This window comes from Mauremys mutica, chromosome 23, assembly GCF_020497125.1.
Source record: "Mauremys mutica isolate MM-2020 ecotype Southern chromosome 23, ASM2049712v1, whole genome shotgun sequence".
NCBI classification, from domain to species: Eukaryota; Metazoa; Chordata; order Testudines; family Geoemydidae; genus Mauremys; species Mauremys mutica.
The window spans coordinates 2,442,187-2,586,365 of record NC_059094.1 but is presented as its reverse complement, the minus strand read 5'-3'; the positions used below and the strand labels follow the sequence as shown (position 1 = coordinate 2,586,365).

Sequence of the window (144,179 nt, the reverse complement as noted above, 5' to 3'; positions counted from 1 at the left end):
GCAGGTATATATATGCAATCAAGAAGCAAGCTAGAGATAACAAGGTTAGTTCAGTCAGGGAGGATGAGGCCCTGTTCTAGCAGTTGAGGTGTGAAAACCAAGGGAGGAGAAACTGGTTTTGTAGTTGGCAAGCCATTCACAGTCTTTGTTTAATCCTGAGCTGATGGTGTCAAATTTGCAGATGAACTGAAGCTCAGCAGTTTCTCTTTGAAGTCTGGTCCTGAAGTTTTTTTGCTGCAGGATGGCCACCTTAAGATCTGCTATTGTGCGTCCAGGGAGGTTGAAGTGTTCTCCTACAGGTTTTTGTATATTGCCATTCCTAATATCTGATTTGTGTCCATTTATCCTTTTCCTTAGAGACTGTCCAGTTTGGCCGATGTACATAGCAGAGGGGCATTGCTGGCATATGATGGCGTATATTACATTGGTGGACGTGCAGGTGAATGAACCGGTGATGGTGTGGCTGATCTGGTTAGGTCCTGTGATGGTGTCGCTGGTGTAGATATGTGGGCAGAGTTGGCATCAAGGTTTGTTGCATGGATTGGTTCCTGAGCTAGAGTTACTATGGTGTGGTGTGCAGTTACTGGTGAGAATATGCTTCAGGTTGGCAGGTTGTCTGTGGGTGAGGACTGGCCTGCCACCCAAGGCCTGTGAAAGTGTGGGATCATTGTCCAGGATGGGTTGTAGATCCCTGATGATGCGTTGGAGGGGTTTTAGCTGGGGACTGTATGTGATGGCCAGTGGAGTCCTGTTGGTTTCTTTCTTGGGTTTGTCTTGCAGTAGGAGGCTTCTGGGTACACGTCTGGCTCTGTTGATCTGTTTCCTTATTTCCTCGTGCGGGTACTGTAGTTTTGAGAATGCTTGGTGGAGATTTTGTAGGTGTTGGTCTCTGTCTGCGGGGTTAGAGCAGTTGCGGGTTGTACCTCAGTGCTTGGCTGTAGACAATGGATCTTGTGGTGTGCCCGGGATGGAAGCAGGAGGCATGAAGGTAGGCATAGCGGTTGGTAGGTTTTCGGTATAGGGTGGTGTTAATGTGACCATCACTTATTTGCACCGTGGTGTCTAGGAAGTGGACCTCCTGTGTAGATTGGTTCAGGCTGAGGTTGATGGTGGGGTGGAAGCTGTTGAAATCGTGGTGGAATTTTTCCAGAGTCTCCTTCCCATGGGTCCAGATGATGAAGATGTCATCAATGTAGCGTAGGTAGAGAAGGGACATGAGTGGACGAAAGCTGAGGAAGCATTGTTCCAGGTCAGCCATAAAAATATTGGCATATTGTGGGGCCATGCGGGTGCCCATAGCGGTGCCACTGATCTGGAGATATATATTGTCATCAAATTTGAAATAGTTGTGTGTGAGGATAAAGGCACAGAGCTCAGCAACCAGTTGTGCTGTGGCATCATCAGGGATACTGTTCCTGACAGCTTGTATTCCATCAGTGTGTGGGATATTTGTGTAGAGAGCCTCTACATCCATGGTGGCCAGGATGGTGTTTTCTGGAAGGTCACCAATGCATTGTAGTTTCCTCAGGAAATCAGTGGTGTCTCGGAGATAGCTGGGAGTGTTGGTGGCATAGGGTCTGAGTAGAGAGTCCACATATCCAGACAGTCCTTCAGTGAGAGTTCCAATGCCCGAGATGATGGGGCGTCCAGGATTTCCGGGTTTGTGGATCTTGGACAAGTGGCGTTATTACCAGATACTTGTACGATCCCAGCAGCTACAGCCAGGACCTCTTTCTTAGGCCTGGTCTACACTAGGACTTTAATTCGAATTTAGCAGCGTTAATTCGAACTAACCGCTCAACCGTCCACACTAGGAAGCCATTTAATTCGAACTAGAGGGCTCTTTAGTTCGAATTTGGTACTCCACCCCGACAGGTGGAGTAACGCTAAATTCGACATGGCTAGCTCGAATTAGGCTAGGTGTGGATGCAAATCGAACTTAGTAGCTCCGGGAGCTATCCCACAGTGCACCACTCTGTTGACGCTCTGGACAGCAGTCCGAGCTTCGATGCTCTGAGCAGCCACACAGGAAACGACCCGGGAAAATTTGAATTCCTTTTCCTGTCTGGACAGTTAGAATCTCATTTCGTGGTTGGACATCGGGGCGAGCTCAGCAGCACCGGCAGCAATGCAGAGCTCTCCAGCAGAGGAGTTTATGTAATCTCTGAATAGAAAGAGGGACCCGGCATAGACTGACCGGGAACTCTTGGATCTGATCGGTGTGTGGGGCGAGGAGTCTGTGCTTTCGGAGCTGCGCTCCAACAAACGGAATGCAAAGACCTACGAGAAGGTCTCCAAAGCCATGATCCAGACAGAGGATACAGCCGTCATGCAACGCATCGCCGCGTGAAAACCAAGGACCCCAGACAAGGCTACCAAAAAATCAAAGCGGCAAACGGACGCTACGGAGCCTGCCACCACTGCCCCACCAGTGACCGTGGACTCTGACGATGGGACAGTGTCGACGGCCAGTTCCTCGGTGATGTTCGCGGACGGGGAAGATGAGGAAGGGTTTGTGGAGGACGAGGCAGGCGAGAGCGCTTACAACGCTGGTTTCCCCGACAGCCAGGATCTATTCATCACCGTCACGGAGATCCCCCAACAACCCTCCCCGGCCATTAACCCGGACCCTGAATCAGGGGAAGGAGCAGTCGGTAAGTGCTGTAACCATGTTAACTTTTATTCTTAATATAACAGGAATCTGAACTGTGTGAAAAGGAGGGCTCTCTAGATATGGGGATAGAACAGAAATCATCCTTGGAGATCTCCACGAAGCTCTCCTTGCGTTAATCGAAAAGCATCAGCAGGAGGTTCCTGGGGAGAGCTGCCTTATTGGGTGCTCCGTGATAGCACACTTTTCCGTGCGAGGCTTTCATGCGGTATTCAGGGAGCACTGCCTCCCAGAGCACGGCTGCATAGGTCCGTGGTTCGTGCTAGATTTCACGCAGCATGCGCTCTCTATCTCCTTCAGTGCCCGTCCTCACGGTGATCTCGCTCGGAGACTCCTGCATCTAAGTAGGGGAAGAACTGTTATGTTACGCCTGGTCCAAAGTATTTTTAATAAATAAACGGACAGACGGCATAGCACAGACTCAGCACGCAGCTGCGTGACGAGCGTAACGGAAAGCCAAAGAATCAAATGGACGCTCATGGAGGGAGGGGGGAACGAGGACGCAAGGTATCCCACAGTTCCTGCTGTCTCCGAAAAGCATTTGCATTCTTGGCTGATCTGCAAATGCTTATAGAGTCAAACACAGTGTCCGCGGTGGGTCGGGGCATAGCTCGGCAATTTACGCACCCCCCCCGACCCCCAGAAGTTAAAGGGAAAAAAATCCTCTGTTGACTCTTTTACATGTCACCGTATCTGTACTGAATGCTGCAGATAGATGCGCTGCTGCAGCACTCAACAACAACATCCTTCCTCCCACCCCGCCATGGGTGGCTGATGGTACAATAGGACTGCTACCCGTCCTCATCATCAGCCTATTGGCACATGGGGCAGTGCAAAAGGACTGGTAACCCATACCAACTTGCTTGGGACAGATCTGTCAAGGTCGCCTGGTCCTAATTTTTCATGGTAGATGGTGCAGTATGGCTGGTAACCGTCCTCATCATTGCAACAGGGGGCTGAGCTCCATCAGCCCCCACCCTTCATTGTAAAGAAAAGATTCAATTGCCCCTGGACTAGCAGAGGGATGATTGGCTCCCTCCTCCACACCCCTTAATGTCATCTCTGGACTATCATTGCAGCTGGAGGCTTCCTTCAACTCATTTCTCACAAATGACTACCTGTGTCTTATTCATGCATTCTATATTACTTCATCACACAAGTGGGGGGACAATGGTATTGGAACCCAGGAAGGCTGGGGGAAGAACGGAATGAACAGCTAGGGTTGTTTCAGGAGCACACCCTGTGAATAGCATTCAGCTCAAAATTTATGCATGATTGGCCAGAGAGCAGCTGTGCTCTCTGGTTCTATGATACAGTGGTTCTCTAGTACAGTTGCCCATATTCTAGGCAGGACTGATTCTATTTTTAGATACCCAAAAAGGAGGGATTGACTCGGGGAGTCATTCCCAAATTTTGCTTTTGCGCCCCTGGCTGATCGGCCAGGGGCACTTATGACAGCACCAAATGGCGCAGTGCAAAAGGACAGGTAACCATGACCATCTTATTACCGTCTTCTTACCAGTTCATGGTATGGTAGACGGTGCAGTATGCCTGGTAACCATCGCTGCTGTCATGCAAAAGCAAAAGCATGCTGCTGTGTAGCGCTGCTGGTCCGCCTCTGTCAGCGGCATCTAGTACACATACGGTGACATACACAAAAGGCAAAATAGGGTCCATTGTTGCCACGCTATGGCGTGTGCCAGGGCATTTCATGGAAAACGTGCTCGAAATGATTGTCTGCCGTTGCTTTCCCGGAGGAAGGAATGACTGCCGACATTTACCCAGAATCCACCGCGCAAATGATTTGTGCAACAGCAGGCACAGGGGTCTCAACAAAAAATTCACAGAGACAGCCTAGACTCAGTTAATTGTTCGCCAAAAAGTATCTTTGCAAGGAATTCACTAACTGTTTCCCATCTCACAGCTTCCACTGTCTCCAGACCTTCCACAACATCCCCCTCACAGAGGCTGGCAAAGATTAGGCGGCGAAAGAAAAAGACAAGGGACACGATTTTCGATGAATGTGTGGGCTGCTACCTAGCCGAGGCGGACCAGCAGAGGCAGTGGAGGGAGAAAGTCTCTCTGTACCAGCGCTCACACAGCGAATGGGAGGAAAGGTGGCGTGAGGAACACAAGCAGGCGACTCAAGCAATGCTTGTACTAGTGAGGGAGCAAACGGACACGCTCCGGCGACTTGTGTATGTTCTGCAGGACTGCTGCAGGACAGAGCCCCCGGCAGTATCTCTGCAACCGCCCTCCCCCGCCACAAAGTCACATACCCCCCTCACCCTAAATAACCAGGAGGATGCCCGCCCTGGGCCGTGAATACTGTCACTGCACCCCAGCAGAGTGCTCAAGTAACCATAAGCTCTCATACCCTACGTTTGCATAAGTCCTTCCCTTCCGGACTCAAACAAGTCCCAATCCCATCCCATAACTGTGTACTTAAGTAATAAAAATACTTTGCTGTTAAGTACTGTTTCCGTCATGTTTTTTCACTGAAGACTGTGTTTGAATGGGGTGCGTGGGGAAGTGCGTTGCTAATTGCATAGGACAGGCACTTTTCCCAGGGTACTGACACGGGGGCCGGATCAGCAGCGGGTCACACACACAGTGCAGTCAGTAGGCACCGTGGTCGGTATTGGAGGTGGTTTCCAGGTTCTGTGTGGGCGGTGGGGATGTGACTTTTTAGCGGGGGAGGGCGGTTACAGATCTTATACAGCGGTCCTTGTCCTGGACCGCTGAGTCACGCAGCAGAGGAATCTGTATCCGTCCTCCTCCGCCACAAGGCCACATAGCCCCCCGCACACAGAATCCCAAAAAGGAGGGATGGCAGGCTCCGTTGAAACAAGCAGTCCGGCACTGCGGACCGCTGTAGGAGCAGGAGCCTGTCATTCCTTGAGTTTAGAGGCGGTCTTTACATCAGCGCACACCCTACCCACCACAGTCTGCGTTCCAGTTTCAACCCTTTAACGAAAAGTCATGAATAAAGAAACCTCTCCTCAGTAACAGTGTGACATGTATTTTATTTTTACACGTGTCTTGGAAGTGGGGGAAACGGGGAGAACGGGGTATTTAACCGAAGAGGAGAGTCAACAGTCAGTGGGTAAAGAAACAGGGGCAGGTTCAGCTTCTCTGTAAAGAAACTGAACAGTCACAGGTCACGCTGCTCGCTGGTATTTGAAGAGTTCCTTGTCGCTGTTCCAGGCGCCTGTATAGGGCTTCATGAGCAAGTGCATTAGCGGGCAGGCTGGGTCACCGAGGATCACTATAGGCATCTGCACATCCACAACAGTTATTTCGTGGTCTGGGAAGAAACTACCTTCCAGCAGGCGTCTGAGCAGCCCACAGTTCCTGAGAACACACGCATCAGGAACCTTGCCCGGCCATCCGACGTTCATGTTGGTAAAACGTCCCCTATGGTCCCCCAGTGCTTGCAGAACCACTGAAAAGTAGCCCAATTTCTCAGCAGCTGAATGTGGAAGAGATGGACGATAAAGTGCGAGGAGGAGAAAACGGCGAGGATCGCAGCGGGCTCCATGCTTGCAGTGCTGTGGCGTCCACGCTGTCACTGACCAGAAAAATGCACGAACAGATTGCCCGCAGGCGCTTTCAGGGAGGGAGGGAGTGAGGGCGTGATTGACGGTTCAATGACGACAATTACCCAAAACCACCCTCGACACATTTTTTCCCCCAGCAGGCATTGGGGGCTCTACCCAGCATTCCAATGGGCAGCGGGGACTGCGGGAACTGTGGGATAGCTTCCCACAGTGCACCGCTTCCAAAGTCGACGCTGGCCCCGTGAATGTGGACTCAGAAATTCGAATTAGTGTATTTAGTATGGATACACAAATTCGACTTCATAAGGTCGAATCCACAAATTCGAACTAAGTTGATTCGAAATAGTCTTGTAGTGTAGACAAGGCCTCAGTTAGGTACAATTCTGAGGATTCACTGGAGCCCTGTTCTGTCAGGTGGAACAGTTTACCTACTTGTTTTGCCAACATAACCACCTTCATTACTCCCTTCACCCAGTTCCATCTCCCTACACCTATACCCAAATTCTCTATGGCATTCTTTATTATAGCCCAATCAGAAGCATTAGTACAGGGGTAGGCAAACTATGGCACCAGTGCCGAAGGCAGCACATGGGCTGATTTTCAGTGGCACTCACATGCCCGGGGCCTGGCCACCAGTCCAGGGGGTTCTGCATTTTAATTTAATTTTAAATTAAGCTTCTTAAACATTTTTTTAAAACTTATTTACTTTACATACAATAGTTTAGTTATATATTATAAACTTATAGAAAGAGACCTTCTAAAAATGTTAAAATGTATTACTGGCACGTGAAACCTTAAATCCGAGTGAATAAATGAAGACTCGGCACACCACTTCTGAAAGGTTGCTGACCCCTGCATTAGTACAAGCTTGGGCTACTGCCTTATAGTCTGCCACCCTCCACTCCGGTTGTTGCATCAGTTGCACTACCCAATCCATACACACATCTGGGCAGCCACCAGTATCTGTTCTAAGATCAGTAGTTATCATTACTTCCTCCATTGTTTGTCTGTTTCCAGCACCTTTGGGGAGGAGTTCTGCTTTTATAACTGTTAAATTATTGGAGCAATGGGTTTAGTGATACACATATCTGACTCCAACCCTGTAACTCCCTTCTCAAGGGGGCATGTGGCCCTTTCAGGGAAGGTATCGGGTGGGGGGGAGGGGAGTATAACCTGGGATCTATCACCGTGGGACAGGGATACTTGGATCGATTCCAAGTATCGTCCCAGAGGTCTGAAATATCCCCGGGATATGCACCTACACCTACTCCTCCCCTTACTGCTGCCATAATGCCCCTCTGGGCTTCCAATATATGTTTTAGTTTTTCTATCTGCTGTTTGCAGACTGAATGATCACCGTTTGTATGGGTCTGATCCTGCTTCTCATGCAGGATCATTCTAATTGCTGCCAGGGCATCTCCTAGTTACCTGCACAATTTAGGGCTCTCTCCTCCCCCTTGGGGTAAAATGGCCCTCTAATGGTTAACAGGACCGTGTCCCAGCAAAGGAGCTTTTATCACACAGTAAACATGTACATTTATTAGCAATCAACAATTAATTGGCAGACTACATACACCAAGCATCTAATGCTCACCACTCCCAGTAAAGGAGATGGGTGTCTCCCAGTGGCCAGGGTTAAAAATGCTAGCAGCTTTGGTCTTCAGCTGTAGCCCAGAGTTAAGTTTCAATTAGCTTGTTTCCTGACCCTCATTATAGAGTTAAAATGAGGATTTCTCTTATCTATGCCATAACCAATTAGTTTACTCAAAGTATATCTATGCAAAACACTCACCAATCATTTTCACTATACAAAGATTCACATGCCTAAGACTGCCTACTTATTAGTGTAGTAAGAAGAGGGCCTGAAACATAAAGCCTTGTATTAGAGGCCTGGTATGAAGCCTGAGGCCTGAGCTAAAGTAATGGTCAAAACTTGCTAATACTACCCCTGAGGGCATTCTGCACCAAAAAATTAAAAATTCTGTGCCAAAAAATTAATAATTCTACACACAATATTTTAAAATTCTGCAAGTTTTATTTGTCAATAAATAAATGCAGAGGCTCCAGCATAGCAGTAGGGAGCACAGGCCACTGGCTGCAGGAAGGTGGGAGATCATCCTGCAGCCTCCCCACACCCCACCCTGGGGACATGGACTCAGTGGTGAGGCTGCACCCAGCCCTGACACAGCACAAGGCCTGGGACTGCCCCAGAAATACCCTGGGGCCCTGCCCCTCTGTGCCAGGCACACCAGGTGTGGGGCAGACAAGCAGGATCCAAGAGTGGAGGGGATGAGTGTGGGGGGATCCAGGTGTGGGGTGGGAGGATTCTGTGTGGGACAATCTGGGTGCAGGCAGCTCAGTGGGGGGAGGAGGGGGCGGGAAGATCTGGATGTATAGAGGCTCACTGCGGGGGGGGGAGTTCAAGGTGCAGGGGCAATGGACTGTGCTGGGACTTCCAGATTAAAGTGGTTAGGGCTCAATGGAGGGGTCTGGGGGTCTCACCAGGGGGATCTGGGTGCTTGGGGTGTGGGGCTTGGTGGGGTAGGTGTCTGGGTGCAGCTATTTGGGGGTCTGTGGTGCAGGAATCTGGATGTGGGGGCTCAGGGAGGTGGGGCTCATCAGGGTGGGGGGTTGAGTGCAGGGAGCTCCATAGGGAGTGGTCTGGGTGCAGGAGTGGGGGTCCTGAGCCAGGGGATCTTGGTGCAGGGTGTTGCCGGCTCAAAGGGCCCGAGGCAGAGCAACAGCAGGGTTCGTTGCCCGGTGTGCGTCACACTAATTAACACACCAGGGTGGAGAAGCAAACCATGTTTATTTGAGCCCAAATAAGGTGCCAGGGAGAAAAAGCATTCTCAAATCCTGCACACCCACACGCAGGCGGGGTCCCAGCATTTATACCCCCCTTGTTTGTGTAAGCCTTTTGTTTGGTTTTCCCCCTCACCCCTCCCTTCCCAACAGCAGTTACTTTAAACATTACATTTCAGCGTGTTAGAAAAGTTCCCATTCACATATTTATCTATGGCCTTCACAGCACAAACACATGCAGATTTTCCTCCCCCTCCTCCCCGCCACTTTTTGCTGTTTCAAATTGTCCTACAGCTGCAAGCTGAGACAGCTGACAGTTACACATTTTGCTTGCTGTCTGTTAGCATCTTAGGCTGGTTAAAGTTCACAGCATGGAAGACCTTGGTTACCACTTTGGTTTACTTAGGCCTAGTGACACCAACAATTCCCCCCTTTGAGAATACTCAACAAACTTTTGGCGAGTTTTCTCAAACTTTAAAGACAAAAAGCAATGAAGCAAGCTCTGCAGAAATATGTACAACTGCTCTTTTGAGTTTAGTCACCCCCAACCCAGGAATGAATGCATGGACAAAAGAGTGGAATGTTCATTTAACAACTAAGGGATTGGGACACTGACTATAAATCAGGTAGGTATACCCAGTGGTTTAATTTCCCAGATGTCTCGGTGAATAATTCAGTCCCACATGCATCCTCCCCATGGATCCAGCAGGATTCGGTATGTGGGAGCCCACACCCACCCTAACCGGTCCATATGCTTGGAAGGAGCACTGTGAATGTCCACACTTCCATCCAGAAAGTGTCCAAGTATGTCTCCACGACCACAGATCAGATGGTACTCCTGATGCGTCTGTAAGGGCAGTGGGCCAAGTTTCGTGCTCAAGATCACTCGAAATCCTGAATTTCTAAACATACTAGATCCCACTGCAATGCCTTCCCAGCCTCAGTGATATTCAATACCATCTCTGTCAGTAACTTCTGGGTCATAGGGTGGAAATGACATGTAACTCACCAGCTCCAGCCTGTACTTAAGATAGCTGAGCTTCAAGAATAAGGCTAGTGGCCTTTTCTAGTTGGCCCAATTTCTTATCACATTCTTGGCTTTTAAGAATATTCCAAATGGCTGTTGTACTAGTGGCCCCTAGCACACAGGGATCTGGTCAGGTCCCTCTTCTTCCATAGGAAATAACCCAGGCTCTCTGTTGTGCTAATCTAATGGCAGCCCCTTGTGAGCAATCTGGGTATGTAGAAGTGATCTGAAAACTGGATAAGGGCAATGTCATTTAAAATCCAATTAGGAGGGCAATACATACTGAAGGATTTATCCAAAACACAGGGCACAGCCTGTAGAATAAACCCCAAAATCCAATTAATACCACATTCCCAAGCATGGGTCCCACAAATTTTTTCCTGCCAGTGTATAATTCTTTGTTTCTTTACCAGGGTCAGTTCTCAATGTCCTTTTAGTCAGGAATTCCTGGACTTTGGCAATGTCAGTGGAGTGAGTGTTTCTTCTTCTTTCCCGAAGCAGTCGTGGTTCAGCATCCTTGTCCTTTTTCCCTGCTGTCCAGAAGCACAGTAGAACTAGAAGAAAGAATAGGCTAATTATCAGTAGGAGAATTCTCCTGGGGTGGAGGGGTCTTTTTGCAGTGAGAATCCTGGGTCCAAGCAGTCAGTCTGTGGCACTTCACAGCGGTGTTGGTAGTCAACAGGACCAGGAAAGGGCCGTTCCAGCGTGGAGCTAAGGCAGTCTTTCGTTGATGGATCTTTATGTAGACCCAGTCTCCTGGTTCCAACGAGTGACAAGGTTGCACAGGATCCTTCGGTAATGCTTCCTTCACCTGTGTATAAAAAGACTTAACACATTTCATTAGTGCCTGACAATACTTAAGCATTATGTTATCCATCAAATAAATGTCCATCTGAGCTAGGGTTAGTGGGGGTGCAGCTGGTAGTCGCATTGGGCATCCTGTCAAAATTTCATGAGGGCTGAGTCCAGTCTTTCGATTGGGAATGGCTCTCATACTCATCAGTGCCAAAGGAAGGGCATCTGGCCACTTTACGTTTGTCTCAGCACAAATCTTGGCCAGTTTATTTTTTTTTAAATCCCGTTCTGGCATTCCACTGTCCCAGCAGACTATGGGGGGTGAGGGCAGTGAAGGTTGTGTTGGATCTGCAAAGCTGCACATAACTCCTTTACAATCTGTCCAGTAAAATCAGTTCCACGATCACTGTTGATACTCACAGGGATGCCAAAACGTGGTACAAAATCTTTAAGCAAAATTTCACAACAGTCCTGGCATCTGCTTTCCTGCAGGGAAAAGCTTCAACCCAATTGGTAAATACATCAACTAAAACTAATACATATTCATAACCACAATATTTAGACATTTGAATAAAATCAATCTGAATATTTACAAAAGGTCCCCAAGGAGGAGGGTGGGCTGCCCGGTGCACACCAATCTCGTTTAGCTGCAGCAACCATCCCCCCTTTCCTTGGTAGTCAGCCAAGTCTTAGCTGTGAACAGTGTCCTTGACTGGGGCCAGCGCCTTATCCTTAGACTGAGCATGTTAGCTATTCTTTTTTTCTCAGTTAACTCGTTTTTTCTTTTCCCATTTTGGCTTCTTTAACCTATAAAGGAAACTTTTACATATTTATCTATGGCCTTCACAGCACAAACACATGCAGATTTTCCTCCCCCTCCTCCCCGCCACTTTTTGCTGTTTCAAATTGTCCTACAGCTGCAAGCTGAGACAGCTGACAGTTACACATTTTGCTTGCTGTCTGTTAGCATCTTAGGCTGGTTAAAGTTCACAGCATGGAAGACCTTGGTTACCACTTTGGTTTACTTAGACCTAGTGACACCAACAATTCCCCCCTTTGAGACTGAAATCCAGGACCTCTATGGTGGCATTTTCAGAAATGCTCCCAGTTCCATGCGCAGGGCCAGGTAGGCAGGCAGAGCTTCAGAGTCTCAATGCATGGATGAGACGATGGTGTAGAGAGGAGGGGTTCACGTTCATTAGGAACTGGGGAAACTTCTGGGATGGGAGGAGCCTATACAGGAGAGATGGGCTCCACCTAAACCAAAGTGGAACCAGACTGCTGGCACTAAACATTAAAAAGGTTGTAGAGCAGTTTTTAAACTAGGAGATGGGGGAAAGCTGACTGCTGCAGAGGAGCATGTGGATCGGACACAGACTTCTCTTAGGGGAGAGTCTGATGATAGAGAATCTCCAGGTTATAGTCAGGAGCAGAGGACTGAAAAGTATAATGTAAGGGCCGGATCAGATGATAAACAGTCACATAAAAAAGAATCTGGCACATCAGAAAAAGGCAGGCTAATAAACAGGGACAAGTTTTTAAAGTGCTTGTACACAAATGCCAGAAGTATAAATAATAAGATGGGTGAACTAGAGTGCCTTGTGATAAAGGAGGATATAGTTATAATAGGCATCACAGAAACCTGGTGGACTGAGAGCAACCAATGGGACACAATCATTCCGGGGTACAAAATATATCGGAAGGACAGAACAGGTCGTGCAGGGGGAGGAGTGGCACTATATGTGAAAGAAAGTGTAGATTCAAATGAAGTAAAAATCGTAAGCGAATCCACATGTTCCATAGAGTCTCTATGGATAGAAATTTCATGCTCTAATAAAAATATAACATTAGGGATCTATTATCGACCACCTGACCAGGACAGTAATAGTGATGATGAAATGCTAAGGGAAATTAGAGAGGCTATCAAAATTAAGAACACAATAATAGTGGGGGATTTCAATTATCCCCATATTGACTGGGAACATTTCACTTCAGGACGAAATGCAGAGATAAAATTTCTCGATACTTTAAATGACTGCTTCATGGAGCAGCTGGTAAGGGAACCCACAAGGGGAGAGGCGACTCTAGATTTAATCCTGAGTGGAGCGCAGGAGCTGGTCCAAGAGGTAACTATAGCAGGACCGCTTGGAAATAGTGACCATAATACAATAGCATTCAACATCCCTGTGGTGGGAAGAACACAACTGCCCAACACTGTGGCTTTTAATTTCAAAAGGGGGAACTATACAAAAATGAGGGGGTTAGTTAGACAAAAGTTAAAAGGTACAGTGACTAAAGTGAAATCCCTGAAAGTTGCATGGGCCCTTTTTAAAGACACCATAATAGAGGCCCAACTTCAATGTATACCCCAAATTAAGAAAAACAGTAAAAGAACTAAAAAAGAGCCACCGTGGCTTAACAACCATGTAAAAGAAGCAGTGAGAGATAAAAAGACTTCCTTTAAAAAGTGGAAGTCAAATCCTAGTGAGACAAATAGAAAGGAGCACAAACACTGACAACTTAAGTGCAAGAGTGTAATAAGAAAAGCCAAAGAGGAGTTTGAAGAACGGCTAGCCAAAAACTCCAAAGGTGGTAATAAAATGTTTTTAAAGTACATCAGAAGCAGGAAGCCTGCTAAACAACCAGTGTGGCCCCTTGATGATCAAAATACAAAAGGAGCGCTTAAAGACGATAAAGTCATTGCGGAGAAACTAAATGGATTCTTTGCTTCAGTCTTCACGGCTGAGGATGTTAGGGAGATTCCCAAACCTGAGCTGGCTTTTGTAGGTGACAAATCTGAGGAACTGTCACAGATTGAAGTGTCACTAGAGGAGGTTTTGGAATTAATTGATAAACTCAACATTAACAAGTCACCGGGACCAGATGGCATTCACCCAAGAGTTCTGAAAGAACTCAAATGTGAAGTTGCGGAACTATTAACTAAGGTTTGTAACCTGTCCTTTAAATCGGCTTTGGTACCCAATGACTGGAAGTTAGCTAATGTAACGCCAATATTCAAAAAGGGCTCTAGGGGTGATCCCGGCAATTACAGACCGGTAAGTCTAACATCAGTACTGGGCAAATTAGTTGAAACAATAGTAAAGAATAAAATTGTCAGACACATAGAAAAACACAAACTCTTGAGCAATAGTCAACATGGTTTCTGTAAAGGGAAATCATGTCTTACTAATCTATTAGAATTCTTTGAAGGGGTCAACAAACATGTGGACAAGGGGGATCCGATGGACATAGTGTACTTGGATTTCCAGAAAGCCTTTGACAAGGTCCCTCACCAAAGGCTCTTACGTAAATTAAGCTGTCATGGGATAAAAAGGAAGGTCCTTTCATGGATTGAGAACTGGTTAAAGGACAGGGAACAAAGGGTAGGAATTAATGGTAAATTCTCAGAATGGAGAGGGGTAACTAGTGGTGTTCCCCAAGGGTCAGTCCTGGGACCAATCCTATTCAATTTATTCATAAATGATCTGGAGAAAGGGGTAAATAGTGAGGTGGCCAAGTTTGCAGATGATACTAAACTTCTCAAGATCGTTAAGACCAAAGCAGATTGTGAAGAACTTCAAAAAGATCTCACAAAACTAAGTGATTGGGCAACAAAATGGCAAATGAAATTTAATGTGGATAAATGTAAAGTAATGCACATTGGAAAAAATAACCCCAACTATACATACAACATGATGGGGGCTAATTTAGCTACAACGAGTCAGGAAAAAGATCTTGGAGTCATCGTGGATAGTTCTCTGAAGATGTCCACGCAGTGTGCAGAGGCGGTCAAAAAAGCAAACAGGATGTTAGGAATCATTAAAAAGGGGATAGAGAATAAGACTGAGAATATATTATTGCCCTTATATAAATCCATGGTACGCCCACATCTCGAATACTGTGTACAGATGTGGTGGTCTCACCTCAAAAAAGATATTCTAGCACTAGAAAAGGTTCAGAAAAGGGCAACTAAAATGATTAGAGGTTTAGAGAGGGTCCCATACGAGGAAAGATTAAAGAGGCTAGGACTCTTCAGCTTGGAAAGAAGACGACTAAGGGGGGATATGATAGAGATATATAAAATCATGAGTGATGTTGAGAAAGTGGATAAGGAAAAGTTATTTACTTATTCCCATAATACAAGAACTAGGGGTCACCAAATGAAATTAATAGGCAGGAGGTTTAAAACAAATAAAAGGAAGTTCTTCTTCACGCAGCGCACAGTCAACTTGTGGAACTCCTTACCTGAGGAGGTTGTGAAGGCTAGGACTATAACAATGTTTAAAAGGGGACTGGATAAATTCATGGTGGCTAAGTCCATAAATGGCTATTAGCCAGAATGGGTAAGAATGGTGTCCCTAGCCTCTGTTCGTCAGAGGATGGAGATGGATGGCAGGAGAGAGATCACTTGATCATTGCCTGTTAGATTCACTCCCTCTGGGGCACCTGGCATTGGCCACTGTCGGTAGACAGATACTGGGCTAGATGGACCTTTGGTCTGACCCGGTACGGCCTTTCTTATGTAGCTATTTATAGAGGTATAAAACAAAGAATGACAATCACAAGTCCGCCTGTGTATGGGCCTTCTCTCACTAGGATAGTCTGAGGCCTTGTTCTTAGGCTAAGCAGCAGGGGCAGTGTAGATGAGCAGACTCACCCCTGCAGCGCCTCCTGCTGATGACTTCCGGGAATTAGCTCTTCCAGCTCCGGAGCACCCTCTGCAGGCCCATGATCTGCCTGTCCTCTGGTCCCCATGTCCCTCTCTGGACCACAGTGCCCCTTTAACTGGGGTGCTGCCCCCAGTACAATCTGGGTCCCCCCTCCCTGGGGAATCCCCAACCCACTATCCCCACTTCGCCTCAGTTTTGGCTACTGCCCAGTCTCCATCTAGCCCCTGTTCACTGGGGCAGACTGCAGTATCAGCCACGCATCATAGGCAAAGGGGTTTGGACCTCTACCTTTGCCTACCCCTTGGGCAGCCCCCCTGCAACCACCAGTACCCCTTGGCCTTCTGTTAGGCCACAGCCTGGGGCTTTCCAGGCTGGAGCTCCCCAGCTCCTAAGCCTGTCCCCAGCCCTGCTCCACTCAGGTACCCTGCCTTTAGCTCCCTGCAGCCAGGCCCTTCTCCCTCTACAAGCAGAGGGAGACTGTTTGCTCCTGGCTTCCCTGGCCTTTTTATACAGGCCAGCTGCTCAGTTTGGGGCATGGCCCCAGCTGCAGCCACTTCCCCCAATCAGCCAGGGTTTTATCTTGCCCAGCCCTGGCCCTCTGCAGGGCTTTTCCAACCCCTTCCGGGCTGGAGTGGGTGGTCACCCCGCTGTAAAGTGTACGATCACATCCTCACATCCCAAACCAGTAACACTGAAATGAGGTGGTATTGGGCTGTTAGGAAGATGATCCTGTCCTGTTAGTGCCCATCACCACCAGATAAAGAAACAGATCTTAAGATGGTTAAAGAAAACTTAGTTTGATAGCATCCTGTCTGGGAAGAAATCACTTATCAATGGTTTTGGTTGTGAAAACCTCATTTCTGTATTATCTTTATTGCCCTCACTTTTCTATTGCTAATCTGTCTGGTTCTCTAATTGTTTCTGTCTGCTGTATAATTAATTTTGCTAGGTGTAAGTTAATTAGGGCAGTGGGATATAATTGGATAGAGAATTATGTTACAATATGTTAGGACTGGTCAGTTAAATTTCAGATTGGTTAAGGTATAGCTGAGAATATTACTATATAAACTGGGGTCAAACAGAAGGTGTATGGGGGGGAAATTTGGAATCATGTTTGCTAAGAGGGGGAATAGGGAATGGGGAACAGGGACACAAGCAAGGCTCTGCGGCATCAGAACTGGGAATGGAACACTGGGGAACAGACTCTATCGGCGTATCGAGATAAGCCTGACTTGTGTGAAGGTCTTCAGAATATGTTTGGTTGGAAACTAACCCCAGTAAATAATGCATTGTTTGCACTTTGGACTTCTGGTCTTCTGCTTTCTGTCTGTGTGACAAGAACCAGGGGAGAGGATGAAGGGAAAGCCCTTTAACACCTTGGTGCCGTGACTCAGATACATCATGTCAGACAGGTGAGTGGCAGCCAGGTATGTCCCCCTCCCCAATAGGTTGCGCAGCTGCTTGGAGGGGGTATGGTGGGCTCTCATGATGGTAGTTGCGGATTCTGGCAAGCCAGGGTAATGGATTTTTTATGGAACAATTAGGGCCTATTCAAGGTGTGGGGGTTAACCTGGGATGAGATTAAAAAGAAAATGGAGGCAGTGTTGGGGGGCTAGCTGAGGAGCCCATCCTCCTTGGTAAATGGGTAGTGGAAGGAGGTCCGTGCCCATGGGGACACAATGCCTTCCAGAGAAAGGAGGCACTTAAGTCTGTTTGTAAGAGGTTTGAAGTAAAGGCAGCATTATTGGAAGCTGCCAGTAATCTTTCAAGTTTGGTGCTACTCCAGTGAAGGCAACTGGAGGATTGTAAATTAGAGTTAAAGATGATTTGGCACAACAGGGTTTGGAGTCAAAAGCAGAGTTAACAGACCAGCTTAAGAGACAGGAACTGGGACTTGGTCCTAGGGGAGTGGAGGAAAAAAAAAGTTTCAAAGTGAAAAATGGCAAGGTTTGCCCGAGCCAGGATAAAAACCTGGGAGTAAGTGAAAAGTAATCAGAACTCTGGTGGAAGTTAATTGTGTCCCTTTTAAGACAGAGTCTCTGAGCTGCTAATAGCTTTCGATCCAAAAGAAAGCCAGAAAGTGTCCGTGTGGATGCAAATTACCTAGCTGATGTGGGAAAGAGAGAACTTTCCATAAATGGCAGCACGAAGGAGCTGCAAATAATAAATATACCTAATCAGTACACAAGCTACTTGTAAACAAGAAGACTCAGATTATGGCCCTCCAGGAAAGGGAGGTGGGAAAATAAGTCAAGCCTGAAAATAAGAGGGAACAGGTTAACCTTGAGGGAGGGAGGGTGTGAGTGTGAGTGTGTGTGTGCACGCGTGTGCAACATCCCTACCATGTAATTTACCCAAACCCCAAGGATATAATTAAATTAAAGTCTATTCAAGAGGGTAATGAACACACTGGCCTCAAAGACAAATTTTCTAAATAAAGGGCATGCTATAACAAGATACTTATCAACACCCACTGGTAATAAATTTGATGCTAATGTTATTGTTAGTTCATATGGCAATAATGCTTCTCACCTATACCTGTGAATAAATTTAAAGCTAGGCATAACAGAGAAACCATTACAAACATGGCCTGTTGTACAAGAGGGGAAAATGAGGTACACCACCTCATGAATTTCATAAATGAACTGTAGGATAATTCACTAACCTGACTATAGAACAAAACAAGAACATCCTGGAGGTAATTCTTATGTTTTTCCTGCAATTAGCAAGGAGACTGGTGTGAAGCGTTTCGGAATATGCTTGCTTGGAAACTAACCGCAATAAACATTACATTGTTTGCACTTTGGACTTCTGCTTTCTGTCTGTGTGACAAGAACCAGGGGAGAGGGTGAAGGGAAAGCCCTCTAACAGCTGGTATACAAGGGTTGTTGGTGATGCAAGCTATGATGTCATTCATTGCTTGAAATTTGTCTGTTGCCAGGTCTGCCCATACTGTGATAGAATTTAGGGTTGCCTGATGATTGCGCATGGTTGAGGATCTACTTTCTGATGTTGATGCTGACTCCCAGTGAAGAAAGGAGGCTGAGTAACATAGGAGTTGACATGTAGGCTTCCTGGCGGGGCCTAGTAGAAAGGAGCCAATCATTGAGGTATGGAAAAATAAGAAGATCATAATGCCTGATGTGAGCTGCTACTATGGAAAATACTTTGGTGACGACTCTGGGAGCGGTAGCTATCCTGAAGAGTAGTACTCTGTATTGGAAATGATCAGAGCCCACCATAAATCTGAGAAAATGCCCATAGGTGGTGTTAATATCAATGTGGAAGTAAGCACCCTTCATATCGAGAGCCATGAACCACGTGTCTTTTTCTAAGGATGGAATTATTGCTGCCAATATGACCATGTGAAACTTGAGTTTGCTGATGAAGCAGATGAGGTGATGGAGGTAGAGAACTGGTCTCCAATCACCTTTCTTCTAGGGTATTAGAAAGTAAGTTGAGTAGAACCCTGTTCCTTGATATTGCAGAGGAATGTGTTCTGTTGCTCCTCATTGTAATAAGGAGTACATCTCTTGGGTGAGAATACTGTCATGAGAGTGGTTCCTGAAGCGGGGTGGAGAGGGGGGTCTTGGAGGAGGTAGCAATACAAAAATTCACTCATATAGTCACAGAGGATGACATTCATCACCCATTTGTTCACTGTTATCATGCTCCATGAGTGGAAAAAGAATGCTAAATGACCCCCAAATGGAGTAGAAGGGTCACAAGGTGTTAGGCTTAGTGGCTGGCGGTTCTCAAGCTCACATGAAAAATATCTTTTGGCTTTTGGTTGAGTTTGAGATCTTGAAACTTGAGTAGGGGGCTTGGGGAAACAGGATCTTTGGACCTTTTGTTGCTTGTGTGGAGGTTCATAGGGTCTCTGTTGGTAAAAATGTGGAGACCTATACCATGGTCTGGACAACTGATGCCCAGTAAGTGAAGGGTAGCCCTGGAGTCTTTTAGAGTATGAAGAGACTCATCTGTCTTCTGGTCGAAGAGGTGAGATTAATCAAAAGGGAGGTCCTTGATGGCATTTTGGACTTGCCTGGGAAAACCAGAAGCACGAAGCCAAGACTCTCTTTGCATCATGATGCCCATAAGTATCAGTTGCATCCACTGTGGATTGGAGGGCAGTTTTGGCTATCACTTTCCCTTCCTTGCCAAGGGGATGAAAGCATGTATGGTCTTGCTGTGGGAGACGATTAGTAAATTCCTCAAATTTAGTCTAAATTCAGGAAGTCTGTCTGAAGTTTGTAAGAATGGAAGGACAATGGAACAGACTGTCTAGGGAGGTCATGGAAGCTCCTTAACTGGAGGTTTACAAAAGGAGGCTGGATAGCCTGTCTTGGATGGTTTAGACAACAAATCCTGCATCTTGGCAAGGGATTAGGCTAGATAACCCCTGTGGTCCCTTCTAACCCTATGATTCTATCTTATCCCTTGTTGGGCTCGAGATATCCCCTTATTAGCACATTTCCCTAAATGAAGTGGTTTGGGAAAGCAATTTATACAACTAGAAACAAAATTATGACATTTTGGAACATAATACTTTTGAGTTTACTCCTTCACTATAACCCAGTTTTCCCTCTTACCATAGAGCAGTTCATACACCTCAGGTTGAATGGAACAGGGCTCTTTACTCATTCAATCTGTTGAATCTGGCAGAGGCAGACTAGCACTGTTACACATGCCTTACAATGAAGGTCTTCTGTCTGGTGCTTCACATTTGCATGATACACCAAACCTTAGCTTTGTCTTCTGGGATTAATTCACTGGAAGACTATTTCACTTGTATCTTTCACCAAATGAACAGAATTCTCAGCAGAAAGGAATCATGACAACATGTAGCAGTTTGGAGAGATCGTCCTGCTTTCACAGACTTCACCTGTTAGTACAACAGGCTATTTCTGTTATTTTAATATGTCTTCTCTGTGCTAAAGGTGTGTGTGTGTGTGTGTGTGTGTGTGTGTGTGTGTGTGTGTGTGTGTGTATATTATGTTACTACTACAACCTGTGACATAAATTAAGACCCCACAACCATCCTGACTAAAATAAATAAGATAACATATAATGTCCCATCGGGGTAAAAAAATTAGAGAAACCCTAAAACAAATTCAGCATGGAGCTCTCACATATGTTGGAATTGTTTCTCTTTGTCACACCTGTCACTTCTACTACACATCCAAAAATATCCACTTTATGGCCTTTGTTCTCATTCCAGCCTTTGCAGCTCTGTCTCCTGCTTTAGCAGACTACTCCCATATGCACCTGCCATCCTATCTGCTCTTTGTCTGGAATGGGTGGGCTCCCTTCATGTATGTCTTACTTGTGCAGCTGACAACTCCATGGGCACACAGGAACTGGGAGTGGATGGGAGAGAAATGAAAGAGCTGATTGGCTCAATTCCGCACAAAAATTAAGAAGCTAGTTAAACAGAAATAAAAGGAACAATCACAAGACAGAAATGGCTGCAAGCTGCAGGAAAACACCGTAATAAAGGCTCAAAGTATATGTATACCCCAAATAAAATAAAACAAACAGTAAGAGTACCAAAAAAACAGCTAAACAGCAGAGAAAAAACACGGTTAGAGGAAAAAAAGGCATCCTTTAAAAACTGAAAGTCAATCCTACTGAGGAAAATAGAAGCATAAACTCTGGCAAGTGTAAAAGTATAATTTGGCAGGCCAAAAAAGAATTTGAAGAGCGACTAGCAAAAGACACAAAAACTAAGAGCAAATGATTTTTTAAAGTATCTCAGGAGCAGGAAGCTTGCCAAACAATCAGCAGGACCATTGGACAAACAAGATGCTAAAGAAGCGCTCAAGGAAAACAAGGTCATTGAAGAGAAGCTAAATTAATTGTTTGCATTGGTCTTCACTGCAGAGGATGTGAGGGAGATTCCCATAACTGACCCATTCTTTTTAGGTGACAAATCTGAGGAACTGTTCCAGATGCAGGTGCCATCAGAGGAGGTTTTGGAACAAACTGATAAATTAAACAGCAATAAGTCAATAGGAGCAGATGGTCTTCACCCAAGTTCTGAACGAACTCAAATATGAAATGGCTCGACTACTAACTGTAGTATGTAATCTATCACTTCAATCAGCATGTGCCAGATGACTGGTGATTTTTTTAAAGACACCAGAGCCAATTGTGGCATTATAGGCCAGTGAGCCTAACTTCAGTACCAGGCAAATTGATTGAAACAACAGTAAACAACAATTATCAGACATATAGATGAACACAGTATGTCGGGGAAGATCGATACAGCTTTTATAAAGAGAAATCATGTCTCACCAATCTATTAAAATTCTTGGAGGGTGTCAACAAGCATTGGGGAGGGGGGATCCAGTGGATATAGTGTACTTAGATATTCAAAAAGCTTTTGACAACATCCCTCACCAAAGTCTTTCAAGCAAAATAAGCAGTCATGGGATAAGAGGGAAGATCCTCTTATGGATCAGTAACTGGCTAACAGGAAACAAAAGGTAGGAATAAAATGGTCAGTTTTCACAATAAAAGAATATGTACTTGGACCAGTGCTGTTCAACATATTCATGAGTGATCTGGAAAAAAGGGTAAACAGTGTGGTGGCGAAGTTTGCAAACGATACTAAATTACTCAAGATAGTTAAGTCCAAAGCAGACTGTGAAGTTACAAACCGATCTTACAAAACTGGATGACTGGGCAACAAAATGGCAGATGAAATTCAATGTTGACAAATGCAGACTAATGCACACTGGAACACACAGTCCCATACAAACGAAGGGATCTAAATTAAGTTACCACTCAAGAAAGAGATCTTGGAGTCATTGTGGATAGTTCTTTGAAAACATCCAATGTACAGTCGCAGTCCAAAAAGCTAACAGAATGTTAGGAAGCATTAGAAAAGGAATAGATATAAGAAAATATCATATTGCCACTATAAAAACCCATGACACGAACACACCTTGAATAAATCGTGCAGTTCTGGTCATCCCAACTCAAAAAAGATATATTAGAAGTGGAAAAGATAGAGGACAACAAAAATGATTAGGACTATGAGATTAAAAAGACTGGGACTGTTCAACTTGGAAAAGAGACAACTAAGGGGGAGGGATATGATAAGAGATCCATACAATCGTGAATGCTGTAGAGAAAATGAATAAGGAAAAAACGGTTACCTACCTTTCATAACTGTTCTTCGAGATGTGTTGCTCATGTCCATTCCAAGTAGGTGTGTGCGCGCCACACGCACGATTGCCGGAAGGTTTTTCCCTAGCAATATGCATCGGGTCGACTGTGGAGCCGCCTGGAGTGGCACCTTCATGGTGGCGTATATAGGTCCCTGCTGACCTGCTGCCTCTTCAGTTCCTTCTTGCTGTATACTCCAACAGAGGAGAGGTGGGTGGGTCTTGGAATGGACATGAGCAACACATCTCAAAGAACAGTTATGAAAGGTAGGTAACCGTTTTTTTTCTTAGAGTGATTAGAATCATAGAATCTCAGGGTTGGAAGGGACCTCAGGAGGTCATCTAGTCCAACCCCCTGCTCAAAGCAGGACCAAACCCAGCTAAATCATCCCAGCCAGGGCTTTGTCAAGCCTGACCTTAAAAACCTCTAAGGAAGGAGATTCCACCACCTCCCTAGGTAACCCATTCCAGTTCTTCACCAGCCTACTAGTGAAAAAGTTTTTCCTAATGTCCAACCTAAACCTCCCCCTCTGCAACTTGAGACCATTACTCCTTGTTCTGTCATCTTCTACCACTGAGAACAGTCTAGATCCCTCCTCTTTGGAACCCCCTTTCAGGTAGTTGAAAGCAGCTATCAAATCCCCCCTCATTCTTCTCTTCTGCAGGTTAAACAATCTCAGTTCCCTCAGCCTCTCCTCATAAGTCATGTGCTCCAGCCCCCTAATCATTTTTGTTACCCTCTGCTGGACTCTCTCCAATTTATCCACATCCTTCTTGTAGTGTGGGGCCCCAAACTGGACACAGTACTCCAGATGAGGCCTCACCAGTGCTGAATAGAGGGGAATGATCACGTCCCTCGATCTGCTGGAAATGCCCCTACTTATACAACCCAAAATGCCATTAGCCTTCTTGGCAACAAGGGCACACCGTTGACTCATATTCAGCTTTTCGTCCACCTTAACCCCTAGGTCCTTTTCTGCAGAACTGCTGCCCAGCCATTCGGTCCCTAGTCTGTAGCAGTGCATGGGATTCTTCCGTCCTAAGTGCAGGACTCTGCACTTGTCCTTGTTGAACCTCATCATATTTCTTTTGGCCCAATCCTCTAATTTGTCTAGGTCCCTCTGTATCCTAGCCCTACCCTCCAGCGTATCAACCACTCCTCCCAGTTTAGTGTCATCTGCAAACTTGCTAAGGGTGCAGTCCACACCATCCTCTAGATCGTTAATGAAGATATTGAACAAAACCGGCCCCAGCACCGACCCTTGGGGCACTCCACTTGATACCGGCTGCCAACTAGACATGGAACCATTGATCACTACCCATTGAGCCCGACCATCTAGCCAGTTTTCTATCCACCTTACCGTCCATTCATCCAGCCCAGACTTCTTTAACTTGCTGGCAAGAATACTGTGGGAGACTGTATCAAAAGCTTTGCTAAAGTCCAGAAATAGCACATCCACTGCTTTCCCCTCATCCACAGAGCCGGTTATCTCATCATAGAAGGCAATTAGGTTAGTCAGGCATGACTTGCCCTTGGTGAATCCATGCTGACTGTTCCTGATCATTTTCCCCTCCTTTAAGTGGTTCAGAATTGATTCCTTGAGGACCTGTTCCATGATTTTTCCAGGGACTGAGGTGAGACTGACTGGCCTGTAGTTCCCTGACATTGTTCATGTCAATTCCAATTAGGAGATTCCCAAGCTGCCCCCCGGAGGAGGGGTTGGAGTTTACTGAGTTGAAGACTGAAGCACTACTCTAACAAATGCAGCATTGTTCCTAGCCTGCCGTGTGATGGCGTAGTGTGACGTAAAGGTATGAATAGATGACCACGTTGCCGCCCTGCAGATGTCCTGAATAGGAACCTGCGCCAGGAACGCTGCAGATGAAGCTTGTGCTCTCATGGAGTGCGCTGTCAATGCTGGGGCCGTTATCTTTGCCAGGTCATAGCACATCCTGATACAGGCTGTGATCCAAGACGAGATTCGTTGGGATGAGACTGACAGCCCTTTCATTCTCTCAGCAATGGCGATGAAGAGTTGTCGACTTCTTAAATGGTTTTGTCCATTCAATGTAAAAAAACAGTGTGCGTCTAGCACAGGAGTCGGCAACCTTTCAGAAGTGGCGTGCCGAGTCTTCATTTATTCACTCTAATTTAAGGTTTTGCGTGCCAGTAATACATTTTAACGTTTTTTAGAAGGTCTCTTTCTATAAGTCTATAATATATAATTCAAATATTGTTGTATGTAAAGTAAATAAGGTTTCTAAAATGTTTAAGAAGCTTCATCTAAAATTAAATTAAAATGCAGAGCCCTCCCGGACCGGTGGCCAGGACCCGGGTAGTGAGTGTACCACTGAAAATCAGCTCATGTGCCACCTTCGGCACACGTGCCATAGGTTGCCTACCCCTGGTCTAGCATCTAGGGAATGGAGCTTGCATTCCCTGTCATTAGCATGCGGCTTTAGGAAGAACACTGGGAGAAAGAGGTCCTGATTTGCATGAAATTGTGAGATTACTTTAGGGAGAAAGGCCGGGTGCGGCCGCAACTGCACCTTGTCCTTATAAAACACTGTATAAGGAGGCTCAGATAGGAAAGCCTTGAGCTCAGACTCTTCTGGCTGAAGTTATAGCCACAAGAAACGCCACTTTCCAAGAGAGGTAAATCATAGAATAGCAGGGACCTCAGGAAATCATCTAGTCTAACCCCCTGCTCAAAGCAGGACCAGAGAACAAAGCAGAGAACAAGTTGCTAGAGGTTCGAAAGAGCTTCATGAGCCTTGAGAGAACTAGGTTAAGATCTGGGGGTACAGCCTGTCTAGCCCTTTAAGGAAGCATCCAACAAAGGGGTTAGCAAATACTTACCACCCTGCTGCACCCAGGTGGAAAGAGGAAATAGCATTATTGCACCATGATTGATGAGACTGCTGCTTTAAGTACAGTAAGTAGTCCAGTATAAAGGGGATGGAGGTCCGCAGCAGATGAACTCCCTTCTGTGTGGACCAAATAGAGAACCTTTTCCACTTGGCTAGGTAAGTGGCACGACTAGGACAACCTCCCTAACTGAATGAGAACACTGGCACTCTAATGAGTTTAACCATGGCTTTTCCACGCAGTGAGGTGGCGAGACTCCAGGTTGGGGTGATGAAGGCGGCCATGGCCCTACGTGAGGAGGTCCGGAATCATGGGGCAGGCCAAAGCACAACTGGAGTTGCAGCTAGAAAGGGATGTGAAGGGTAACAAGAAGGGTTTCTACAGGTATGTTAGCAACAAGAAGGTGGTCAGGGAAAGTGTGGGACCCTTACTGAATGGAGGAGGCAACCTATGACAGATGATGTGGAAAAACCTGAAGTACTCAATGCTCTTACACCTGTTGGGCTTGTTGTCCCTCTCCAAGATACTTTAGACAGGAATCATGTGGGTCTCCCTTCGGCATGGGATTCAGGCAGGACTCGCATGACTTGAAGCCCTGAGATAGAGGCATGCCCTGGTCCCCGGGATGGGAACAAAGTAATGTGTGTGTTTGTGTGCGTGGGGGTTAACCCCCAACTAAAACTTAACTACGCCACTTATCACTAACTATAACTTCATCACTAAGGGTATACCTACACTACAAAATTAGATTGAATTTATAGAAGTTGATTTTTTTTAGAAATCGATTTTATATAGTTGTATGTGTGTGTCCCCACTTAAGACCATTAACTCGGTGGAGTGCATTCACAGTACCGAGGCTAGTGTCAACTTCCGGAGCACTGCACTGTGGGTAGCTATTCCACAATTCCCGCAGTCTCCACTGCCCATTGGAATTCTGGATTGAAATCCCAATGCCTGATGGGTCAAAAACATTGTCACAGGTGGTTCTGGGTACATGTCGTCAGCCTCCCCTGCTCGTGAAAGCAATGGCAGACAATCGTTTTGAGTGTTTTTTCCTGAGTTACCCATGCAGATGCCATACTACAAGAAGCATGGAGCCTGCTCAGCTCACCATCACCGTACGTCTCCTGGGTGCTGGCAGACGTGGTACTGCATTGCTACACAACAGCAGCTCATTGCCTTTTGGCAGCAGACAGTGCATTACGACTGGTAGCCATCATCGTCTCCTGGGTGCTCTTTTAGCCAACCTTGGTGAGGTTGGTCAGGGGCGCCTGGGCAGACATGGATGCTCCTGGTAGACCTCGGTGAGGTCTGTCGGGGTGCCTGGACATAAATGGGAGTGACTTCAGGTCATTCTCTTTTTAAGTTTCGTCTCATGGAGATTCAGTCCTGCCTGCAGTTGTACTGCATCGTCTTCTGGTGAGCAGCCAGAAGATGACAATGGCTAGCAGTCGTACTGAACCGTCTGCTGCCAGCCTAAGATGTATAAGAGAGATGGAGTGGATCAAAACAAGAGACCAGATTTGTTTTGTATTCATTTGCTCCCTGCCCCCCCAATAGTCGGGGGAGGGATAGCTCAGTGGTTGAGCAATGGCCTGCTAAACCCAGGGTTTTGAGCTCAATCCCAGAGGGGGCCATTCTGTGTGACAGTTGTGTGTGCTTCTCCTTGATGCAAACTCATCCCCTTTGTTGATTTTAATTCCGTGTAAGCCATGTCGTCAGTTGTACCTCCCTCCGTCAGAGCAATGGCAGACAATCATTTCATGCCTTTTTTCAGCGCAGATGCCATAGCATGGGGCAAGCATGGAGCCCGCTCAGATCACGGCGGCAATTATGAGCACTGTAAACACCAAACACATTATCCTGCAGTATATGCAGAACCAGAACCTGCAAAAGCAAAACCAGGCGAGGAGGCGACGGCAGCGCGGTGACAAGAGTGATAAGGACATGGACACAGACTTCTCTCAAAGTATGGGGCCCAGCAATGTAGACATCATGGTGTTAATGGGGCAGGTTCATGCTGTGGAACGCCAACTCTAGGCCCGGGAAACAAGCACAGACAGGTGGGACCGCATAGTGTTGCGTATCTGGGACGATTCCCAGTGGCTGTGAAACTTTCGCATGCATAAGGGCACTTTCATGGAACTTTGTGACTTGCTTTCCCCTGCCCTGAAGCACCAGAATACCAAGATGAGAGCAGCCCTCACAGTTCATGAGTGGTGATAGCCCTGTGGAAGCTTGCAATGCCAGACAGCTACTGGTCAGTCGGGCATCAATTTGGAGTGGGCAAATCTACTGTGGGGGCTGCTGTGATCCAAGTAGCCCATGCAATCAAAGAGCTGCTGATATCAAGGGTGGTGACTCTGGGAAATGTACAGGTCACAGTGGATGGCTTTGCTGCAATGGGATTCCCTAACTAGACAGAACCCATATCCCTATCTTGGCACCGGAGCACCAAGGCAGTGAGTACATAAACCGAAAGGGGTACTTTTTCAATGGTGATGCATGCACTGGTGGATCACAAAGAACGTTTCACCAACATCGTGGGATGGCTGGGAAAGGTACATGATGCTCGCATCTTCAGGGACTCTGGTCTGTTTGAATAGCTGCAGCAAGGGACTTTCTTCCCAGACCAGAAAATAACTGTTGGGGATGTTGAAATGCCTGTAGTTATCCTTGGGGACCCAGCCTACCCCTTAATGCCATGGCTCATGAATCTGTACACAGGCAGAAGCTGTTCAACTATAGGCTGAGCAAGTGCAGAATGGTGGAAGAATGTGCATTTGGATGTTTAAAAGTGCACTGGCGCAGTTTACTGACTCGGATAGACCTCAGCGAAACCAATATTCCCATTGTTATTACTGCTTGCTGTGTGCTCCACAATATCTGTGAGAATAAGGGGGAGATGGTTATGGCGGGGTGGGAGGTTGAGGCAAATTGCCTGGCTGCTGATTACGCGCAGCCAGACACCGGGGCAGTTAGCATAGTACAGGAGGGCACGGCGCGCATCAGAGAAGCTTTGAAAACCAGTTTCATGACTGGCCAGGCTACGATGTGAAAGTTCTGTTTGTTTCTCCTTGATGCCCCCCTACCCCCTTTGGTTCACTCTACTTCCCTGTAAGCTAACCACCCTCCCCTCCCCCCTTTGATCACCACTTGCAGAGGCAATAAAGTCATTGTTGCTTCACATTCATGCATTCTTTATTAATCCCACAAATAGGGGGATAACTGCCAAGGTAGCCTGGGTAGGGTGGGGGAGGAGGGAAGGACAAGGCCACACTGCACTTTAAAACTTATTGAATGCCAGCTTTCTGTTGCTTGGGCAGTCCTCTGGGGTGGAGTAGTTGGGTGCCCGGAGGCCCCCCCACCATGTTCTTGAGCTTCTGGGTGAGGAGACTATGGAACTTGGGGAGGAGGGTGGTTGGTTACACAGGGGATGTAGCAGCGGTCTGTGCTCATGCTGCCTTTCCTGAACCTCAACCATACACTGGAGCATACTAGTTTGTTCCTCCAGTATCCTCACCATTGCCTCTTGCCTTCTGTCAGCAAGCTGACGCCACCTATCATCTTCAGCCCGACACCTGTCCTCGCGTTCATATTGTGCTTTCCTGGACTCTGACACTGTCTGCCTCCATGCATTCTGCTGTGCTCTTTCAGTGTGGGAGGACTGCATGGGCTCAGAGAACATTTAATCGCAAATGTGTTTTTTTTGCCTTCTAATCTTCACTAGCCTCTGGGAAGGAGAAGATAGTGTGAGCGTTGAAAAATTTGCAGCTGGTGGAAGTAAAAAAAAGGGAGTGTGGTAGTTAAAAAGACATTTAGGAGAACAATGGGTAGACTCTTTCATGGTAAACCTTGCTGTTAACATTACATAGCACATGTGCTTTCGGTACAAGGTTGCATTTTGCCTCTTATTGAGAGTAGGGTATGCTGGTTTGGTGTGAGAGATCACTCACACAGGGCAGGGCAACAGAATTTGGCTTGCAGGCAGCCATGGAAAGACAGTCTTTTGGCGTCTTTAACCTTCATAACATGTGGGAATGGTTTCAAACAGCAGCGCCCTCATTTCCCATACCAAGCAGCCATTGGGTTGTCCATTTAAAATGGGTTGGCAATTTAAGAGGAGGGGCTGTGGTTTTCAGGTTAATGTGCAGCACAAACCCAACTAACACCCCCCTCAATTCTCTGGGATGATCGCTTCACCCCTCCCCCCACTGTGTGGCTAACAGCGAGGAACATTTCTGTTCAGCCACAGGCAAACAACCCAGCAGGAACGGGCACCTCTGAATGTCCCCTTAATAAAATCAACCTATTTCAACCAGGTGACCATGAATGATATCACTCTCTTGAGAATAACAGAGAGAGATAAAGAACGGATGTTGTTTGAATACCAGCAAACACCGGGACCATACGCTGTGTTATGCAATGAGTCCAGACTACGTGCTACTTGCCTGGCGTGGTAAAGTGTCCTATCATGGAGGATGGAATAAAGCTGCCCTCCCCAGAAACCTTTTGCAAAGGCTTTGGGAGTACATCCAGGAGAGCTTTATGGAGATGTCCCAGGAGGATTTCCGCTCCATCCCCAGACACATTAACAGACTTTTCCAGTAGCTGTATTGGCCGTGAATGCCAGGACAAATTAATCATTAAACATGCTTCCTTTTAAACCATGTATAATATTTACAAAGGTACACTCACCAGAGGTCCCTTCTCTGCCTGGCGAGTCCAGGAGGCAGCCTTGGGTGGGTTCGGGGGGTACTGGCTCCAGGTCCAGGGTAAGAAACAGTTCCTGGCTGTTGGGGAAAACCGTTTCTCCGCTTGCTTGCTCTGAGCTATGTTCAACCTCCTCCTCCTCACCCCCAAAACCGCATCCCTGTTGCATGCTACTCCATTGACGGAGTCAAAGCAAAGGGTTGGGGTAGTGGTGGCTGTGCCTCCTAGAATGGCATGCAGCTCATCAGAGAAGCGGCATGTTTGGGGCTCTGACGTGGAGTGGCCGTTTGCCTTTTTGGTAGGCTTGCCTCAGCTCCTTAAGTTTCACACGGCACTGCTGCGGGTCCCTGTTATAGCCTCTGTCCTTCATGCCCTTGGAGATTTTTTTCAAATGTTTGGGCATTTCATCTTTTGGAACAGAGTTCTGATAGCATGGATTCATCTCCCCATACAGCAATCAGATCCCGTACCTCCTGTTTGGTCCATGCTGGATCTCTTTTGTGATTCTGGGACTCCATCATGGTCACCTCTGCTGATGAGATCTGCACTCACCTGCAGATTGCCACTCTGGCGAAACAGGAAATAAAATTCAAAAGTTTGCGGGCCTTTTCCTGTCTACCTGGGCAGTGCATCTGAGTTGAGAGCGCTGTCCAGAGTGGTCACAATGGAGCACTCTGGGATAGCTCCTGGAGGCCAATACCATTGAATTGTGACCACACTACCCCAAATTTGACCTGGCAAAGTCGATTTCAGCACTAATCCCCGTGTCGGGGGAGTACAGAAATAAATTTTAAGAGCCCTTTACGTCGGAAAAAACGGCTTTGTCGTGTGGATGGGTAGAGGGTTAAATCGATGTAACGCTGCTAAATTCGACCTAAACTCGTAGTGTAGACCAAGGCTAAGACTTTCAACTATTTACAGAGTGAAAAGAAGAGTATATTAGGGAATCATAGAATATTAGGGTTGGAAGAGACCTCAGGAGGTCATCTAGTCCAATCCCCTGCTCAAAGCAGGACCAAACACCAACTAAATCATCCCAGCCAGGGCTTTGTCAAGCCGGGCCTTAAAAACCTCTAAGGATGGAGATTACATCACCTCCCTAGGGTAACTCATTCCAGTGCTTCACCACCCTCCTAGTGAAATAGTGTTTCCTAATATCCTATCCAACCTAGACCTCCCCCACTGCAACTTCAGACCATTACTTCTTTTTCTGTCATCTGCCACCACTGAGAACAGCCTAGCTCCATCCTCTTTGGAACCTCACTTCAGGTAGTTGAAGGCTGCTATCAAATCCCTCCTCACTCTTCTCTTCTGCAGACTAAATAACCCCAGTTCCTTCAGCCTCTCCTCATAAGTCATGTGCCTCAGCCCCCGACTCATTTTAGTTTCCTTCCGCTGGACTCTCTCCAATTTGTCCACATTCCTTCTGTAGTGGGGGGACCAAAACTGGATGCAACACTCTAGATGTGGCCTCACCAGTGCCAAATAGAGGGGAATAATCACTTCCCTCGATCTGCTGGCAATGCTCCTACAAATACAGCCCAATATGCCGTTGGCCTTCTTGACAACAAGGGTACACTGCTGACTCATATCCAGCTTCTCGTCCACTGTAATGCCCAGGTCGTTTCTGCAGAACTGCTGCTTAGTCAGTCGGTCCCCAGCCTGTAGCGGTGCATGGGATTCTTCCTTCCTAAGTTCAGGACTCTGCACTTGTCCTTGTTGAACCTCATCACATTTCTTTTGGCCCAATCCTCCAATCTGTCTAGGTCACTCTGGACCCTACCCCTACCCTCTAGCGTATCTACCTCTCCCCCAAGCTTAGTGTCATCTGTGAACTCACTGAGGGTGCAATTCATTCCATCACCCAGATTGTTAATAAAGATGTTGAACAAAACTGGCCCTAGGACCGACCTCTGGGGCACTCCACTTGATACCAGGTAATGCAAGAGAGGAGCTGCTCCAATGACCGTCACTAGCAGTAAGAAGGAACTGAAGAGGCGGTGGGTCGGCAAGGAGCTATATACACCGCAATGAAGGTGCCACTCCAGGGGGCTCCACAGCCGACCCGATGGGTATTGCTAGGGAAAAACCGTCCGACAATCGTGCACACAGCACACACACACCTACTTGGAATGGATATGAGCAATCACTCGAAGAAGTATTATTTATCCCTTCACATAACACAAGAACCGGGGTCACCTCATGAAATTAATAGGCAGCAGGCTTTACAACTTTAGGTAAGTTTGTGGAGGATTAATCCATCAATGGCTATTAACCAAGATGGCCAGGGGGAACAACGGGTATTCTTTAGCCTCTGACTGCCAGATGCTGGAGCCCTGTCCAGTTCATTCCCTCTGAAGCATCTGACACTAGCCACTATTGGAAGACAGGATACTGGGCCACATGGACCACTGGTCTGACCCAGTATTCTTATGAGCAGCTGCCACTCCTTGGAAGCAGCAGGAGTTTTGGGGAGGTGGGGGACACAGGGATGACAAAAAGTTGGCAGCTTTCTTCTATGGATCTTCTTGCTGCCTTTCTGTAGCCCCTCCTCCATTGTCCACAGGCCCAATGAAGGGTGAGAAGCTGACACCAAGCCCCAGTATAGGGCTGCTGGTTAGAGTGCACAAGTGATGACTTCATCAAGAATGATCCCACACATTCTGCAGATGGAATTTATTGTTATTCCTCCATTGAAAAAAGAGGCAGTTTTATTATACCTAGGAAAGTAGCTTTTTCATTCATTGCACATGGAAAAGGTGAGCCTTCTATCCAATACAGCCACTTTTTAAATACATTTGAACAGTGATTAACTAGCATAAGCATTTGTCACATGAGGAGTTAAGTCACCCAAACCTTTTTCACTGTGAATTAGGAGCACAGGGCTGAGGTGCTGCCAATCAAACTGATGAGGGCAAAAAGCTACAGTTCACCTTACAAAAAACTGAGAAATTGTCAAAAGCCACATTCAAAATTTACACAAACTCAAGGGGTGTTTGCTTCTGGGGACGAGGGGAATTGCTTTCCCTCAAAGTGTTCTGTCATTTAAAGATAAAATTTAGTGAAAAGGAAAAGTCTTTATACAATATAGTCTCCAAATTCAGTCCCACAAGTTATTTTCTTAAAAATTCAGTTCAGTAAATTTAACACACATTTCAGAAGCTAACTGCATTCAGATCAGGGAACACTGGAAGGATTACTTTAAAAAAATAAAAAAACAGCTCTGAATTTTGCTTCTGAGACGGAAGCACTGTCTCTGAACCAACAATGATTCCAATCAGTCTTGCTTTGCATCCTTCAAGGCTTGAAGTCTTTCTAACAGGGGAGGGTGGGAATAATGCCACATTGAAAATATCCAGTCAGAAACAGGAAATCCCAAGTTATCTTTGTTTAATTTGATCAGAGCAGAGTATAGGTCTTTGGCCTTCCCAAGCTCCTTGGCAAATGCATCAGCTTGAAACTCAAATCGTCGGCTCAACACAGTCAAGCAAAAGGAGAGAACCTGTAGTGGGAAAAATAGATGAAAATGGTATAAAATCTCAGCTGCCAACAGTTTCCTTATAGTGTCAGTAAATCATCCAGCAGGAATACCATCCGTCAGCAAACCAGCTGGAAAGTTTTAACATCAGGGCTGTGCAACATTCTGCATTTGAGCTCAGTCCACCTTCCCATACCACCAAGTTGGGAAGTGTTCCAGGAGAGTCCCCAACCAAGTACCCTGTAACCTAGGGGAAGCTCACTGATCTCGAAATTAGTAGACAAATTCAAATCTCACCTATACTGTGAGCTAATATTTCAGTGCACTTCATAGCTCTTAACACTGAAAACCTTGCACCCTCAACCCAAGAAGATAGTCAAATATTAATCTCCCATTTTACAAATAAGTTAACAGAGGATGCACAAGGCCTCTTCACACACTGCTGGGAGTAGAGTCTAGGTCATTAATATGGCAGACACACATCTTATCCAATCAGTCACACTTCTCAAAATAAAAGTGCCAAATCAGTAGGCATTGGTTATTCCATCTCTAACCACCAGATCACAATCAGAAGGAGAGGAAGAATCTGAGAGTTCCATTCTCCAGTATTCTATTCATGTCTAGCAACATTACTCACAGAAAGAGAGTAAGTCAAGTCTATGGTTAGTCTACACAGCAATTACTTCTGTTGCTCAGAGGCAGTAAGATTTCAACACAGCACAGATCTCTGAGGAGTTAGGATTGTGAGAGAACTGTGATAGAACTGTTTAGAACACTGCTTTATTTAATCCACAGAGTGAGAAAGCACTCTTAAAACAGACTTGATAGCTTAAAAACTATTTAATTATGGTGTAAAAAACTGCTGTTTCACATTTCATTCATTTTTCACACATTTTGAATGATGGTGTCATAAATGGGCAGGTTGGAAGGTTAAAGATTCGGCTAACATTTTGGTTACTAATGGAAGAATACTGTCACATGGGAGAAGCTCATAGCTACAGCAGCTTCTCCAATGTCTACATCAGTGGTTTTCAAACGTTTTTTCTGGTGACCCAGTTGAAGAAAATTGTTGATGCCCGTGACCAAATGGAGCTGGGGATGAGGAATTTGGGGTGAGGGAGGGGCTCAGGGCTAGGGCACAAGGCTGGGGTGCAGGGGTGAGGGCTGTGGGGTGGGGCCAGGAATGTGGGGTTCAAGGTGTGGGAGGGGGCTCTGGGCTAGGGCAGGGGGTTGAGGTGCAGAGAGGGGGCCAGGGCTCTGGGGTGGGAGCAGGGATGAGGTTTGGGGTGGAGGAGGGGGCTCCGGGCTGGGGTATGGGAGGGGGTCAAGGCTCTGGGTGTAGCCTCTTGGGTGGGGCTGGGGATGAGGGTTTGGGGTGCAGGAAGGGGCTCCAGGTTTTGGGGGGCTCAGGGCTGGGGCAGGGGGTTGGGTGCAGGCTTATCTCGTCCAACTCCCGGTCAGCGGTGCAGTGGGGATGCTAAGGCAGGCTTCCTGCCTGTCTTGGCACTGTGGACCGTGCTGCGCCCTGTAAGTGGCCAGCAGCAGGTCTGGCTTCTAGGCAGAGGCGTGCAGAGGCGTGCAAGTGGTTCTAAACGGCTCTTGCCTGCAGGCACCGCCCCTCCCCTAGCTCTCATTGGTCAATGGGTGTGTGGAACCAGTGCACGGAGCCTCGTGCTCCCCGCCCCCTGCCGCCTAGGAGCTGGACAGGTAGGTACTAGCCTATCTTTCCTGGGCAGCACCACCGACGGGACTTTTAACGGCCCTGTCAGTGGTGCTGACCAGAGCCACCGCGACCCATTGTCTTCCATTCCACGACCCAGTACTGGGTCATGACTCGCAGTTTGAAAACCACTGGTCTACGTAACTAAAGAGAAAAAACAAAACCTAATGCTTTTGCAGTATAGATAATAGATTGATCACACACAAACAGTATTAGTAACAGGATGAAATTCAATAATGAAAAGTGTAAGGTTATGCATTTAGGGATGACTAACAAGAATTTTAGTTATAAGCTGGGGACGCACCAGTTGGAAGTAACGGACGAGGAGAAGGACTTAGGAGTCCTGGTTGATCGTAGGATGACTATGAGTAGGCAATGTGATGTGGCCGTTAAAAAAGCTAATGCGGTCTTGGGATGCATTAGGCGAGGTATTTCTAGTAGAGATAAGGAGGTGCTAGTCCCGTTATATAAGGCGTTGGTGAGACCTCATTTGGAGTATTGTGTGCAGTTTTGGTCTCCCATGTTTAAGCAGGATGAATTCAAACTGGAACGGGTACAAAGAAGGGCCACTAGAATGATCCGAGGAATGGAAAGCCTGTCGTATGAAAGGAGACTTGAGGAGCTCGGTTTGTTTTCCTTAACCAAAAGAAGGATAAGAGGAGATATGATTGCACTCTTTAAATATATCAGAGGGATAAATACCAGGGAAGGAGAGGAATTATTTCAGCTCAGTGCTAATGTGGACACGAGGACAAACGGATATAAATTGTCAGTCAGGAAATTTAGGCTTGAAATTAGACGAAGGTTTCTAACCATCAGAGGAGTGCAATTCTGGAACAGCCTACCGAGGGAAACAGTGGGGGCGAAGGACCTCCATTACTTTAAGATTAAGCTGGATAAGTTTATGGAGGGGATGGTATGATAGGATAACGGGTTTAGTCAATAGGTCAATAACGTGCCACACTGGTAATTAGTACAAAGGGTCAATGTTGGGATATTGTCAGCCTTTTCCAGAGGGTCTGGCTGGAGAGTCTTGCCCACATGCTCGGGGTTCAGCTGATCGCCATATTTGGGGTTGGGAAGGAATTTTCCTCCAGGGTAGATTGGCAGTGGCCCTGGAGGTTTTTCGCCTTCCTCCACAGCATGGGGCAGGGGTCGCTTGCTGGTGGATTATCTGCTACTTGAAGTCTTTAAATCATGATTTGGAGCATTCAACAGCAGAGTCAAGGGAGAGAATTAGTTCAGGAGTGGGTGGATCGGCTTATGTGGCCTGCATCTTGCAGGAGGTCAGACTAGATGATCATAATGGTCCCTTCTGATCTTGAATTGTATGATTCTATGAAACACATGACACTTCTTTTCCTTTAAGAAAGGCCAGTTCACTGATTTTTATGTTGCCACTTGGGGGACAACATTTTTTTGGGTCTAATAAGTAGCTAATGCCTTTGTCTCATGGGCTTTAATCTTTTCTGGAAGTTTTTGACACTCAGTATGCCTCTCTTGTGCTGTACTTTAACCAACTAGAAATCAATTCTTTAAGATGCTTTTTTGCCTATTACTAATGTGTGGTACAGAACAAGCAGAGCTGTTTTTTATGTGCTACTATTCTGGGAAAGGCTATCCTGACATTCTAGAAACATCAACCCTGAATTTCTATTTTGGGTACTTCAACTTTGTGTAGAGTAATGGGACGGCCACCACTAGAGACCTGTGAAATGTTACCAAACTAAGGCTATGTCTACACTACAGACCTTACAACAGCACAGCTGTACTGCTGCAGCTGCACCACTGAAAGGTCTCCCTTGTAGCTGCTCTATTTAAACCACCCCGAATGAGTGGCAGGGTAGCTATGTTGGTGGAAGAGAGTCTCCTGTTGACATAGCACTGTCCACACCAGCACTTATGTTGGTGAAATGTATCTCAGTCAGGGATGGGTTTTTTTCACACCCCTAACCGACAAAAGTGCTAGTGGAGACATAGCCTTAGTGGAGGTTACTTACTGTATTAGAAATTCTTCAAGATGTGTGGTCCTTATCTGTATTCCACAAGTGGGTACACATGTGTGTCATGCGCCTGTGTCCTGAAATTCTTCAAAAGCAGTGTCCATTGACCCACATATACACAGTAGAGCCCCGCATGCTCCTGAACAAAGTGTGATAGACTCAGGCCAGGTGGGAACAACAGAATAGTAGAAGGGAGATATACTGGCCACTGGATAAGCAGTTTTCTGTTCCCTGAGTGACCAGAGCAGGGGCTGCTCCAGGGTAATGAGAACACCTGACTCCAATTAACCTGCTAAGAGTCAAGTGAGGCTGCTAATTAAGGCCCCTCTGATGCTATAAAAGGGCTCACTCCAGTCAGGCCAAAGGGAGCCAGAGGAGAGGAAGTGTGTGCGAGGAACTGGGAGCAAGAGGTGTGCAAGAAGTTGAGAGTGAGTAGGCATGCTGCTGGAGGACTGAGAAGTACAAGCGTTATCAGACATCAGGAGGAAGGTCCGGTGGTGAGGACAAAGAAGGTGTTGGGAGGAAGCCATGGGGAAGTAGCCCAGGGAGTTGTAGCTGTTGTGCAACTGTACCAGGAGGCACTCTAGACAGCTGCAGTCCACAGGGCCCTGGGCTGGAATCTGGAGTAGAGGGCAGGCCCGGGTTCCCCCCAAACCTCCCAACTCCTGATCAAACACAGGAGGAATTGACCTGGACTGTGGCTTCTACCAGAGAGGAAGGTCTCTGGGCTGTTTCCCGACCCACAGGGTGAATCTGTGAGGCAAGCAAATCCACCAATAAGCACAGGACCCACCAAGGCAGAGGAGGAACTTTGTCACAAAAGGTATAAGAGGCAGTGCAGGTTGACGCCTCTCCAGTTCCTCTTCTTACTGCAAATAACAGGATATGAAGCAGAGGGGAAGGAGGGTGGATAGAGGAGTACAAATAGGGAGCACACATGTCGAAGAACATCCAGTAAAAGTAAGTAACCTTCACTACTACTTCGACTGATGATCCCTATCTGTATACCACATGTGGGTGACCGGCAAGCAGTGTTCAGACTGGATCAGGGTGTGAGGAAGCTGGCAGCAAAGATGTTTGCAATACTGCCATTCCTACCACTGCAACTGCAGCCGATGCCTGAACTATAGCATACTGTGTTGCAAACATGTGGACAGAACTCCAGCCCTGCAAATGATCTGCAACGGGACATCAGATAGGGATTCCGTGGACACAGCTTGTGCTTACATGGAGTGAGCTGATATCCCTAGTGGGAAGAATTCTTTCTATTTTGTAGTACCCTAAGATGCATCCTGAAACCCCTTTAGAAATCCTCTGGTAGGATCAGGCTTGGGCATGAGCTCTTTCTGCTATGGCAACAAAAAGCCTCAGAGATTTCCTAATGGGTTTGGTTCTTTGCAGGTACAAAGCCAGGGCATGCTGGATGTTGAGGGAGTGAAATCTCTTGTCCTTAGAGAAAGCATAGGGTTTAGGGAACAATACAGGTAAGTGTATTGCTTGATTGATGCGTAACTCAATGTTGGGGAGAAATTTGAGGTGTAACTGAAGGGAAAAAACAGCTACTAACCTTTCGTAACTATTGTTGAGATGTGTTGCTCATGTCCCTTCCATGTTAGGGTATATGTGCGCCGCATGCACTGTTATCAGAGATTTTTCCCTCAGTGGTATCAGTTGGGTCAACTCTAGTGCCCTCTGGAGCTGCACACTTATGTGCGGTATAAGAGGCGCTGCCAGCCCCACACTCTCTCAGTTCCTTCTTGTCGGTTAACTCTGACAAAAGGGTAAGAGGGTGGGTCATGGAATGGACATGAGCAATACATCTCGAAGAACAACAGTTGGACTGGGGCCTGGGCGAGGGGAACAGTGCTGACAATGATTGGTCTCTTGTGGAGTGAGCAGTTAAGATGACCAGAGGCAGAACATTTGCCTGCTCATAGCAAGCTCAGATGTAGATGGTCATCTAGGACAAGATCCTCTGGGCTGACACAGGTAGCCCTCTCATCCTTTCCACTATTGCTATGAAGAGTTGCATGGATTTGTAGAAGGGTTTAGTCCTCTCAATATAAAAGGCGTGGGCATGCCTAAGATCCAACAAGTGAAGCCGTCATTCCTCAGAGTTCTTGTGAGGTTTTGGGAAGAAGACTGGTAGGAAAATGGCCTGGCTGTTATGGAATTGTGACACCAGATAGGTACAGAGTTGGACCTTGAAGAACATCTTATAGGGTGGTTCTGATATAAAGGCCTTGATTTCAGAGATCCTTCTGGCTGAGGTGATCGCCACCAGGAAGGCAACCTTCCAAGAGAAAAGTAGCAGGGGGCACAATGCTAATGGCTCAAAGGGAGGACCTGTGAGCTTTGACAGAACCAGATTTAAGTCCCATGGGAGGGGGGTCAGCTCACAGACCTGAGGATAGAGCCTTTTCAGCCTCTTGAGAAACCGAACTGTCATTCCATGGGAGAAGACTGACCTGCTGTTCACTGTAGGGTGGAAGGCCGAGATGATTGCTAAGTGCACTTTAATAGACGAGAGGGCCAGGCCCTGCTGCTTTAAGTGGAGCAAACAGTCCAAGATAGGAAAGATCAAGATGGAGAGAGAGCACGTTCAGAAGCCCACAAAGAGAAACACTTCTACTTGGCCAAGTACATTGCCCTGGTGGAAGGCTTTCTACTGCCTAGCAAGATCTGCTGAACCTGTACATCCTGGGCTCCTAGGAGATGCGACACCTTGAGATGAATGGAGTGATTTGTGCAGAAGTCCCACAGATGGATGGCCTCCTGACACAAGGCTGAAAATTGAACCTCTCCCTGTTTGTTCATTGTTTGTCAGGACTCACACCACCCTGCTTGAGATCTGGGGAAGGAACACTTGGCATACTGAGTACCACCCTGAGCTCCCTGACGTTTATGTGCGGGGAGAGTTCTTCTTGGCACCAGAAGCCCTGATTCCTGAGGTTGTTGAGGTGAGCTCCCCACCCTAGGTACAACATGTCTGAGATTAAGGTTACCGATGGTTGAGGGGTAACAAAGTGCACCCCCATTATTACTGATCTCAGGTCTTTCCACCAGTCCAGGGAACCAGAGAAGGGACTGTGAGCACTGAGTCCAAGTGGCATCTGCTCGGGGAGTAAACTGATGCTAGCCACATCTGGAGGGGCCTGAGGCACAGCCCTGCACGCTGAACCACATAACCGCATTCCGCCATATGACCCAGTAGCTTGAGGCAAATCCGAGCCGTTATGATTGGGTGAACCCTGACATTGGATATCAGGTCCAACATGGTCCAGAATTGGGCCTCCAGCAGGAAGGTCCTAGCTTGGGTCAAGTCGAGCACTGCCCCAGTAAATTCTGGACTGGGACAAGAGTTGACCTCTGCTTTTTTATTAGCAATCCCAGTGCTTGGAAGGTGGCTTGGACTGTGCTGATGCTATTGATCAGCCAGTCGTCAAGGTACGGGTAGACTTGTACACCTCACCACCTGAGGAAAGCTGCTATGACCACCATGCATATCGTGAAAATCTAGAGAGCTGCCGATAGGCCAAATGGAAGAGTGGTGAATTGGTAGTGGCATTGACCCACTATAAACCTGAGAAATCTTCTGCTCACGGAAGACAGAAATGTGTAAGTATGCATCCTTTAAGTTGAGGGACATGTACCAGTCTCCTGGATCCAGGGACGGCATGATGGAGGCCAGGGAGACCACGTGGAACCTCAGTTTCTTGAGATATGTGTTGAGTCAACACTAGTCCAAGATGGGCCAGAGACCCCCTTTGGCCTTTGGGATTAGGAAATACCAGGAGTAAAACCCCTTCCCTCTCAAATCTCGAGGAACCTCCTCCACAGGCCCCATACGTAGGAGGATTGCACCTCCTAGATGAGCAGTTGCTCGTGAGAAGACTCCCTGAAAAGGGACAGGATGGATAAAAACTGAAGGATATTCTGACTGTCACTATATTCAGGATCCAATGGGCCGATGTTATGTATGACTATGCTGGGCTGAAGAGGAATAGACAATCCAAAAATAAAAGGGGAGGCAGATCTGAAACAGCGACTAGTACAGTGCCCTTGGGCACACCTTCAAAAGGCCTGCTTGGGCCTGCCACTGCATCTGAGACCCCAACTGGAAGGCTGAGGTGGATGGGAGTGGTTGGTGCCATTTATAACTTCCGCCCTTTTTTTTTGTAGGGCTCTTGCCTTGGAGGTGCCAAAAACTAATGAGGGTGCCTAGGCCTGAATTGCTTCCTGGAAGCTGACGGAGTGTACAGGGCTAAGGAATATAGGGTGGCTCTTGAGTCCTTCAGGCTGTGAAGTCTTGTGTCCAAGAAAAGAGAGGAGCCTTCAAAGAGGAGGTCCTGGATAGACTGTTGAACCTTGTGAGGAAGGCCATTCGACTGGAGCCAAGAACACCACCTCACGGTGACAGCAGAGGTCACTGTCCTGGCTGCCGAGTCGGCAGCATTCAGAGCAACCTGGAGAGAGATCCAGGCCAGATTCTCACCCTCCTCCAAGAGGACAGCGAACTCCTTTGTTGAATCTTTGGGCAGGGAGTCTTTAAATTTAGTCAAGTAGTTCCACAGATTAAAATCATATCTCCCTAGCAAAGCCTGTTGGTTGGAGATACGTAGTTGAAGGCCACCCATCAAAAAGATCTAGGCTCTTGGTGTCTTTTTGTTTAGGGATAGTGCTCGACTGGCCCTACCTGTCCCTTTCATTTGCTACAGACACCATCAGGGACTCTTGTGGGGGAATGTGAGTACAGGTATTCAAACCCGCTTGCTGGCACATAATACTTCTTCTCTGCCTTCTTTGAGGTAAGGGGCAGAGAAGAAGGACTTTGTCACAGGGCCTTGACCAGTCATATCATTACCTCACTGATGGGCAAGGCAACCATGGAGGGAGGATATCAATAAGGCCATGAGATGTCTTTTTGAGCTCCTCAATGTCCAGACCCAGTTTTGCAGCAAACTGCTTCATTCAGGTCCTGATGAGCCCTGAAGTCATCCTGTGGAAGCTGGCTATTGGGTCCCATGACAGCCTCATCTGGGGAGGATGAGGAGGATTGCACCAGAGGAGAGGTTCCTTCCTCTTCCTCTGGCTCAACTACATCTGCTGGAGCCATCTCCTGGACGTTGGTACTGGGGTCAATATTCGAGTCGGGGTCTGCTGCTGAGCAGGAGGGAGTGGTAGCCCGTCTCTCGGAAACCACTGAGTAGGAGCAATGGGAGGGAGGGCCCAATACTGGGGGAAAATCCCTGGGGTTTCAGTAAGGCTATTGCATCAGCCACTGACCTGCTAGCCAGGTGCTGGTAGGGGGATCAGCACCAAAGTCTGGTGGCACATAAGCTGGTAGGCTTTAGATGGCATGTAAGGTTCCCCTTCAGACTCAGAAGAGGAGTCCTCTCAGAAACCACAGTGGAGCGGTACTCGCTTCTGCTTCCATGCAGTGCTGGGGTTACAGAGATGGACTGGCGATTGGGATGCCAGGATCAGGGAAAGCTTGACCCTAGAGGGTGCCAGGTGCCCAGTGCTGGGAAAGGAGCCCAATGCTCCTTGTTCCCTCCCTTGCCTCCAGTCACCAGAGCGAGCAGGTGTCCCACTGGAGTTGACAGGACCGGTAGGGAAAGAAGATTCCTAGCTGCTTGGAAAGCCTCCGGTATTAATGCAACCATCCGACTGCTGGCACCACGGTAGCTTCCAGGTATCAGCAGAAGGTCCCGGACCAGACTAAATGCTCTAGGCGGAGATGACGGTGCCATTGTGAGCCCAAGAGTGGCCTGGCACAGGTCTCACTGTGCTGCCTTCTCCCGCTTGTCTTTCTTCTGTATTGGCAAGCGCCTTCTGTCGGTGCACTGCTTAGAATCATAGAATCTCAGGGTTGGAAAGGGACCTCAGGAGGTCATCTAGTCCAACCCCCTGCTCAAAGCAGGACCAAACCCAACTAAATCATCCCAGCTAGGGCTTTGTCAAGCCTGACCGTAAAAACCTCTAAGGAAGGAGATTCCACCACCTCCCTAGGTAACCCATTCCAGTTCTTCACCACCCTACTAGTGAAAAAGTTTTTCCTAATGTCCAACCTAAACCTCCCCCTCTGCAACTTGAGACCATTACTCCTTGTTCTGTCATCTTCTACCACTGAGAACAGTCTAGATCCATCCTCTTTGGAACCCCATTTCAGGTAGTTGAAAGCAGCTATCAAATCCCCCCTCATTCTTCTCTTCTGCAGGCTAAACAATCCCAGTTCCCTCAGCCTCTCCTCATAAGTCATGTGCTCCAGCCCCCTAATCATTTTTCAGAGGGGTAGCCGTGTTAGTCTGGTTCTGTAGAAGCAGCAAAGAATCCTGTGGCACCTTATAGACTAACAGACATTTTGCAGCATGAGCTTTCGTGGGTGAATACCCACTTCTTCGGATGCAAGTGGTGGAAATTTCCTGGGGCAGGTACATATAAGCAAGCAAGAAGCAAGCTAGAGATAACGAGGTTAGATCAATCAGGGTGGATGAGGCCCTGTTCTAGCAGTTGAGGTGTGAAAACCAAGGGAGGAGAAACTGGTTCTGTAATTGGCAAGCCATTCACAGTCTTTGTTTAGTCCTGAGCTGATGGTGTCAAATTTGCAGATGAACTGGAGCTCAGCAGTTTCTCTTTGAAGTCTGGTCCTAAAGTTTTTTTGCTGTAGGATGGCCACCTTAAGATCTGCTATTGTGTGGCCAGGGAGGTTGAAGTGTTCTGTATGTGATGGCATACATCACATACAGTCCCCAGCTAAAACCCCTACAACGCATCATCAGGGATCTACAACCCATCCTGGACAATGATCCCACACTTTCACAGGCCTTGGGTGACAGACCAGTTCTCGCCCACAGACAACCTGCCAACCTGAAGCATATTCTCACCAGCAACTGCACACCGCACCATAGTAACTCTAGCTCAGGAACCAATCCATGCAACAAACCTCGATGCCAACTCTGTGCATGGGATTCTTCCGTCCTAAGTGCAGGACTCTGTTGAACCTCATCATACTTCTTTTGGCCCAATCCTCTAATTTGTCTAGGTCCCTCTGTATCCTAGCCCTACCCTCCAGCGTATCAACCACTCCTCCCAGTTTAGTGTCATCTGCAAACTTGCTAAGGGTGCAGTCCACACCATCCTCCAGATCGTTAATGAAGATATTGAATAAAACCGGCCCCAGCACCGACCCTTGGGGCACTCCACTTGATACCGGCTGCCAACTAGACATGGAACCATTGATCACTACCCGTTGAGCCCGACCATCTAGCCAGTTTTCTATCCACCTTACCGTCCATTCATCCAGCCCATACTTCTTTAACTTGCTGGCAAGAATACTGTGGGAGACTGTATCAAAGGCTTTGCTAAAGTCCAGAAATAGCACATCCACTGCTTTCCCCTCATCCACAGAGCCGGTTATCTCATCATAGAAGGCAATTAGGTTAGTCAGGCATGACTTGCCCTTGGTGAATCCATGCTGACTGTTCCTGATCACTTTCCCCTCCTTTAGGTGGTTCAGAATTGATTCCTTGAGGACCTGTTCCATGATTTTTCCAGGGACTGAGGTGAGACTGACTGGCCTGTAGTTCCCTGGATCTTCCTTCTTCCCTTTTTTAAAGATGGGCACTACATTAGCTTTTTTCCAGTCATCCGGGACTTCCCCCGATCGCCATGATTTTTCAAAGATATTGGCCAATGGCTCTGCAATCTCATCGGCCAACTCCTTTAGCACCCTCGGATGCAGTGCATCCGGCCCCATGGACTTGTGCTCGTCCAGCTTTTCTAAATAGTCCCAAACTACTTCTTTCTCCACGGAGAGCTGGTCACCTCCTCCCCATACCGTGCTGCAGAGTGCAGCTGTCTGGGAACTGATCTTGTCTGTGAAGACAGAGGCAAAAAAAGCATTGAGTACACTAGCTTTCTCCACATCCTCTGTCACTAGGTTCCCACCCTCATTCAGCAAGGGGCCCACACTTTCCTTGACTTTCTTGTTGCTAACATACCTGAAGAAACCCTTCTTGTTACTCCTAACATCTCCGGCTAGCTGCAACTCCAAGTGTGATTTGGCCTTCCTAATTTCACTCCTGCATGCCTGAGCAATACTTTTATACTCCTCCCTGGTTATTTGTCCAATCTTCCACTTCTTGTAAGCTGTTCTTTTGTGTTTAAGACGAGCAAGGATTTCACTGTTAAGCCAAGCTGGTCGCCTGCCATATTTACTTTTCTTCCTACACATCGGGATGGTTTGTTCCTGCAACCTCAATAAGGATTCTTTAAAATACAGCCAGCTTTCCTCGACTCCTTTCCCCGTCATGTTATTCTCCCAGGGGACCTTGCCCATCAGTTCCCTGAGGGAGTCGAAGTCTGCTTTTCTGAAGTCCAGGGTCTCTGTTCTACTGCTCTCCTTTCTTCCTTGTGTCAGGATCCTGAACTCGACCATCTCATGGTCACTGCCTCCCAAGTTCCCATCCACTATTGCTTCCTCTACTATTTCTTCCCTGTTTGTGAGCAGCAGGTCAAGAAGAGCTTTTCCCCTAGTTGGTTCCTCCAGCACTTGCACCAGGAAATTGTCCCCTACACTTTCCAGAAACTTCCTGGATTGTCTGTGCACTGCTGTATTGCTCTCCCAGCAGATATCGGGGTGATTAAAGTCACCCATGAGAACCAGGGCCTGTGAAGCTTCTTGTGCTTCTTCCTCAGCACCAGAGATGGTGAACCATTCTGGGAAGAGCTCCGTCCCGGAGGAGTGCTTCGCACCAATGCTGAAGTACTTGGTGCCAAATGGGAGCAGCTTGGCTCTGAGACTGGTCTGAGGGCATCTTCCACGAGGATAGCCTTCAGCCTAATGTCTCTTTTAGCGCAGGGTCTGAAGTCCTGACAGATAACTGCAAATGAAACACTGAGAAGAAAGACTTGCAGGAGCAAAAAGGGTTGTTCCAGCAAACATCACGGGAGGAAAGAAGGAACTGAGAGGGTGTGGGGCCGGCAGCACCCGTTATACTGGTGCACAAGTATGTGGCTCCAGAGGGTGCAAGAGCTGGCCCAACAGATACCAGTGAGGGAAAAATCTCTGGCAACGGTGTGCACACACTCTAACATGGAATGGACATGAGGAAGCACTTGAACTCTCTCTTTGTGAAATGTTGTCTAGGGAAGGCATGCTATGATGGCTCCCAGCTCGCTGGCTTTCCTGACCAAAGCAATGCCCACTAAGAATGGCCACCTTCATGGACAGTTAGGCCATGGCACATGTTGCCATAGGTTTGAAGGGTAGACCGGTGAGCGTTGACAGGACAAGGTTAAGATTCCACTGAGGAGTACGTTTAAGGATCAGTGGGAAGGTTCTGATAAAGCCCTTCATAAATATATGAGTTGAGAGTGTAAAGATGGAACTCTTCTCCAGAGGGATGAAGGCACTAACCGCTGCTAGATGTACCTGCATTGAACTAAGAGCTAGACATGTATTCTTCAAGCCTAGGAGTGCCCATGGTACCTAGCAAACATTGGTGGAGTTGTGCTCAGTCCAAAAAGTGTCTCCATTTGGCTAGGTAGCAGGTTCTAGTAGAATCTTTTCTACTTTGGGTTAAGGGTTTCCTGAATGGCGGCAGAGCATGAACATTCTATTTCCAACGCCTATCCAAACATCAGACCGTGAGGTGAAGTGAGCATGGGTTGGGTTGCTTGATTTTCCCCTTGTCCTTGGTTAGGAGATCAGGAAATGGGCAGATCCTGATAGACTGGTGGGTGGACATCATTAGAAGTTTGGTGAACCAGAACTGTCTGGGCCAGTAGGGTGCTAGGAGAATGATGGTGGCTTTGTTGTGGGCTACTTTCCCTATGACTTGTGGGTGTAGGCAGATGGAAGCAAAGGCGTATCTGGGGCCATCCATCCAAGAACTAAGAGATCACCACTCTCGGAGTTGTGACCCATTGCTCCCCTGGAACAATACACCAGTCTTATAGGTGATACCGGTGGTAGAATGTCTGTGCCTAACCGGGTAAAGAATGTCAGTGAAGCCAAACGGCAAAAATTAAGATGTCTGTACACTAATGCGAGGAGCCTAGGTAACAAAATGGAGGAACTAGAGCTACTGGTGCAGGAAGTGAAACCGGATATTATAGGGATAACAGAAACATGGTGGAATAGTAGTCATGACTGGAGTACGGGTATTGAAGGCTATGTGCTGTTTAGGAAAGACAGAAATAAAGGCAAAGGTGGTGGAGTAGCACTGTATATCAATGATGAGGTAGTCTGTAAAGAAATAAGAAGGGATGGAATGGATAAGACAGTCTGTCTGGGCAAAAATCACACTGGGGAAAAAAGCTACTAGAGCCTCCCCTGAGATAGTGCTTGGGGTGTGCTACAGACCGCCGGGATCTGATTTGGATATGGATAGAGACCTCTTTAATGTTTTTAATGAAGTAAACACTAATGAGAATTGTGTGATCATGGGAGACTAACTTCCCAGATATAGACTGGAGGACAAGTGCTAGTAACAATAATAGGGCTCAGATTTTTCTGGATGTGATAGCTGATGGATTTCTTCACCAAGTAGTTGAAGAACCTACAAGAGGGGATGCCATTTTAGATTTGGTTTTGGTGAGTCGTGAGGACCTCATAGAATAAATGGTTGTAGGGGACAACCTTGGTTCGAGTGATCATGAGCTAATTCAGTTCAAACTAGATGGAAGGATAAACAAAAATAGATCTGGGACTAGGATTTTTGATTTCAAAAGGGCTAACTTTGAAGAATTAAGAAAATTGGTTAGGGAAGTGGATTGAACTGAAGAACTTGTGGATCTAAAGGCAGAGGAGGCCTGGAATTACTTCAAGTCAAAGTTGCAGGAACTATCAGAAGCCTGCATCCCAAGAAAGGGGAAAAAAATCATAGGCAGGAGTTGTAGACCAAACTGGATGAGCAAGCATCTCAAAGAGGTGATTAGGAAAAAGCAGAAAGCCTACAAGGAGTGGAAGATGGGTGGGATTAGCAAGGAAAGCTACCTTAGTGAGGTCAGAACATGTAGGGATGAAGTGAGAAAAGCTAAAAGCCATGTAGAATTGGACCTTGCAAAGGGAATTAAAACCAATAGTAAAAGATTCTATAGCCATATAAATAAGAAGAAAACAAAGAAAGAGGTGGGACCGCTAAACACTGAGGACGGAATGGAGGTTAAAGATAATCTAGGTATGGCCCAATATCTAAATAAATACTTTGCCTCAGTCTTTAATAAGGCTAATGAGGAGCTTAGGGATAATGGAAGGATGACAATGGGAATGAGGATATGGAGGTAGATATCACCACATCCGAGGTAGAAGCCAAACTCGAACAGCTTAATGGGACAAAATCGGAGGGCCCAGATAATCTTCATCCAAGAATATTAAAGGAACTGGCACATGAAATTGCAAGCCCATTAGCAAGAATTTTCAATGAATCGGCAAACTCAGGGGTTGTACCGTACGACTGGAGAATTGCTAACATAGTTCCTATTTTTAAGAAAAGGAAAAAAAGTGATCCGAGTAACTATAGGCCTGTTAGTTTGACATCTGTAGTATGTAAGGTCTTGGAAAAAATTTTGAAGGAGAAAGTAGTAAAGGACATTGAGGTCAATGGTAATTGGGACAAAATACAACATGGTTTTACAAAAGGTAGATCATGCCAAACCAACCTGATCTCCTTCTTTGAGAAGATAACAAATTTTTTAGACAAAGAAAATGCAGTGGATCTAATTTACCTCGATTTCAGGAAGGCATTTGACACGATTCCACATGGGGAATTATTAGTTAAATTGGAAAAGATGGGGATCAGTATGAAAATTGAAAGGTGGATAAGGAACTGGTTAAAGGGGAGACTACAACGGGTCGTGCTGAAAGGTGAACTGTCAGGCTAGAAGGAAGTTACTAGTGGAGTTCCTCAGGGATCAGTTTTGGGACCAATCTTATTTAACCTTTTTATTACTGACCTTGGCACAAAAAGCGGGAATGTGCTAATAAAGTTTGCGGATGACACAAAGCTGGGAGGTATTGCTAACACAGAGAAGGACCGGGATATCATACAGGAAGATCTGGATGACCTTTTAAAATGGAGTAATAGTAATAGGATGAAATTTAATAGTGAAAAGTTCAAGGTCATGCATTTAGGGATTAATAACAAGAATTTTAGTTATAAATTGGGGACACATTAGTTGGAAGTAACAGAGGAGGAGAAGGACCTTGGAGTATTGGTTGATCACAGGATGACTATGAGCCACCAATGTGATATGTATCAGAGGGGTAGCCGTGTTAGTCTGGTTCTGTAGAAGCAGCAAAGAATCCTGTGGCACCTTATAGACTAACAGACGTTTTGCAGCATGAGCTTTCGTGGGTGAATACCCACTTCTTTGGATGCAAGGGAAGATTCAAGGGATTCCCTTGCATCCGAAGAAGTGGGTATTCACCCACGAAAGCTCATGCTGCAAAACGTCTGTTAGTCTATAAGGTGCCACAGGATTCTTTGCTGCTTCAATGTGATATGGCCGTTAAAAAAAGCTAATGCAGGTTTAGGATGCATCAAGTGAGGTATTTCCAGCAAAGATAAGGAGGTGTTAGTACCATTGTACAAGGCACTGGTGAGACCTCATCTGGAATACTATGTGCAGTTCTGGTCTCCCATGTTTAAGAAGGATGAATTCAAACTGGAACACGTTCAGAGACGGGCTACTAGGATGATCCGAGGAATGGAAAACCTGTCTTATGAAAGGAGACTCAAAGAGCCTGGCTTGTATAGCCTAACCAAAAGAAGGCTGAGGGGGGATAGGATTGCTCTTTATAAATATCATAGAATCATAGAATCTCAGGGTTGGAAGGGACCTCAGGAGGTCATCTAGTCCAACCCCCTGCTCAAAGCAGGACCAAACCCAACTAAATCATCCCAGCCAGGGCTTTGTCAAGCCTGACCTTAAAAACCTCTAAGGAAGGAGATTCCACTACCTCCCTAGGTAACCCATTCCAGTTCTTCACCACCCTACTAGTGAAAAAGATTTTCCTAATATCCAACCTAAATCTCCCCCTCTGCAACTTGAGACCATTACTCCTTGTTCTGTCATCTTCTACCACTGATAACAGTCTAGATCCATCCTCTTTGGAACCCCATTTCAGGTAGTTGAAAGCAGCTATCAAATCCCCCCTCATTCTTCTCTTCTGCAGACTAAACAATCCCAGTTCCCTCAGCCTCTCCTCATAAGTCATGTGCTCCAGCCCCCTAATCATTTTTGTTGCCCTCCGCTGGACTCTCTCCAATTTATCCACATCCTTCTTGTAGTGTGGGGCCCAAAACTGGACACAGTACTCCAAATGAGGCCTCACCAGTGCTGAGTAGAGGGGAATGATCACATCCCTTGATCTGCTGGAAATGCCCCATCTTATACAACCCAAAATGCCATTAGCCTTCTTGGCAACAAGGGCACACTGTTGACTCATATTCAGCTTTTCGTCCACCATAACCCCTAGGTCCTTTTCTGCAGAACTGCTGCCCAGCCATTCGGTCCCTAGTCTGTAGCAGTGCATGGGATTCTTCCGTCCTAAATGCAGGACTCTGCACTTGTCCTTGTTGAACCTCATCATATTTCTTTTGGCCCAATCCTCTAATTTGTCTAGGTCCCTCTGTATCCTAGCCCTACCCTCCAGCGTATCAACCACTCCTCCCAGTTTAGTGTCATCTGCAAACTTGCTAAGGGTGCAGTCCACACCATCCTCCAGATCGTTAATGAAGATATTGAATAAAACCGGCCCCAGCACCGACCCTTGGGGCACTCCACTTGATACCGGCTGCCAACTAGACATGGAACCATTGATCACTACCCGTTGAGCCCGAGCATCTAGCCAGTTTTCTATCCACCTTACCGTCCATTCATCCAGCCCATACTTCTTTAACTTGCTGGCAAGAATACTGTGGGAGACTGTATCAAAAGCTTTGCTAAAGTCCAGAAATAGTACATCCACTGCTTTCCCCTCATCCACAGAGCCGGTTATCTCGTCATAGAAGGCAATTAGGTTAGTCAGGCATGACTTGCCCTTGGTGAATCCATGCTGACTGTTCCTGATCACTTTCCCCTCCTTTAAGTGGTTCAGGATTGATTCCTTGAGGACCTGTTCCATGATTTTTCCAGGGACTGAGGTGAGACTGACTGCCCTGTAGTTCCCTGGATCTTCCTTCTTCCCTTTTTTAAAGATGGGCACTACATTAGCTTTTTTCCAGTCATCCGGGACCTCCCCCGATCGCCATGATTTTTCAAAGATAATGGCCAATGGCTCTGCAATCTCATCGGCCAACTCCTTTAGCACCCTCGGATGCAGCGCATCCGGCCCCATGGACTTGTGCTCGTCCAGCTTTCCTAAATAGCCCCGAACTACTTCTTTCTCCACAGAGAGCTGGTCACCTCCTCCCCTACCATGCTGCAGAGTGCAGCTGTCTGGGAGCTGACCTTGTCTGTGAAGACAGAGGCAAAAAAAGCATTGAGTACACTAGCTTTCTCCACATCCTCTGTCACTAGGTTCCCTCCCTCATTCAGCAAGGGGCCCACGCTTTCCTTGACTTTCTTCCTGTTGCTAACATACCTAAAGAAACCCTTCTTGTTACTCCTAACATCTCCGGCTAGCTGCAACTCCAAGTGTGATTTGGCCTTCCTGATTTCACACCTGCATGCCTGAACAATACTTTTATACTCCTCCCTGGTTATTTGTCCAATCTTCCACTTCTTGTAAGCTGTTCTTTTGTGTTTAAGACGAGCAAGGATTTCACTGTTAAGCCAAGCTGGTCGCCTGCCATATTTACTTTTCTTCCTACACATCGGGATGGTTTGTTCCTGCAACCTCAATAAGGTTTCTTTGAAATACAGCCAGCTTTCCTCGACTCCTTTCCCCGTCATGTTATTCTCCCAGGGGACCTTGCCCATCAGTTCCCTGAGGGAGTCGAAGTCTGCTTTTCTGAAGTCCAGGGTCTCTGTTCTACTGCTCTCCTTTCTTCCTTGTGTCAGGATCCTGAACTCGACCACCTCATGGTCACTGCCTCCCAGGTTCCCATCCACTATTGCTTCCTCTACTATTTCTTCCCTGTTTGTGAGCAGCAGGTCAAGAAGAGCTTTTCCCCTAGTTGATTCCTCCAGCACTTGCACCAGGAAATTGTCCCCTACACTTTCCAGAAACTTCCTAGATTGTCTGTGCACTGCTGTATTGCTCTCCCAGCAGATATCGGGGTGATTAAAGTCACCCATGAGAACCAGGGCCTGTGATCTAGCAACTTCTGTTAGTTGCTGGAAGAAAGCCTCGTCCACCTCATCCCCCTGGTCCGGTGGTCTGTAGCAGACTCCCACCACGACATTACCCTTGTTGTTCATACTTCTAAATTTAATCCAGAGACACTCAGGTTTTTCTGCAGTTTCATACCGGAGCTCTGAGCAGTCATACTGCTCTCTTACATACAACGCAACTCCCCCACCTTTTCTGCCCTGCCTGTCCTTCCTGAACAGTTTATATTCATCTATGACAGTACTCCAATCATGTGAGTTATCCCACCAAGTCTCTGTTATTCCAATTACATCATAATTCCCTGACTGTGCCAGGACTTCTAGTTCTCCCTGCTTGTTCCCCAGGCTTCTTGCATTTGTGTATAGGCACTTAAGATAACTCGCTGATTGTCCCGCTTTCTCGGTCTGAGACAGGAGTCCTCCCCTCTTGCAGTCTCCTGCTTGTGCTTCCTCCCGGTATCCCATTTCCCCACTTACCTCGGGGCTTTGGTCTCCTTCTCCCGGTGAACCTAGTTTAAAGCCCTCCTCACTAGGTTAGCCAGCCTGCTTGCAAAGATGCTCTTCCCTCTCTTCGTGAGGTGGAGCCCGTCTCTGCCTAGCAATCCTTCTTCTTGGAAGACCATCCCATTGTCAAAGAATCCAAACCCTTCTCTCCGACACCATCTGTGTAGCCATTCGTTGATTTCCACGATTCGACGGTCTCTACCCTGGCCTTTTCCTGCCACAGGGAGGATAGACGAGAACACCACTTGCGCCTCAAACTCCTTTATCCTTCTTCCCAGAGCCACGTAGTCTGCAGTGATACGCTCAAGGTCATTCTTGGCAGTATCATTGGTGCCCACGTGAAGAAGCAGGAAGGGGTAGCGATCCGAGGGCTTGATGAGTCTCGGCAGTCTCTCCGTCACATCGTGAATCCTAGCCCCTGGCAAGCAGCACACCTCTCGGTTTTCCCGGTCAGGACGGCAGATAGATGACTCAGTCCCCCTGAGGAGAGAGTCCCCGACCACCACCACCCTCCTCCTCCTCTTGGGAGTGGTGGTCGTGGAACCCCCATCCCTAGGACGGCGCATCTCATGCCTTCCAATCAGTGGAGTCTCCTTCTGCTCTGTTCCCTCAGGTGTATCATCCACTCCACTCTTTGCACTAGTACCTGTGGAGAGAACATGAAAACGGTTGCTCACCTGTATCTGTGTTTCTGGTACGTGGATGTTTCTGGTACTCTTTCCCCTTCTGGAAGTCACATGCCGCCACTTATCCTCGCTGGCCTTCTGTTCCCGCTGCGTAGCCTGCTCTGAATCTTCAGAACATTGTGCCCGCTGAAGCTGATCCTGACGTCTATCCAGGAAATCCTCATTTTCTTTTATGGAATGCAGGGTTGTTATTCGTTTCTCCAGACCTTGAATCTTCTCTTCCAAGATGGAGATCAGCTTGCACTTTGTACAGACAAAGTCGCTCCTATCCTGTGGAAGGAAGACGAACATGGCGCATCCTGTGCAGGTCACAACGGCGGATTGCTCAGCATCCATGGTCTCGTCCTTCTAAGAGCTCTCTCCAGGCGAACTCCCAGGCAAACTCCTTCTGTTTGCCTCTCTGCTGTTCGCTGCTCAGCTGGTTCGCAGGTGACTGCCTTTTTATAACAGTCAGGCCCAGCTGGAACAAAGCACTCCCAAATCAAACTGGTCAAACAAACAATCAAACAATCAAGCACACAGTCAAACTGCCCCCCCAACAGACACTCAGATACTCACCAGCGCAGTCCCCCTACTATATATATATATATATATATATATATATATATATATATATATATATATATATATATATATATAAATCCCTCTATATATCAGAGGGATTAATATCAGGGAGGTAGAGGAATTATTTAAGCTTAGTACCAATGTGGACACAAGAACAAATGGGTATAAACTGGACACTAGGAAGTTTAGACTTGAAATTAGATGAAGGTTTCTAACCATTAGAGGAGTGAAGTTCTGGAACAGCCTTCCAAGGGGAGTAGTGGGGGCAAAAGACATATCTGGCTTTAAGACTAAGCTTGATAAATTTATGGAGGGGATGGTATGATGGGATAGCCTAATTTTGGCAATTAATTTAGCAATTGATCTTTGATTATCAGCTGGTAAGTATGCCCAGTGGTCTGTGATGGGATGTTAGATGGGTTGGGATCTGAGTTACTATAGAGAATTCTTTCCTGGGTGCTGGCGGGTGAGTCTTGCCCGCATGCTCGGGGTTCAGCTGATCGCCATATTTGTGGTCGGGAAGGAATTTTCCTCCAGGGCAGATTGGCAGAGGCCCTGGAGATTTTTCGCCTTCCTCTGCAGCATGGGGCATGGGTCACTTGCTGGAGGATTCTCTGCATCTTGAGGTCTTCAAACCACAATTTGAGGACTTCAATAACTCAGACATAGGTTAGGGGTTTGTTATAGAAGTGGATGGGTGAGATTCTGTGGCCTGGATTGTGCAGGAGGTCAGACTAGATGATCATAATGGTCCCTTCTGACCTTCAAGTCTATGAGTCTATAATATATAGAAAGCTTTCTGTTTGGGATGCAAAGAAGTCCCACAGCGGAGTACCCCACTGTGTAAATATCATGGTTAGGACTGTGCATGCATCTGCCATTCGTAGTCTGTAGAGAAACTTCTGCTTCATTTGCTGGAAGGGAGCTGTGAATATCCAGGAGGTAAGCAGCCTGTATCATGATGTGGCTCCTGACACACCAGTTCCAAAGTCTGACAGTTTACAAGTATCATAGAATCATAGAATTCAAGATCAGAAGGGACCATTATGATCATCTAGTCTGACCTCCTGCAAGATGCAGGCCACATAAGCCGATCCCCCCACTCCTTTAGCAAGCGACCCCTGCCCCATGCTTCGGAGGAAGGCGAAAAACCTCCAGGGCCACAGCCAATCTACCCTGGAGGAAAATTCCTTCCCGACCCCAAATATGGCGGTCAGCTGAACCCCGAGCATGCGGGCAAGACTCTCCAGCCATACCCTCTGGAAAAAGGTTAAGAATATCATATCATTGACCCATTGTACTATTTACCAGTGTGGCACTTACTTAACCTATTGACTAAGCCCGGTATCCTATCATACCATCTCCTCCATAAACTTATCTAGCTTAATCTTAAAGTCATGGAGGTCCTTCGCCCCCACTGTTTCCCTCGGTAGGCTGTTCCAGTATTGCACTCCCCTGATAGTTAGAAACCTTCGTCTAATTTCAAGCCTAAATTTCCTGACTGACAATTTATATCCGTTTGTCCTCGTGTCCACATTAGCACTGAGCTGAAATAATTCCTCTCCTTCCCTGGTATTTATCCCTCTGATATATTTAAAGAGTGCAATCATATCTCCTCTTATCCTTCTTTTGGTTAGGGAAATCAAACCGAGCTCCTCAAGTCTCCTTTCATACGACAGGCCTTCCATTCCTCGGATCATTCTAGTGGCCCTTCTTTGTACCCGTTCCAGTTTGAATTCATCCTTCTTAAACATGGGAGACCAAAACTGCACACAATACTCCAGATGAGGTCTCACCAACGCCTTATATAATGGGACTAGCACCTCCTTATCCCTACTAGAAATACCTCGCCTAATGCATCCCAAGACCGCATTTGCTTTTTTAACGGCCACATCACATTGCCTGCTCATAGTCATCCTACGATCAACCAGGACTCCTAGGTCCTTCTCCTCCTCCGTTTCTTGCAACTGGTGCGTCCCTAGCTTATAACTAAAATTCTTGTTAGTCATCCCTAAATGCATAACCTTACACTTCTCACTATTGAATTTCATCCTGTTACTAATACTCCAGTTTACAAGGTCATCCAAATCTCCCTGGAGGATATCCCGATCCTTTTCCGAATTGGCAATACCTCCCAACTTGGTGTCGTCCGCAAACTTTATCAGCCCACTCCTACTCTTGGTTCCCAGGTCAGCAATAAATAGATTGAATAAAATCGGACCCAAAACCGAACCTTGAGGAACTCCACTGGTAACCCCCCTCCAACCCGACAGTTCCCCCTTCAATACTACCCTCTGCAGTCTCCCCTTTAACCAGCTCCTTATCCACCTCTGGATTTTCATTTCAATCCCCATCTTTTCCAATTTAACCAGTAATTCCTCATGCGGTACCGTATCAAACGCCTTACTGAAATCCAGATATATTAGATCCACCGCATTTCCCTTGTCTAAGTAGAGGGGACAAGATCTTGCTCCTCCCTGTTTGTTTATATACACCTGAGGATCCGGTGGCAGGATAAGGTGCCAGATACAGAAGTCCTCTCTAGAGCAGGCCTACCGTCAGTTTACACTCTGCTTATGAAAGCCCAGACACGCTGGGCAGGCCATGTTGTAAGGATGCCAGACCACCGCATCCCCAAACAGCTCTTCTATGGTGAGCTGTCTCAAGGAAAGCGATCGCACGGGGGACAAAAGAAGCGATACAAAGACACGCTGAAAGCCTCTCTCAAGTCCCTGGATATTGACATCACCTCCTGGGAAACCCTGGCACAAGACCGATCGACATGGCGTATGCTGATCCACCAAGGCTGCCAGACATCTGAAGCCAGAAGGATAACCATAGCACAAGAGAAGTGAGCACTCCGTAAAGCCAGAGCTGTAAATGCTGTAACAGTGGTGCCCACATGTCTGCCCGACATGTGGCAGAACATTCCGTGCCCGTATTGGCCTTACCAGCCACCTGCGGACGCACTGTGGACAGCTCACAACCTGCTAGATGTCAAGGTCTTCTTCGAATACGATGGACGAACATCATCATATACACCACTGTGATAATATCGTCCAACATTATCTGCACATGGAGCAAGTGTATGAGAGAAAGGAAGGCCTTGCACCCTAGGCAGACTGCCCTCAGTTCCAGTAAGTTTATATGTAGCCTGGCCTCTTGTGGGATCCAGGTACCCTAAGCAAGGTGGTAGTCCCAATGAGCACCCCACCCCATGAGAGAGGCATCGGTCACAGTTGTGTTCCTGAGTGTGGGAGAGCTGAAAGAAGTCCCCACCATGACCTTTTCTGGGCTTGATCACCAAGTGAGGGAGGTGATAACTCTAAAGGAAACAGTCACCTTGGAGTCAATGTGATCCCTGTTTGATTGGTAAATCAAGTGGAGCAAAACTTCCAGACACTGCAAGTGGAGTCTGGCAAACTGCATCACAAAGGTGCATATGGCAATGTGGTATAACAGAAAGAGAGACCTCTGCACTGTTGTTCATGGTCTGCAGGTGAGGAAATCAGGTTGCTCATCGCATAAAATCTGTCTGCAGGGAGGAATGCTCTTGCTCCTTTAAAATTTATTGTCCTTGTGGGTGACAATATGGACTTTTCTTCATTTATTCAAATGCACAGGGGCGCGGGAAGTTGCACAAGAAACCAGCCTAAGTCATACAAGTATAGAAATACCCAGCAATTGATAGCCCAAGCCCCTACCAGCTAGTTCCAACGGGCTGCTCTTTCTGCAAGCAGTGGACGAAGCAGGGAGCATTGCACAAATGTAATAACGAAACAACGTTAACTGGGACAACTTTAAAGTGAGGAGTTACTGTAGTTGGGAATCCCGTATGTCCACGGAAATACTGGTACAGCTATCTCCTCTGATTCCGAGGACTGTTCGATCGGTAGTGGCAGTACCATTGGTACTGGGGCACTCCTTCCTAATGGTTGGAAATGCAACTGCTCCTCAGACATTGATATAGATTCCTCCTCTGGAGTAAAGATCTCCCTCAGGAGGACAGGGTCAGAAAGGAGTGGAGACTGTGGATAGGGGAGGAATATATCCTCTGTTGTTACGTAAGTCTCTGAACAGCCTGGGGTCCAAGAAGTTCCAGCAGTCATGCCTGAAGGACCCTACTCATCTGTTGCAGCTGAATGATCATTAGATAAACAAGGTGGTGGTGATGACAGGTCTGGACCAGCACTCATAGATGGAATTGGCGAGCATTTGTGCTTATGCTTCGGTATCACAGTCACCATGGGAAACAGATGGATCTCTCCTTTTGCAAATCTTGCCCTTCAACCTGGGGATCTTTGGCAGAGGCAGTTCCATGGGTTCTGAGCACGTCTGACCTGACTTGGACCAGCTTGGGGAATGATTGTGTTTCTTATGGACAGTCCACTGTAGGGATCTATTCTTGTGCCCATGAGAGTATCTTCTACTCTCAAGGGGAGCCATGGAGGAAGAGTCCTGGGGCTTCAGTGTTAGAGGTTCTTCTCCAAGGCACATGCTTGGAGGGACATTATTGGTCAGTTGAGGCCAATGGACAGGGAGGTCTCGCTGGCCCGGATCAGAGTGGGGCTTCATAGCCTCCTCCATCAGATACTTTCTTAGGTGAAGCTCTTAGCCTTCTCGAGTTCTGGGTGGAAAGGCTCAAGAGATACCGCACTCAGCAAAGCTGTACACCTCACCCAGACAGTACAGGCACCATTGATGTTTGTCACGGATGGAGAAGGAACAAGGGCAGGAAATGCAATTCTTGAATTTCCCTCAACCGGGAGGGAGGGGAGGAAACTACTCTTTACCAACTACAAATTTAAACTGCTAAGCTAAGAGAGAAAACTATTTACAAATACTTTCTACTTTACAGGTTATGCACAGAATGGAGGAGCACATGTTTCTGACTCAGGCCATGTGGCAATAAGAAGGAACTAGAGAGGCATCAATCCGCACTGCCTCGTACACCCTCAGTTGAGAGCATGAGGGGAGCTACTGTGCATGTGTGGGTCAACGGACACTGATTTTGAAGAATTTCTGGATTTGGGTGCACGGTGTGCATGCACACCCACATGTGGAATACACATAGGTACCATGACTCAAAGAACTTACTTTGGGGGTAAAGTCTGGACTGATACAAAGAACAGCACAATATATTGCGATTTCAGAGAAAAGTTGCCCACTTCAGACACTACATGCAGAAGTTATAGCCATCATAAAGGCTACTTGGACACAAAGAAAGTGCAAAATCAGTGACAGCGGTCTGACTAGTAGTATGGCAATTATATCTATGATGAGGTTTCACTGTGCCGCTCAGCATTTTCTGAAGATTAATCAGAGATGACTTTCTCAGAAAGCACTTGGGATGAAGAAGAAAAAATTACTTACTCTACTATTATCAAAAAGAGATTGCTGAGGGCTGTTCCTGGAAAGCAGTTTAAAGTATAGGGCCAGCAGTTCTTGCTGCCATTCTAGTGCAAGGGTTTTTGCCAATTTTGTGTTGATGTTTTTTGCACTGTACCCAGTCACTGAATTTAAACCAGTTTTTGGCATATTCTGCATGAAGAGATTTCCTGGATGCCTGTAGGGTCTCAGTTACTTTAATGGACTTGCCTGTTTCAGGACAGCTAGTTCACAGCGAAAAGGTGAGATGAACAGAGAAAAGGATATTAATACCCTCTTTGCAAGTACCTAGCTGGGAAACAAATATTTGATAATGGACTCTTATCTAGCAGACAAATGCGTAACACGATTGCACTGGGAGCTCATGTTCAGTTGACTATCTACCAGAACCCCCAAAGCTTTTTCAGAGTCACTGTTTCGGCAAAGCCTACATTCTTTCTTCTGAGATTAATATATTTACATGCCGTTGGAATCTATATATATTTTGATTATATTTACTGTTAGAAAAAACTTCTCCACCATTTCCAACCCCATGAACCTGGCTGCCTTTCCAAATACAGTTTGTGATCCAGAGGCCACGCTCACTAACATTACATAAATATAAGCACTGATATTCTTACGGTCAATTTAATGCAAAGTGAGAGCTGAAAGTAGCAAGAGAAGTCAGTAGGGCTTGAAGGGGTGGAGGAAAGAGGCAATTTAAAACTTAACTGCCCTGCTGCCTTTCCCCCACACTAGGGGACAGAAAGGCCAAGGGGATAGTAGGAAGTGAGGCAGGAATGTAGGGAGTTACAAGTTCTGACAGCCTTTGCAGCTATTGTATCTTACTTCATTCTGGTGTCTGCAAACATAGTGCTCTCCAGAGAAATGACAGTGCAACAAACAAATATCTCCAACAGCCAGAGATGGGACACTAGAAGGGAACAGCTCTGAGTTTCTCCTAGATATCTGGTTGGTGGGTCTTGCCCACATGCTCAGGGTCTAACTGATTGCCAGATTTGGGGTCAGGAGGGAATTTTCCATTAGTTAAATTGGCAGAGACTCTGGGGGGGTTTCACCTTCTCATGGGTCACTTACTGATTTGAACTATTGTAAATGGTGGATTCTCTGTAACATGAAGTCTTTAAATCTAGGTTTGAGGACTTCACTAACTCAGAATCCTGTGGCACCTTATAGACTAACAGACGTTTTGCAGCATGAGCTTTCGTGGGTGAATACCCACTTCTTCGGATGCTTGCATCCGAAGAAGTGGGTATTCACCCACGAAAGCTCATGCTGCAAAACGTCTGTTAGTCTATAAGGTGCCACAGGATTCTTTGCTGCTTTTACAGAACCAGACTAACACGGCTACCCCTCTGATACTTCACTAACTCAGCTAGAGGTTATGAGCCTATTAGAGGAGTGGGTGGCCACAATGTGCAGGTCAGAGTAGGTGATTATGATGGTCTCTTCTGGCCTTAAAGTCTAAACAGAAAACAACATAACTCATTGAGCTATAAGTAAACATTGAGAGAAAAAAAAACAACAGATGGGATAAACAAAAAGCAAACCAGCAGCCATTTTACCAGAGAACATTTTCTTGCAACAGCTCTCAAGTTTCAGAAAACAAAATCAGTGAAACTGCATTTCTGTACTGATTGTCACAGGAGTCATGGATTCCATGACTTTCAATTTAAAAAAAATATCCCTAGCTTGACGCTTTGGGGTGTGTGTGACCAGATGGATGCAATAGTAACAGCTAGACCTACACGACTGCCAAGTGAGAGACTGGGATGCAGAGGAAACTAAAACAGCAGGAACTCTTTAAAGCGCTAGTGCTTTGTCAAATAGTCAAGGGATTGAGTCAGGAATGCAGTAGGTGCTGAAAGGCTCCAATGATGGGCACCAGAGTAGCAATTTTAAAATAGTCTTAACTGTTAATTAAATGTGAAAATTATTGTAAATTACTTTTACTGAAAATAAAAACAGGCTATTTTGAATAATGCAACCTGTGCATTGGGATTTTTACTAAAAATTCATGATTTCCCTTTTTTCACTTTGACCAGCGGGATCACTTATTTATTATTTGAATTGCAGTAGTGCTTTACACCCTGCAGGCAGAGATTGTGAGGCTTATTGCAATTTACTATGACAAATCACTAACCTGAATAAATCAAAGAGAAATAATCTAGTAATCAGAAACCTCAAACTATTCCCTGAAATAATAACACATTAGCGAAGTGATTATCAACAAAAAACAGTATGATATTCAAATGTATATCTTTTTAAAAGGCCATTTCACAAAGCTAAGTTTTACCTCATTATAAGGTGAAAAAATGAACTGGAAAATAATCATCAGTCCTATCAGGGTGGGCTGAGTCTCATAGAAACCAAATGCAGCAAAGAGTTCTTTCTGACCAATTAATACTGCAAACAAAAAGAAGCAGAGGAAGGAGTTCATCTAGAAAGAGAGGAAACAGAATATTCTCATTAATATGATCCTTTCAACTATCCACAAAATGATTGCTTAAATGCTTATTACAGAGGTGCTCAGAAGCAGGAGTTCTGCTGAAAAAACAGCATGTGATCATATAATTAAACACTGTATCATAATGCATATGCACAAGGGGAGGGAGGTGCTGGAAAAATCTTTGACGATCCCAGCAATAACCCTATCTTGAGTTCCTTTCCCAACATTCTGGATTCATCCCTTAATCCATCAAAATTGCTCGTGTTTGCTCCCTGGCAGTCTAAATGACAGTTCCCGAGCATTCTTCGGTATTGTCTCCTGTCCCCATCCCAGGGTGCAGCACACTGGCTGCTTTCTTTATCTTGGTAACCACAGATGTTCCACATTATGATGTCACTGTCAGGTTACCAGTTGGGATCAGTCTCCATTTCTTCCTTTCAGGAATTTTATTTTTATCCACACAGCTAAAATTCTCACCCAGGTGCTCATCATCTCCCCCTTGACTGTTGTAACTTTTTTCTCCGACTTCTTTATGTAACAGGATCCCTAGGGTGCAGCCTGGGACTGTGGGACCGCTGGGCCCCTTTATCTCTCCAGCCTGGGCTGTCTCTCACAAGGCCTTGCTAGTGACCATCAGCAAACCCCTCCTGGCCCTGTGATCACTCAGCACAACAGCACGTGGAGCCCCACCCCCAGCTAGATCGCATGAATTCCCCCAGAGTCTGGTAATGGAATACTGGATATGGAGCCAGAAAACTGTTTGAACTAGACAATGCTGGAGCGCAAGGGAGATTTGGGGAATGTTTCTCTAGCTCTTGTGCATTGTCTAGACTGGCATGCATGAGTAAACTTATTTTGTCAGACCTTGTAGCCGGTCTGCAGCCCCGTCCATGGCTTGGCCTCTGCCAGGTAGGAGCAGCTCCTGCTCCATAGGGAGGAGGGGCAGCCCATAGCCCCCCTGCATCTGCTTTTCTAAATGTGTCTGTGTAGACTTCCTGTTATGCCAGCATCACCATGCTCTTAAAGTGCAGTTTGCAGTTTTCTGTCTGAACCACAAACAGCAACGGAAGTCGTCGCTGATGTGAGGGGCTTGTTTAAAGCTATACTACCAGTTGTATTCATGCTTATGAATATGTAATCAATATGTAAGGAGTGAGTGAGATAGTATGAGTGTATGAAACCAATCGCAAGGCTTAAACCGAAATATTACCATGTAAGGATAATCAAGGTGCATATGGGACTGTATATAAACCTATGGCAGTAGTGGCCAGAGAGACGTAACCCACAATAGCAAAAACTCAGGACCAGACCAGAAGCAGTAGAGCCCTCCCACAGTCCCGAAGGGGCTTCGGTGACTCTCATCACCTAGCGGTTCGATCTCTGGGAAGCTGGAACCTGGTCAGTCTCAGTCACCTAAGATCAAAAGCAGCACCTGCATCTGCAGCCTGTTACCAGTATGCATGGAATGTGTGTGCGAGCATAATTGCGTAAATAAGGGAAGCAAGCAATAAATCAGCCCTCAGTACTACTTCAGTTCGACCTTTGTTTGTGGTTATTTCTTGACTGGTTCCAAAAAAGGGTAACAACCTCAATTCAGAATGTTGGGGTGGCCCTTTCATTGCAGCCTGTCCAGTCACCTCATTTTGGAGACCATGGGGAAGTGCTCTACTCCCCAAGTGGAAGGGAACATAAGAATGGCCGTACCGAGTCAGACCAAAGATCCATCTAGCCCTGTATCTGTCTACCGACAGTGGCCAATGCCAGGTGCCCCAGAGGGAGTGAACCTAACAGGCAATGATCAAGTGATCTCTCTCCTGCCATCCATCTCCATCCTCTCACAAACAGAGGCTAGGGACACCATTCCTTACCCATCCTGGCTAATAGCCATTTATGGACTTAACCACCATGAATTTATCCAGTTCTCTTTTAAAACACTGTTATAGTCCTAACCTTCACAACCTCCTCAGGTAAGGAGTTCCACAAGTTGACTGCACTGCGTGAAGAAGAACTTCCTTTTATTTGTTTTAAACCTGCTGCCTATTAATTTAATTTGGTGACCCCTAGTTCTTGCATTATGGGAATATGTAAATAACTTTTCCTTATCCACTTTCTCCACATCACTCATGATTTTATATACCTCTATCATATCCTCCCTTAGTCTTCTCTTTTCCAAGCTGAAGAGTCCTAGCCTCTTTAATCTTTCCTCATATGGGACCCTCTCCAAACCCCTAATCATTTTAGTTGCCCTTTTCTGAACCTTTTCTAGTGCCTGTATGTCTTTTTTGAGGTGAGGAGACCACATCTGTACACTGTATTCAAGATGTGGGCGTACCATGGATTTATATAAGGGCAATAATATAGTCTCAGTCTTATTCTCTATCCCCTTTTTAATGATTCCTAACTTCCTGTTTGCTTTTTTGACCGCCTCTGCACACTGCGTGGACATCTTCAGAGAACTGTCCACGATGACTCCAAGATCTTTTTCCTGACTCGTAGCTAAATTAGCCCCCATCATATTGTATGTATAGTTTGGATTATTTTTTCCAATGTGCATTACTTTACATTTATCCACATTAAATTTCATTTGCCATTTTGTAGAGCACCCTTGTAGGGAGTAGAGCACCCTTCTTCTAGAGCATGATGGAAGACGCAACACACACACCCCACTCAGGGAATCCAGAACTTCAAAAAGATGTAGTCGAGGAACGATTTGGGGAACATGAGAGAAGCTGAGACTTTGGGGGATATGGGGATGTTTTGTAGTAAGAGGATGACTAAAACGTTGGCTGTTGTCTCTCTTTGTTTGGATTGTACTAAGCTGTGCATTCCCTGAGAGTGTGACTGGATGTGCTGGGTAGAGGAGTTGCATGCAGGATGCAGAACCCTAGATAGGAATTGTAAACAGGCATCAATCCTGTTTCAGATTCAGAAAGAAGTAGGGGAGCCAGACAAATTAGCCAGGAGTAAAGTGCCAACTTGGGCATTTTGCCATGGGTTTACAATACCATCCCCAAATAGCTGTGAAGATGCTAGTGTAGAACATTGGACACAAGGAAATCTGAATGGCCCAAGGGATGCCACAGACCTCCCCTTCCAGAAGAGTTCATTTGCTGCAGGCAGCATGATTGTGTGTGAACCATGAAGTGTGACAATTTTGGATTGTTGAACATAGTAATGCTCCAGGAATACCATCAATATACTACTATTTACCTGGCTGATGACAATATTTTTGATAGTGTGACCTAGCTTCCAGTGACCCAGTTCATGGCCAAGCACTGCCAAAACTTCTTCATTTTTGCATCCTTGCTTCTTACTCTGTGCAAAACGAGAGAAAAATCTCAAACATCTCACATAACATGAGTAACCAATTTCCTGTCTGCTGATCTGTTTTCTCCAAACTCCATGGTACGCCAGCTCAGAAAGCAGTTATTTTCCTCTTACAAGCAGAGGAATACAAGTAAAAACTAACCTCTTGTAATATTCTACCCCTTTTTTATAGGGACTCACTCATAGGAGCTGGACTGTGCCTAATAACCATTAATGAAGCTACAAACTTTTAAACAATAGTTCAGTGGTAGCTGGATAGGGATAGCTCAGTGCTTTGAGCATTGGCCTGCTAAACCCAGGGTTGTGAGTTCAATCCTTGAGGGGGCCACTTAGAGATCTGGGGCAAAATCAGAACTTGGTCCTGCTAGTGAAGGCAGGGGGCTGGACTTCCAGTTCTATGAGATAGGCATATCTCCATATATTATACTACATAGTCTTATTTACCAGCAGATGGTTCTATCAACATAGACACACTTTTATACAGAACTTTTATAATGTCTCTCCACTTATAATGGAACTGAATGAGTTAAATTAACAATATAATGAATAACCATTGAGCTTTATCTGTTTGCTCTCATTTGCTATGTCTGGGGGCCTTAATATACCTCTAAAATAAAAATTCTGGCCTCCAGGCAAGGAGACAACAAAATGAGCTATTGAAAACCAGGAGACATTAACTAAAAGGAAGCCGGACACACAGAGATGGTGCAATGCCCTACCCAGAGTGCTCCACAGAGGAGACAGAAGCAAAAAGAGAAGATCGAGGAAAATTCTTGTTCAGGTAAGAACATAAGAACAGCCATACTGGGTCAAACCAAAGGTCCATCTAGCCCAGTATTCTGTCTTCTGACAGTGGCCAATGCCCCAGGTGCCCCAGAGGCAATGAACAGAACAGGTGATCCATCCCCTGTTGCCCATTCCCAGCTTCTGGCAAACAGAAGCTAGGGACACCATCCCTGCCCATCCTACCTAATGGCCACTGATGGACCTATCCTCCATGAATTTTTCTAGTGGACACAGAAAGGACTGTCTGCTGCTTGGAAGAAAACTCTGCTGAGCCAGCTACCTTCATAATGCTGAGGATGTCCTAGATTTTGTTTTGTCCTGTCCACTCTCTGCTGGTAGGACACTGTCCAGTCTGACATACAGGATGGTGGAGAAAGTTATCACTGTGCAATCAGTCTTTGTAAAATAAATGTGCTTATACTACTGAAGAACACATCATTTGGAGACATTTAAATGTGTTCTTCCAAACAGTTCAAGTCTGAACTATTTCCCCAAAACCTTTATAACCTTTATAATTGGGGCGGACTGAAATCCACTTTTTTGGTTCAAGTCAGTTTTACAAATTCAGTCTGGTGGATTACATTTGCTATCCTGACTCTCTGAAGATGCAGACTTTGTTCTGCAGAACAGGTCTGTATCTGGCCCCACAGCTGAAATATAAACAGGAGACCAACCCACTCCCACTCTGCCCCTGAAAGCCCTTCCTGGATTGAAGTCAGGAATCTTTTTGCTAGTCCCTCAAGACTAAATATGAAAACATGCTGGTGACAGCCTGGAAAGGATTTTTGAATGGGGAGAGAAGTAAATTTATCAGGTCTCCACCTGAAGACAGATACAGGTGAGGGATATACCAAGGTCTAAAATGAGGGAAGAAATGGTATAGGAAGGTAGAACCCAGAACTTTTGAGGTGGAAAGAGAGGCCAGCAGAGTTCTCAAGAGGTTTTTAGGAACCTCTAGCCAAGATTCTTGAGCTCCTGGTGTTGCACCCATCCACAATCTTGGAAAGTGCATTTGTACCAATGTCTCAGAGGGTCTCTTGTAAATAAATCATGAAGTGTCAAATACTTTCAAGGTTTTGTTTTTACAGCTTCACAATCCTACAACAGAATATGGAGAAGATGTAAGGGAGACTACATGACAGGAGACTACATGACAGGAGACTACATGACAGGAGAACAAAAATAAAGCTCACTTTGACTTTGGACTTTGTGTCATCATCTTCACCATCTTCTCCCTCTGGGTGATCTTTGTTCAGTGCAGAGTAATCTTCCAGGAGGGTGTCAAATAAAACTATCCGCTTATTCTTGAAGAAGCCATAGAAATAAGCATTGCTATGGGAGGAACGCTTGGAACCTAGCGGGAGTGAAAATTCACATTAAAAACATAGGTCAAAGTATTTTGTGTGCATTAAAATCTAACGGTGCAACCCTCTATTTAAGTCTTTCAAGGGCATTTCCTCTCCACCATGAGATCAGTAGGCATTGATTCATTGCAAAATGCATTAAATCTCAGGTTCAAGCATATTTTTAGACACCCCGTTAGGTTTGTTTAATCTATTACTGTACTACATACATACTGTAAAACCTATTATAGAGGCACTGTGCGTAACACCACAGTTAAGGTTGTGTTCTGAAAAGGACTTACAACGTGGCACAAAATTTTCTCTGTATGAAAATAGCCCTTAAATGTGAAATTTTATTTAGTTTTAGTTTAGCACCATACAAAAATTAACGCATCAAATTCAATGGAATTAAAACTAGCTAGCTGATATATCTCAAAGAGTAATTCCATATGGGGAATAGTTATGCAATGGGTACATTTCTATTGGGGTCTTATAAGGATGTGTTCTTGGTCCACTTCTATTTGAAAACTTAATCAATGAGAGGGAAGAAAATAAAAATTCCTTGCCAGAAAAGTTTGCAGATGACACAAAAATTGGTGGAGTGGTAAACAATAAGAACGAGTCAGTTCTACACAGCAACGTGGATTGAATGGAAAGCTGGACTAACTTGAACATGCATTTCAGTATAGGTTAATATAAGTCATACATCTAGGAACCAAGAAGTTAAGTCACACTTTTAGAATGGAAGACTATCCTGAAATGCAGAGATTCTAAAAAGGACTTAGGGCCATCGTGGAAACCAACTGAACGTGAGCTCCCAGTGAAACATGATGGCTAACAGCATATCTGACAGTTGTATATATAAGAGTCGAACACTGAACTAAAAAATATTAAGGTGGTATTACCACTGCATACAGAATTAGTGAGATTGTTACTGGAATACTGTGGCCATAGAAGCTACAAGAATGATTTAAGGTCTAGAAAACATGCTTTACAGTGAGAGCCTAAAGAAGCTCAATCAATTTAGCTTATTTAAAAAAAACCATTAAGAGATGCCTTGTTTACAGCCTAAGTACATACATAGGAAGAGGATTTCTGATTGTAAAGGGCTCTCTTGTCTAGCAAACATAACATGATCCAAAGGCTGGAAGCAAAGGTAGATAAGTTCAATCTAAAAAGAAGGCATACATTTTTAATGGTGAGAGTAATCAACCATTGGAACAATTTATCAAAGCATGTGGTGGATTCTTAATCACGTGGAGTCTTTAATCACAACTGGACATCTATTAGTGCAGGGATCACTGGATGAAATTCTCAGGCTTATGTAATGCAGGAGACCAGACAAGATCATCATCACAGTCCTTTTTTGGCCTTAAAATCTATGAATTATGCCCCTTGAATTTTATATAGTTTTTGTTTAGCTCTGTGTAAGAAATATATCTCGTTAAAATTTTTCAGGAGAGTTTCTCATGTTTGATTGTTGGTGTGTGTATTTAAAACATTATAATTTATCTTCCAAAAAAAACCGTCAGAGGAAAATCTTGAGTAGATTAGGTACAGATACTTCTGAAAGGAAATATTTATGTATAAAAGACAGTTATAAAGCAAACTCCTGAGCAGTGAACAGGAGTTTCAACCAGAGCACTTCCCTTCTAGACATATAATCCAACTCTGGTAACTATCATAACCAGTGAAAAAACAGTTATTGTGATCTTCAAGGGATGTGCTAAATTTTCCTTCCCTCCTGAAGGGAGAGTTTTCCTTCCTGTGCATAAACTGCAAGTAGCAGCTGCATTGTAAGGAAGTTTGTAATCTTGAAAATACCAAATTTAGAGTCTGACTACATGGATTTTGTGCTACTATAACTATAATCTGTTGGAAACCAGTATAAAGCGATACAATTCCCTAGTATACCAGTGTAAAAGTTGTTATAGCAATGTAGCTTACTCCTGTACAGGTACAGAAATAAACTATACCAGTATAAGCACCATCATACTAATATAAATGCATCCACACCATGATGAATGCTGATTTCACTAGTTTCATTATAAAAGGCACACCCTGAACCAAAATAATTCAAATTGGTACAAAACTATGTGTAGACTCAGCCTTATGTAGCATTAAAGAGGCTGTGATCACAAAATGAAAGAACCACATATGTCTACACAATTAGATGTACCACACTGATAGGAAGTACTTAGTGTGTTAACCACAGAAAATATCACTAGGGAATTAACTAGAGCAATGGTAGCGAATTGCAGGGGACAGACCAGACATAACTCAGACTCAAAGTGTCACAAACATAACAAACTAAGGTATCACAGAATGTGAAAAGATCAATTTTTTAATTGGTGTGGTAGATATCAATGTTAAGAGCCTGGGCTAGAAATCTGGGGGATGGAGTCATGTGAATATTTAAATCCCTGGTTACCAACTATTTAAGAAGGAATGGGTGGGTAAAATTATAATACCCAAATCTTATGTAATGTTATCTCTATTTTACAGATGGGGAAACTGAAGAAGAGAGAGGTGAAGTGACTTGCCCAAGCTGTCCAGCAGCCAAATGGCAGAGCTGGAAATAAAACCCTGGTCTCCTGATTGTTCTAGCCATCAGACCAAACTGCCTGCATAAAAAGTAGCATTACCTGTTTTAGTTACTTCAAGTTTGAAACACAGGCTTTTGACTGATTACTGTCCAGTGTTTTAACCGGACAAGCATAAGATGAGGTACTAGCATTTAACCTGGATGACACATGAGGATTTAGAAGAAATGGTACTGGAACAAAGTACCAATTTAAAAAGTCACTTGGTCCAGGTGGTATATCCGCTAGTGTGGGGTTTTTACACCCTCCTTGGAAGCATATGGTACTGACCATTGTTAAAGGCAGGATACTGGACTAGATGGACCTTTAGTTTGAAGAAGAGTGAGGGGGGATTTGATCGCAGCCTTCAACAACCTGAAGGGGGGTTCCAAAGAGGATGGAGCTCGGCTGTTCTCAGTGGTGGCAGATGACAGAACAAGGAGCAATGGTCTCAAGTTGCAGTGGGGGGAGGTCTAAGTTGGATATTAGGAAAAACTATTTCACTAGGAGGGTGGTGAAGCACTGTAACAGGTTCCCCCTAGGGAGGTGGTGGAATCTCCATCCTTAGAGGTTTTTAAGGCCCAGCTTGACAAAGCCCTGGCTGGGATGATTTAGTTGGGGTTGGTCCTGCTTTGAGCACTAGATGACCTCCTGAGGTCTCTTCCAACCCTAATCATCTATGATTCTATGGGTCTGATTTAGAATGGCAATTCTGGTACTTGGATACACGGAAAAGATATCTGATAGTGGAGGACTCTGCAACTTTGCTGACAAAGGCATAACAAGATGCAATGGCTGAAAGTTGAGTTTGGAGAAATTCAACCTTTAATTCAGAGGCAATGTCCTAACATTAGAACAGTTTACGAGGGGAGGTGATGGATTCAACATTGCTTGGAGCCTTTCAGACTAAACTAGATTTTTTTTTTAAATGTACTTTTATCCAGCTTCTGGGAGAAGTTCTGCATCCTGAGTGCTGGGGTTGAGCTGGATAGTTGTAGTGGTCCCATCTAGCCTTGGAGACAATGAATCTATGAACCCCCTTCATTCCCTTCCTTCATGGGCCTTGGGGATTAACACTTACAGCTCTGCATTAAGATAACATCTATAATCAAATCTCATGCTTCAGGGCTTCAGATGGTCATCAGCACAGGTCAGGAAGGTATCTTCCCCTGGCTCGCCCCCAGTACACAAGTAGCCAGATGTATTCTCAATCTCTCTTGCTTTTTTTATTTTTTTTATTTTTCCCCGCTTTCCTCTGAAGCATCAGATTGGCCACAGCTGGAATGGAGGCTAGACGTAGTAGGCAGTGCTCTAAGACGGAATAGAGAATCCTCTTTCTAGATGCTTGACTAGTATCTTGCTCACATGCTCAGGGTGATACTGATAGTCACATCTGAGGTCGGAAAGGAATTTTCACGTGGTCAATTTGGCAGGGATCTGGGGGAAGAGGTGCATTTTTATCTCTGCAGCTTGGAGTATGGCTCACCTGTTGTGATCATCTGGGCATGTCTCACCTAATCAATCTCCTGTCACTGCAGGGACCATGGGCATTGGTGGCACCTTGGTCTCTCCCTGTGGCACACAGTTTAGTCTCCTGAGAACTGAAATGCTTTGGTCTAACTAAAGTCTTTGGACTTAATATAGGGGTATCTTGGTGAAAATTAATGGCCTGTGCTATACAGGAGGTTAGACTAGATGATCTCATTGTCCCTCCTGACCTTAATCTCTATGAAACTAAGAAATTTGTATGTCCCCATGTTTATACTGATGACTCACATCTACCTCTTTACTAGAGACCAATATCCTTCTATCTAAACTAATGTTTCCATCCCCTTTTCTGGAATCTCCCAGTGGACATCAAGCCAGCAACTAAAACTTAACCGTCAAAATAGAGCTCCTGATCTTTTCCTGGAAGCTCTCCCCTGCACATCATATCTCTAAATCAGTGAAGAAATGGTACCTTCATCCTTTCTGTCCCTCAAGTCCATAATCTTCGATTAATCTTTGACTTAGTTCTCTTCCACTGTGTCAAGCACAAACTTTTATTCTTAACTACAAAGCCCTTCACATCATCTTCCCTATAATTTTATTGCACTGCCTATCAGGCCAGCCTTGATAGCCTGATCCTGCACCTCTCCCACAAGTACAGGCTACTCTTCAGCATGGGAGAAGCTTATGCATGATGTCACAGATAATCACAATGGTGCCTTCTGGCTTTATAAATTTATGTAATTAATGCTGCAAAAGAGTTAAGCTGTATGAGACCAGGGACCCTGATTACATTGATACTGGCACACAACCACTTTAGAATAGCTATGACGACCTGACCTTCCTCCCCTCATATAGATGCAGCTATGTCTACAGAAGAATCCTTTTGTTGACATAGCTATTGTCTTTCAGGAATATGGAGTTTCTATACCAATGGAAAAACCCCTTCTGCCAGTGTAGGCTGCATCTATGCTACAGGGTTATGTTGGCACAGCTACGGTGACACAGTGATACTGCTATATTCTCCATATTGTAGACATACCCCTAAGGCTCCTTTTGCTATTGGGAAACTCAAATGACTGCATTTGAAATGTGTTTCCTCTTTTGGATAGTCCACACTGAGGACTAAATCCTTTATTTGCTACCAACAGAGAATTGTTCAAAAACGCTGTTTCATAAATATGTGGAGTAATTTTTGCTAGTTTCAGGAATTATTAAAGCCCAACTGTTGTAAGTGCTCTAAAGTCTGTATGGTTACTTGGAATGCCTCATGGGAGTGCGGGGTTTGGTCAGTGACCCAAATTTGGGGTCATTTGAACCAGGGATTCCCAAGACAGAGTCCCTCCCAAAAAACAGTTTTTCTTAAAGTTCATATATCTAGTAATGAATTTTTGCTCACAGGGATCAAAGCAGAGCTGAGATCACACCAGGGTCTCAGGTGCTTGAGAGTTAACCACCCACTAGCCCTTTGGGGGGAAATCAAATTATAACCTTATAAGCCAAAGACTTTAGTTCTTCTGTTAGGAAAGGCACCCTCTTAAAAGCTTGATGGCATGTCAAACAAATTACACCAAGCACGTGCTGAGAGAGAGGGGCTAACTATCTGGAAAACTAACTCTACATCACAGGACCTGAATGACTCAAGGGAGAATATACCAATTACTGAATCTAAATAGCTTCCAGATACTGTGAATTCAAATCCAACCCAGGACAGAAATATGAAATAAAAAGAAAAGGGGCTCTAATCTGTCAGAGGGCTTATTTTAGGGAAATACAATCTGAATACAGCAGAATATTCAGAAGGTAATTAAACTGTTTTTTGAGAAGAAAATAAGTTACATGAGCAAATGTGTAACTTCCCTGGGAGGGAAGCATGATTAGTGGTGGAAGAGTAGGTGGTAATAGGGGGAGAGGGAATTGGGATGCAGTGAGAGGAAGAGAGGTTATTTGGATTAATGGGGGAAGGGGAGTCAGGTAATGGGTGGGACACTGGGATGGAGGTCTTGGTGGTGATAGGATGACTGGGGGAGAATAGGAGCAGAGGCACCTCCCAGCCCCATATTACCCACCCATGTTTTCACCCCAATCTGGGGACCCCCAGACCATCTATGGGGTATGGCCCCTCTTCCTGGCTCTCCTTGTGATCTGGGAAGCCTGCCTTTCGGGGGGGGGGGGGGAGGGAGACACGAAGGTGTCTAACCCCATCTGCCTACTCCCCCTCTGTAAATGGGGGAGTAGAGTCTATAGGGGTCTGACTCCTCTATAGGGGTCTGACTCTTCCCTCTGATCCCCCATGTGAACCACGATCTGTGGAAACCCTGTCCCTCTCGGTGGGGAGCTTAGAACTGGCACCAAGAACACATGGCTGAAACTGGGAATGCATGACACAAATTGAAAACTCTCCTGCAGTCGAGAGGGGAGAAAAGAACACCATGAATGCAGCAGTTGATGTCTCAGAGCTACTGTTTCAGGCTATATTTAGCTCCACTGGGTATGCTTTTTCAGCTAAGAACATCTAATTGAGATGAATGGATCACTTAACACCTCTCTGAGCCTGCTATGCTGCTTTTGTGTTCTGGGTGCTAACTGGACTGGAAGGGGAGGGTGACCTAGAAATGTTGGCAGGGAATGGTGGGGCAAAGGAAGGAGAAAGACACTCACACCAGTCTTCTCTTAGGGCTTGTCTACACTGGCACTTTACAGCGCTGCAACTTTCTTGCTTAGGGATGTGAAAAAACACCCCCCTGAGCACTGCAAATTTCAGTGCTGTAAAGTGCCAGTGTAGACAGTGCACCAGCGCTAGGAGCAGTGCTCCCAGCACTGGTAGCTATTCCCTTCATGGAGGTGGGTTTTTTAGAGTGCTAGGAGAGCTCTCTCCCAGTGCTATGCTGTGACTACACAAGCCACATTAAAGGGCTGCCAGTGAAGACGAGCCCTAAGATGCTTAAATCTTTTGGAAAGCACCATATAATAAAACTGTCAAGATTTTGGGACACAGACAATGTCTGAGATTTCTCTCACTGGCACTGTCACCCACTATACGCTGCAAACATTTCAAAGCATGACCATCATCCCCACTGCACTATAACAAGATGTACAGGAGGGGGAAAGGAGCACTGAGGAATCACCTAGCAACCCGTGGAAAGATCACTGGACTGGAACCATTTCTAGCTCTGCCACTGGTCTGCTGGGTGACCTTGGGCAAATCACTTCAACTCTGTACTTCAGTTTCCTGTAAAATCGAGCTAATGAAAAGTTCTTTGACATCTAGTGAAGAAAAGCACTGTACAAAAGCTAGGCCTTTTGATCAGCAAGTTTGCAGATGACACTAACCTGGGAGGAGTGGTAGATACCCTGGAAGGTGGGGATAGGATACAAAGGGACCTAGACAAATTAAAGGATTGGGCCAAAAGAAATCTGAGGAGGTTCAACAAGGACAAGTGCAGAGTCCTGCACTTAGGACAGAAGAATCCCATGCACTGCTACAGACTAGGGATAGAGTGGCTAGGCAGCAGTTCTGCAGAAAAGGACCTAGGGATTACAGTGGACAAGAAGCTGGATATGAATCAACAGTGTGCCCTTGTTGTCAAGAAGGCTAACGGCATTTTGAGCGTATAAGTAGGAGCATTGCCTGCAGATCTAAGGGCGCGATCATTCCCCTCTATTTGGCATGGTGAGGCCTCATCTGGAGTACTGTGTCCAGTTTTGGGCCCCACACTACAAGAAGGACGTGGCAAAATTGGAAAGAGTCCAGCGGAGGGCAACAAAAATGATTAGGGGGCTGGAGCACATGATTTATGAGGAGAGGCTGCGGGAACTAGGATTATTTAGTCTGCAGAAGAGAAGAATGAGGGGGTAGTTGCTTTCAACTACCTGAAGGTGGGTTCCGAAGAGGATGGATCTAGACTGTTCTCAGTGGTAGCAGATGACAGAACAAGGAGTAACGGTCTCAAGTTGCAGTGGGGGAGGTTTAGGTTGGATATTAGGAAAAGCTTTTTCACTAGGAGGGTGGTGAAGCACTGGAATGGGTTACTTAGGGAGGTGCTGGAATCTCCTTCCTTAGAGGTTTTTAAGGCCAGGCTTGAGAAAGCCCTGGCTGGGATGATTTAGTTGGGGATTGGTCCTGCTTTGAGCAGGGGGTTGAACTAGATGACCTCCTGAGGTCCCTTCCAACCATGATATTCTATGATGATTCTGTGATTATTACCTAGCCCAGTAGCATAACAACTGCAAACCTAGGTAAGAGGCAAAACTAGCTAAATGGCCACTGCTCCTACCAAAAACATTAATCGTTTTGTTTAAAAAAATTAAATTAAATGGCAAAATCCTTTGTTAACGCAGAGTTAAGGTTGCCCAGTAACACCTTGTCCCTTTCCAGAACATCAAGTTCAGCAAAACTTAAACTTCTGAAAATCAGGAAATACAGAATTAAAGATGACTACACAACCGTATCTCTTTGAGCAGTGCTCCACAACACTCATAACACATACACTCCCACTCTGCCTTGTAATGGACAGCTGCGACCTGCACTTGCCCTGTGCTCAAACACTGAGACTACTCCCTTGACAGAATACCAAGCTTTCACTTTATATCCTTTTACAACTCCTTTACACCTGCATACAGGATGCCACTCTTTCCTCTATCCATCATTAATCATCACCAATTCCCATTGACTACTGCCAGCTCCAGGGGGGCAAAGTTAAGGTTGTATGGGCATTTACCTTAACTCTGCATTTCCTGGTTTCAGAAGTCTGAGTTTTATCAACAGGCAACCTTAACTCTGTTAAAGTTTTAATAAGACTGATTTAAACACTAAAAGCTGACCCAAAGCCCAGTGAAGATACTGGAAAGGCTCTCACTGATTTCAAGGGGCTTTGGATCAGATCTTAAGTTAGTACTATAGTTAATTAACAGGAAGAGCTGATAATGATACTGATCAGGTAAGGTTTCCAAACATTTCCATTGTAAGCCTGTTTTTTAAGTTGCTCAGAACTTTGCCAAACTGTAACAATTTGGGCTAATTTTTTCCATTTTTGCTCTTTACCTCAGTCTAATGTTTTGTACGTTTCAACAATTCAGCTATTTCCAAGAATTATGTTGGGGAAAAAATAGGTAGTTTTGCAAATGTTCAAACACCCCCACACCCCAACTATTTCTTTAAAGAGCTCCAGTGCCTCAGTAATGTGAAATTAAAATTTGGATGGATACTCTTTAGGTCAGAGAGGTGCTTTTTGCTGTCCCCATGAAAATTAACCTGTATTTGGCCTCTGAAAGTTGTCATTCACAGAAGATGAGCAGAGCCTGTTAGAGGCTCACTGCTGAAATTATAGACCTTTTTCACCAAGCACATTCCCACCCCCACAGCTCCCTCCGCGGCAATTCCACTGTACCTGTTCCTAGACTCTAGAGAGCCGTACATGGCTCTGGATGGGATACAGGCAAAACAGGAGCTGCAAAATATCCTTTTGACCTAAAAGAAGGTGTGTTGTGCTAGAAGTTAAGAGACAACATGGGTTCTAGTCTAAAGGCTTCCACTCACTGGTATTAACAATTCTGTGCATTCCACAGCCCTTATTCTTAAGCATGGTATCATACCTTACAAGACATGCTAATATAAGTCACCCCATTTTGCAGACTTAACACAAGGTGGCATCTGGAAGAGTCATGAATAGAACCCAAATCTCATACATTGATCACATTGCCTTTCTGAATAAATGTGCTTTGCTGCACCGTCTAACCACTATACTTGAGATCCCTGCCAGAAACAAGAATAGAACTCAGGAATCCTAACTTGCAATATTCTTCTAACAAATAGTTGTGAAAAGCCACTGGCAAAAGGGTATGACATCCCCTTCTAGCGGCAGGTCCACACAGAAGGTAACAGTCTACTACTACTAACTAATACTCCCTTAGCTCAAGTAGTAGAGATCTGTGCTGTGAAATAAAGGTCTTAGATTCAGACTGCTGATGACGTGTGGGGTTGATATGTTTCCACATGATGAATTTTCAGAGGGTTTTAAACCTAGGAAAGCATGTTAAGGTTGTAATGTCAAATTCTTAAAAGTTAAGAAATCCCAGAATGAAAGTTGCTGGGTAACCTTAATTTGACTTCCTTGTACATATGTATTATGGCATTGCCTTTAATCACGATGAAAGAATTTCATCCATTGGATACTTGCTTCAGCAACTGTAGAAAATGGACATTCAATGAGGCACGGGGTTGCAAGAGGATTTTCCTTTGTTTAATGCACTGAACTGGGACCCAGGAGGCCTGGTTTTATTCTTTGCTCTACAACATATTTCCTATGAAATGCTGAAAATACATACACACCTATTGGGGTGGGGGGCGTGCTGAATTAAGGTTGCACAGGCAACTTTCATTCTGGCAATTTTATTATAACTTTACTGACTCTAAGACACAAACGGCTCTATGTTCTTTCATGGAAATAACTAGAGCACATGCCCTGACCTAAAGCACATGAGTTGGCAAACTTAAATAACCCCCCAATCAATAAAAATAAAAGGAAACTAAAAAGTAAGGGGCTTATGAACACCATCTGTGTGTTTATTTAAAAGTCTCACCTTCTACAACATAGATCTTAGTCAAAGGAAAGTCAATACTTTTTGCCATCATTTCAATTGCTTGTTTGAGTTCTCCCTCAGGAAGTGGAATGAATTTATCAAACAGAGGGGCAATGTAGTCTGCGTATATTGTGACAAGAACCTGCAAAGAAACACAAGTGTTAAAACCAGGCATAGAAAAATCCTTGGTGAACTAGACCGAAAGTAAATCTTAAAACTTGAGAATAACATTTGTATCTAGATTTTAGAACACAAGTTTGGAGTAAGAAGCCTTCAGCAGAAGGTGGCGTTAAGGAGCCATTCCCATAGAAGAGGGACTGAAAGAAGACCATGCAGAGAACAAAGTGAGGCACTGAAAATCAGACTTGTTCCCATTACAGCAAAAGTTTGCAATCCTTGAAGACTTCCTCTGATTGGAACCACTAACTAGTCAAAGCTTGGATGCAATTATCCTTTCAATTTTATTTTTTTTAAAGGAGACAAAGTATTCCATTATTCCTCCCCTGACCATTCCACACAACACTCTCATTCTTTAGCATAGCACCTTTACTCTGAAAGCATGGGAAGACTGTCAGGTTTCATGGTGCTCCCCACTGCCAACATTTCAATTGTCAGGGGAACAAGCCTTGCAGGTCTGGTGAGCACTTTTCTGCCTCCAGCCATAAAACCAGGACTCTTTCAAATTTAAGACTTTAGAGGCCCAAGTGCCCCAGAGTGCCAGCAACCTGGAAAATATATATATTTTAATTTTTAAGGCAAGAAAAGGAGGGTGGAGAGATGAGGAAGAAAAGGGTAGGGTGAGTGTCACCATGCCTCAGTGGGTCACAACTGAGAATACCAAATTCAGGACAAACTGCTGAGAAATAGGGAAGACCCCTCCCCCCTAAACAGGTGGTTATTCTCCCATAAGATGTACCAAACCAGCAACAAAAGTAAACTTCTGTTTCACCACACTGGCTAACAAGCAGTCTCCTTAGGCATTCCAGTCTTTGTATCACCACCAAAAATACTAGACTTAATGATGAGTGGTTTTTCTAAAACCAATTTCATCAACCAAAGGGAACTTCTGATCCCAAAGGACCAGACACATACCCAGGTCAATATATAATTCAGATCTTATCCAATAATCACGCTGTTGCCAGTCCTTTAGTATCTAATATCTAAAGGTTTATTTATAAAAAGAAGGAAAGGTGAGAGTTAAAGGCATCAAATACATACAATAAATGCAAAGTTCTTGGATCAGGCCTGTAGCAATGATGGAATAAACTGCTGGCTTAAGTCAAGTCTCTGGTTGCTTCCAAATCATTGGAAGGTGCTCAGTCCCTTGGTTAGAATGCACCCATTAGTATAAGTTCATAGCCCAGAGAGCAGAGCAGGAAAGAGGCAAAATGGAGATGTTTCCAGGGCCTTTTAAAGCTTCTGCCAAGTGAAGAGAAACCCATTGTTCTAGTTTGAGGAAAATTACCGCTAACAAGATGGGGTTTGGAGTCACATGTGCAAGTCACATGTCCATGCCTGCTTTGCTTAGTCATAGCAGAAGCCATTACCCACACTCTAGTTAGAATGTCCTCAGGAAAAGCCCATTAAGTGTAGATAGGCATCTTCCATGGCCCATTGTGAGTTAAGTGTTCTTTGATGGGCCATTCAACATATATAGTTCCTTTGCAATGTGCTGGCTGAATACCTTGTGGGTGTTACTACATGAGCAAACACATTTGAAATACAGGTACATAGTTAATATTCATAACTTCAGATACAAACGTGATACATGCATACAAATAGCATAATCATATTCAGCAAATCATTACTTTTCCATTGACACCTTACTTGACACACTTTGTATAAGATTTGTTACAATTATATAACAGTGGTAGAAACAATGATCCACATGGTCATGTTTTAATCATATAACATCACAGTGAGTACAAGCTGAGATCAAACAATCATACAGTCATACAAAGCAGGTATTTAGCATGATCCTGTATAACATGCTTCTGGAAAAGGAGCTAGGACTTGGGTAGAATGGGTCAAAATAACAGGGCATTTTACTGACTTTTTTCTGAACAATTTATTTTTTGCAAGAAATCCTGAAATGAAATGAAAATTTTCATTTAATTCTCTTATCATATTTTTCATTTCCATTCATTTCAATTTCCAGTTTAGTTTTCAGAAACTGGAACTTTTTGGTTGTTGATTTTCATTTTTCTACATCCCCCTGACTTCTTTTTTCATCTGTTCCCTCTTTACCCCCGCTGAAAAAGGATAGGGAAGTTAAACCAAGACAAACCTACTCTCCCTTCCTTATATACTTTTCTGACAATGGAAAAGGTTAGAAAAAAGTTTAAAGTTTGAGAAAGTGGGACGGGGGGGGGGGGGAAGACAGCTGGATAACAACATTCACTTTACTTTTTTCAACTGGAAAATGGGGGGGAGGGGGGAAGTGAGTCCTAAAAAAATGGGAAAAAGCTGCAAACTGATAGCTTCATCTGCAGCAGAGTGCCCCATTCAGAGAGACCATTTTGTTCTTCAGAAACTGCAGCAGCAGAAGAGGATTTCTCAAAAGAAATTATTTCTACCATGCTTGATAAACTTAAGAATAGACAGAATCAGTAACAGTAAAGTTAGAGACACAAGGTGGAGAACGCAATATCTGTTATTGGACTAACTTCTGTGGTGAGGGACAAGCTTTTGAGCTTATACAGAGTTCTTCTTCTGGTATGGGAAATATGCTCAGAGTTTCAATTCCCAGACCTGAAGATAAGCCCTGTGTAAGCTCAAAAGAATCTCTCTCTCACCAGCAGAAGTTGGCCCAATAAAAGATATTACATCACCCACCTTGTCTCTCTAAAATCATTGTAGCCATGTTAATCCAGGAACAATGCATACAGTACAGGAAAGCTGACTGTTGTAGTCCAGCTAAGTCAAAATGTCTGACCTGCTTAATGTCATGGAGAGCCACATGACATGTTCAGATTCTGCTGGTTTGTCTTTTAAAAAAATAACATTCTAGCACAAAAGTCTCCAAAATGTGATCCAAGTGTAAAACAAAGTTGCCTTTTTCCACGTGCAGACAGTCTGACTCAACTTCCCCACCTCCATTAATCTCACTCAGAGGTGTAAATCTAAAGCCTGAAGATGACATTTTAAAAGTCAAAATTAACTATTTCATTGTTGACCATTGAGGCAGATGGAAAGGGAGTGAAGCACATGTGAAATAAGAAACCTGGAGCCCACAGACCTCTGCACTAATCTCATGAACGCTACACAATTCTCCTGTGCTTTGCAGACCCACAGGAAATATAGTAACAATGGGAGACACGACAATTTCTTCGAGGACTGTTTGCTGAGGGACACAGTGAAAACTTGTTGGTGGCATTTACAGAGTAGCTGCGGATGGATGAGCGCTGCTTCTGAACACAAGAAACAAGCATTAACTGGTGGGATCATATGGTAATGGAGGTTCAAGATGATGAGCAGTGGCTGCAGAACTTTCAGACGTGAAAGGCCAGATTCCTGGATCTGTATGCCAAGCTCTCCCCAGCACTACAGGGCAGTAATACCACATTAAGAGCTGCACTGACAGTGGAGAAACAAGTGGCAACTGCATTCTAGAAGCTTGCAAACACTGGATTTCTACTGGTCAGTGGGAAACCATTTTGCAACTGGAAAATCCACAGTACATCTCAGACACCAACGTCCCTCAAATGGGTGATCTGTGCAACGTTGCGGTGATCACTCACACCTTCCACCTTCCGATGTGCCTGGACACCATGATGAGGAACATCGCAGAGTGCTATGCAGGATGTTATCAGGAAGCGAATCACCAGGACCCCCTCCAGCCAACATGTCACAACCTAACTGAACGGCTCACTGGAAGACGGATTTGGAAGAAATGGGGGAAACTTTGCTTAGCTCTGGACCTGTGTCCCCAATGCTATGTGACAAATGGAGAAGCATATCAGCTGCCACTGGACGTGGTGTGAGGAACATCAGGAGCTGGGAGTCCTGGTGCCACAGGTGAAGAATACAGAGCATACAATCATCACTCTGAGAGCTAGAACCATGCTGGAGAGGACCCTGAAGAATGCCATCTGCTGCCAGTATGTTGAAAACTTGAAACAGAAACTGGACCAGGGGAAGGCCTTTGAGATGACGTGCAAGTGGGATGCCAGCAACCACTTCCTCGCAAGGGCAGTTTCACTCGACTTGCCGAGAGGAGGTTCATCCACAGGGCCCAGTTCAACTGTGTCCCACTGAACAGAGCCGTCTGCCATGGGATACGGGACAAGTGATGCAGGAAATGCAGCTATGCCAGCGAGATGCTACCCCATGTCTTGTGTAGCTGCAAGTCCCATTCCAGAGCCTAGCAGCTGTGACACAACACCATCCAGAATTGCCTAATCAGACGCCACCCGAGGGGAAGGTTGCTGTTAACTCCGCCATTCCCGGAATGGAGAGCCAACTGCGACTGGACACCATCACCACCAATGAGGAATGGAAGAAGATCGTCATGGTGGACATTACAGTGTCCTTTGAGAACAGGTTCCCAGCCTTCCGCAACGCTTGAGCTCGAAAAGTGGAGAAATACACTCCTCTGGCCATCGTTTGAGAGCTAGACATTACAAGGTTCAAACACACACACTGATCATCAGAGCCCAGTAATGACTGAGTGTTGCAGGAATGTGGAATCAGTCAGTGCTACACTCATGGTGTCGGACGGCATCGGGTGGTCAAGGGACAGCTATCTAGAATACATCACCAGACACTGGCAATACCATGAGAGATGAGTTGGAGTGTTGTTGAAAAGTAACTGAAAGTACTTCCCTGATGGATTGTATTTTCTAAGGAACAAACTATCCTAAATTCTCAATTAATGAGGGACAATCTTCACTCATTGCTATATTTGCTTTCCACAACCAACTCTCTGTATAACTTTTAAGAACATAAAAATGGCCATACTGGGTCAGACCAAAGGTACATCTAGCCAAGTATCCCATCTTCCGACAGTGGCCAAAGCCAGGTGCCCCAGAGGGAATGAACAGAACAGGTAATCATGAAGTGATCCATCCCGCCCCCATTCCCAGCTTCTGACAAACAGAGGCTAGGGACACCATCCCTGCCTATCCTGACTAATAGCCATTGTTTGCCCTATCCTCCATGAATTTATCTAGTTCTTTTCTGAACCTTGTTATGGTCTTGCCCTTCACAACATCCTCTGTCGAAGAGTTTCACAGGTTGACTGTGCGTAGTGTGAAGAAATACTTCCTTTTGTTTCTTTTAAACCTACCTATTAATTTCATTTGGTGGCCCCTAGTCCTTGTGTTATGAGAAGGAGTAAATAACACTTCCTTATTTACTTTCACCAGACCTCAATCATATCCCCCCTTAGTCGTGAAAAGTCCCAGTCTTGTTAATCTCTCCTCATACGGAAGCCGTTCCATACCCCTAATCATTTTTGTTGCCCTTTTCAGAACCTTTTCCAATTCCAATATATCATTTTTGAGATGGGGTGACCACATCTATACACAGTATTCAAGATTTGGGCGAACCATGGATTTATATAGAGACAATACAATAAAGACAATACAATATTTTCTGTCTTCTTATCTATCCCTTTCTTAATGATTTCCAACATTGTTTGCTTTTTTGACTGTTGCTGCACATTGAGTGGATGTTTTCAGAGAATTATCCACAATGACTCCAAGACTTCTCTCTTGAGTGGTAACAGCTAATTTAGACCCCATCATTTTATATGTATAGTTGGGATGTTTTCCAACGTGCATTACTTTACATTTATCAACATTAAATTTCTTCTGCTAGTCTGTTGCCCAGTCACCCCGTTTTGAGAGATCCCTTTGTAGCTCTTTGTAGTCTGCCTGGGACTTAACCATCTTGAGTAGTTTTGCATCATCTGCAAATTTTGCCACCTCACTGTTTAATCCTTTTTCCAGATCATTTATGAACATGTTGAATAGGACTGGTCCCAGAACAGACCCCTGGGGGACACCACTATTTACCTCTCTCCATTCTAAAACTGACCATTTATTTCTACTCTTTTTTCCCTATCTTTTAACAAGTTACCAATCCATGAGAGGACCTTCCCTCTTATCCCATGATAGCTTACTTTGCTTGAGAACCTTTGGTGAGGGACCGCGTCAAAGGCTTTCTGAAAATCTAAGTACACTATATCCACTTGTTCCCCCTTGTCCACATGCTTGTTGAACCCCTCAAAGAATTCTAGTAGATTGGTGAGGCATGGTTTCTGTAAAGGGAAATCATGTTGACTTTTCCCCAACAAATTATCTTCATCTATGTATCTGACAATTTTGTTCTTTATTATAGATTCAACCAGTTTGCCTGGTACTGGAGCCCTTTTTAAAAATTGGCATCACATTAGCTATCCTCCAGTCATTTGGTACAAAAGCTGATTTAAATGATAGGTTAAATTGATAGGTTTCATGAGTGATGTACCCAAATATTTGGATGCTAATATCTAAATTATATCATTAAATTTATTCACCTAAATTTAGGTTATTGCAGATTATGTACCATATGTATTTTATGATCTTTCAACCAACCTTTGTACTTTAAATCTGCCTGAAATTCCTTTGCTTTCATGCAGCACTGCTGCTGACTCTTGTGGTACCCCTTTCCTGCATTCACCATGCAATTTTTTCATACATGTCCATGTTTCCACAGCCAGTCCATAGCTGTGTTCCAATGACTCCTTTCTACTCCAGGCAGGAGAGCATCTAGTGTGTGGAGCCAACATGGTTGGTTTGAGTCATACAACTACTGAAGCCAAGGGTTAAATTTGGGAAAACAAAGTGACTTAGGAACCTAAGTCCTACTGAAAATCATTGGGACCTGGAGTACAAGATCTGAATTATCTGGAATATTTAGAATCTAAACATTACAGTTCCCTATTTGCATTTCTGGAGTTTCTTGTATCTGTAGCACCTAATTATTTTTTTATAAAGGACTTTGCAAATTCAGAGGTTTCTCCTGCAGAAGAAATTATGATCTTTGGATGTTTTCAAAATTTCACACGAAGTGACTTAGGAGACTAAATCCTCATTAAGGGGGACCAACTTGCCCATATTCCACCATCTTTCAAATTCATTCCCCTAATTTTCTAGGACTTTCACCCTTCATCAAACTATGGGCAGACTCATAGCCCACTTTGCATGACTGCATGCACTATTATTCTGGATTCCAATACCTTTAAATGCTCTCCATATCAATGAAATCTACAAGAACGTTATTATTCTAGTTGCAGGCTTTGTTGTGCTTCATAGCTTGGACACAATTAAGAAATGGGCCCAAAGGATTGCTATATTAGAACTTTATTCTTTAATTACTTAGCACAAGGAGCAATGCTATAATTGTTTCGGAGATACATGCAGTACACCAGTAGATCTCAAACTTTTGTACTGGTGATCCCTTTCACATAGCAAACTTCTGAGAGAGACTCCCCTTATAAATTAAAAACACTTTTTTATATATTTAACACTGTTATAAATGCTGGATACAAAGCAGGGTTTAGGGTGGAGGCTGACAGCTCACGACCCCCCATATAATAACCTCGTGACCCCCTGAGGGGTCCCTATCCTCAGTTTGAGAACCCCTGCGGTACACAATATTTTTCCTTTGCCACTTTTGAACTGCCTTTCCTTCTTCTGTAAACCTAAGATCTGATACAAATACATTGATATTACCTCATCCACCATGTTTTTCTATACAAAAAATACTAAGTAATACTTATTTGCTGCCAAGTTGGAAAGTCAAACTACTGAACTGGTGGAAGTCAGTGGCAACACATCTGGAACCAGAGTTTGCTGAAGCACCAGACCAGCTTTTGACAGCCATAGACTCTTCTCCGGGTACAGAGAGACTATTTTCTTCATTTCAATTTATTCCACTAGTTCAGTTCAATGACTAGCTCATTCAGAAGTTAAGAAACCAACTGGGAGTTGAAAAAAGCAGGAAAGCTTGTTTTCCTTTTCCAATTTATGAACAAAAACTAGGTATCAGAGAGTGAGATGTACTATTCTAAGATCTTGAAGGACACAGGGTGAGATCCATGAAGGGACTTGGGCACTGGAATGCTGAGTGTCACAGTGCCTAACTTTTATGAGCCTAGAAAATCACAGGAACCACAAAGCTAAGTTAGATGCCTAGGCTCCCTATACAATGAATGGGGAGAGATAGGTGCTTAAGAAAGTGATCCACAAAAGTCAGTATGCTAGGTGAGAAGCTGCCTAAGCTCGCCAATAGGAGATGCCAAGGAGAGGACGACGTGCTAAGCCCTGCCCCTCTCACAAAGACTGGCATGTAAATCCAGGCTGCAGGAAGACACCTAATTCTGTTTAGCAATCCACGAACAGGAACCCACCCCAGAGTCAGACAGCTTAGGTGCCCAAGGCATTTCTTTCAGGACTCCACACAAGATGGGGAGGCATGGTGTGTGGTGGGTTAATAATGAAAGAGTGATTGGAGCAGGGACAACTGGATGAGAGACAAAGACTATGTAGTCCAACGGTTAGGGCACCCACCTGGGAGGTGGGAGACCGTATGTCCAGTCCCCCTGCTTCAATCACTCTTTGATTATTTACTTACAGTGAAACAGCTTCAACAGGAAAGTGAAGGAGCCCCACGTCAGAATATCCCATAGCTCAACTGTTAGAGCACTTTCTAGAGGCGTGGGAGACCCTTGTTCAAATCTTCTCTCCCCTCTGCCTGGGGTGGGAAATAAGCCTATGACTCCCACAACCCAGGTGAGTACTCTAACCACTGGGCGGAAGGTTATAAGTGGGTGGCAGCCACATTACCAGCAGGATTGAATTGGGACCTGATCCACCGGGTGTGCTTAGTGAGTGAATTTAGGCCGCTACAGGGTTCAGCAAAAATTCTGTGGATCACAAATGGAACTTAGCTGCCTAAACCAGAGATTTAGACACCTAAGTACCTTCACAGATCGCATCCACACTGACCAGAAATAATCAGTTTAATTACAGATCATACTTTCTTTGCTTAGTTAATCAGTTTTAAAGGCAAAACGTGTTTTGATAAACTTTCTTATGTTTCCAGCACATTTAAAGGTAGTTTTATTTAATAAAGTTAAAATGCTGTTTTTGTGCACTTTTAATTGAATTTCCATCCAAATAAATGTTTATTAAATAAGAAATGTGTCATTCACCATTTTCTAAAATTAATAAATTAAGAATTTGAATAAATTTAAGGAGTTAAGCTATATAATTGATTAAATAAATGTGTATAGATATAACATATCCTCCTGGTTAGTAAAAGGCACCAAATGTAGTGAAATTTAGTTCAAAGGGTACATTTAGTTGCAAATAAACCTGTTTTAATGGTTACCAACCTTTTTTAAGGAAAAGGGAACTAAAAAGTACAAATACAAAACATGATTAAAGTCAATTATTTTAAATATCTTTGATTTAAATCAAACCACCCTGGATTTGGAATAAAATAGAGTTATTGCTGGTAAAGACTACAAGTGACAAAAATTGGTGGAGAGGCAAACAATGATAAGGACACATCAGTTCCACAGAGAGATCAAAATCACCTGGTAAGCTGGGCTCATCTTAAAAAGGGGTTTAATGCAGCCAAATGTCATACATCTAGGAGCAAAGAGCACAGGTCACACTTACAATATCAAGACCTGTATCTTGGAAAGCATCATCTCTGAACAAGACAGTCATGGTGGAAACCAACTGAACATGAACTCCCAGTATGATGCATTGACTAAGACAGTAAATGCAATCCTTATGTTAGCCAATATATTTTTCTAGAAGGCTTTGTACATTTTGTATTTTGCAAAGCTGTATAGCTATGAACCAAACTCCTAGCATGCTTTTGCACTTATGCTAAGCTTATGGTGAACTGCGTATAACCTTTATTCTTTCTGAACTTAGGAGTAAGATGTGTTCTGTAAAGGATTGTTATATATGAAGAGTTATATATAAGAGTTATATATGAAGAGTTGGTAAGTATCGTTAGTATAGAACAGTTCATGACACTATGGTCTGCTGCTACTCATACTCTACAGTTCACAAAAATCTGGAAAGTTATGGTGTCTGGTTGGTATAGATGTCTTTGTATGCTGAAAAATAGATATGAAGCTAGATAAGGAAAAGGGTGTAAGGTGTATTAGTCCTCTATTTGCTGTAAACAAATGGACAAAAATATGTCAGATTAACTCACACTTTGGAGCAGACACCGATGATGTGAGCTGTGATTACTGTGAGACCACTTCCCTGAGACTTATAACGTACGACCCTCTCTGTGCTGATTTTTCTGTTTAATAAACCGACTGAGTTATCTGACATTTCACTAATGAAAAACGAACCCTAACAATTGGAAACAGAAGCAGGGAAATAATACCTTCCCTACTTCTACTAGATACTACTTCTGTCAACATTCATGAGATCATCACGGAATACCAGGTCCAGTTCTTCCATCAACCTAGCTACTGCTAGGTCTCCAAAAGTGGAAAGGTGGATTCACTACAGTGAAGGGAAAACCTCTCGCATCACTGAAGTTTTTTAAGTGTAGACATACCCTAAGTGCTATGTAACTGAAGACCAGTGGCTGGATGTTTGAAAAAGGATGTCAGATACTGCTGACAGAAATCCACATGTGGTCAAACTGTTATTGCTTCTTGATAGAAGACACTTCAATATTAGATTAAATATATTTTTCATTTAAATGTCACATTAATAAGCTTTTATGAGCATTCAGAGGAGTAACAAACAGGAGCTGCTGCTGCTGGACTAATGATAGTAATAAGATTGTAAAGACTGATAGGGTTTCCAGCTTAAATTTCTTCCAATTTTAAGAAATATATTATTTAAAAAACTCTGTGCACTATACTCCAAGAACAAATGGATATTCAAAATGGATAAAAAAGTACCTCCATACTCACCAAGGAAACAACTAATGTGAACAGCCAAGCATAAATGAAGAAGTAGTCTCCCCCTATTTTAATAATGTAAAGCAGAAGAGAGGTCACGGGCAACAGAATACACTGAGTCACGATAAACTTCTTGATGGCATCCTTAAAAAAAAATCCCAGTGTCTGTAAAGAAAGAACATTCATGATATTCATATTGTAGATAGCTAAGTGGTACTGTGGGTTAATGAACTGGTCTTTCACCTAATGTTCAAAAATTATTCTAGGTTATAAGTGAGAGGAATACAGCAATACTGATGTGTGCCATGGAGCAACACAGCAAAGGCAACAATTAAATTGTGAAAGAACAGTTACTTACCTTTCAGGAACTATGGTTCTTCAAGAGATATTCTCTACATGGATTCCACTCTGGTGCACATGCATCCCATGAATACCATATAGGATTCTCTTGATCAGCAGTATCCAATGGAGCTGCACTTGCACCACAGATGTCCTTGCACCCCCGCCCCTCACTCAAAGACAAAAAGAGTAGAGGGAGCCCAAACAAAATGGGATTTTTTCGTAATATTTTTATGAAGCCTATGTGTGCCTCAGCTTCCCTCTGTACTTCCCATTGCTATCCGGGGTGGTGTTGAAATCTGCTCTCAGGGCAGCACAGCAGATATGAGGTGTTTGCATCGCTTTGCTGTCTGGGCCACAATGAACAGGTCCTTAAGGAATCAGTTGGAACCTGCTGAAAGTGACCCATATCAGTGCATGAGAAAATGGGAAACCCCAATGACCAAAACACTCACATCACCAAGAGAAAGGTGTTTTTTCCCCACCACCTCTCAGCAGGGAAGATCAGAAGAGACCAGCTCAGAAACAAAGGACAAAGGACAGAGAGGTGACTGGCAGGGGATTAAGAGTGGTTTCTCAAAAAGGCTGGCGGCTCTCATGTGGGACTCACAAAAGGGTCAGAGACAAAAGCAATAATGGAACCCATTACAGCTTGGCTAATGGTTTGCTCTCGCTTGGCCAGATGGACACACATTTTATTTCTCGGTGCTAAACTTAGGACTTCCAATGTTGTATTCCAGTTAACTAATAAATCCTACTCTATTTTGAAAAGACTGCTTGATGTCACCGCAAGTATTTGCTGAGATGCACAAGCCTCTGATTAGGAGTCTATCACAGCTGGATTTGCTGGCAAAGCTCACAGTGTGAAATAGGAGTGCTTGAGGCCAAAAGCTCAGGCTTTGAGTGGGTGAGGCTGCATGGCCTATTCTGAAGGAAGAAAGTGAACCCCCTTGGAAGTCTATTACTGAAGGGATTTCTCCAAGACACTGTTTAAAAGCTGGGGCATAGTATGAATCCTGTGGATCTGTGACACTTGTTTTTTCTAAGTCGGTGCGGGCAGGCCTCTTTCAAACAATCGTGTGCTGTTTGGCTTCCCTCTGGTTTTAACAGAGCTGGGGAAAGAAAACTGGAAGATGAATCAGCTGATCTAAATGAAAATTTAAGACTTTTTAAAGAAAGAATTTCAAATGAGGCTAAGAGTTACATGGTGTTCCACAAAGACTAATTAAGGTGGACCAAACATGAATTTCCTCTACTCTCCATGTTTATATTATGTAGTCTTCATAGACAAGTGGCATAAAGAGCAGGCTCCGAGGGTATCAGAAGGGGGACACATCAAACCAGTAATACTATGCTGAGGTCCCAGAAAGGAGGGGGCTCCCGGACTGGGGGAAGCACATAAATGAGCTTCTTGAGGAATCTAACAACTGTAGGGTAGGAAGATATGCTATGGCCCTGTACAGGTGGATGATGTGCCCATAATGCTGCTACCTATACCCTTTATGGATAGCCCTGAATGTTTTAGGGCAAGCAGACAGACCAGAATAACAGAAATCAACTGTTCCACGGCTGTTCCAGGGCTTCCAAGGGAGACGGGGATGTTTATTAGAGATTTTACTACTACATATCAACGTGTTCTGGACTTACGTAGAATAGCTTCATTTGATGACCGCTAGCTACCCAGCATCCAGGCTGTCAGATATAATGATGCTAGATTTGGGTGTAAGATACAACCTCCATTTTTGTGAAATCACACTGGGTAGAACAGGAGTGATCTACAGCTGTATTGACAGATTTATCAGATGAGAGTACCAGAACTGTCTAAGTCAAGCTGGAACTACCATAATCACTGAGACTGAATCCTGTCCAAGTTTCCTCAGGACCCCTGGTATTAATGGGATCAATGGTTAGGCATACATGAACTCTGGTGTCCATGAGATGAGGAAGGCATATGACAGAGACCCTGGGATCAAACCTCTCTGAAGCAGAACATCCAGCATTTCTTGTTCTGGACTGTGGCAAATAGGGAGGCCCCAAAATAGACCTACCCGCAAAAGATACTCCGCACAACTGAGTTTCACAGATAGCTTGTGGTTGTCTGATCTAGCTATCCTAGCTGATCCAATGGGGCATTTTGTAAGCTTGGAGGATGCAAAGCCACAAGTTAGATTTGAAGATCAATGCACCAGCCTAATGACTTCTTGACAGAGCCAAGTTGATCATGCTCCTCCCCACCATTGCTGTTGTATTGTCCGTCATCACTTGGATTGTGGATCCCTGAAGCAAGGGTTGAAATGCCACATGTTCTAGATGTATGGCTCTGAGCTCGAGGACATTAATGTGGAGAGAATTTCCGGGGAGAGAAAAGGAGAGACACAAGAGGCACAGAAGGGTCTAAGGTGGTCCAGATGAGCTCCCCATCTGAGTATGTGGCATCCGTCATCAACTTCTTGGCAGGTGCTGCTCTATCTGGGACAAGGTGTTGCAGTTCATAGCAAAGCAGATCTATAGTATGTGAGGGGCAGCTAGTGGCCTGAACATCTATGCAAAAGTTGCTCTAGATGCATCTGATACAATGGAATATTCAATGTCTGCTTTCACTATGGCAGACAGGGCTTTGTGGCTCCAGTCTTCAGGAATATCCAGGGAGGGCCAAATGACCATTGAGGACCAGCAAACTCCCCATGGACATGAAGATTCTGTGAGAAGTCCTCTCCCCATTAGATTGATGCTCACCACCTGAATTCTGGACCCAAGGACTACATGCACAGACTAATGTTATATAAAAGTGTGAATGGCTCTCCAGGTAGATGCCTGACAAATCTGCTGCATAGCCCGGCTCTTCTTTGGCCCAGGAAGTTGAGCTATGATTTGCAACTTACAATACAGACCTTCGATACAAATCCAAGTCAAGCTTGCTCAAAGTGTTCTGGAGGCCTTTTGTCCCTTTTTGGGGGTTGTGGCAGAGGACAAAAATGTGGAGAATGTAAAGTCTTAAGTTCTAAGGCAGTAACGTTTTAGGTTGCTACGACAAAAGGGCATCTTATTACAAAACACTAGAAAAGAATCAACATTCCTGACATAGCACCACAAGATGATGGCTATGGAGACAGCAAGCAGATGGCAAATGCCTCACTGATTGAGAACGAAGAATGAGATGGGTGAGGAATGAAGGAAAGTAAGGTCTACGCTCTAGCTTTTCCATTTCCTGGACTCTACGCTCTAGCTTTTCCATTTCCTGGACTCTAGCGAGCAGAGGATAAGAGCCAATTAACTGGCTGAATAACAGTTTCAAGAAAAAAAGCTTGCCACTTGAGGTGATGTAGGATTAGACCACTTTCCAAGACATCTGGGGAAAACAAATCCAAGGCCTAGGGGAGTTCTGAATCTCTTAAAAAAATACTAAGCAGAAACAAATTCCAGACACTATAATAGAATTTGGAGGGGACTACCTGCAGAACTTAAGGAGAACATCAGTTGCCTGACCAAAGAAACCAAAATATTTCAAGGAAACATTCTCAAAACAGGGTTTGAGGTGAAGATTCTCTAGGCCTTTGTGAACTACTGGGCCTTGAGACAGTAGATATGGAACTAGGGGAAGGCAAGCAGATCCTGGGCTAACAGCATCAGCAATTCATAGAACCAACACATAAAGGGAATCAATGATGATTATCTTTCCTCTACAACTTTCAGATTCCTCCAAATTCAGTAAAAAGGGGTAAGGAAAATTTACAAATCTCTTCTTCCCTCTCCATTCCAAGGGATTAAAAAGGCATCCATTGTTCAAATGTCTCTGAACTCGCAACAAAAATCAGCATAAACTGGGTAGGCGTTCTTGGCTGTGGAAAGCAGATCCAGACCTGGAGAGCACCATTTTCAGCAGAATGGCCATGTGTTCAGGAGCCTTTCCCTTGACAGGAAGGCATTAGAAATGTAAGAATCTTACAAGATGAGCTGGTCTGAGGGAGGTAAGATAATGTTTTGCAAACATTATAAAAACTGCTTCTACAAACTAGTGCCTTGCTCCAAGTTCTGCTTTGCCTAAATAAGTAATCCACTATATATTGTCCAGTTGGATGACTATTAGGGCAAACTGCATGGACTGGAGTTCGAAAAAAATCCATACATTTCTTTGCCTCCTTGGCCAGGTGCCATAAGTCAACCCAAAGATAAACATTGCTCATTGGCTTTGGAAATGACTGACCAGTAAAAGTTGTGGAGAGGCACATTTTTGTTTAGATGCATGAGGCTTCCACAAGCCCACAGATTGCCTAAGTGGGGCTAAGAAGGAAATTACTTTTCTCAGAGTTGATTATAAAGTCCATGACTAGGCTGACCTATACACTTGATGTCTGCCTGCCAAGAAGGATGGAGTATCTAGAAACTATCAGCAGCCATTGGTACAATATGCATCTTCTGTGAGCAAAATAGTGTTGCTATGACAACCACTTTGGAGAATACACACAGAGCAGATGGTAGGGCAAGATAATAAATTGAAATAGTCATGGTCCAGAGCAAACATCAGGCAACCTCTGCTTCATGAGAACATTCTGTCCTGCAAAGGGGAAAAATGGGTCTGTCCTCTTTTTGCTTCTTTATGAAGATGAATGAAAGGCTGAAAGGGGTTTGGTTTTGAACCCACAACATTCTTCCCTCAGATGTTTCTCAGGCATTTAAGTGTGTATGAAAGAAGTGAAATAAAACATGAAGTTTTAAGTATTTTGAACATTTGTCATCTCCTTTCTCAGTTAATCTGTAGTATCTGTGATGCCATGTTCATACTGTCTCCATGGCCCACAGGGAATTTCAGGAAAAAATTGCTAGGCTAGACATGTAATTCTAATGTGTGAAACCAAGAAGATTTTGGGGAGCGGAGTGCGGGGGAGCAGAGAGGAGATGGGAGGAAATTTTTCAGGCCTTCTTTATACATCATAGTAAAAAAGCCTCAGTTATTTTTCATTTGTGAGTCACCTGTAGGTTGATGGAGGCAAAACAGTCTCCTGGTTCTACTGCAGTAAGGATGAAGTAACTGCTACCCTGGCTCTACTTGGAAATGTCTCGAAGTGACAAACAACTAGCTCAGTTACTTTAGGTCTAGCTTTGACTCAGTCCTCCTGGTTCCTAGGAAACTGCAAATAGAAATGAGAAAATCCCAGGGCATCTGGTACTGTGCTCTTGCAGGTGAAGCAGATAAATTGTCTACAATATGAGAAAGGGCTTCCCTGACTGATTTCCCAACTTTCAGCCTGTGTTAAACTGGAACTTTCTGGTGGGCTCTGGGCCCTACAATCTTTTCCGGGAGAGATATAGTGCTGTGCAGACAGCTACAGCCAAGGCTTCGAAGTCCACAGAAATAAATTGCCTATTATGATCTGGATAGGAATGTTTCCCTCTCACAGAAGCAAACCCTTTCTTCAGAGGAACTGAAAAGAACTAGGGCCATGGAGGAAGGAAGGAAGGAACCAGGTCTGATTTACCCTGAGGAGGTATCCCTAGCTGAGCAAGAGCTAAGGCAGAAATTGAGAAGGGGAAGCTCTTTGAAGAGAAAGGTCCTGCCAGTGTAGGAGGGAGACCTATGCAGGTGATGGGGAAGGGGCAGGTTAAGGAAACTGAAGCTGCTGTTACAAGACAAGTGAGTAGTTTGTAGGAGGTGAGAATGAAGAGGTGACTCTTCTGGTTTAGCAGAAGGCGGAATTCATGAGGCAGATTAAGAAGGTAAACCAGAGATGGTGCTCTCAATCCCACTCAATCAACTACATGAAGTGCCAGGACTTGGGTGTCAGATGTGCTTCTCGGGAGGGGTAAGCAGCCGCCTGGCAAAGGAACACTCATTAGACCTCTTCAACACGGGACTGGTAAGGAGAACCAGGCTGTACGAGGCAGAGACAAGACCTGACAATGGAAGCGATGTGGAGCCAAGAATCTCTCCTGCCTCACCTAGGGTATACATTTCCTCTTCTCTTTGCTGCAACAGCTGCCACCATCTTCCCTGAACAACTTGATGTAAGACATGACTGACCCATTCGTAGGTGCAGGTGTGATGTTTGTGTGAAGGCAGCTGCAGAAAGAACTAAGTACTAAGAATTCGTGGTCTGGAACAGAAAGTGATCTGATGATATAAGGGAAACAAGAAGCTGACATATCTGTGAATTATGGTCAAAACATTCAGAGATTTAGATTACCACAGAAACAATGATGTCACATTGCATGTGGTAAAAGAAATACTACTGGCAAACAGGAGGTATTTACAGATATTTGTCCATCTGGCATTTTCCATAAACTAATTTTAATTTGGAAAGCTATTTCTGTACAGGTATATTTCACAGTACCTGCTGATTGAAGCCATGTTTCTCCTCTATGACAAAGGTATTATATAGACTCCATGGTAGGCCAGTCACCGCACTGAAGAGTGTAGCAAGCAGCAGGAACACCAATGACTGAGCGATCTATACACAAGAAAAAGAGTTCCTACTTATAAACTTCTTACAACATAATTTAGACATCTTATTGCCAATAAAGCAAATTTATATAAACAGTATAACAGGAACTGGCTGAAAGATAAAGCTAGATAAATTGAGGCTAGAGATAAAGTGCAAATTTTTAATGCTTGGGTCATTAACCAATTGAACAACTTGTCTGGAGATGTAGCAGGTTAAGACTCCAAGTGACTGAATAAAGTTTGGACATCTTTCCAAAAACATGATGTAGCTTAACCACAACATTTAAGCTTAATGAAGGATTTATTGGGTAAAATTCTTTGGCTTATGCTAATCAGCAGCTTGGACTAGATGATAATAATGGTCCTTTCTGGCCTTAAAACCTATGAATCTATAAACACACATTTATTAGTATTTGAAGATAAGGTAAGAAATATAAAGGGCAAAAGCGAATATGTTAAGCCCAACAACGTAACAGACATAGGATGCCCTAATTAGAGCCCAGGATACAGAGGAAATTTACATACACAAATTTCTAACAACAGGATACCCTCCTGAGTCTTGATTTGGAATGAGTGCCATATAAGGAGTTGCATTATACATGGCAATCCACAACAAAATCCTTTTCCATTTAAGACTATAGAACTTTAATTTGGGTTCATTTCTAGGGTATAACAGTAAATTCTGTACTTCTAATGAAAGGCTTTCTTCTAGCTCATCTAAAGGTCTATTCCCCATGCAGTCAAGTGAAGGTACCTAAGGTCCAAATGACAGATCTTTCTTGTTTGTTATGATAAGACCAGTGTCCGTGGTAGAGGTGCCACTAATCCTTTTGACAGATGCATCAAATCCAGATACCACTGTTGTCTGGGCCATGCTGGTGTTATTAAAATCACCCTGGTTTTGTCCGGTTTTATCTTATTCTCCAAATAAGGAGAAATGGAGGAAAAGCATACATTAGACCCTGACCCCAGTGTATTAGAAAAGCATCCAATACAGATTCCTTTTCTTTGCGTGCTCTGGAACAATATCTCTGGCATTTCCTGTTGTTGCTGGATGCAGACAGGTCTATTATTGGGTTCCTCCATAAACTGAAGAGGTGATTCACCACTTCATCCTTCAAAGACCATTCCTGCATCTGACCTGAGGACCTGCAAGAGGGTCCTGTTCCCCCGTTATGTGAATTACTACTAGATAAATATCATGTTCTATACAATAGATTTTTGCCCCAGATCCCTAAGTGGCCCCCTCAAGGATTGAACTCACAACCCTGGGTTTAGCAGGCCAATACTCAAACCACTGAGCTATCCCTCCCTTAATATAGCTTTGAAACTTTACTATGCAGAAGAAAAACGCTGCTTTTAACCATCTTAATTTAAATGAAACAAGCACAGAAATAATTTCCTTACCTTGCCTTTTTAAAAAAAAACATTTCTCCCCCTTTTTTAGTAGTTTACGTTTAAACACAGTACTGTACAGTATTTGCTTTTTTGTGTGTGTGTTTGCTGCTGCCTGATTGCGTACTTTCAGTTCCAAATGATGTGAGTGGTTGACTGGTCAGTTCATAACTCTAGTGTTCTACTGAATATACATGCTCTGCCTTCTTAGGTATGCTGCAACAAGAGGCATTTTGTAAACATCCTGGGTGCAAGGGACAACCTGAAAGGGGGGACCTTGTACTGAAAACAGTCCTCTTTAACAACAAAATGCAGATTCTTCCAATTACACTGTCTTATAAAAACATGGAAGTATGTGTATCTTTTAAGTCCAGACCTGCAACCAGTCCTGGAGGGGAAGAGACAGTATTACAGAAGTTAGAGACAACAATGCCGAAGTTAAATTTCTTTATAGAAGTCTCTCCTTAAATCCAAACGTTCTTAAATTTCCTTAAATCCAAAATAGGGCAAAGGCTCCCATTTTTGGGAGGGGAACGAGGAATTAAAAAAACAACACAAGTAAAAACCCCCTTCCCCCTTGATCTTGTGGAACTACCTCTATTGCACCTAACCATGTTTTTTAACAAATTGAGATCTCTGTCCCGATATGAAGCAGGTGGGTTGATTGTGTGTGGGTGAGGGGGCAAGGGGGGTGGGGGTGGGCGGGTTTGAATTGAATTATGTAAAACATATGAAATAACTTTTAAAATCCATCTGTCTGATGTTATTAACTCCCATTGGTAATAAAAACAGGACAACCAGTTTCAAAATAATGGACAAAATGTGCAAATAGACTGACTTGAAGCTCCATGCCCGTATGTCAAATCTGATATCTTGGATGAACTGTAGAAGATAAAGACAAAACACTTTCCTTTTATTATTGTGAGGTTTGATTTTCTTCCTGTGTTGTTGCTGGTGTTTTGGGGTGTAACATTGAGGTTGGAAATCACATGCCCTTCTCTGATAATTGTAATCATAGAATATCAGGGTTGGAAGGGATCTCAGGAGATCATCTAGTCCAACCCCCTGTGAACTGAAGGAGACTAAGAAGTTGAGTATGCTCTTTAATATTTGTTTAATGGAGTTGAATATGGCCTCTTCCTTGTATTAAAGAAACCTAAAGATCTAGTAGAAGATCTTATATTTATACTTCTCCAGCATCTCATCAGTCTGAATACTAAACAGACCTTCTCCTTCAAATGGAAACTGGGGACGTATCAGTTGGAAGTAACAAAGGAGGAGAAGGACCTCCGAGTATTGGTTGATCACAGGATCACTATGAGCCGCCAATGTGATATAGCCGTGAAAAAAGCAAATGCAATCTTGGGATGCATCAGGTGAGGTATTTCCAGTAGAGATAAGGAGGTGTTAGTACCGTTATACAAGGCACTGGTGAGACCTCATCTGGAATACTGTGTGCAGTTCTGGTCTCCCATATTTAAGAAGGATGAATTCAAACTGGAACAGGTACAGAGAAGGACTATTGGGATGATCCAAGGAATGTCTTATGAAAGGAGACTCAAAGAGTTTGGTTTGTTCAGCCTAACCAAAAGAAGGCTGAGGGGAGATAGGATTGCTCTCTATAAATATATCACAGGGATAAATACCAGGGAGAGAGTGGAATTATTTAAACTCAGTACCAATGTGGACACAAGAACAAATGGCTATCAGGAAGTTTAGACTTGAAATTAGACGAAGGTTTCTAACCATCAGAGGAGTGAAGTTCTGAAACAGCCTTCCAAGGGGAGCAGTGGGGGCAAAAAGACATATCTGGCTTCAAGACTAAGCTTGATAAGTTCATGGAGGGGATAGTATGATGGGATAGTCTAATTTTGGCAATTAATTGATCTTGGACTATTAGCGGTAAATATGCCCAATGGCCTGTGATGGGTTGTTGGATGGGGTGGGATCTGAATCACTACAAAGAATTCTTTCCTGGGTGTCTGGCTGGTGAGTCTTGCCCACATGCTCAGGGTTTAGCTGATCGCCATATTTGGGGTCGGGAAGGAATTTTCCTCCAGGGCAGATTGGCAGAGGCCCTGGGGGTTTTTCACCTTCCTCTGCAACGTGGGGCGGGTCACTTGCTGGAGGATTCCCTGCACCTTGAAGTCTTTAAACCAAGATTTGAGGACTTCAATAGCTCAGACATAGGTTAAGGGGTTGATACATGAGTGGGTGGGTGAGATTCTGTGGCCTGTGTTGTGCAGGAGGTCAGACTAGACGATCACAATAGTCCCTTCTGACCTTAAAGTCTATGAGGGCTAGTCTACACTTACCAGCCAGGTCGACGCGGTGAGTTCGACTTCTCGGAGTTCGAACTATTGCGTCTAATCTGGACGCGATAGTTCGAACTCCGGAAGCGCCGCGGTCGATTCCGGTACTCCACCACTGCAAATGGCGGTGGCGGAGTCGACCTTGGAGCCGCGGACTTTGATTCCGCGGCGTCTGGACGGGTGAGTAGTTCGAACTAGGGTCCTTCGAATTCAGCTACGCTATTCACGTAGCTGAATTTGCGTACCCTAGTTCGACCCCGCTTCTTAGTGTGGACCAGCCCTGAGTCTGTCACAAGGGAGTTCCACCGATCTTAACCATGTGTGTCTCTTTTGTGAGACAGCCAAAGCTACTGATCTTGCTTAAGTATCTGAGGAGTCAAAAGGTGCTCTCAACTGTTGCTTAGCAACATTCACTCCTTCAGTCTAAATTCCTTCCGTCTAAAACTCTCCTCAGTTCCTTCTCTACTGCAGAGTCCCACATTGAGAACTCTGAAGTAGAAGGTAGGAGGGTGGGTTGTGGAGCACCCACAGGGGAACATATCTCGAAGAATCATCGTTACTGCACAAGGTAACAACTTCTTCACAGTTGTCATCATCTTCTTCAAGTCCCTATGGGTGCTCCACTGTAGGTGACTTCACAGCAGTATCCCCCGTGAAGGGCTGGGACTCAGGAATGGAGTCTGTTACTACAGAAGGTACTGAAGAGCTGAAGATGGCATTGGAAGCCGAATCTCCAGTGATTGCATAATGATCTGCGAAAGTGTGGGCATAGGCCCAAGTCGCTGCTCTGCAGATTTCCAAGATAGGGACACCATTAAGGAATGCGACTGTGGTAGAAATTGATCTTGTGGAGTGTGTATGGACTCCAGAGACAACAGGTTGCATCCTTGCTAACAGAGATTAATGCAACTTGAGACCTATTTGTATAGTCTTTGAGCCAATATTGCAGAGCCTTCGGCGTTTTCCACAAATGAAAGGAAGAGCTGAGGGGATTTCCTAATGTCCTTAGTTCTGTCCAAGGAGAATGCTAGTGCTCTTCGAACATCTAGCATATGCAGAATTGTCTCGCTGTTGTCACAATGTGGTTTTTGGGGGAAAAATAGGAAGAAGGTGCTATTGATTCATATAGAAGGTGGAGGCAACTTTAGGGAGAAACTTGTGATGAAGCCTCAGGATTACTTTGTCTTTAAAAAAAAAGGGGGGGGGTAGAAATGCTGTCTTCATGGACAGGTGTAAGAGGGAGCAAGTTGCCATGGACTCAAAGGGAGGTCTAGTCAAAGCTCTGAGAACTAGGTTAAGATCCCAGGTCAAAGCAGATGGTCTTACATGCGGGAAGAAATTCCCAATGCCCTTAAGGAAGAGAAAGTTTCTCATCTTGTGCAGTAATGATGGTTCTTCGAGATGTGTCCCCCTATAGGTGCTCCACTGTAGAGTGTGTCGGTGTCCCTGCACACCTGACAAGAGAATTTTGGTAGCAGTGTTGGTTCAGCTGACCCCACCATGCTTTTCCAAGAAACTAGTCCATGCTGCACAGGCAAACCCTCCCCAGTTCCTTCTCTACCGCATAGTGTGTGATGAGAACTCCAAAGTAGAGTGAAGGTGGGTGGGTCATGGAGCACCCACAGGGACACACACCTTGAAGAACCATCGTTACTGCACATGGTGAGTAACTTCCTCCTCCTCCTCCTCCTCTTCTTCTTCTCCGAGTAGCGTCCCTGTGGATGCTGCACTGTAGGTGACTCTGGAGCAGTATCCCGCACTGGAGACTGGGGCTTTGGAGTTGAGTCTGTGATAGATAGTACCATAGCGCCGAATCTGGCATCTGCAGCAGAGTTCCTCAGGATGGCATAATGTTCTGCAAAGGTATGTGCAGATGCCCAGGTAGCTGCTCTGCAGATTTCTGATATAGGAATACCCTTGAAGAAGGCAATAAATGAGGAAACTGATCTCGCAGAATGTGTGCAGATTGTGGATGGGGATGCTAAATTGCGAGTCTCGTAACAGAGTTTGATACAGTTCAAGACCCATTTAGAGAGTATTTTGGCAGAAACAGCTGTGCCCCTAACTCTGTCCACGATGGAGAGAAAGTGTCTCAGATTTTCAAATAAAAGACCAAGGCTTTCCTTATATCAAGCACATGGAAGATGGCTTCCCCTTTATCATGGTGAGGCTTGGAATAATATGCTAGAATGTGAATGATCAAATTAGGGGGCAGGTGGGAGAAGAGGAATTCCATGTCCTTTGCTGGCACACAGTATTTTTATTGGCCTGCTTGCATGTTGGTGGGACTGATGCCGGGGTCTGCCATATGAGTTTGGCAGGGTTTAGGAGGGCCTTGTTAATAGGGATGGCCATTCTGAATGAGACAGAGGGGTGTAGAATGTCCAAAAGTTTATGGTGTGTCTCATTCATCTCTTGTACTGGTAGTTGTAACATATCTGTCACTCTCTGAGCTAGCTCCTGGAAAAGCTTGAAGTTGCCTGCCTATGACAGAGGAGGGGACATCACTAGTCTAGTCTGGTGATGAAGACAAGAAATTAGTCTGCGGGGGTAATCTCCTCCTCAACTTCAGCCTCCTGTACCCTCTCCTAACTGTTCAGGGGCTTGAATGCCTTCGATGCAGCAGCCAAAGGGAGATGTATCATTGGCTCCTGATAAGCCAAGCTCGAGCCACGGAAGGCATGATATCTATGTGCCTGCGCCATGGGTCACAGTAAAGCCATTGAGAGGGTGGGAAGGGTCCTGGAGGTTGGTACCACACCTGCCCATACCAAGGAGCTGGTGGTCAGAGGGGCGGTACAGTTGAGATCCATACTGGAAATAAATACTGAAGCTTGGATGAGAGGATCGGCAGGAAACTCTTCTTCTTCGGCTATCCCTCAATACAAGGATGGTGTTTGTTAAGGGAGTTGGTGTATGGTGTGGAGCCACTGTGTTCTGCTCTGTGCCAAGTCCTCCCAGTTTGTTGGAGTGACACCTCCATTTTGAAGCTGTACTTTCAGTATGTCTTTGAGGTGCTTCCACTGCCCTTTGCAAGCCCTTCTTCCCTGACTTAACTGAGAGAAGAGTACTTGCTTCGGGAGGCGAGTGTCAGGCATACGTACACAGTGGCCAGCCCAGCAGAGTTGAGGGTTCATGACCTGCACTTCTAACCCTACTAATGTTGGCTGCAGAGAGACCACTGATATTAGTGCGTTGGTCTTCCCAGCTGATGCTGAGAATCTTCCTAAGGCAGCACTGCTGGAACCACTCCAGCCACTTGAGATGTTATCTGTAGATTGCCCAGGTCTCATCCATAGAGAAGGGTGGGGATGACAACTGCCTTGTAAACAAAGATTTTGATGCCTGTTTTCAGATCCCTATAATTGAAGACTCGTTTTAGTAACCTTCCAAAGAATGTGCTGGCACAGCAGATCCTGCATTCAATTTCTGTGCCAATGCTGGTTGTTGGTGAGAGATGGCTGCCAAGGTATGGAAAATGGATCTCTGCTGATGGTAATTTGTGGAGTCCCAAGAGTAGTTTGTGCAGGTGAGGGCTGATAAGAGTACCTTGGTTTTCCCGATGTTGAGACAGACACCCAGGCTGTGATAGGCATCTGCAAACAGATTTAGAATGCTTTGCAGATCGACCTTTGTGTGTGCATTATCTACCAATTGTCATGATCTTAGATTTTGTTTGGAGACATCGGAGATTGAGGAATTGGCCATCTGTACGATACTCAATCCCAATTCTGTCAGGAAGTTGGCTGCGGATGAGAATCGGGATCATGGCAAGGTAAATGGAGAACAGTGCTGGAGTGATCACAGTGCTGCTTGACACCAGTGCGAATGAAGAATGGTTCAGTCTCTGAGAGGTTGCACAGACTGGTGGCAGTCATCCCATCATGGAATAGTCTGATGATATAAATGAATTTCTGTGGACAGCCAAATTTACACAGCACCTTATAGGGCCTCACGATTGATAGAGTCCAAGACCTTGGTTAGGCTGATGAGCAGTTCCTGGTGTTGCTCTCTGCACTTCTTCTGACTATGTCATGCCAGGAAGATTATGTCAGTTGTGCCTTGGGATGGTCTGAAGCCACACTGCGATTCGGGGAGGAGTTCCTCGGCAAGAGAAGGAGGCGGTTTAGTAGCATCCATGCAAGGATCTTCCCTGCAATACCTCTGTAGTTCCCACACAAAGATTTGTCCCTTTTCTTGAATATTGTAACAACGTTGGCGTTCTTAAAGTCAGGTGGAATTTCTTTGCAGGTCCAGATTTTGTCGAGGAGTTGGCAAAGTTTGTGCTGGAGCATTGTTCCACCAGCTTTAAAAACCTCAGCCTCATGCCTTGTGAATTTTTATCTGGGTAATGGCATGCCGGAGTTCCTCAGAAGATGGGGGATCAGCAAGGTGTTCCATTGCTGAGCATTGTGGAATGAACTTGATAGTGTCTTAAGAGACCATGGATTCGGGTTTAGTAGGCTCTCAAAGTGCTCTTTCCAGTGTTGTTTAATAGCTGCATTATCCTTGAGGAGGGTGGAGCCATCCTGGAAACGTAAGGGGGTTGGGCCTTTGGAGCTTGGACCACATAACTTTTGTTGCTTGAAAGAAGTTTCTTGTGTCATCCCGGTCTATGAAACCCTGGATCTCAGAGACCTTCTCTTGCCACCACTTGTTTTTGATGTCATATAGCCTCCTTTGGACTTCCGCTTAGAACAGGTGATAGGCCTCATGTTTTCATTGGTTAGAGGAATCATTTTGCCAGTTACAAAATGTATTTCTTTTCTGTTGAATTAATGCTAGGATTTCCTCATTTTTGTCAAACCGGTCTTGGTGCCGATGAGTGGAATATCCTATGGTTTCAGTGCATGCACCGTGAATAGTATTTTTAAGTTGATCACAATGCTCTTGAATGTCAATGATGTTGTCAGGCAAGTTAGAGTGTTTCAGACAGGTGTTACTGGAAAGTCTTGCTGCTGGCTTCGTCTTGAAGTGCTTTGACGTTGTACCACTTTTGCTTAGTCTTTGGGTGTTTGCGGTGCTGCGGATACATGACTGATCTTACTAATCACTGGTCTGTCCAACAGTGATCTGTACCTCTCTTAGCTCATGTTATATGGATGTCGGTGTTTCATAGTGTACAGGAGGCTCTGGGATGGAGGGTAGAGGAGCAAGGGTGCAGCAGGCTGAGGGGAGGGGGCAAGGGCCTTGGATCAAGGGGTGGAGTGGGGGCAGGTCCTGGGGTTGAGCAGTGGAAAGTTGGCACCTGTAGCTCCAGCCCCGGAGTCAGCACCTATGCAAGGAGCTACATATTAACTTCTGAAGAGCCGCATGTGGCTCCGGAGCCCCAGGTTGACCACCCCTGAGTTAGAACATCTCCTAATGCCCCTGGGGGGATGGGCAGACGGGAGTTCCCCCCAAAAGGGAGGGAAACATAAACTAAAGTTCTTTTCTTTTTCATTTAAAAAAAAAAAACCCAACAGGGTAAATGGAAACACTCACTAACTATTAAGAAGAAAAAAAGAACCAAAACCAACTACTATTTATGCTAATGATGCAGAGAACAAAGAGACAACTGCTCACTCCATTCCAGGCCAAAGGCCGTGGAGAAGGAAGTGAGGTGGGGTTTCCCTGCATAGTGCTAGATAGCCTTGAGGCAGACCATGAGGGAGGGAGAGTACAGCTGAACGGACACTGCTAACTAAAATCCCTGGTTAGAGGCACATGGGTGCAGATACACCTACAGTGGAGCACCCATAAGGACACTGCTTGAAGAACCACCCCAGTGATGGTTCCGGCTGGAAATATTTCTGTGTTTGCGGGTCCAGTGAAGCTGCATTGAACTGATAATATTTTTTCCTGGTTCTAATCTGTGATCTGCATCTCTCTTCTGGCCCCAATCCATTCACAGCTCTGATGGAAATGGAGACCATAACTTCCTTAAAAAGGAAAGCGGTGAGGAGTTCTTCTCCAGAAGCAATCTTAGGGGGAGGCAGCAACGGAGAGCTCCGACTCTTTCCTATTCTTTGATGACTCTCGGAGAAGTAGACAGCCTGATTGGTTGTAGTAACACATGACACATCCGGAGAGGCAGTACCTAGCATAACTGTCAACAGAGCTGTAGTCGGGTCTGTCTGATGAACTACTGCTTTAACAGTAATACTATGCAGAGCTGTTATATTTAATGTACTCTCATCAGCTCTTTTAATTGGATCCTTAGACTCCTGCAGATCCAGGAGTCTGGCTTTACAGTAAGAGTCTGTCCCTGTAAATTCTCCTCTCTTTGTAATAAGGCCAACACCAAGGAGCGCAACCAAGTCTTTCTGAAACAGGACAGTTCTGGGAACAGAGTCTTTCACTGAACCAAACCTTTTCTTCTTTTCTGCATCCTTAACTCTCTAAGATTCTGCACTTGACACAGAAGCTGAATCGTTTGGAGCCAAAGCCAGTCTCAGAGGAGCCACCACTGCTGTCAGAGTTTCCTGAAATAAAATTGCCGAGAGCCTGTTTTGTCTCTCTTTCTACACCCCTGTAGTAAACAATGAGCAGTTTGGACATTTTAGAGGGAGGATAACATTCCCTAAAACATTCCAAGCATCTGGCATGTGCATTGGATGCTGGGAATTTTATGCCAGGCATGAGAGATCTTTTGAAACAAGACTTCTTAGCCATCTGATCTGATATGTTATCCTTTAACAATCTCAACTTAAAACTATAACACTATACAAACTATCCAGCTACTATGTTTCTGTAAGGACCATACAACATGAATGTAATCATCCAGCTGACGGTGGTTGAAAGAACTGAGGTGCTGGAGCACCACACTCCTTTTAAACCCATGCCCTTGAATGTCTAGAGTTTGGGGTGGAGAACGTTTAAGTATATTACATCAACACTATTACACATTTATCAATTAAACTTGTAATCTCATCAAAAAAGATACCAAGTTAGTTTGACAGGATTTATTTTCCATAAACCCACATTGACTAGCATTAATGTGACGGAGAGACTGCTGAGACTCATCAAGCCCTCAGATCGCTACCCCTTCCTGCTTCTCCACGTGGACACCAATGATACTGCCAAGAATGACCTTGAGCGGATCACTGCAGACTACGTGGCTCTGGGAAGAAGGATAAAGGAGTTTGAGGTGCAAGTGGTGTTCTCGTCCATCCTCTCTATGCAGGGAAAAGGCCTGGGTAGGGATCGTCGAATTGTGGAAGTCAACGAATGGCTACGCAGGTGGTGTTGGAGAGAAGGCTTTGGATTCTTCGACCATGGGATGGTGTTCCAAGAAGGAGGAGTGCTAGGCAGAGATGGGCTCCACCTAATGAAGAGAGGGAAGAGCATCTTCACAAGCAGGCTGGCTAACCTAGTGAGGAGGGCTTTGAACTAGGTTCACCGGGGGAAGGAGACCAAAGCCCTGAGGAAGTGGGGAAACGGGATACCGGGAGGAAGCACGAGCAGGAGAGTGCAAGAGGGGAGGACTCCTGTCTCAGACCGAGAAAGCGGGACAATCAGCGAGTTATCTTAAGTGCCTATACACAAATGCTAGAGAATGGGAAACAATCAGGGAGAACGGGAAGTCCTGGCACAGTCAAGGAACTATGATGTGATTGGAATAACAGAGACTTGGTGGGATAACTCACATGATTGGAGTACTGTCATGGATGGATATAAACTGTTCAGGAAGGCCAGGCAGGGCAGAAAAGGTAGGGGAGTTGCATTGTATGTAAGAGAGCAGTATGACTGCTCAGAGCTCCGGCATGAAACTGCAGAAAAACCTGAGAGTCTCTGGATTAAGTTTAGAAGTGTGAGCAACAAGGGTGATGGAGTCTGCTATAGACGACCAGACCAGGGGGATGAGGTGGACGAGGATTTCTTCCGGCAACTAGCAAAAGTTACTAGATCGCAGGCCCTGGTTCTCATGGGAGACTTTAATCACCCTGATATCTGCTGGGAGAGCAATACAGCGGTGCACAGACAATCCAGGAAGTTTTTGGAAAGTGTAGGGGACAATTTCCTGGTCCAAGTGCTGAAGGAACCAACTAGGGGCAGAGCTCTTCTTCACCTGCTGCTCACAAACAGAGAAGAGTTAGTAGGGGAAGTCAAAGTGGATGGGAACCTGGGAGGCAGTGACCACGAGATGCTCGAGTTCAGGATCCTGACACGAGGAAGAAAGGAGAGCAGCAGAATACAGACCCTGGACTTCAGAAAAGCAGACTTTGACTCCCTCAGGGAGCTGATGGGCAGGATCCCCTGGGAAAATAACATGAGGGGGAAAGGAGTCCGGGAGAGCTGGCTGTATTTTAAAGAATCCTTATTGAGGTTGCAGGAAAAAAACATCCCGATGTGTAAAAAGAATAGTAAATATGGCAGGCGACCAGCTTGGCTTAACAGTGATCTTAACCTTGCTGATCTTAAATGCAAAAAAGCAGCTTACAAGAAGTGGAAGATTGGACAAATGACCAAGGAGGAGTATAAAAATATTGCTCAGGCATGCAGGAGTGAAATCAGGAAGGCCAAATCACACTTGGAGTTGCAGCTAGCAAGAGATGTTAAGAGTAACAAGAAGGGTTTCTTCAGGTATGTTAGTAACAAGAAGAAAGTCAAGGAACGTGTGGGCCCCTTACTGAATGAGGGAGGCAACCTAGTGACAGAGGATGTGGAAAAAGCTGATGTACTCAATGCTTTTTTTGCCTCTGTCTTCACAAACAAGGTCAGCTCCCAGACTGCTGCACTGGGCAGCACAGTATGGGGAGAAGGTGACCAGCCCTCTGTGGAGAAAGAAGTGGTTTGGGACTATTTAGAAAAACTGGACGAGCACAAGTCCATGGGGCCGGATGTGCTGCATCCAAGGGTGCCAAAGGAGTTGGCGGATGTGATTGAAGAGCCATTGGCCATTATCTTTGAAAACTCATGGTGAACGGGGGAGGTCCCGGATGACTGGAAAAAGGCTACTGTAGGGCCTATCTTTAAAAAAGAGAAGGAGGAGGATCCAGGGAACTACAGGCCAGTCAGCCTCACCTCAGTCCCTGGAAAAATCATGGAGCAGGTCCTCAAGGAATCAATTCTGAAGCACTTAGAGGAAAGTGATCAGGAACAGTCAGCATGGATTCACCAAGGGTAAGTCATGCCTGACTAACCTAATTGCCTTCTATGAGGAGATAACTGGGTCTGTGGATGAAGGGAAAGCAGTGGGCGTGTTATTCCTTGACTTTAGCAAAGCTTTTGATACGGTCTCCCACAGTATTCTTGCCAGCAAGTTAAAGTAGTATGGGCTGGATGATTGGACTATAAGGTGGATAGAAAGCTGGCTAGATCATCGGGCTCAACGGGTAGTGATCAACAGCTCCATGTCTAGTTGGCAGGCCGTTTCAAGTGGAGTGCCCCAAGGGTCGGTCCTGGGGCCAGTTTTGTTCAATATCTTCATTAATGATCTGGAGGATGGCGTGGACTGCACTCTCAGCAAGATTGCAGATGACACTAAACTTGGAGGAGTGGTAGATACGCTGGAGGGTAGTGATAGGATACAGAGGGACCTAGACAAATTAGAGGACTGGGCCAAAAGAAACCTGATGAGGTTCAACAAGGACAAGTGCAGAGTCCTGCACTTAGGACGCAAGAATCTCATTCACTGTTACAGACTAGGGACCGAATGGCTAGGAAGCAGTTCTGCAGAATAGGACCTAGGGATTACAGCGGACGAGAAGCTGGATATGAGTCAACAGTGTGCCCTTGTTGCCAAGAAGGCTAACGGCATTTTGGGCTGTATAAGTAGGGGCACTGCCAACAGATCGAGGGATGTGATCATTCCCCTCTATTCGACATTGGTGAGGCCTCATCTGGAGTACTGTGTCCAGTTTTGGGCCCCACACTACAAGGATGTGGAAAAATTGGAAAGAGGGCAACAAAAATGATTCGGGGGCTGGAGCACATGATTTATGAGGAGAGGCTGAGGGAACTGGGATTATTTAGTCTGCAGAAGAGAAGAATGAGGGGGGATTTGATAGCTGCTTTCAACTACCTGAAAGAGCGTTCCAAAGAGGATGGATCTAGCCTGTTCTCAGTGGTAGCAGATAACAGAACAAGGAATAATGGTCTCAAGTTGCAGTGGGGGAGGTTTAGGTTGGATATTAGGAAAAACTTTTTCACTCAGAGAGTGGTGAAGCACTGGAATGGGTTACCTAGGGAGGTGGTGGAATCTCCTTCCTTAGAGGTTTTTAAGGTCAGGCTTGACAAAGCTCTGGCTGGGATGATTTAGTTGGGAATTGGTCCTGCTTTGAGCAGGGGGTTGGACTAGATGACCTCCTGAGGTCCCTTCCAACCTTGATATTCTATGATTCTAATGCTTTATTAATCAAGTTGTACGTTAGCCACTCTATTAACTTGGAATTATAGAAATGTAGGTCAGGAAGGGACCTCGAGAGGTCATTTAGTCCAGTCCTTTGTGTTAAGGCAGGTCTAAGTGTAGTTGGATGAATGAGGTGTTTGTCATACAACAGGATTCCACAACCTCTCTTGGAAGCCTATTCCAGAATTTAACTACTTGTATAGTTAAAAACCATAGGTGTTTGTCTAACCTGTTTTTAAAAACTTCCAATGACCAGTGTGACAGTTTAGGTCAATTACATTTGTATTCCCGCTCCCTCGTCCCTCGAAGACACCCACTCTTCCCTCCCTCCTGGCCATGGTTTTTCCAGGCTGAACTGTTCTCTGCCTATACTGTGGTATCCCCAGCAAGCCAGACTGCCTAAACAGGCCAGCATCTATACTTTGCTTTCTCTCCTTAGGCTAGAAACAGGGTAATTGCCAGGAGTTACCAGTTACCACACAGCTCTTTATAACCAACCACATATATTCTTAAGGTGAAAGCATTACAGAGAAAACATTAAAAACAATAAAAACACACATGCATGTTAAAAAGCTTACCAGAGGTCACCCCCAACTCTAACTTTGGGCTCTGGCAGGTGTCAGTCTTTTAAAATCCACAACTGGGTTGTCCCCATGATTACATGTTCATAACTGTCTCAGATTCAGAACCAGAACAACCATGAGTAATTCAGACTTTTCTTTTTATAACTTGGGCCTTTGATCTTGGCCTCATGTAACGTGAGCAGCAGAGAATAGCACACTCCTTAGTGCATAACTTCAAAAGGCTAAATTTTTGCATAACTGGAGATGGGGAATTTGCATTTATCTCTCCACAGACATTTCCCAGGAAAACCACTAAACACTTTTTATTCCCGAAGTCCATGCTTGTCTGGCACAATGTCTAATACAGTACTTTGAACCCTCAGGTCTCATGTCTGTCACATTACATACAATCCCAGCCCACAATAATACATTTAACACAATGGACCTCAAAACCACAAATTTAATTCAAGATCTCGAAAGGGCATTTCAGGAAATTTGCCGTATCTGTCACAACCAGGATTCCACAACCTCTCTTGGAAGCCTATTCCAGAATTTAACTACTTGTATAGTTAGACAGTTTTCACAAATATCTAACAAATCTTCTTTGCTTCAGATTAAGCCGATTACTTCTTGTTCTACCTTCAGAGAACAATTGATCACAGTCCTCTTTATAACAGCCCTTCATATATTTGAAGACTTATAAGGTCACCCCTGTAGTCAATTTCTCGAGGCCAGCTTTTTTAACCCTCCCACATAGGTAAGATTTTTCGAAACCTTTTAGCATTTTTGTTGCTTTCCTCTTGACTCTCTCAAATTTCTCCACATCTTTCTTAAAGATGAGGATGTTAGTTAAACAGAAATTAAAAGGTACAGCGCCAAAAGTGAAATCTTTTCAAGCTGCATGGAAACTTTTTAACAGAAGTTCAATTTAAACGTATACCCCAAATTAAAAAACGCAGTAAGAGAACCAAAAAAGTTTCACCGTGGGTAAACAACAAAGTAAAAGAAGCTCTGAGAGGCAAAAAGTCATCCTTTAAAAAGTGGAAGTTAAATCCTAGAGAGGAAAATAGAAAGGAGCATAAACTCTGGCAAATTAAGTGTAAAAATACACCTCTACCCTGATATAACGCAACCTAATATAACATGAATTCGGATAACGTGGTAAAGCAGCACTCCGGGAGGGTCACGGGGCGGGGGAGAAAGAGAGGCTGCGTACTCCAGCGGATCAAAGCAAGTTTGATATAACACGGTTTCACCTATAACGCAGTAGATTTTTTGGCTCCTGAGGACAGTGTTATATCGGGGTAGAGGTGTATAATTAGGAAGGCCAAAAAAGAATTTGAAGAAAAGCTAGCCAAAGACTCAAAAAGTAATAGCAAAAAAATTTAAGTACATCAGAAGCAGGAAGCCTGCTAAACAACCAGAGGGGCTACTGGACAATTGAGAGGCTAAAGGAGCACTTGAGAGTAAGGCCATTGTGGAGAAAATAAATGAATTCTTTGCATCTGTCTTCATGGCTGAGGATGTGAGGGAGATTCTCAAACCTGAGCCAGTCTTTTTAGGTGACGAATCTGAGGAACTGTCCCAGACTGAGGTGTCATTACAGGAGGTTTTGGAACAAATTGATAAACTAAACAGTAATAGGTCACCAGCACCCAATGGCATTCACCCAAAACTTCTGAAGGCACTCAAATATGAAATTGCAGAACTACTAACTTTGATATGTAAGCTGTCATTTAAATCAGCTTCTGTGCCAGAGCAGACGGTTAAGAGCTACAAAAGGATGTCACAAAACTAGGTGATTGGGCAACAGAATAGCAGATGAAATTCAAAGTAATGCACATTGGAAAACATAATCCCAACTATCTATATAAAATGATGGGGTCTAAATTAGCTGTTACCACTCAACACACCCCAGAATGATATTAGCCTTTTTCACAACTGCATCACACTATTGACTCATATTCCATTTGTGATTCATTATAACCTCCAGATCCCTTTTAACAGTACTCTCACCTAGCCAGTTATTCCCCATTTTTTAGTTGTGCATTTGATTTTTTCTTCCTAAGTGTAGTACTTTGCACTTGTCTTTATTGAATTTCATCTTGTGGATTTCAGACCAATTCTTCAATTTGTCAACAACATTTTGAATTCTAATCCTGTCCTCCAAAGTGTTATAACCCTCTCACAGCTTGGTGTCATCCTCAAATTTTATAAACATACTCTCCACTCCATTATCCAAGTCAATGGAAATACTGAATAGTACTGGACCTAGGACATAACCCTGTGAGATCCTACTAGATATGTCCCCCCCAGTTTGATAACAAATAATTGATAATTACTCAGAGTAGTCTTTCAACCAGTTGTGTAGCCACCTTATAGTAATTTTTTCTATATGTTTCCCTAGTTTACTTATGAGACTTGTCATGTAAGACTGTACCAAAAACATTACTAAAATCAAGATATACCATGCCTCCAGCTTCCCCCATCCACTAAAAAGGTAACCATGTCAAAGAACGAAGGTAGGTTGGTTTGGCACGTTTTGTTCTTGACAAATCCACACTGGCTACTATTTATAACCCTATTAGCCACTAGGTGTTTACAAACTGATTGTTTAATAATTTGTTCCAGTATCTTTCCAAGTACTGAAGTTAATTTGACTGGTCTATAATTCCTCAGGTCCCCTTTTTACCATTTTTAAAGACTGGCTAACATAGTACCTTTCTCCAGTCCACTGGGACCTCACCGATCCTCCATGAGTTCTCAAAGATAATTGATAACATAAGAATGATCATACTGGGTCAGACCAAAGTTCCATCCAGCCCACTATCCTGTCTACCAACAGTGGCCAATGCCAGGTGCCCCAGAGGGACTGAACCTAACAAGTAATGATCAAGTGATCTCTCTCCTGCCATCCATCTCCACCCTCTGACAAACGGAGGCTAGGGACACCATTCCTTACCCATCCTAGCTAATAGTCATTAATGGACTTAACCTCCATGAATTTATGTAGTTCTCTTTTAAGCCCTGTTATAGTCCTAGCCTTCACAACCTCCTCAGGTAAGGAGATCCACAAGTTGAATGTGCGCTGTGTGAAGAACATCCTTTTATTTGTTTTAAACCTGCTGCCCAGTAATTTCATTTGGTGGCCCCTAGTTCTTATATTATGGGAATAAGTAAATAACTTTCCCTTATTCACTTTCTCCACACCACTCATGATTTTATATACCTCTATCATATCCCCCCTTAGTCTCCTCTTTTCCAAGCTGAAAAGTCCTAGCCTCTTTAATCTCTCCTCATATGGGACCTGTTCCAAACCCCTAATCATTTTAGTTGTCCTTTTCTGAACTTTTTCTAATGCCATTATATCTTTTTTGAGATGAGGAGACCACATCCGTATGCAGTATTCAAGACGTGGGTATATCACCGATTTATATATGGGCATATTCTCCGTCTTATTCTCTATCCCTTTTTGAATGATTCCTAACATCCTGTTTGCTTTTTTGACGGCCGCTGCACACTGCGTGTACGTCTTCAGAGAATTATCCACAATGACTCCAAAATCTCTTTCCTGTTGTAGCTAAATTAGCCCCCATCATATTGTATGTATAGTTGGGGTTATTTTTTCCAATGTGCATTACTTTTAACATTAAATCTCATTTGCCATTTTGTTGCCCAATCACTTAGTTTTGTCAGATCTTTTTGAAGTTCTTCACAGTCTGCTTTGGTCTTAACTATCTTGAGCAGTTTAGTATCATCTGCAAACTTTGCCACCTCACTGTTTATCCCTTTCTCCAGATCATTTATGAGATAAGTTGAATAGGATTGGTCCTAGGACTGACCCTTGGGAATACCACTAGTTACTCCTCTCCATTGTGAAAATTTACCATTTACTCCTACCCTTTGTTCCCTGTGTTTTAACCAGTTCTCAATCCATGAGAGGATCTTCCCTGTTATCCCATGACAGCTTAATTTACGTAAGAGCCTTTGGTGAGGAAACTTGTCACAGATTTTCTGGAAATCTAAGTACACTATGTCCACTAGATCCCCCTTGTTGACCCCTTCAAAGAACTCTAATAGATCAGTAAGACACGATTTCCCTTTACAGAAACCATGTTGTCTTTTGCCCAACAACTTATGTTCTTCTATGTATCTGACAATTTTATTCTTTACTATTGTTTCGACTAATTTGCCCGGTACTGACGTTAGACCAGGGGTCCCCAACACGGTGCGCGTAGGTGCCATAGCGCCTGCGGGGGCATCTAAATGCACCCGCGTCCTGGCCGTCGGTTGAGCATCCGCCGAAATGCCGCCTTCGGCGGCGACGCCTCTGGATGACGCCGCTGGCTGACGACAAGTGACGTCATTGAGAGGCGTCGCCGCCGAAATGCTGCCGAAATTCGGCAGCATTTCGGCGGATCCTCCCGCCAGACGAAAAGTTTGGGGACCACTGCATTAGACTTACTGGTCTGTAACTGCCAGGATCACCTCTAGAGCCCTTTTTAAATATTGGCATTACATTACCTAGCTTCCAGTCATTGGGTACAGAAGCTGATTTAAAGGACAAGTTACAAACCATAGTTAACAGTTCCGCAATTTCACATCTGAGTTCTTTCAGAACTCTTGGGTGAATGTCATCTGGTCCAGGTGATTTGTTACTGTTAAGTTTATCAATTAATTCCAAAACATCCTCTAGTGACACTTCAATTCCTCAGATTTGTCACCTACAAAGGACGGCGCAGGTTTAGGACTCTCCCTAACATCCTCAGCCATGAAGACTGAAGCAAAGAATACATTCAGTTTCTCCGCAATGACTATCATCTTTAAGCGCTCCTTTTGTATCTCGATTGTCATGGGGCCCCATTGGTTGTTTAGCAGGCTTCCTGCTTCTGATGTACTTAAACATTTTGTTATTACCTTTTGAGTTTTTTGGCTAGCTGTTCTTCAAACTCCTTTTTGGCATTTCTGATTACACTCTTGCACTTAATTTGGCAGTGTTTATGCTCCTTTCTATTTACCTCACTAGGATTTGACTTCCACTTTTGAAAAGATGCCTTTTTATCTCTCACTGCTTCTTTTACATGGTGGTTAAGCCACGGTGGCTCTCTTTTAGTTCTTTTACTGTGTTTCTTAATTTGGGGTATACATTTAAGTTGGGCCTCTATTATGGTGTCTTTGAAAAGTGTCCATACAGCTTGCATGGATTTCACTCTAGTCACTATACCTTTTAATTTCTGTTTAACTAACCTCCTCATTTTTACATAGTTCCTCTTTCTGAAATTAAATGCCACAGTGTTGGGCTGTTGAGGTGTTCTTCCCAACACAGGAATGTTAAATGTTGTTATATTATGGCCACTATTTCCAAGCGGTCCTGTTATACTTACGTCTTGGACCAGATCCTGCACTCCACTCAGGACTAAATTGAGAATTGCCTCTCCCCTTGTGGGTTCCTGTAGCAGCTGCTCCAAGAAGCAGTCATTTAAAGTATTGAGAAATTTTGTGTCTGCATTTCGTCCTGAGGTAACATGTTCCCAGTCAATATGGGGATCATTGAAATCCCCCACTATTATCGAGTTCTTTATATTGATAGCCTCTCTAATCTCCCTTAGCATTTCATCGGCACTATCACTGTCCTGGTCAGGTGGTCGATAATAGATCCCTAATGTTATATTCTTATTAGAGCATGGAATTACTATCCACAGCGATTCTATTGCACATGTGGATTCATTTAAGATTTTTACTTCATTTGATTCTACATTTTCTTTCATATGTAGTGCCATTCCCCCTTCCCCCCCCCCCCCACAGGACCTGTTCTGTCCTTCTAATATATTTTGTACCCCCAAAATGATTGTGTTCCATTGATTGTCCCCACTGCACCAGGTTTCTGTGATGCCTATTATATCAATATCCTCCTTTAACACAAGGCACTCTAGTTCACCCATCTTATTATTTAGACTTCTAGCATTTGTGTACAAGCACTTTAAAAACTTGTCCCTGTTTATTTGTCTGCCCTTTTTTGATGTGTCAGATTCTTTATTATGTGAATGTTTCTTGTCTGATCAGGCCCATACTTTATCCTCTTCCATCCTCTCTTTCTGACTAGAACCTAGAGAATCTCTATCAATAGACTCTCCTCTAAGAGAAGTCTCTGTCCGATCCACGTGCTCCATTGCAGCAATCCCCCTCTCTTAGTTTAAAAGTTCTTAGTTTAACAGAGGGGTCGGCAACCTTTCAGAAGTGGTGTGCCAAGTCTTCATTTATTCACTCTAATTTAAGGTTTCGTGTGCCAGTAATACATTTTAATGTTTTTAGAAGGTCTCTTTCTATAAATCTATAATATATAACTAAACTATTGTTGTATGTAAATAAGGTTTTTAAAACGTTTAAGAAGCTTCATTTAAAATTAAATGAAAATGCAGATCCCCCTCTTCCCCCCCCCCCAGACCAGTGGCCAGGACCCGGGCAGTGTGGCTGCCACTGAAAATCAGCTGGTGTGCCATGTTTGGCACACGTGCCATAGGTTGCCTACTCCTGGTTTAACAGTTCTGATATAGCTTCAGCTAGTTCCATAAGTACCCTAGGGTGAATTTCATCAGGCCCTGATGATTTGAGCACTTTTCACTTATCTAAATATTTTTTAACCTGTTCTTTCCATATTTTTGGCTTGCATTTCTTCCCCGGTAATTAATATTCATTGTGTTATGTATCTGGTTTTAATTTACCTTTTTAGTGAAGATTGAAGCAAAACGGGCATTGAATACCTCAGCCTTCTTGATGTCGTCCATTAGCTTCATTGACTTTAAGGTAAGGTGCCTGAACCTTTGTAAAAGTGAGTGGGGGGGCGCTAAAGTCAAAGTGGTGGAGAAATCCCTCCCCCATCACTCCCAGGCCCCGCTGCCTCCCCACATTCCCCTGAGGTCCCTTCCATGACCTTGCATCCCAAGCCCAACCCTCTCCTTGCCTCTTGACCACAGCGCCCCCCTGACCCACTGCCCACCCCATAAGATTGGTCCCGTGTTCACCTTATTTCCAAACTCCACTGCCTTCATGGATTGGCATCAGGATACACAGGCCAAAATTAAAACTCCAAGGCTCAGAGTGGCATGAGCGCTACACAGCAGGCTTCTAGCATCAAGATTTACACTCCTGCTCTAGTAGCCAAGATTCATGCTCTCAGTATGTTAGCGTGCATCCAAAAGGGCCATAATGAGAGGATTCATATTAGAGAGACAAGGTGGATGATATAATATATTTTATTGGACTAGCTTCCATTGGTGAGAGAGACAAGCTTTCGGCTTACAGACCTGAAGAAGAGTTCTGCATAAGCTCAGACGCTTAGGGAGAGGGATAGCTCAGTGACTTGAGCATTGGCCTGCTAAACCCAGGGTTGAGAGTTCAATCCTTGAGGATTCAATCCTTGAGAATCTGGGGCAAAAATCAGTACTGGGCCCTGCTAGTGAAGGCAGGGGGCTGGACTCAATGACCTTTCAAGGCCCCTTCCAGTTCTAGGAGATAGGTATATCTCCAATTATTTATTTATTTTGTCTCTCTCACCATACTGCATACAAAAATGGAGGATTCAGATTAACAGCCCAGGGTGACCAGGGCACTATTTCCAGGATTCATATTCCTAGCATAATGTCATCATTACACCAGAGAACTAGTACTACCAGCACAATGAGATTAATATAGCAGCATGTCGAAAATTCACAGTATAAGCACATAGAGAGCCACACAGCAAGACAGCAGTGTCACAATGCACGCTCTCAGTATAGTAGGGATACACTCAATTCCTGAGTGCAAGGGTTCAGCTAAACACAAGGGCACCTGCAAACAGCATTACTAGCAGCAGGATTTGCACTACTGGCCCAGTAGGAGTTGCATGTCAAGGTATTAATTCACAATCCCCGTGCAATGGGATCCAGGCACCCAGGCCTTTAGTACCAGAATTTGTACTCCCTGAATAGTGGGATGGAATTATAGAAGTTACAGGGAAAAAAAGCCCTCTGATCATCCCAGCTCGGTCTCTCCCCCCACCAATGCAGGGCTGATCCTTACGGTATGTTTTGTCCAGTCTCCTTTTAAAAGTCCCAAGGGAGACTATTCCATAGCCTAAGGCAGAGATCGCATTGCCAGGAAGCAGCAAAGAGTCCTGTGGCACCTTATAGACTAACAGACGTATTGGAGCATGAGCTTTCGTGGGTGAATACTCACTTCGCCAGATGCATGTAGTGGCATTTTACAGATCCAGACTAACATGGCTAACCCTCTGATAATTGCCCAGAAGATTTCCCCCAATAGCTCTGAGTTTCCCTCTCCCTGCTCCAGCCCTTCCCCTTCCAGCCCCTTCACTCCCCACCCTGCCTTATCCCTTCCCCCTTCCCCACTGCCCCCACCTTGCAAGAGGCAGTGATGTGGATGCTGGGGAGAGGGACTGAGTGAGCCAGGAACATGCAGAAGAGTAGGGAGACACAGAGTGAGACGGACAGAGCCCCCTTTTCCCTCAGGCAGAGCGGCTCTGTGCTCACAAAAATGGGGGAGAGGGGGAAGCTGTGGCAGTGACTCAGCATGCACCCTCACACACCACGCTTTGCCGCTGTTTGGGGAGCCAATGACCCCCTGCTGCCCGCAAACTGCACCCATGGATTCCCCTCCCCGCTCTCAACACTGCAGTGGGCATCCCCACCCACCCTCTGTCTGAGCTGGGCGTCCTCTGCCTGGATTGGGACGCACCTGCTGCTTTCAGAGCCAGGCTGTGAGCTGCAGCCACACAGGGAGCCTGCCCATGAGATGCAGGTAGGAGGCAGAGCAGCCCCAGGTGATATGGGGCTGATGATGAGGAGAACGCAGTGCCTCTCTGGAGCAGAGCAAATCCGGCACTACCTGCCCTTGGCCACCAAGGTGATTTCTTTTGTTAAAGAGCGGGGTGGTCATGGCCCTGGCCCCTCTGCTATAAGGTCAGAAGAAACCATCATGATCATCTAATCTGACCTCTTGCACATTGCAGGTCACAGAATCTCACCCACCCATTCCTGAAATAGACCTCTAACCTCTAGCTGAGTTACTGAAGTCCTCAAATCATGAACTAAAGAATTCAAGTAACAGAGAAACCACAATTTACACTAGGTTAAAACCTTCAAGTGACCTATGCCCATACTCTGGAGGAAGGTGAAAAAACCCAGGGTCTCTACCATCTGAACAGGGGTAAAATTCCTTCCTGACCCCAAATATGGCAATCAATTGGACCCTAAGAACATGGGCAAGACCCACAGCCAGACACACGGGAAAGAAGTCTCTGTAGTAACTCAGAGCCCTCCCCATCTAATGTACCATCATCAGTCACCGTAGATATTTGCTGCTAGCAGTGACAGATTGGCTATATGCCATAGTAGGTAGTCTCATCCTAGTCTCATCCTTGTGTCACTTTGCTTCCCTCATCAATTTTTTTCCAATCCCTAGCTTCTGATTTATGTTTATTACTATCAACTTCTCTTTTCTTCCATTTGCTTTTTGTCTGTTTTAATAGCTTCCTTCAAATCCCCTCTAAACCAGGTAAGTTTCTTATCCAATATGGCCTTCTTTCTTGATTGTGGGACTGTAGCTTAAAATGTTTCTAAACAAAATGCTGAAGTTGCATTGCTGGTTTGAACGTGACCTACTTGAACAGCAAGAGGAAAGTCTCTTCTCCTATTCTGCACTCTCTGTCTAGTATAGCAGCAAATTCTGACTCCTAAATGCTACAAAAACAAATCTTAACTAGGGGTTTTATTCAGAGTCTACAGAAGTCAATGGGAGTCTTCCCATTGACTTCTATGGGTTTGGATCAGTTTTTATACTAAGAACTATTCAACAAAAGATAAGTTTTACATAGTGTTTAATTTTAGCAGTAAAAATAAGGCCTGGTCTACACCTAAAAGTTAGGTTGGCGTAACTATGGTGCTCAGGGTTTGGGGAAAAAACCAACATCCCAAGTTCCCTAGCTATGCCAACCTACCTGTGCAGACAGAGCTAGGTTGATGAAACAATGCTTCCATTAATCTAGCTACCATCACTCGAGGAGGTGGAGTGCCTACAGTTATGGAACAGCAGCAAGCATCTACCCTACAGCTGTACCACTATAGTGCCCATAGTGTAGCAATAGCCTTAGACCATGTATAAGGGAGGTTGGGATCCATGACTAGCATGGCCAGTGAAAAGAGAGGAACTGAGAGATGGGTAAGGAAAGGTAATTTACCCCCTCTATGGTGGTTACATGGGGATCTGCCAAGGCAATAAATGAGAGAAGGAAAAAAGTTTTTAGAACATAAGAACATAAGAAAGGCCGTACCGGGTCAGACCAAAGGTCCATCTAGCCCAGTATCTGTCTACCGACAGTGGCCAATGCCAGGTGCCCCTGAGGGAGTGAACCTAACAGGCAATGATCAAGTGATCTCTCTCCTGCCATCCATCTCCATCCTCTGACGAACAGAGGCTAGGGACACCATTCTTACCCATCCTGGCTAATAGCCATTTATGGACTTAGCCACCATGAATTTATCCAGTCCCCTTTTAAACATTGTTATAGTCCTAGCCTTCACAACCTCCTCAGGTAAGGAGTTCCACAAGTTGACTGTGCGCTGCGTGAAGAAGAACTTCCTTTTATTTGTTTTAAACCTGCTGCCTATTAATTTCATTTGGTGACCCCTAGTTCTTGTATTATGGGAATAAGTAAATAACTTTTCCTTATCCACTTTCTCAACATCACTCATGATTTTATATACCTCTATCATGTCCCCCCTTAGTCTTCTCTTTTCCAAACTGAAGAGTCCTAGCCTCTTTAATCTTTCCTCATATGGGACCCTCTCTAAACCCCTAATCATTTTAGTTGCTCTTTTCTGAACCTTTTCTAGTGCTAGAATATCTTTTTTGAGGTGAGGAGACCACATCTGTACACAGTATTCGAGATGTGGGCGTACCATGGATTTATATAAGGGCAATAATATATTCTCAGTCTTATTCTCTATCCCCTTTTTAATGATTCCTAACATCCTGTTTGCTTTTTTGACCGCCTCTGCACACTGCGTGGACATCTTTAGAGAAATATCCTCGATAACTCCAAGATCTTTTTCCTGACTCGTTGTAGCTAAATTAGCCCCCATCATGTTGTATGTATAGTTGGGGTTATTTTTTCCAATGTGCATTACTTTACATTTATCCACATTAAATTTCATTTGCCATTTTGTTGCCCACTCACTTAGTTTTGTGAGATCTTTTTGAAGTTCTTCACAATCTGCTTTGGTCTTAACTATCTTGAGTAGTTTAGTATCATCTGCAAACTTTGCCACCTCACTGTTTACCCCCTTCTCCAGATCATTTATGAATAAATTGAATAGGATTGGTCCTAGGACTGACCCTTGGGGAACACCACTAGTTACCCCTCTCCATTCTGAGAATTTACCATTAATTCCTACCCTTTGTTCCCTGTCCTTTAACCAGTTCTCAATCCATGAAAGGACCTTTCCTTTTATCCCATGACAGCTTAATTTACATAAGAGCCTTTGGTGAGGGACCTTGTCAAAGGCTTTCTGGAAATCTAAGTACACTATGTCCACCGGATCCCCCTTGTCCACATGTTTGTTGACCCCTTCAAAGAACTCTAATAGATTAGTAAGACACGATTTCCCTTTACAGAAATCATGTTGACTATTGCTCAAGAGTTTATGTTTTTCTATGTGTCTGACAATTTTATTCTTTACTATTGTTTCAACTAATTTGCCCGGTACTGACGTTAGACTTACCGGTCTGTAATTGCCGGGATCACCCCTAGAGCCCTTTTTAAATATTGGCGTTACATTTGCTAACTTCCAGTCATTGGGTACCGAAGCCGATTTAAAGGACAGGTTACAAACCTTAGTTAATAGTTCCGCAACTTCACATTTGAGTTCTTTCAGAACTCTTGGGTGAATGCCATCTGGTCCCGGTGACTTGTTAATGTTGAGTTTATCAATTAATTCCAAAACCTCCTCTAGTGACACTTCAATCTGTGACAGTTCCTCAGATTTGTCACCTACAAAAGCCGGCTCAGGTTTGGGAATCTCCCTAACATCCTCAGCCGTGAAGACTGAAGCAAAGAATCCATTTAGTTTCTCCGCAATGACTTTATCATCTTTAAGCGCTCCTTTTGAATTTTGATCATCAAGGGGCCCCACTGGTTGTTTAGCAGGCTTCCTGCTTCTGATGTACTTAAAAAACATTTTGTTATTACCTTTGGAGTTTTTGGCTAGCCGTTCTTCAAACTCCTCTTTGGCTTTTCTTATTACACTCTTGCACTTAAGTTGGCAGTGTTTGTGCTCCTTTCTATTTGCCTCACTAGGATTTGACTTCCACTTTTTAAAGGAAGTCTTTTTATCTCTCACTGCTTCTTTTACATGGTTGTTAAGCCACGGTGGCTCTTTTTTAGTTCTTTTACTGTTTTTCTTAATTTGGGGTATACATTGAAGTTGGGCCTCTATTATGGTGTCTTTAAAAAGGGCCCACACAACTTGCAGGGATTTCACTTTAGTCACTGTACCTTTTAACTTTTGTCTAACTAACCCCCTCATTTTTGTATAGTTCCCCCTTTTGAAATTAAAGGCCACAGTGTTGGGCAGTTGAGATGTTCTTCCCACCACAGGGATGTTGAATGCTATTGTATTATGGTCACTATTTCCAAGCGGTCCTGCTATAGTTACCTCTTGGACCAGCTCCTGCGCTCCACTCAGGATTAAATCTAGAGTCGCCTCTCCCCTTGTGGGTTCCCGTACCAGCTGCTCCATGAAGCAGTCATTTAAAGTATCGAGAAATTTTATCTCTGCATTTCGTCCTGAAGTGAAATGTTCCCAGTCAATATGGGGATAATTGAAATCCCCCACTATTATTGGGTTCTTAATTTTGATAGCCTCTCTAATTTCCCTTAGCATTTCATTATCACTATTACTGTCCTGGTCAGGTGGTCGATAATAGATCCCTACTGTTATATTTTTACTAGAGCATGAAATTTCTATCCATAGAGACTCTATGGAACCTGTGGATTCGCTTAAGATTTTAACTTCATTTGAATCTACACTTTCTTTAACATATAGTGCCACTCCTCCCCCTGCATGGCCTGTTCTGTCCTTCCGATATATTTTGTACCCCGGAATGATTGTGTCCCATTGATTGCTCTCAGTCCACCAGGTTTCTGTGATGCCTATTATATCTATATCCTCCTTTATCACAAGGCACTCTAGTTCACCCATCTTATTATTTAGACTTCTGGCATTTGTGTACAAGCACTTTAAAAACTTGTCCCTGTTTATTAGCCTGACTTTTTCTAATGTGCCAGATTCTTTTTTATGTGACTGTTTATCATCTGATCCGGCCCTTACATTATACGTCTCATTCCTCTGCTCCTGACTATAACCTGGAGATTCTCTATCATCAGACTCTCCCCTAAGAGAAGTCTGTGTCCGATCCACACGCTCCTCTGCAGCAGTCGGCTTTCCCCCATCTCCTAGTTTAACAACTGCTCTACAACCTTTTTAATGTTTAGTGCCAGCAGTCTGGTTCCACTTTGGTTTAGGTGGAGCCCATCTCTCCTGTATAGGCTCCTCCCATCCCAGAAGTTTCCCCAGTTCCTAATGAACGTGAACCCCTCCTCTCTATACCATCGTCTCATCCACGCATTGAGACTCTGAAGCTCTGCCTGCCTACCTGGCCCTGCGCGTGGAACTGGGAGCATTTCTGAAAATGCCACCATAGAGGTCCTGGATTTCAGTCTCTTCCCTAGCAGCCTAAATTTGGCTTCCAGGACATCTCTCCTACCCTTCCCTATGTCATTGGTACCTACATGTACCACGACCACCGGCTCCTCCCCAGCACTACACATAAGTCTATCTAGATGCCTCGAGAGATCCGCAACCTTCGCACCAGGCAGGCAAGTCACCATACGGTTCTCCCGGTCATCACAGACCCAGCTATCTACATTTCTAATAATCGAATCTCCCATTACTAACACCTGCCTTTTCCTAGAAACTGGAGTTCCCTCCCCCGGAGAGGCAACCTCAGTGCGAGAGGCAACCCCAGCACCATCTGGAAGGAGGGTCCCAACTACGGGAAGGTTTCCCTCTGCTCCCATTGACTGCTCTACTTCCCTGGGCCCTTCTTCCTCCTCAACAGCACAGGAGCTGTCTAAGCGAAGGTGGGACAATTCTACAGTGTCCCGGAAAGCCTCATCAACATACCTCTCTGCCTCTCTCAGTTCCTCCAGTTCCGCCACCCTGGCCTCCAAAGTCCATACATGGTCTCTGAGGGCCAGGAGCTCCTTGCACCGACTGCACACATACGCCACCCGCCCACAGGGCAGGTAATCATACATGCGACAGTCAGTGCAATAAACTGGATAGCCCCCACTCTGCTGCTAGGCTTCTGCCTGCATTGTCTCCTAGTTAGTGAAAGGGTGGTTTACGGAAAGTAGCTTTGGAATGTAGTTTGGTTTATAGGTTTTAGGATTTTAGGGGGGGGCTACAGGGAAGGGGTTACGGCCGGCGAGGGACTCCCACTCCCTTCCCACTCCCCTTCTAAACTCCCTTGCGAAACTCCCTGTTAGCAGCCCCTGGTCGCTTGTGCACGGCTTTATAAAGCCCTGGCCTGAGTGAATGCCCCGCCCACTGATTAAGGCTCAGCCAATTACCAGAGGCTTCGAGCTTTCAAACCTGCCTCCAACTGCCAGCCAGAGCACATGGTCCCTCAAACAACCAAACAAACAAACAGACTGACAAACACAAGCTCAGCACACAGCAAGTAACCCCCAAACACAAACAAACACACACTACAGACAGTCACTTACCCCACAGATGCTGTATTAGCTCCTCCTTCACCTGGAGAACTCCCTTGCGAAACTCCCTGTTCGCAAAGCTCCCTGGTCGCTTGTGCGCGGCTTTATAAAGCCCTGGCCTGAGTGAATGCCCCGCCCACTGATTAAGGCTCAGCCAATTACCAGAGGCTTCGAGCTTTCAAACCTGCCTCCAACTGCCAGCCAGAGCACACGGTCCCTCAAACAACCAAACAAACAAACAGACTGACAAACACAAGCTCAGCACACAGCAAGTAACCCCCAAACACAAACAAACACACACTACAGACAGTCACTTACCCCACAGATGCTGTATTAGCTCCTCCTTCACCTGGAGAACTCCCTTGCGAAACTCCCTGTTAGCAGCCCCTGGTCGCTTGTGCGCGGCTTTATAAAGCCCTGGCCTGAGTGAATGCCCCGCCCACTGATTAAGGCTCAGCCATTTTCTTTCCATTTTAAATTATTCACTGTAAGTAATTTTTCTTACTTGTCAGGGCTTCCAGCATTGAGAATAACACTAATTCATTCACCAAACAGACATCACCCAGGAAGCCTCACACTTCCTCCCCACATCTCTGATCTGGAAAGACCACATCTAAGAGTAAGCCCTCTTTGTGTCCATTCTGAGACTGCAAAAGGATGCCACTAAAACACTGATAACCATCTCAATTGATTTGTGTGACAAAAAGCTGTTTGATGGCCAGAGACCAGGCAGGATTTGAATTAGTGACCTAGTAACAAAAGGCTTCATATACTATTATCAGTCCTCAGAACCATCCAGTTCACCATATCGGAAAATTAACTATAAATATATAATCTTTTTTTACTCTACAGTACAATAAAACTAAATGGGAGCTTTACCATAAATTCTGTTATACACACATTTTAGGAACCCATCATTTTCACAAACAGTTAAAAACGCTTACCTCGTATTCTGGTTCAAAACCAGCATAGCCAGAGATTTGTCCAGATACATTCCAAAGGAAAGGAATTCCTCCACAGAGAAGAATCAACTATAACAAAAAGCATGCAATAGATTCAATTCATTCTGTGTTGAAAAAAGCAACTGAAAAGGACAAGACCAATTTTGAAAAGTGACCTGGAATTTTTTTTAAACATCTTTTTGCTTCTTTACAATATATAAAGAACATCTGAAAGCTGCCCCCCCTTCCCCCCTTTAACCTTAGACATCAGGAAGAGCGAGTCAGACCTTCCTTGGTTTTGCTTGGGAAACGCTGGGACATCTCAGGGCATGTTTACTGTGGCCTCTACTACCTTAATTGAAGATTTGTGATACATCTTTAACAAAGGCTTCCTTATTCAGAATGACAACCAGTGAACTTAAATAGCTGATAAAAAATAAAAACAGACTTTCAAATGCACCTCCTACCCCGATATAACGCTGTCCTCGGGAGCCAAAAAAATCTTACTGTGTTATAGGTGAAACCGCGTTACAGCGAACTTGCTTTGATCCGCCGGAGTGCGTCCCCCTGGTCTGCCCCCCAGAGCACTGCTTTACCGCGTTATATCCGAATTCGTGTTATATCGGGTCGCGTTATTTCAGGGTAGAGGTGTAGTCTGACTTACTTCCTTAGCTAGTGTGATATCACCTTGCACTAGATCTCAAAAATCAGAGGGATAGCTCAGTGGTTTGAGCATTGGCCTGCTAAACCCAGGGTTGTGAGTTCAATCCTTGAGGGCCACTTAGGGATCTGGGGCAAAAGTTGGTCCTGCTAGTGAAGGCAGGGGGCTGGACTCAATGACCTTTCAAGGTCCCTTCCAGTTCTAGGAGATTGGTATATCTCCAATCATTACATTAGAGCATCTTCCAGCCTGGATAGGACCTAACAAGCAGATTTATTTATTTATTTATTTAAAGAAAAACAACGTTCAGGCTGAAGTTTAGACATCATAAAAGATGGCAAAAGGACACAAGAAAAACGGTTTCTGCCCTTGCAAGTTCCCTCTAACCTTTTGTAGCCTCTAACACCGAGAACTCTAGTTATTGACTAAAGGTAATATAAAGACAAGTTGCTAACCCTCTTCGGTAAAAGATCACGAATAAAGCGAGATGAAAGGGAAAAAAACTAAAATCACTTACTGGTAATTCTGTTAGTTGCAGTCTCCTCTTCTATCATTCTACTACACAGGATTAATGGCCAGACAGTGCTGTAGTTTCACCTATTGGAAGAAAGGAGTCAAAGAGTTCTGAAACCCAATCTTGATTACATGAGTTTCAGCCAGAAAGCCTCCCTCTAGTCTAACTTCCAAAGTCAGGCTGTAAGACACCAAGAGAAATAACAGGCAAGCACCTTGTAAAGAGAGGGGGTGGGGGGGAGGAGGGGAGAAGAGGAAACTATGACAAACAGAATTACCAGTAAGTAATGTTCCTTTGTCATACGCCTCTCACTTCTCCCACCTATGAAAGTGCATTACTGGACAGACAGTGTATGTAACAAGCAGTTGTCACAGGAGGTGCAGGGGGCCTACCTTACCGTGTTGCTAGCAGTGCCCTGGAGCCAAAAGACAGCCTGAGAAGCAAAGAGGCCCAGTTAATGAGGAGGTATATCAAGAAGCAGGATGATGACCACATTGCCACCTTATATACCTAGGAAATGAATGCTCACTGCCCATAAAGAGGAGACTTTTCTAGCCAAGTAGCACCTGATAAATCCAAGCCAAGCCCAGCCCACCAACCTGGTCATATGCTGCAAGAATGCAGCCTAAAGCACAAAAAGCAACACTGGCATTAGCTGCAGCCTTTAAAACCCTCAAAACAGAGACAGCTGTTTTGATTTTCTAAATTCCTGAGAATTATTAAGATCGAACTTGAGAACATACTTAACAAAACACAGCCTATTGTCCAAAGGGGGTACCGGGTTCAGACAGATGAAGAACAACGGGTTCACTCACATGGAACTGGGTGTTCACTTTGGGGACAAAGAGTAAGCTAATAATAAAACTTTCTGGAAAGAACAGAGCGTGAAGGAGAAGGGATGATTAAAGATGAGCTCACTCCCTCATCACTGTGAGATTGCCGCAACAAAGAAAGTATCTTAAAGGAAAGAAGTCTGCCCTAAAGTGTCAAAGAAAGGTACATATCCTAGCCTGTTAATGAAGATCAAGCCATACTGAGGGATCCCAAGATGAATCACTGGTCTTTAAGACACACTAATACTGACAGAAGGAACTCTCAGAATGATAGAAATGCAGGTCTGTCTAGAGGGAACTCAAAAAGTCATCTAACCTAGGCTCCTGTGCTGAAGCAGGACCAAGTAAACCTAAACCATCCCTGACAGGTGTTTGTCCAACCTGTTCTTAAAAACCTTCAATGATGGGGATTCCACAACGTCCCTTGGAAGCTGATTCCAGAGTTTAACTATCCTTATCAATAGAAACATTTTCTTAATATCAAACCTAAATCTCCTTTGTTCCAGATTAAACCAATTGCTTTTTATCCTACCCTCAATGGACATGGAAAACAACTGTTCACAGGCCTCTTTATAACAGTCCTTAACCTATTTGAAGACTTATTAGATACCCCCTCAGTCTCTGTTTCTCAAGACTAAACCACAGTGTTTTTTACCTTTCCTCATAGGTCATAGAATCAAAGAAGATTAGGGTTGGAAGAGACCTCAGGAGGTCATCTAGTCCAACCCCCTGCTCAAAGCAGGACCAACACCAACTAAATCATCTCAGCCAGGACTTTGTCAAGCCAGGTCTTAAAAACCTCTAAGGATGGTGATTCCACCACCTCCCTAGGCAACACATTCCAGTGGGGTCAGGTTTTCTAAACTTTTTTTTTTTTTTGCTTTCTTCTGGGTTCTTTCCAATTTGTCCATATTTTTCCCTCAAGTGTGGTGTCCAGAACTCAACACAGTACTCCAGAATGACACCAGCCTTTTTTGCAATTGCACATTGTTGACTCATATTCAATTTGTGACCCATTCTAACCCCCAGATCCTTTTCAGCACTACTACCATCTAGTCAGTTATTCCCCAAACTGGGACTTACCAGAACTGCAGCTCTGGACTTTGTGGTTGCAAAGATGCTACCACAGAGCCCAGAACTGCAGCTCTGGACTTTGTGGATGCAAAGATGCTACCACAGAGCTGTATTAGCTATGGCGACAAGCTGCAAGCTGAGGCAAGATAAAATAGTTACTAACCTTTCATAAATGTTGTTCTTCCAGAGATTTTTCCCTCAGAGGTATCCGTTGGCCCAGCTCTAGCAGCCTCTGAGTTGTGCAGTTATGCACTGGTATAAAGAGCACCACCAGCCCCACGCCTCCTTGCCGCGTTCCCTTTTGCCGGTAATTCTGACAGAGGGGTAGGAGGGTCAGTTCTGGAATGGACATGAGCAGCAAATCTCGAAGAACAGTTACGAAAGGTTAGTAACTTTTTTTTTTATTTCGAGTGCTTGCTTGTGTCCATTCCATACTAGGTAATTCACAAGCAGTACCCCTGGAGGTGGACTTGGAGTTCATGGACATGCTGACTGCAATACTGCTCTCCTGAAACTGACATCATCACGGACTTCTTGGATGATGGAGTAGCAGGAAGCAAAGTTATGAACCAACAGCCAGGTAACAGCTCTGCAGATGTTCTGAATTGGTACCTGTGTGATGAATGCTGCCTAGAAAGCCTGGGCTCTTGTGCAATGAGTGATCACTATGGCCAGAGGCAGAACTTCGCCTGTTTGTAGCAAGTTTGGACACAGGCAATTATCCAGGATGAGATTTTTTTGGGATGACACAGGTACCCTTCTCATCCTTTCTGTTGCTGCTACAAAGAATTGTGTGGACTTGCTGAAGGGCTTAGTTCTCTCACTATAGACTGTGAGGGCCCACCTAACATCCAATGTTCCCCAGTAGTATTGTGAAGTTTTGGAAAGAAGACAGGTAGAAAAATGTCCTGGTTGTTGTGAAATTGCGACACCACTTTTGGTAGGAAGGCCGGATGGGGACACAGCTGGACCTTGTCCTTGAAGAGCACCATATAAAGGAGTTCTGACATAAGGCTTAATCTCAAGAGCACTATATAATGGAGTTCTGACATAAGGCTTAATCTCAGAGACCTTTCTAGCTGAGATGATCGCTATCTGGAAGGTAACCTTCCAAGAGAGAAGCGGTATGGGACATGTATCAGAGGGGTAGCCGTGTTAATCTGGATCTGTAAAAGCAGCAAAGAATCCTGTGGCACCTTATAGACTAACAGACGTTTTGCAGCATGAGCTTTCGTGGGTGAAAGCTCATGCTGCAAAACGTCTGTTAGTCTATAAGGTGCCACAGGATTCTTTGCTGCTAGTATGGGACATGATACTAATGGCTTGAAGGGAGGCCCTGTGAGTCCCATGGCGGGGGGTTGGTTCACGAACCTAAGGGTAAAGTCTTTCCAGCCCCTTGAGAAACTTGACCGTCATCTCATGGAAGAACACTGATCTGCCATTCACAGGCAGGTGGAAGGCTGAGATGGCTGCCAAGTGAACCGTAATAGATGAGAGAGCCAGATCCTGATGCTTTAGGTGGAGCAGGTAGTCCAAGATAGACTGCAGAGAAGATTGGAATGGAGAAAGATTCTGTTCAGAGGCCCAACAAGTGAAACGTTTCCACTTGACCAGCCTGGAGGAAGGCTTTCTACTACCTAGCAAGACCTGTCGAACCTGATCTGAACAGGCCTGCTCCTCAGGCTTCAGCCACACAACCACCATACAGTCAGGAGCAGGAAGGCGAGGTGAGGTTTGAGTGAAGCAACTAGCCATGGTCTTGTGAAATCAAGTCTGGGAGGAGTGGAAGCAGGAGTGGCTCTGCCACTGAGAGGTTCAGAAGCATACCGAACCAATGCTGGGACGGCCACACCGATGCTATCAGGATAATCTTCGCCTTGTCCTGTTTGATGTTTAGGAGGACCTTATGAACCAAGGTGATCGGTGGGAAAGCATACAGTAAGTGATCTGCCCATGAGAGCAGGAAGGCATTGGAGAGGGAACCCAGGCTGTGCCCATGCAGCCAACAGAACTGATGGCATTTCCTGTTCTGTATGGTGGCAAACAGGTCCACCTGAGGAGGCCCCTACTTCTGGAAGATGATACTGACAAGGTGGGCTCCCCATCCCAGGTCTGACACATCCGAGACTAGGGTTATCGACAGTTCAGGGGCAGCAAAAGGTACCACTTCCATTACGAATCCTGGGTCTCCCCATCACGGCAGCGAAGACCGGAGGCAGAATTGTGAGTAGAATCCAGGTGGTGTCTGCTCGGGGAGTAGACCGATACCAGCCATATCTGGAGGGGTATGAGGCACAACCTTACATACTGCATGAGGCAGGTACATGCCATCATGTGTCTAAATGGTTTGAGGCAAAACTGAGCGGTCGTTATTGGGGGGATCGTGACCTCAGAAATCAGGTGTGATCTAGCTTCCGGTAGGGAGGCTTTGGCCTGGGTCAAGTCGAGCACTGCCCCAAAGAACTCTATTCTCTGAACTGGGACTAGAATTGACTTCTGACGACTTTCTTGAAATATTTGTTGAAGCGACGCAGGTCCAGGATAGGTTGTAGATTTCCCCTCTCCCTCGCCCCCCAGTATTCAGGATTAGGAAATATCGGGAGTAAAAACCCCTTCTCGCTCAAGTCCTGAGGAACCACACATATAGGAGGGCTTGCACCTCCTGGACAAGAAGCAGCTTGTGAGAGTCATCCCTGAAGAGGGACGGGGTGGAGGGTGGGAGGGAGGGGTGGATGAAAACTGGAGAGCGTAACTGACAGTTACTGTACTCAGTACCCAATGGTCCGACGTTATATCTGACCACACAGGGTTGAAAGGCGACAGGCAGTCCAAAAATAAAAGGAGAGATGGATCTGGGTCAAGACTGGCATATCACTCTCGGACATACCTTGAAAATGTCTGCCTGGCCCTGCTGGGATATCTATGAGAGCCCATTTGGGAGGCTGTGGTAGGAGGGAGGTGTTGGCGCCCCTTCTAACCCTTTCCTTTTCTTTTGTAGGGCTCCTATTTGGGAGACACTGCAAACCTGAGAGGCTACTGGGGCCTAAAGTGCTTCCTGGAAGCTGCAGGTGTATAAAGGCCCAAGGAGAGAAAGGTGGCCCTCCAGTTCTTGAGGCTGTGGAACTTTGAGTCTGTCTGTTCAGAGAACAGGGAGGTGCCCTCAAAGGGGAGGTCCTGGATGGACTGCTGCACTTCAAGAGGGAGAACCACATGATTGCTGATGACTGCCGATGCTATAGTACTGGCTGCTGAATCAGCCACATATTGAGCTGCCTGGAGGGAAGTCCTGGACACAGTCTAGCCCTCCTCTAGGATGGCTGTGAACAACTCCTGCCTTGACTACTATGGCAGAGTCTCCTTAAATTTGGACAATGAGTCCCACAGATTAAATTTGTACCTCCGCAGCAGGGCCTGCTGGTTGGAGATATGTAACTAAAGGTTGCTTGTCGAAACCATACATCCAAACAGGTCCAGTCTCCTGGACTCTATTTTTGTGGGTAGCACTCGACTGCCCATCTGTCCCGCTCATTTGCTGCTAACACTACCAGAGACCCCGGTGGGCAGCAAGGGGGGTGAGTAAAGGTACTCAAACCCACTGGCTGGGACATAGTATTTCTTTTCTGCCCTTTTTGAGGTGAGGGGCAGAGAAGTCGTCTGCCACAGTGTTCTGATGGGGCCCATCGACCGCTTCGTTAACAGGCAAGGCCACTCTGGAGGGAGCAGCTGCAGCCAGGATGCTGATTAGGCTGTGTGCTGACTTCTTAAGCTTCTCAACTTCCAGGCCCAAATTCGCAGTGACCCTTTTCAGGAACTCCTGGTGGGCCCTGACGTCATCCTGCAGGAGTGGGTTACTAGGGCCTGCAACTGCCTTGCCGGGGATGACAAGGAGGCGGCCTGTGCCAGAGGATGGGCTCCCTCCTCCTACTCCACCTTCCACCAGAGCCATTGGGGCCATTTACCGGGGTCGGTACTGAAATCAGGGTCCAATGTCAGATAGGAAGAGAGAGTAGCTCACCTTTCTGACACCACTCAGTATGAGCATTGGGAAGGGGGGCCCAGTACCAGGGGAAACCCTGAAGGATTCTAATACTGTCACTGTATTAGCCAGTGGCCACGCGCCAGCAGGAGGGCTGGCACCGAAGTCTGGCACGTAGGCTGTGCACCAGTAGGTTTTGGGTGCAGCCAAGGATTCCCCTTCAGACTCAGAAGAGGATTCTGCCCCTGGAGACCATAGCAGTGCCATATCTGCTTCCATCTCCAGGCGTGCTGGGGAACCGGGGACAGGCCAGTGACCGGTCCATCGGGACCATGGAGGGCTTGCCTCTGGATGGTGCCACATGGAGCATGTCAACCCTTGCTCCTTTCTGTCCCTGGTTGTCTTGGCTGATGAGGGTCCTTGAGGGGCCAGCAGGATCGGGAGTGACAGCAGGTACTTTGCCACTTGGAAAGCCTCTGGGATTGAAGGAACCAGCAGACGTCTGATCCCACAGCTGCTCCCGGAAGTCGGTGGCCGGTCCCATACCGGACTCAACACTCTAGGCAGAGTTGGCAGAGCCATCAGAGACTTGGGGGAGGACGAGTGGCCCGATGCGGGTCTCACTATGCTAGTCACTCCTTACTTGTCCCTCCTCTGCCCTGGAGAATGCCCTCTCTTGGTGAGTTGTTTCTTATGCCTCTTCCTCTGCACCAGGAAGAGAGCGCGGTGCTGGGGAGCACTCCACGTGGATGTTGAGGTTCTTGGTGCTGATTCAGAGCAGCTCGGCTCTGAGGGCCACCTTCATAAGAATGCCCCTATCCTTTCTCATGTGGGTTTTGAAGTCTCTGCAGGTCTGGCACGTCTCTCTAATGTGAGACAGTTTAGGCAGCTAGGGTGCAGGTCATCAACTGGCATCAGTTTGCCACAGGAGGTACACGGATTGAAGCCCAGGGATCAGAGCATGCCCAGCCCCTGGGGTGAAAAGTCCCTCAACAACAGGGAAAACTACTAACACTACCATATACTCTGACTCTAAGAACTATATGCTAACTCCAATAACTATACAAAATATGTACAGAGAAAGTCCAAACCACCGGGAAAGAAGCCTTGCTACAGCAAGAGGGGCTGTTCCAGCAACCGTCCTGGGTGGTAAGAAGGAACTGAGAAGGTGTGAGGCCGGAGGCACTCTTTGCATGTGACTCCAGAGAGTGCTAGAGCCGGCCCAATGGATACCACCGAGGGAAAAATCTCCAGCAACTGTGCACATGGCACGCACACACCTAGCATGGAATGGACATGAGCAAGCATTCGAAGAAGTTGACAGCAGGCAGGCAGATTGATAAAGCTGTAAGTGTCCCTTTTGTGGCAGCCCACAATTCCAAGCATGAGGGAAGACTGAACACGCCAACATCCCTTAGGTGGGCTCATGACCATCATATTTCTTCTGGGGTGTTACTTCTAAGGATTGGGAAAGGTCAGACATACCAGCATGTCTTTGACCAGTGGGATTCACAATCTGTGAACAGCAGACCCCAGCTGAGAGCCCCTGATTTGGGGCACTGCTCAGCTGAAGAGCTATGAGCTCTGTCTTCCACACACTCTCACTGATTTAATGCAGTGTGACAACCTCACGTTTTTCCATTAGCCCTGGTCTACACTACGGGGTTAGGTCGAATTTAGCCATGTTAGGTCGATTTTAAAATGAATGTGTCCACGCAACCAACCCCGTTCCATCGACTTAAAGGGTTCTTAAAAATCGACTTCTGTACTCCTTCCTGGCGAGGGGAGTAGCAATAAAATTGACCTTGCTGGGTTGAATTTGGGGTAGTGCGGACCAAATCGACAGTATTGGCCTCCGGGAGCTATCCCAGAGTGCTCCATTGTGACTGCTCTGGACAGCACTTTGAACTCCGATGCACTAGCCAGGTACACAGGAAAAGCCCCGGGAACTTTTGAATTTCATTTCCTGTTTGGTCAGCGTTGTGAACTCAGCAGCACTGGTGACCATGCAGTCCCACGAGAATCATAGAACATCGAATGTTTCTATGCTCCCCCTATCATCTCCGTCCCTGAGGTTATTGCAGATTAGAAGGCGAAAAAAAATGCACTCGCGATGACATGTTTTCTGAGCTCATGCAGTCCTCCCACACTGATAGGGCATAGCTTAATGCATAGAGGCATTCAGTGGCAGAGGCCAGGAAAGAATTGAATGCGAAGAGCGGAGGCAGGACGCGATGCTGAGGCTAATGGGGGAGCAAACGGACATGATGAAGCGTCTGTTGGAGCTGCAGGAAAGCCAACAAGAGCACAGATCCCCGCTCCATCCACTGTATAACCGCCTACCCTCCTCCCCATATTCCATAGCCTCCTCACCCAGACGCCCAAGAACAAGGGAAGGGGGAGGCTCCGGGCACCCAGCCACTCCACTCCAGAGGATGGCCCAAGCAACAGAAGGCTGTCATTCAAACAGTTTGATTTTTAGTGTGGCTACAATAAGCAATGTGGCCTTGTCCTTCCCTCCTTCTCCACCCCACCCGGGCTACCTTATCTGTTATCTCATTTTTTTTAAATTAATAAGGAAAGAATGCATGGTTTCAAAACAATAGTTACTTTATTTCGAAGGGGGGAGGATGGTTGGCTTACAGGGAATTAAAATCAACGAAGGGGGCAGGTTTGCATCAAGGAGAAACACACACAACTGTCACACCAAAGCCTGGCCAGTCATGAAACTGGTTTTCAAAGCCTCTCTGATGCACGTGCTGTGCTCTTCTAATCGCCCTGGTGTCTGGCTGCTCAAAATCGGACGCTAGGCGACTTGCCTCAACCTCCCACCCCACCATAAACATCTCCCCCTCTCACAGATATTATGGAGCACACAGTAAGCTGCAATAACAATGGGAATGATGGTTGCGCTGAGGTTTGACCTAGTCAGCAAACAGCACCAGCAAGCTTTTAAATGTCCAAAGGCACATTCTACCACCATTCTGCACTTGCTCAGCCTATAGTTGAACTGCTCCTTACTACTGTCCAGGCTTCATGAGCCATGGGAGCAAGGGGTAGGCTGGGGTAGGTGCGACCGCGCGGTGCTGTCAGATGGGAGAGCAGCCTGAGGCAGAAGCCTCCAGCTCGCATGATATTCCAAGCAGGACTGAATCTCCATGAGATGAAATTTAAAGAAGAGAATGACCTGGAGTCTCTGGCTCCCATTCAGTGCTCTAAGAGGAGGATGGCCATGTCTGTCCAGGAACCCCTGATCGAGCTCACTGAGGTCTGCCAGGAGGACCCAGGAGACGTACGGTGACGGTGAGCTGAGCAGGCTCCATGCTTGCCGTGGTATGGCATCTGCATGGGTAACCCAGGAAAAAAAGGCACAAAATGTTTGTCTTCTGTTGCTTTCACAGAGGGAGGGAGCGAGGGCGGGGGAGGCGGGGGGAAGAAGGGGGCCTGATGACATGTACCCAAAACCACCCGTGACAATGTTTTTGCCTCATCAGGCATTGGGGGCTTAACCCAGAATTCCAATGGGCAGCGGGGACTGCGGGAACTGTGGGATAGCTATCCACAGTGCACCGCTCTGTAAGTCAATGCTAGCCACAGTAGTGAGGATGCACTCCACAGACTTCATGCGCTTAGTGTGAATATACGCAATCGACTGTATAAAATCAATTTCTATAAAATTGACCTAATTTTGTAGTGTAGACATACCCTTAGTGTCCATACAAGACAAAGAAAGAGGGACAGAGAGACTAAAAAGAGGAGATGAAGTGAAGCCTCCAACTTTCTGCGTAGAGAACACAAAACTGGAGAGGGGCTGTTCTGACTGAGGCTAATATTATCAGGATGAGGTTTCAGAACTCCTTGCTTTTTTGCTTCTAGTAGGTGGTGCCATGATACCATCCGTCCACTAATCCACTAATGTAGGATGGGAAAAAAGAGAGATGACAGTTTAACAAATAATTTTTCAATTTTTTTCCATTCTTGTTTTCAAAATTAGGCTATTTTAAATTTAAATAAAAAAATCTAACCAGGTCTGTAGTTGGTCCCAAAAAAAAAAAAATGGTTTGTGTGTCAAAACAATTTTACAATCTGCTGGAAAAATCCTAACTCACATACCACGAACATGAGTGTTATATCAAGAACTGTAAAGTACATGTATACACACAAACACAAAATGCAACTTGAAGTTCATGAAAAGCACTGAAGAAATCCAAGTTAAGATGGAACTTACTTTCTTACCTCTGCTCCCTTGTGTGTATGTTTTACAATAGTCTAATTATATGATCTTATACTATTTCAAGCTGATGCTCTTTTCCCAATCTTGTTTTATAATTGATCAGCTTTGCATTCTCACATAACGTCGTCATGATCATAACTGTGTGGTATAACTTTAATGACAGACATGTCATGTAAGTTGTTTTCCATACCTTGCTTTGGAAACAGCTACACCTCTGAAGGGTGTTTGCACTTTATGATTATTTTTCTAACTTCTAATTAAAATTATTCTGAAAACTAAAATCCCACCCCATAAAACTGACATTAAAATGTAGGTATGTTTCTAGCTTAACTGTTAATATTATTGTAAAGGAATGTTTTAAGTACAGAGCACAATAGGAACAGTAAAATATACTAAAAATATACACTAATTTACATAAATATTAAGGTGCTTAATGTTGTAGTTACAGAACTTTAATTGATACTGCATGTGAAAACTGATAATGTCTTATCACATTTTATTATAATGCATTTATATGTTGCTTACATTTTACTGTATACACCTCTACCCCGCTATAACGCGACCCAATATAACACAGGTTCGCATATAGTGTGGTAGCAGCAGGGCTCTGGCGGCGCTTTAGAGGGGAGCCCCGGGCCCTTTAAATCACCGCTGGAGCCCTGCTGCTGCTACCCGAGGGCTGCGGCTGTGGGGCTCGGGCAGCACTTTAAAGGGTCCGGTGCTCCAGCTGCTGCGGGGAGCCCCGGGCCCTTTAAATCACCGCCGGAGCCCTACCGCCGCTACCCTGGGGTTGCGGCAGCAGGGCTCGGCCGGCAATTTAAAGGGCCCGGGCTCCCCACAGCGGCCGGAGCCCCGGGCTCTTTAAATCACCACTGCAACCCTGCCACCGCTACCCTGATATAATGGCATTTCACCTATAACACAGTAGGGATTTTTGGCTCCCCACGATCGCGTTATATCGGGGTAGAATTGTATTTTGTTGTGTGTATCACTCGCTACTTTCCCACCACAGAAGACAGCTAAGTTCCCTGTAAGCTGCATGGCCACGCAGCAACCTATTTAGGCACTCAGGGAATCCGCCCATGGACCTGCCATGGCCGGGGACCAGATGGAGGAGGGGTGCCCCTCTCGCAGCCCCAACCTAGACCAGTCCCCAACTCTGCTGCAGCCCGGACCCAGCTGCGGTGGCGTGGATTCAGGCACTGCCCAGCCCAGCCCCAAGCACAGCTGGGGCTGCGCAGACCCAGGCACCCCTCTCCCAGCCCCAACTCGACTTGCTGGGACCAGGGAAGGGGTGCCTATCCTGAAGCCCCAGCAACGGAGCTGCCACGGCAGGGAGAGGCACCTTTCCCCCAGCCCAGGGGCTGCTGCGGGGAGAGAGAGAACTGAGGGGAGTCCTCTCTCCCCGCCATAGCCCAAGAGCACACTCTTACACCCCAGAGCCCACACCCCCAGCTGGAGCCCTCACACCCCTGGACCTCAACCCTCTGCCCCAGCCCTGAGCCCCCTCCCACATTCTGAACCCCTTGGCTCTACCCCCACCACATGAATTTTGTTATGTACACCAATATGAAGGTGATGTGTGACACATCACCTCCATATTGGCGCACATAACAAAATTCATTCCGCACATGGGTGGGAAAAATTAGAAGGAACACTGGCAGACAGTACTACAAAATGCTACCCATATGAAAATTTACAGTGTTTTCTTTACACACTTAAGAAACAGATCATGTAATTGAAGACTTAAATAGTGCATCCACACAAGGGGACAGAACTATGGTTCCAGATTCAAAATTTCGCATTATATTTTCTAGTTTTTTTTGGTGTATTTTTTTTAAAAGGAAAAATAATCCATACAAATGCACACATACTGCCCGGGAAAAGAAAAGAGGAACAATGCAAAATCATAACGTAAGATCGCCAAGTCTAGCAGGCGTACAAGTTCTGCTGATGATGAATTACTACCTGATGAATGTGGCAATTGTCTGCATGCTGTCCTAGCAAGGAAACTACCCAGGGCAATTTACTGTAAATCCGTAGATATCCACTTTATATCCGTGGATATTTGCAAACCATTTTTGTAGATCGTGGATGAAGGCGGATCCAAATTTTATATCTAAAGCCCAGCAAATCCTCTGATATCCACTTTATATCTGCAGATATCTTCATCCACTGAAGCAGATATCCATGGATCATTTCTGTGGGTTATGGATCAGAAGCAGATACAAATTTTGTATCTGCACATGGTTCTGTCTCAGCATAGTGGCTTTCTTGTTAACAGAGAAGTAATGTACTGCTATGTTCACACTGACTAAATTTTTTTTTTTTGACAATTAGATAGCAATCTTGGTGTAAAAACTCACTTTTTTGGCAGTGATGACATAACCCAAAGCTTACTAAAGACTGCACTCACGGTATGAGGCTTATAAGGCATGCAACAACATTGACCCTGGAGTTATATTTGAAGGATTAAATATAAATTATTTTACATTCAGATCGAATGAAAAGTATTGTATAAATTATAGAGCAGTTATGGTACTTACAGTGCCCTCTAGCTCCGAATACAGGCCCGACCAAAAACTGAAAGTACTTTTGTCCAGTTGATACAAACGAGATTTTTCAAAGGTTTCCGAATCCATGATCTGTCCTAATTCCCATGGGACATGTGTTGTTGTTCTATATACCTTCCTCTGAAAGAGAGAAAGACATACTAATATTAACACGTTGGGGAAGAGTCAAAATGGCTTTTGTAAAGGGATATCATGTCTCACCAATCTATTAGAATTCTCTGAGGGGGATCAACAAACAGGAGGACTAGAGTGACTTGAACTTTCAGAAAGCCTTTGACAAGGTCCCTCACCAAAGGCTCTGAAGCAAATAACCAGTCATGGGATAAGAGGGAAGGTCCTCTCATAGCTCAGTAACTTGTTAAAATATAGGAAACAAATGGTAGGAATAAACTGTCAATTTTCACAATGGAGAGAGGTAAATAGAGGGGGTCCCCCAAGGATCTGTACTGGGACCTGTGTATTCGTAAATGATCTGGAAAAAAGTGTAAACAGTGAGGGGGCAAAGTTTGAAGACAATTCAAAATTACTCTAGTTAAGTCCAAAGCAGACTGCAAGGAATTACAAACGCATCTCACAAAATTGAGTGGGCACGATAGATACAAAATGATGGGGTCTAAATTAGCTGTTAACACTCAACAAAGAGATCTTGGAATCATTGTGGATAGTTTCCTGACAACAGCTGCTCAATATGCAGCAGCAGCCAAAAAAGCAAACAGAATGTTAGAAACAGGAAAGGGATAGATAATGAGAGAAAATATAATAATGCCACTCTATAAAACCATGGTACACCCGTACTTTGAATACTGCATGCTGTTGTGGTCACCCCTCTCAAAAAAGATACATTAGAATTAGAGATGACTGCAGGGGGGATAAAGTCATGAGTGGTGTACAGAAAGTGAATGAGGAAGTGTTATTTAACATAACACACAAACGGGGGGGGGGGGGGTGTCACCCTACAAAATTAATATGCCACAGGTTTAAAACAAACATAAGTACTTCCTCACACAACACAGTCAACCTGTGGAACTTGTTGCCAGGGAACACTGTAAGGCCAAAAGTACAACTGGAGTAAAAAAAGCATTAGATAAGTTCATGGAGAATAGATCTAGCAATGGCTAATAGTGAAAATGATCAGAGATGCAACCCCATGCTCTGGGCATCCCTACCTCTGACTGCCAGAATCTGGGACTGGACAACAGAGGATGGATCACTCGACAAATTGCCTTGTTCTGTTCACTCTCTCTGAAGCATCTGGCTCTGGCCACTGTCAGAAGACAGCATACTGGGTTAGACAGACCATTGGTCTGACCCAGTATGGCCATTCTTATGCTCTAATAAAATTCTATATTAGATTTATTATTCTAATTTCAGTAAAGATGAAACAATGTCCAGTACTAGGTTTGTGTGATTCTTTATGTATCAAAGCTACATGTCAACAGAATCTTTAGAATAACTGTTGTTCTTAAAATCCCGTCAAATGACAAATGTAAAGCCGGAGTGATTTATTATTTCAGAGACCAAAAGCTGACATTGGAGTTGCTTATTTATTTATTTCTCTTATTTTACAATATGTTAAAAAACGGTTTATGAAGATCCCAGGAATGCTCTGTCTCACAGAACATGACATGGGGAGCCATGGTGATGACTGAGCAGAATCTAGGTAGAGGATCAAATTCTGCCTACCAATCCCACTGACTTCCCTAGTAGAACCATGCATGCAGGCAAGGCCTAAATAATGCCCTAAGCCAGCGCTTTAATACCATATTGGGGAAGGGTAATTGTTAGAGCTCCGGGTCCCCCTCATTCCCACCTTCCACCACATGCTAGGAGCTTTACGGGCTTCTCCTGATTTCCCGCGCCAGGAGCTGCGTGTGCTCCCCGTTCCCCCCTCCAGAATCGCCGCCGCTTCCTCGGCCTCTGCGCTGCCCACTCGGCAAGGCACGAGGCGGACAGACGCGGCCGGTGTTCCAGGCGGCCGCAAAGGGACTTCACCGCCCGCTCTGCCCAGCGCCAGCCGCCCTGTGCTCCGACCCGGGGCCCTTCCCGCACCTGCCGACGCGCCAGGAAGGCCTCCCACAGGTACACGGCCCAGGAGAAGAGCAGCACGGAGCAGAAGATCCGCTTCTCCACGCACAGCTCAGCCCAGAGCTCCCCCGGCAACGGCAACGCCATGGCGGAGCGCCCCACCCGCAACCGCCGCCGCCTCGTGTCCTTGCCGACTTCCGGCCCGGCGTCTCTGCAAAACCCTCCCCCCCACTCCGGCTTCCGGCCTGGCGACACTGCAAAACCTTCCCCCCCCCCACTCCGGCTTCCGACCTGGCGTCACTGCAAAACTTTCCCCCCACCCCCCCACTCCGGCTTCCGGCCCGGCGTCACTGCAAAAACCACCCCCACCGGCGTCCGGCCCGGCGTCACTGCAAAACCTCCCCCCCTCCGGCTTCCGGCGTCACTGCAAAACCTTCCCCCGTCCCCACTCCGGCTTCCGGCCCGGCGTCACTGCAAAACCCTCCCCCCACTCCGGCTTCCGGCGTCACTGCAAAACCTTCCCCCACCCCACTCCGGCTTCCGGCCTGGCGTCACTGCAAAACCTTCCCCCCACCCCCCACTCCGGCTTCCGGCCCGGCGTCACTGCAAAACCTTCCCCCCCCACTCCGGCTTCCGGCCCGGCGTCACTGCAAAAACCACCCCCCCGGGGTCCGGCCCGGCGTCACTGCAAAACCTTCCCCCCCCCACTCCGGCTTCCGGCCTGGCGTCTCTGCAAAATCCCGGCTTCTAGCCCACTGTCATCGCAAAAGCCGCCGGTTTCTGGCGCCAGTGACACCGCGAAACCCGCCCCCGCTGACTTTCGGCCCGGTGTCACCACAAAACTGGCTTAAAAAAAAAAAAAGGACTACAATATTTGTAATACAGCATCAGCATCTGTTGGATACTGCAGAGAATACAGTCAGAACCAGGGAGCTATTCGCTATTTTTTAGCCATCTGGAAAAATATAAAACCATTGCTTGTAAAGTTTGCAGGTGATACACAGATTGGTAGATTGGTAAATACTTATAAAAATAGGTTAATTTACATCGTGGTCTAGATTGCTTGGTAAACTGAGTTCATTCAAGCAACAGGTGTTTTTTTTTAATGTGGCCAAATGCAAGGTCATACATCTAGGAACAAAGGTTATAACTTTAAAAAGTGGCCCAAGTGACATAAGACCCATTGACTTGATGTGTTTTTGAAGAATTTACCCAAAGAGTGTAGTGTCAAAAAGGGATCCCGGTGGCTACAGTCTATTAAAAGTCCAGTTGGCAGCGCAGAGAGGGCCCAGGGCTAAGGCAGGCTTCCTGCCTGCCCTGGCTTCATGTGGCTCCCAAAAGTGGCCACCAGGCCCCTGTGTCCAGGGAAGCTCCACACGGTGCATGCACCCCAAATGCCAGCTAAGCAGCTCCCATTGGCTGGGAACCATGATCTATGGGAGCTGCAGGGGCAGTACACGTCTAGGGGCTGCAGGGACCTGGTGCCCACTTCCTGGGAGTGGTAAGTGCTGCTGGGACCCCGCACCCTGAACCCCAGCCCTGAGCCCCCCCTGCACCCCATACTCCTCATCACCAGAGCCCACACTCCCTTCCACATGCCAAACCCCTTGGCCCCAGCCCCAGAATCCCTGCCTGCACCCAAACTCCCTCCTAGAGCCTGCATAATCTGTATGTCTGGGGGCCTCTGCTGGTATAGTTTTAGAGGCATAGCTGTACTGACAAAGCCTTTTATTGTAGACT

The 144,179-nt window shown here is 45.2% G+C and overlaps 1 protein-coding gene across 1 annotated transcript; it reads right to left on the bottom strand.

The window, feature by feature from the left end:
* Positions 1–32,940: 32,940 nt before the first annotated feature.
* On the bottom strand, positions 32,941–142,641 carry ZMPSTE24 (zinc metallopeptidase STE24). The gene is made up of 10 exons (XM_044997832.1): positions 142,464–142,641; positions 140,388–140,534; positions 126,553–126,639; positions 96,063–96,179; positions 89,407–89,559; positions 78,462–78,603; positions 67,660–67,820; positions 65,564–65,668; positions 62,201–62,344; positions 32,941–33,781 (listed from the first exon to the last, which is right to left on the bottom strand). The coding sequence occupies exons 1-10, from the start codon at positions 142,584–142,586 to the stop codon at positions 33,557–33,559; spliced, it is 1,404 nt and encodes a 467-aa protein (XP_044853767.1). The 5' UTR covers positions 142,587–142,641; the 3' UTR covers positions 32,941–33,556.
* Positions 142,642–144,179: the final 1,538 nt, after the last annotated feature.

Excerpts from the sequence above, each read along its gene's own strand:
- ZMPSTE24 (XM_044997832.1), bottom strand. The coding sequence starts at position 142,586 with ATGGCGTTGCCGTTGCCGGGGGAGCTCTGGGCTGAGCTGTGCGTGGAG. Across the intron at positions 89,560-96,062 it reads AACATGGCTTCAATCAGCAG|ACACTGGGATTTTTTTTTAA; the intron begins GTACTGTGAAAT and ends CTTTCTTTACAG. Across the intron at positions 33,782-62,200 it reads TTTTTTCACCTTATAATGAG|GTTCTCTCCTTTTGCTTGAC; the intron begins GTAAAACTTAGC and ends TTCCCACTACAG.